The sequence below is a fragment of the Ischnura elegans genome (assembly GCF_921293095.1).
Source record: "Ischnura elegans chromosome 13 unlocalized genomic scaffold, ioIscEleg1.1 SUPER_13_unloc_1, whole genome shotgun sequence".
NCBI classification, from domain to species: Eukaryota; Metazoa; Arthropoda; class Insecta; order Odonata; family Coenagrionidae; genus Ischnura; species Ischnura elegans.
The window spans coordinates 17,194,300-17,338,478 of record NW_025791657.1 but is presented as its reverse complement, the minus strand read 5'-3'; the positions used below and the strand labels follow the sequence as shown (position 1 = coordinate 17,338,478).

The window sequence follows — 144,179 nt, the reverse complement described above, 5'->3', positions numbered from 1 at the left end:
ACTTGTTGACATTTGATTAAGTTAGGGAAATGTTTGTGTGTTTCTGCCGAGTCATACCAGGAATAAAGTTCTAATAATAATAACATATTTTTAATTATTATATTTAATGCAGTAAGAGAATGTATGCCCTCAACAAAGTCCTAACATTAAAAATATTTTACCCATCAGAACCAAACTTTAAATTTATGAAACCATTATAAGACCTATCCTTCTGTACGGAGCAATATTAATCGACAATAAAACAAAATTAAGTATGTATCTTTTAAAATGAAGTTTTTAGGAAAGTTTTGGACCTGCAAGAAAAAATGAAAACTGGGAAATAAAACACAAGGACCATTTCAACTTGACAAAGTAGTGGCTGAAACTAGAGCTGCAGATTGCGATGGGCAAGACACATAATATGAAGAGAGCTATAGGCCCTGGTGAAACAAGTCAGGGCAGAAAACCCTGATGGAAGACGACCTCCAGGAAGACCGAGAAAAAGGTTGGAGGATGAGGTGTTGAGTGGTATCGGGAGAATGGGTGTCAGCAAAGCAGATGCAGAAGTTCAAAAGAGTTGGAGACAGACAGACGGCGAGGCTAAATACCATTTGTGGTATAAATGGACATGGGAGTAAGTAAGTTCTAGTACACTGAGTAATTGTCATTAATCCAGGGGTTAAAGGTTTGAAGCCCACCTGGGTGGGTTCCAGTGTGTAGATACATATGAGAGTCCACCAACTTCATCAGAATCACTTTATGCCACTGAAATTGGTTGATAAACAAAGATGAATTCATTTTTATCTAAAAATAAAATTATTACGACTGACAATCCATCATGATGGGAACTTGCAAGTACCCACATATTGAATTTGGTTGGTGTGGTGGACTACAAAAATATCAAACAATACTGCATGTCTTGAAAAATATAAAAGCGTGTTAGATGCATTCTTTAAATTTGGAATTACATATGTATGATAAAGCAGTTAAGTCCTTGGTTCCATTTCATGTGTGCATGCTTCTACCCCGCTTTACTGGTCACCAGGATTATTGTGAGGATTATCAGAAGCACATCCATTTGCCCGAGCTGTTATTGGCATTGGGTTACTATTGTAGACGTAGTAAAAAGCTGTATTGTTTTACCGTCAGATTTATTTGCAGCCGCCTGTAAAAAGTTGGAGACTGATGCTTGCAAGGTTGCCACCCAATGACAGATAGACACTCCTAGGAAACGAGTTCTGTTTTGGTCCTTGGGTTGCATATTACATTCCAGGTACCCTGCATACACATATCATAAACATTTCCTATCTCTGGAGTTCTTTCCTTACCTACAGAAATTCCTCATTTCCAAATTTGTAGTGAACCCTATTATCCATTTTATTTATCCTTTATTATGTCTTTAAAAATATGAGAATATCTTCTACAGAGAAGCTAAATGTAATGTTGACACTGAAGTACCCTAATGTTTATTTTTTCTCCTTACCATGAGCAAATCAGTTAATTCTCACCATAGCATTTTTTATATCGTGTTTAATTCCTATTGCATACAAAATACACTAGGATTGCCACGAGAAAAAATTCACTATGGACTGCAAATTGAACCAGCCGAGAAATGGCTTACCAAGCGACAGTGAAGATCACAATGCACATTCCCATGGCAATTGCACCCACGCTCATGGTACAAGGTTATAGGCCCCCACGGTTTATCAAGGATGGCAACATGAGGGACAAATGACTACAATGAAGCCAAAAACGGTTTAAAGCCATATAAAATAGTTTTGTTCTTAAAAGGAAATCAGGGTTTGCCAAAAAAAGTCTTTCCATCTAATATTTGTAATTAATAATAATATATTTATTTTACCGAGCACAGGTCCTTTTACAAATTGAAATACAGAAATTGCACAAATATCCGAAAGGAAAAAAGAGCAGATCCCTTCCTTTTTTCTCTTCCCGTTTCCTTAATTCTCTCGCACAGGAATGACCTTTGTTCAACTGCATTGGGAAGGCTGTGCACCCGAAGAGAACCCGAACATTAAAACTCATTGTCGTGCGGCCTTAACCCGTGTGGATCCTTTAAGAAGCTTATTGTGTTTTTTATTGGAGCTGGTGCTGCGGCGTCAATGTGGGACTCGTCTCCATAAGGTAGAATTTTCCGTGCAGTTTTCTCCCAAATTAGTTTTTCACTCACTTAATAATTTACTGAATCAGAAGGGAAAAGACTTCTGGTAGCCACTTGAAGAGTAAGTTTCCTTATGACTATGTTCTAGAGCGCACTATCCTGAATCATAATTATCTGCAGGGAAAACAACTTATTGGGTAGTACTTCGTTACGGGATCACAAAACGCACGATTTATTTAAGTGGTTTTCCGCTATCAATTTGTACCATTCTAATCTCTCTAATTACCTAAGACGTGATACCTCACCGAAAGTCTAAGCAATACAAAAATATGTTCAAGCGCTCATGTAAACGAAGCATTTCGTCGTCTACAACTTCCAAAGCAAATCATGTGGTCAGAAATGGTCGGAAATTTCGTTAGAATCGAAATACACTATCAATAGTCGCACCAGTGCGCATCGTTTCTGCGCAGAAAATTCGCTGAAATCATTCACCGAAATCCTTCATCGTGTAATGGGGTACTGGAGAATTAATTTAATTCGAATAATCTTTCGAATGAAAATTCACCGTGTAAAGCGGCCGTAAGAGGATCTTTGCAGCCGCACGAATAACGTTTCTCCTCCGTGTGGTTTAGTATGTGACAGTTGAGAGAACGACACTGAGTGAAGGGTGTTTTTGCAAATTCTGCATTTAAAAAATCTTTCCTGCGAGCGTTCGAATGTGCTCGACCAGAAAGTTGCTTACAGGAAAAGAATTATCGCACCTTCTGCACCAATAAGAATTTTCTCCCGGGTGTGTACGAAAGTGCCACTACGTCGCCCTTTCCCTAGAAATACTTTTCACGCTCGTTTCATGAAAAAGGTTTCTTTCCCGAATGCGTACGTGCATGTCTAACTAAGTGGCTCTTATTAGAGAAAGACTTTTCACACAAGTTGCAAGTAAACGGTCTCTCTCCCGTGTGTGTACGAATATGAGTAACTAAGTGGCCGCTATTCGAGTAAGACATTTCACACTCTTTGCATGAATAACGTCTCTTCCCCATGTGCGTACGGATGTGTGCATTGAGGCTGCCTCTGCGAGTAAAAGACTTGGAGCAAATTGTACAAGAATAGCGTTTCTCTCCCCTGTGGGTACGTACATGTCTATTTAAGTCGCTTTTCTGCGAGAAAGACTTTTCACACAAGTTGCAAGTAAAAGGTTTCTCTCCCGTGTGTGTACTGATGTGTGTAACTAAGTGGTACTTACTCGAGAAAGACTTTTCACATTCGTTGCAAGCGTAAAGATTCCCTCCTCTGTGTGTACGGATGTGTGCATGGAGGTTGCTTCGGTAAGTGAAAGTTTTGCTGCACATGTTGCATGAATGTCTCTCTCCCCTGTGTGACCGCATGTGGCAATCAAGGTAATCGCACCGCGAGAAGGACTTGTAGCAGACGGAACACGAATAAGGTTTCTCTCCCGTGTGCTTGCGTACATGTCTAGCTAACACTCTCACATCCGAGAAAGACTTTTCACACTCATTGCAAGAATAAGGCTTCACTACCGCATGTGTTCTCATGTGACTGTGAAGATTACCACTCTGAATGAAAGACTTTTTACACACGTTACAAGAATATGGTCTCACTCCTGTGTGTATACGCTCGTGTGTGATGAGGTCACCTTTCCGAGTGAAGCACTTAGCGCACACGCTACATGAATAGGGTCTCTCTTTGTCTCCCGCACCCGCGTGATTGCATTGGTTCCCAATGCAAGATAACATTGAGGATAAACCCTGTGAAGTCGATTCCTCTTCTTCGGTGAAACTTCTCGTCATTCGTTCATCCATTAGGTTTCTTTCTGTCTTAACTAGGGATGATCCAGCGTTTGAACCAATTTGTGTCACCAAAGCTCTGCGACCAGTGCATTCATCAATTGAATAATTCCTTACATTTCCTTCCGCAGGCAGATACGAAGTTGATGTTGTTTCAATGGGCATATCTTCGGCAGCCGGCACCCCTAGAAAATAATTTAAAATGACAACTATCACTGTCAAACATTAAAACTAATACTCCTAATCATACCACTAAAAAGCGATTAAAAGGATGAAAAAGCCATGAATCACAGAGATAAAATTAAACCTGGCCACGACTTGATCCCACACACCCAAGAAAAAAAAACAGAATATCAATATAGGGTAAAATATTGGGAAAGAAACACAAAACACAAAAACAACTAGGGCAACAGGAACAACTATGACCCTGTGGCATTTTTTTGAGTCCCCCCAAAGTTCTGGAACCGCCCCAGAAATTCCTCCGAACTTCCTACGAACTTATCCGCAGAACTTCTCCCGCTAAGGACTTTTCGCGCTAAGGTTTTTCGCGCAAAGGCTCGACTCAAAGGCTCGGAGACTCTTGTCTCCGAAACTCTGCCTCCGGAAACAGCCACACTTGCAGAGCAAGACTTATATAGGACTACTGCGGAGGAATACCTACTCCTTGGCAATAAAGGGGAAATGGGTGCTGAGGCCCTAGTATGCAGTTCCAAAAATGGTTAGGGAGGGAACGACTGCCTTCAGTCAACACGAAAAAGCTTCTTACAGGGGAGTAAAGAAAACTTTCAAGAGATTCGTATACAGGAAGAATTTCCCTCAACGAAGGTCCGGCGCGAAAGGGTTAAGGTCACTTGCAACCCCACTACCCTTCTGCAGAGGAGGCAATAAAGCAAGCCACTTGCCGAGGTATCCACAACAGTAACTTAGATGTGTGAAACACTGTGTCCTCGTCAATGAAGAGAAATGTCAAACAGAATTTGTTGCATACCTTTAAGCGATGCTTTCAGAAAATTTTTACACTGGCATGTAGCCAAGTCACGCTAGCTTCCTTTCTCGCTCTATATAGCTAACCAAGTGCCATTACTAACATGAAACTGTGTGAGGACTTAATAATGTACAGCTACTGAAAATCAGGTGCATAATATGCCATCATATGTGAAATGGCACACGGATGAAACACTATCACCCACTTATGTAACCCACGTCACTACTGAAGGGTAAAGGGTTGGGATGCAACACAATGAGCAGTCACTTGAACCCTCTCCTGCCAGCGCCTACAAATGGAAAACGTTTTCTGCACTGAGTGGCATAAGAATATTTGGAGCCTATCTGTGTGTAGCTATTTTTAGGGTAGAGTTACACTGGTTTCTTCGTTGCTCAGACTTGGGAGACAACTCAATGGTATGCCCTTCCTTTACACCTGCTACTGGACTTGGTCCTCTAACTCTATCTTACCACTTGTCAATGGACATCTTATTGTGATACCAGTATTTTTAAACCAAATAAAGTTCTTGTTTTCAATAATTTATCCTTCAAAAAATTTACTAACATTTTTAAGCATTGAGGAATTTTAAACAAGGTTGTAGTGTTAATGACAACAAAGTTAGTGAACACAAGGTACTAAGACTATAACTTCAGAAATTCGTTTTTTTAAACACTAAAATATCATTTTATAAACTGCCTACGCGCAGAGAAAAAATGGAGAATTCATTTTAAAGTGAAAAAACAACAGTATGTAGTATGCAACAAAATATATCGTGGCCAAAACCATTGAAAATATAACCACTTTGCGACTGAGTCCTGGGGTGAGGATATAAATAAGTGGGTGGGTCGGGCTGAACCTTTTCGCACCAGACAGGCGTTGGGTGGAGGCGACAGAAATTTTCATATGTAGAAGAGCTGACGTCAGGTATATCTGTCACAGATTTTTCAATGCAAAGACTCTTGCCAATGCAACGGAGGGGAAGTACTGCTGAGGTAAAGCAATTGCCGGATGCATTCAGGCCCTGCCTGAGACCCAGCATAGCGAGAACTTAGGGCCACCCGTGGGCAATTTAGTCCAAACCGTCCACTCATTTATGATAAACCTCACTGCAGGAATTCTTTTAAAAGAGTAAAGTATTGAAAATAAAATACAATGCTTGGTTGAAAAAAACACTGGTAATGCAATAATTTGACTGTGGATAATTCCTTTGACAGAGTTAGTGACTGGGGTGAGGTAGAGACGCCCTGATGAGCTGGGTCTGAATTCTAAGGGACTAAAACACCCATGCAACTCGCCACCAAAAAAGAACTCCATACAGAGAGGTTTAAATGTCCTAATACATCTCGTAGCACAAAAACGTTTTCCAAACGTAAGTCCTGGCAGGAAAGAGTCTAGGTGACTGCTCATAACTTTGCAGCCTAATCTTAAATAAATTCAAAATACAGAATACAGTCATTAAATGCATCCAACGATTTCTAACCAGGGGCATCTTCCCTTCCCTCATGCTGGCAGGAGCAGATGTCCAATCTTTTGCGTTGAAAAATACACGACTGCTATACCGGACATTAGGTGCACGACACATGAAAATGCCCATCAAATGCTGCCCATATCCGGCTTCAAAGTGTTGAAAGGGGAAAGGTGACTGCCCCTGACTTTACCGCCTGTGGCGAGGTGGATAAAACAAATAGCTAGAAACATTATCTAACTGGGCTAAATTACCATGTTTACCGAATATCATTACTATGCAGAAGTAAAAGACCAAACTCATAAAATTATGGGTTTGAAATCAGGTTCGGCTGTTTCTTAGCCATACTGATTTCTATACTGGGAATACCTCTCAATTTTATATTATGTCAACAGTATTTTCTACTCCAAGGAAGCTTCATGATTGACTCTGCGTTAAACCTAACAAAGCACCGTAGCCTATTCCAGGGTAACAAGGGCTAAAAGGATTGCACTCATTTAACATATTTTCCCTAATTTTCCCACTAATTTAAAATGGACCAAAGGCAAGGATATGTTTTCCATTCACATGACCAGTTTCCATATTCACATTTTCTATTTGGACTGAAATTCACCTTTCGATACTCCATTCTCAAACCAAGAGCTCCATTATGGTGATTTGTAACTATTTTTTTCAAGAATCTGGTCTCAAAACATGGCTAGTTAAATATTAAAAATTTCAATACAACAAAAATTTTTGTAAGGCATTAAAAATGATACATATGACCAAAAAAAGCAAGTAAATGTAACTCTTCTTCCCTATCCATTTAGCACTTAAACTAAAGAAAACAGAAAATATGGATTGATGACCAATCAACCACAATATGGCCACTTCAAGAAGAGATGTCTTCACAGTATCTTCCACCATTCACGGCATGGCATTGTGAAATCTAGTAAGTCGTCTCATCTGAAATCGGCCTGAATTTTATGGCCCATTGATGGTGTCGATGGCATGGTGCCAGGTCGGAGTTAAATGGGTGCTGTGGAGACCAAGGTGTGATTCGACTCATCTAAAGGAATCCATAGACATATGTTTATTCAAAAGCACGGCAGCATGCTTGGGACGGTGGCCAGCAAAAACACGTCCCATCAGAAAGCAGCCTCAGCCTTATCAATATACAGCTATTTGTAGCCCTTGATAGCACTAACCCCCTGTTTCCATTGTGGACTCTGTCGAATTCTCAACCGTATCTCTTATAACAGTAGAAGTTGCCTAAATAAAAGCATTAACCCTAGAAGGGCACACTGGGGTCCAGTGGACCCCAGGAGTTTTTTTCTTTGCTGTAACATTTGTAATGCACAAAATATTGAAAGCTCATACCAATGTAAATTTCCTTTTATATCTTAGTAAACGTTTCATGTGTGTGGTGATTTTTTCAACGCGCTTATTGCTTTATAATTTAATGTTAAAAATGGTCTGGGGTCCATTGGACCCCAGTGTGCACTTCATGAAATTTTTTTGAAATTGCGAAAAAAAATTAACACATTTGTTAATTGCCTTTTTGTGGCAAATACATTTGTTATAATTATATTAATACGTTTATAGTAATTAAAATGTCATTTTTTATCACTTTGGGATATTTGAGGACATCAACTTTTTTTGTGAAATATCTTGGTTTCCTCTTTCGCAAATAATTTAGGAAATTCGGAGTGAAAGACGTACGAACAAACTTCAATGGAATGGATTGTAGAGCAATAGTTTTGAACATATATTGCTCATAATAGTGAACTATTCATCAAATATTGACGTTTGAAATCATTTGGAGATCGAAAGAGAGAGCGAAGTTTGGTTTCGGATCTGCCTGGATCAAAAGGAGCAGCGCGCGACGTCAAAACTCCCCGGCAAGCTTGGGAATTACTGTTGGATAGCGCTTTACGAAATAAAATAATGACGCACACAAATGAGGAAATACAACGGCAGCGTCAAAATGTCACAATTCCTCAATCGTACCACGGTGATGTAGATGTTTAGGAGATTGAGGCTTTTTTTGGACTTCCATATTTTTCTGGGGTGCAGAAGACGTGCTACACAAATTTGTATGACCTGTGGTCAACTGAGTTTGGATCTACGTTGTATTAATGCACCATGTCTCTTCACCGATTCCTGTTTTTGTTGTCAACCTTGCGTTTTGATGATAAAAACACGAGAATACAGCGCAGAACGATCGATAAATTTGCGCCACTTCGTAAAACTTGGGAAGGGTTTGTAGATAATTGCAAGAAATGTTACACTCCTCATGAGTATTGTACAGTAGATGAACAACTTCTCAGTTTTTGAGGCCGTTGCCCCTTTCGGATATATATAAAGGAAAGCCAGATAAGTATGGCATAAAAACTGTAATGATGAATGATGCAAAAACGTTTTACATGGTAAATGCCTAACCTTACATAGGAAAAGTAGTTACCAATCCAGATGAAACTGTTCCGACATATTATGTACGGACATTGTCAACACCAATTCATGGCACGAATAGAAATATTACGTGCGACAATTGGTTCACTTCTGTTGAGCTTGTAAAGAAGATGCTAAAAGATTATTCAATAACGATGGTGGGCACCATTCGTAAAAACAAATTCCAGTGGATTTTACAAGAAGCTGTTGTTCAATCTACACGATTTGCCTTTGACCCTGACATGACCCTGGTGTCTTTCACACCGAAAAGAAATAAAATAGTGATTTTGTTGTCATCTTTTCATTTGGATGGAGCTATAAATGAATACAATGGAAAGCCCCAGGTTATTTGCATGTATAATGCCACTAAAGGAGGAACAGACACATTTGATCAACTGTGTCATGAATATACAACAGCTAGAAAAACCCTTCGATGGCCAATGCGGATTTTCTACGGCATGCTATACCAAGCTGGTATAAACGCAATGGTTCTTTACTCTCATATTGATAGTAATGAAAAAATAAATCGGAGAACGTTTTTGAAAAAATTAGCTTTGTCATTCATCAAACCTCATTTGCATCAACGGATTTTGAAAAAAAAACCTGCGTTCTTCAATCAGGAATACTATTGCGGAAATTTTAAAAATTGAAATATCAGCAATTGATAAACCTAACATCCTTCACAGCAAAATACGATGCAGCTCATGCCCAAGGAATAGAGACAGAAAAACAAGAATTATATGCTCATGGTGCCGCGCTCCGATGTGTGACGAGCACCGAAGTTATCTGTGTACTACCTGTACTGGAGTGAGAAATTAACAACAAAGCATTTTTTTCTAAAAATTTATATTTTACCTTTAAAATAAATAATAGTAATGTGCATTTTGGAGCAATAGGAAGTCCTAATGAAATTTGTGAAAAAAAAGTATAAAAAAATACACTGGAAAATTTGGTTGTTTTCAATTGTTAAAATTAATACGTTTTATGGAAAGAAAAAATATGAAACATTTTTTTACATGAACTACACAATGTAATACTTAAGCTGTTAAAACTATTTGTCTGTACATCTAAAACATTCGTAAGAGTAAATAAAAGTAGGATTGGTGACCTTCTTAAAGAATTTTTATGTCTTTAGAATGAAAAATATTGTTTTACTTTCATTTTAATATGTTTAAATAACTTATATTTACATATTTATGTAAGAAACAATTCTATTATTGATATTTACTATATTAATAGTAAAAAAATATCAGGGGGTTGAAATTAAAAATTTTTAAAGTTATGGGGTCCGCTGGACCCCAGTGTGCACTTTATGAATGAAAAAATAAGTGTGCACTTCTAGGGTTAACATGTACATCACCCACATTAGCATCATTTCCTCCGTGTATAGAGTTATTTGCAATCCTTAACAGCACTCACCAAATGTCTTCGTAGCCGTATCATGGGCAACAGTTGATCTCTCAATTGGGTCCCCATGCTCGCCTAAAGTAAGCTGTAAGTAATCATCAACATATGAATCATGTATGTACAAAGTGTGTTATTTTTTTTAGTGTCCCCCCCCCAAAATTTCTGGTACTCCCCCCCCCAGAAATTCCTCGAACTTCCTCCGAACTTATCCGCAGAACTTCTCCCGCCAAGAACTTTTCGCGCTAAGGTTTTTTTGCGCAAAGGATTTTTCGCGCAAAGGATTTTTCGCGCAAAAGGACCCTGTAGCAAAATCCTGTCTCTGCAAAATCCTGTCTCTGCAAAATCCTGTCTCTGGAAAATCCTGTCCCTGAAAACCCTGCCTCTGGAAACTCTGCCTCTGGAATCAGCCTCTAAAACAGCCCCGAACCAACCTACCTGCAATGCAAGACTTATATAGGACTACTGCGGAGAAATACTTACTCCTTGGCAAGCAAGGGGAAATCGGTGCTAAGGCTTTAGTATTGCACTTGGAGGGAGAAGTTTTACCATTGTCCTATCACAACTCTCTCTCCCTCCAATACCTCACCCCAGTATCTCCTTCCCCTCCATGTGTTCCAATGAATATCCCTCTGATTCAACTGATGTCTCCAACCCAGAAGTTGAGGGGAAAATTCTGGCTGGATTTTTCGCGCAAAAGGACCCTGTAGCAAAATCCTGTCTCTGCAAAATCCTGTCTCTGGAAAATCCTGTCTCTGAAAACCCTGCCTCTGGAAACTCTGCCTCTGGAATCAGCCTCTAAAACAGCCCCAAAACAACCCCGAACCAACCCCGAACCAACCAACCTGCAATGCAAGACTTATATAGGACTACTGCGGAGAAATACTTACTCCTTGGAAAGCAAGGGGAAATCGGCGCTAAGGCTTTAGTATTGCACTTGGAGGGAGAAGTTTTACCATTGTCCTATCACAACTCTCTCTCCCTCCAACACCTCACCCCAGTATCTCCTTCCCCTCCATGTGTTCCAATGAATATCCCTCTGATTCAACTGATGTCTCCAACCCAGAAGTTGAGGGGAAAATTCTGGCTGGTATGCTGTTGTCTCAAAACCAGGGAATGGTGTTTTGCGGAGCGGCCGTTTCTGCAGGGGCAGTGACGCATCAGTGGGCAGTAGTTGAATTCGCCTGGCTACCCCTCCACTCCCTGGAAGAATCCCTCCCCTCAAATCCTGTCTCGCCTTGCATAGGCAACCTCTCTTCTGCTCGTGGTCAGGTCGGAGTCACATATCTAGTGAGGCATGACAAATTTAGAGCAATTATTCTGCGGGTATTTAGCTGGTAGTGTTTCCTTTGGGATTATGAATTACTATCATTGTTTTCTGTAATACTTGTGATTTTGAATACTCTACTTTGAATAGTTATAGAACGAATATACTCGTGAATTACTTTTTGCAATTTTTTTTCTTGTGAGCTGATTTTCTTGTTTGTGGAGTCTTTCCCTGATCCAGCTTGTGACCGACGGTTGGAGTATTTCCCTATGTCTGGGCTTACGTGAACAATCAACTAGATTTACCACGTAATGCCACAAAAGGATCCAGGAATTTTTTTGGGGGATCAAATAAAACTACTTCATACTCAACATTGCATCAAAAGTTGGTATTCCTAACAAATATTTTTCATTCAAAATAAATCTTTTTTTACACTAACAGCGAATTGAATATTTTCGCATTTCTTTCAACATCAAAGTGCTTTTATTTAAGTTACGCCCGTATTTTAATACTATCTTAATTAGTTAACTCTGCATTTAATGCCATTTTATTTTCATGGCATACCATAAAAGAATAAAGGTATCTTTGGTAATGAAGGAATCAAAACCACATATTTGAAACTAGGCATCCATGTCAAAAAATGGGATAAAATCTGACGCAGCTACATTGCAAAAGCTGATATCAATACGGAAACCAAATTTCTCAGTGAAAATCATGAAAATAATGATGAACAGCTGGCATTTGTAAAATGAAAAGTAGAAACTAATTATGAAAAGTGATGAATGCAAAAAATTGTGCTTAGAAGTTCCAGGTAGTAGCCATACACCATTACCACCGGGCTATCGCTCGTACATGAAGGCAGACCATTTATAAGGGAGTAAAATAGACCTGTAAATGTTTAACTACATTTCTAGTTTAAACCATTGTTTATATTACCCCACATTGGGTTGATTCGTGGACAGCTTCCTACATATTACAACACTAAAAAGTTTGATTTGAATTTGACATCTGATTTTCTTATTGAGACATGATTTATTAGTTCAAGGATTTACTTTAGCCAAATGTAAGACAAGTAAACTACAGCACATGAATAAACCATTACGAGGAATAAAAATTGCTTCTTTTGAGATAAGAATACTTACTTCAGGAATAAGAAACTTTGAATGGAATGGGTTACCTTTAAAGCTGTGCAGAAAGCAAAACGTCCTATCATTTACAATGATAAATGTTTAGACATTTACCTACTATCTCCTTAATCAATTAATTAAATCCTATGACAAGAATTCCTCACATACCTGGTCACTCTCTTCCAAAGATGGTTCCCTCTTTACCCCAATCAGCGTCCACTCCAGGTCTACCACTACGGCTCCTGTGCCCTGAGTTTCCACCTTTTCACCTTGGGAAGCAGTTAAGGTTATGGGCTGCAACATAATGCCAAATCATCATCATATATGACTGAGATTAAAAAAAGAAATGCTTTTGATAATTTGTCGAACAAATAAAATTAAAGTTCCTTCAAAATGGATAGATTCTTCATACTGCCCTACAAGCTTCCTCACAGTAATTAATATCAGGATTTCATAATGTTTATGCTTATGTTAGTTAAGTTAAATTAAGACTTAAAACCTCTGATTTGCATTGCAAAATCCCTTCAAAAGCCACATGATGATCCTCAGGGAAATGGTTTCTGGATACGTAAAACTCCAGATATTATCTTATTCATAACAGAAACTTATTTTATGGGAGAACTTTGCATGAGAATTCAGAGCACAAATACAATAACACACTAACATGGAAAATTAATACGGTCTATAAAGGAGAATTATTTCTTGTGTTTTGGTTCATAAGTCAATTTTACACTCCAGTGGGCGTGCTGTGGCACAAAGTGCAACATTGTGCCGTTTTGGTCTCACGTTATTAATAGCAGCTGATCAGTGAACCAAACGCACCAATTCTTCCTTTTTTGCAGCACTATGGAGATTTCTGTTTGTGATTCAAGCGTGTGGCTTCTCGAATTTCGAAATAAAACGAATAATTAGCTGAACTGGTTGTCTTTGTTGCACTCAGTGCAATGCGTGCCTGGTGATGTAATATTATCCCGTAGTGGCAATTATAGATCAACATTGTTTCTTTCGATTGTACGATGTAGCATGAGGTGAGTTGGTGGGAACACAAGAGTTTTCACCATTCCTTCTCAGAATCAGGTTGAGCTAACAGCTAAGTGTTTGGTGTGTAGGAGCAGCTGCTTGTGGAGAGAAATGAACCTGTGGCATTTTCCCCAACGTGAGCCCTATGATGTGAGTACATTTTTAGAATTAATTTTCATTGGATAGTTTGTTGTTATTTTATGGGATTTTGATGTAGAAAAATTCAAAAGTTTGTTATCACACTGCTTAGGGCACGAAGATTCATTACCGAAGATGACTATCTGAGTGTGCTACAAGAGCTGTCAGACAAGGACCAGGAAGTCCGCATTGAGGAGAGTGATGATACAGATGAGGAGGAAAATATTTCCCTAGGTGATAACCCCTAGGTAATAAGAGACTATGATGAAGCTACGTCTGATGGCGACGTGGAAGAACCTATAACTGCTGAAGATAGTGATATTGATGGTGAGAATAATTATTTTTTGGAAAAGTTGATAAATCTTGCAAGTGGAAAATACTTCTTTTTGTGGTGCTACAAAGATCAAGAGCAAAAACATTGTGAAAACCCTACCAGGGACAAAACTCTGTGCAAGAAATACACCTGATGAGGCTGGGGCTTTTTTAAAATGTATAGATATAGACATGATTGATGAAATTGTGATGCAAACAAACAAGTACATTCAAACTAAAATTGCTCTCGTCCACTATTCAAGGGATAGGGATTGTAAGGAAATGACAAGAACAGAAGTTATGGCTGTGCTGGGTATACTTTTTCTAATTGGCATAAAAAAAGGTTATCATGCAAATGCTTTAGAATTGTGGAGTGCAGATGGATCAGGAATGATCTAAGGGCAGCTAAGAGTTACAAGCAATTTTTGATTCTCTTGCTATCAGTAGGATTTGACTACTGAGCAAGTAGGGACTTCCGAAAACAAACAGATAAATTAGCTGCAATCTGAACAATAATAAACTCGTTCATAGGAAATTGTCAAAAAACGTATAATATGAGCGAATTTGTGACAATTTACAAAATGCTGCAACCATTTAGATGGCCGTTGCAGTTTCATTCAATATATACCGAGCAAATCCGCGAAAATTCGGGATAAAGTTATATACTATGTTTGATGTGAAAACATTCTTCACCAGTAATCTGGAAGTGTATTGCGGGAAGCAGATGAACGGTTCATATTTAGTGTCAAACCCACCAGTAGACATTGTCAAGAGGCTTGTAGGATCAATTGAGGCAACTACATAATCGTAATCTTACCACAGAAAACTGGTGTACTAGTTATCCGCTTGCCAAGTTTCTCGTAAAAAAAACATTACAACCATTGGCACGCTGAAAAAAATAAAAGATTCCACCTGAATTTTGGCCAAACAATACGTGCGATGTAGGGTCATCTCTCTACGGGTTTCAGAAAGACATTACCCTCCTATCATAAGTTACAAAGAAGAACAAGGTGGTGTTGTTGTTTTCAACAATGCATGCTGAGGGGATCACTGATGAAGGTTCAAATAGACCATGCATTATATTAGATTACAATGCAATGAAAACAGGTGTTGACATGGTTGACCAAATGTGTAGTTTGTATTCTGTGTCCAGAATTATGAAAAGGTGGCCATTAGTTTTACTTTATAGATTTTTGGTCATTGCAGGAATTAATGCTCACATATTATATAGGGCAAACAATCCTACGGATAAACATTGCAGGAGGACATTCCTGAAAACCTTATCGTACACATTGATGAACGCACACTTGAAAAACAGGTCAAACATTTAATCTCTACCAGCTGACATTAAATTATTCTTGTCAAGTTATCGAAATGAAGACTTACCAGTTGAGCGAGTCAGCAAGTAAGGAAATAAATAGCGTATGTGTGGTCGTGCAAAGAACATATCACCGACAATAAAATGTGGGAGGTGTAATAACTTTTATTGCCTATAGCACTGTGAAACAGTTACTACCTGCAAAATGAATACATTAATGATGTGAAAAAACTTAAGACGTACAAACTGAGTTTTTGGTATTGCTTTAAAAAAATGTAATAAAAATTTTGAATTATAAAAGCGTTCAAAAATCTGTACTTTTTAAATGCGATGGTGGTTGGCGTAACATGGTGAAACTCCTTCATGATGCAAAAAGGTTAAGAAAACACTAAGACTAAGAAACACACAACTAAACTAATTGCATCCAATAATGGGTACTCCGAAGTTCCCCCCCCTTTCTCCACCTCCACTCTACCACCCCTCTAACGCCTTCAAGGGTATAAATTCTGTGTACTGATACTTGTAATTGCCAGATGATGATACGCTGTATCGAAACCGGTCGCAATATATTTTATTTTGTGAAACAGCTAAGTGTTTTCTTAACCTTTTTGCATCTGTACTTTTTGCCATAACTATGTAAAGTTTAATTTAAAAAACAAGGTAATGAATGTACGCTTCTTAATTCGAGTTTTTGTTATTAATATCAGAGGAAAACCAAGTGTTGCACCGAGTTCCACATGTGCCAGCTAGTGTCAGAGAATATGGCATGCCTGCTGGAGGATTAAAGGCATCAAACATTTTGGCTAATAAAAATAAGTGACTCAGACTAGATATAACGGGAGGCAATTCCAGTAAATGAAAAAAGTTATCCATACATGAACTCCTTATAGGACAAAAGATGCTTAACTTTAATGGGAAAATGTGAAGGTTTATTTTACCCTGCACAAAAAATTGATGAGTGGTGTGTACTTGAGGTATATTTACATCCAGGGACTATATGAAAATTACATAATGTATATTAAAGTAGAACGTCATCAGTTTTCCCAGAAATAATTGAACCCTTAACAACATATTTGCTCAAAAGGTATACGACAGTGCTTTCAAGGATGTGAAATTGTTTCAGGTGTAAATGCAATTATTATCTATGATAAAATATAAACAACAAACGATAACTTCCAAAACTTTAACATATATCTCCACTCCTGACCATGGTTTCAACACAATGTCATTTTCATATCTCATAACCTTAAAAGCAGACAAGCTACAGGAGGCATAATTATCAGTGATGAATGAAGCAAGAAAGAAATAGAGAATAGAATAGCTTCTGCACAAAGAGCACTCTAGAGAAAAGAGGAATCTCCACACAGCTGAGAGTACTAATACAAAAATGTGGAAAATATTCATCGGAAACTACATTTTGAGCATAGTTAAAAATGATAGCAAGGTTTTAAATCGACGGCCGCATGAAAGTTGTAAGTGGAAGCATTGGAAATGTGTTGCTCATGAAGAATGTAGAAGGTAAAAGGGATCGAATGAGGAAGTACCAAGGAAGAACAGAGAATAGTAGGAGAAGTCTTAGAAAAAACAAAACTTGATCAGCTACAGCGTGAGATATGATAGACTTATAAAGACATTAGTCAAAAGGGAAATGGAGAAATGGATGAGAAAAAGGGAAAAGATTGCTTCTAGATGCACATATATCATTAGTTAGATTAATGAGGATTTATAACAGAAAAAGTAAGTACATATTTGAAGATAAGAAAAACAAATTTTAGGAAGATGCCGATACAGTTTATATGTGACTCAACGTCAACAGACAATACATAGTTCATAAATAGTATTACCTGACCAGAAATATCTTGATGTATCAGTTTGCTTGAGGCACCATCAGTGCAATCATTGAGTCTATATCCATCTTCATCATCGCTGATATGATCTTCTTTAACAGAAGGGCACTTGTATGTTACCGCATTACTCTATTGGAAAGAGGAACCTTCATTGATACATATTATAATCAATTGGTACAAGAAGCAAAAGTGATCATGAAGAATGTTTTAATTGAAGGATGTCAGAACAAAATAAATTATTCCAAAGGAACGATTATTGCCTTTTAGTAGAAATAGATTTACCTAATCAACCAACAACATTTGGCCAATATAGTTCTTATTGTTTCAATATAATCTAATGAAATTCTTGGTAAGAAGAAGGAACCCCTTTATTGGGAAAATCTTGACAGTAAATAGCTCTTAAAATTGTGGACTTCCCCTTGCATTATAATTAATTTTCAAAAATGAGCAAGACAAAAGCACTGATTTCTAAGAAAACAATAAAAATCCAAGAATAAGCAAAGTATTAATATTACATTAATAATGGAAGGGTTTCAAGACTATGAACAACAACAGCAGAAAATTGAGTCAAAGTAAACAAAAATCAGTTCACCTCACTAAAATTTGACGTCTTTTGGTAATCAATTTGCATTGCCAACGTGCAACACCTCATTCAAAAATGTTAAAGGACAAATCCCTAGTCATCGCTATAAATTCCTGTTCACTTTCATCACAAAATCCATATCTGATCTGATTCCTGCGAATATCAATCTCTCATAAGGAACGAGCTATGCTGTTGGACCGGGCTAGCAGCTGCACCATGAAGTCATGGTCATTCTTTAAATTGTTCCAAACTCAACAGTACTCATCTTAACTCTCAATTCCTAATCACCCATCCACTCTGTCATAACCAGATTTAAATAGTGTGTTATATTATCAAAACATTAATAACTGCTCAGTGATGTGATGACAGTGCTCTCACTTGCTCAGTAAACAAATTTGAGCTGTCAGTTTTGCATTAAAAAAGCAAAAAAAGGTTCATTACAATAAATAATTCATTTAAAATTATTCATTCATGAAATGTATTCTGTAGCTGGTCATTACTGATCAGGAGTAGGAGAATGCTTTACGTTTTTTCTAAGTGGTGTCGGGAATAATCCATTAAGGAATGATATTGTGCCGTAGAAAATTAGAACTATACAAGGCAAAAGTCAACTCACCAATTCATCAGTGGCCAATGGGTCTGACACATCAGTTGAAATTCCTGCTGGATCTGATGTGTACAGCATAGGATAAATCCCTTCACTGAGGTTACCTTCATCCTCGCCCTTCACTTGAAACTGGAAGATAGTGATGGGCTTCACTCAATTAAAGAAAAAACAATACTTAGCCCATTCGATGATAAAAAAATCCTCATTTCCTTGAGATCACTCCAGCTGGCCTATGTACTCATGATATTTTTGCAACTCCCGGATCAAACTCCAGAATATCAACGTTCAACTAGGGAGGGAGAGTTATGTCACAAAGGGCGTGTGGTTTGAATGAGAGTTTTGGCCACTTACAGCAGAGGCAAAATAGCTGGAACGACAGATTGAGGTTCCACTGTACATTGAATTGCCTTTATATTTTCTTTACCCATGTTTGTAATGAGGTGTCACAACAGTTATAGCTGGATTCTTCATTGAAATTAAGGAGAAAGATGGCTTAAAACAAAGAGGGGGCATTAATGAGACAAAGCCCCGTTATAGCCAAGAAAAATGGCTTAAACAGACATTTCACATCGTTATCTACAAGCCTACTCTATCAGATACAAGTAATTTCTATCAGAAGATTTTCAGTGTTGCACAAGTGATATTGACTGAAAAATATTAGTGTGGTTCAGTTTTCTGCCTCATATGTTACAACTAGAAAATCCCTCAACTGACGGTGGCATTACTTTGAGTGACTTCCCATAAATATACTTATATTTATGACAGACACACCGTCTTCTTTATTGCTACCGAGAAATTTGTATAACTGAAGGTGGTTCAAATCAGGTTTCACTGTGTACTAGAACATAACTTACCAACTCATTGTCCCTGGGCAGTACCAAGTCTGGCACAGGAAGGTATATTTCAGTGGTTTGGGCTGAGCATGTGGGCTGTGAATTCTTTTCAATCACATCTTGAATGCAACCCTTAGTCTCCACAGAAGGCCCCGAATTGTCATGAGCTGCCCCTCCTTCAAAACTCTGCAGAAAAAGTAAGAGAGAAAAAATTCATCTTCTTAAAAATACATATATGGGATGCTCTAAAGCAATACGAAAAAGGATATTCAACATAACGTCCATGATTTCATATACAAATGGAGTGGTGTCAGCGTGCCTGTTAATCAAGTTTTGGGTCTGGTAAATATGGATCTCTGTTGTCGAATAAGTAATGTCTCAGTTGGTGGGGCAAAAAACATGTTTGTGCTTGTTGATGATTATTCCAGGAAGCCATTTTGCTATTTTTTTGAAATCCAAAAGTGAAGCATTTGATAGATTCAATGAATTTAAAGCCTAGGCTGAGAACAGGACAGATATAAGGATTAAGATTGTAAGATCTGACAATGGTCTTGAATTACCTAATCAAAAGTTTGATTCTTTTTAAGGGTACATGGAATAGAGCATCAGACTAGCACCCCATATACCTTTGAACAGAATGGTGTGGCAGAACTTGCTAATCACACAATATGTGTAATGACTAGATGCACGTTGTTTGATTCAGGCTTACCAAAGGGTTATTGGGCTGAGACCTGTAACACTGCAGTCTGCATTAAAAACCTTGTACCACATAGAGCTATTCAAGGTAAGGCTCCACAAGAGTTGTGGGGAGGAAAAATTTCATCATTCAAACATTTAAGGGTTTTTTGGTGTCCTGCATATGATCATGTTCCTGATCAGAAAAGAAATAAGGGGGATGCTAAGGGGAAAAGGTTAATTTTGTTATTGTGAAACCAGAAAAGGTTATATAAAAGTTGATCCAAATAATACCTCAAAAGTCATTAGGGCTAGACATGTTTTGTTAGAAAATTATACGAAGCCTAATGTAGGGGATGAAAGTGTACCCATTAAGGGTAAGAATGATGCAGTGTACTATTTTTTATAATTTTATCCTAGGAACGAATCTAGTTTGCCTTTAAATAATGTTAAGTCAATTGGGTTTAATGAGATTAGAATGGAAGGACCAATGACAGAAAATCAAGATTGTGTTTTGGATGGGGAAGTAGACTCCAATAACGATGTCCTCGGTATTGAAATTTGTGGTGAATCCATTGAAGTCAGGGAATCCAGTAGTGAGAGAGAGAGAAAATACCCTCTAAGAAATAGGACCCCTAAGCTTTACCCTGACTTTGCACCTTCATTTTTAGCTTCGAGTAGTTCTGAAAGTGGCATAGATCCTATTTCCATCGATGAGGCCTTGGCTGGCCCAGAAAGGTCATACTGGAAAAGGGCACTGGATCAGGAAATGCAGTCCTCTAAGTGTAAAAAAGTGTGGGACCTGGTGACCTTGCCAGATGGAGTAAAAGCTAAAGCTTGTTGAAACTCATCTCATATTATGGCTTTGTCACAAAATCCTTGGAGCCAGGAAAAGGCCTTCCAATCGTCCCATTCACAGAAAATTCTCATTACCCCTGGAATATCATGCTCATGCAAAGTATCCTAACATCCTTCTTTTCAAGTTACAAGCGTGTACTTTAGATAGAGATTTAGGGTAAAAATTATCACTGCTTAATGAACATAAAAACTATATTTTGTAATGCTGAATTTGCTTCCGCAATAATAATTTTCAGAGAAGTTGCGTTTATAAGGATAAAATCACTAACTAAAAATTTTACACAGTGGTGTCTCAGAAACTGAATTGGAAGGTGTTTATTTTGTTGATGACCTCTTTATATATGTAAACATGCCGTATTGAAGAAAATATTCGGTCTAATATGAAGACATTTAGCTTCTAAATAGATTAGTCTCCGATAACCATAGCCTTACTCCATACGGCATATGATATTTCTGACAGAAGATAGGCAGTTTTGTAAAGCTAGGATTTGCTTAAATGAGAATAGATAAGCATGGCTATGCTTTTTGCCTAGTAAAATTACATTTACGATACTTACATGTTTCAAACAATAGTTACAGTAAAGAAATATAAAAAAACTCAAATAAAAAAAATTGTTCTGAGGTTGTAAAACATAAGAACCTGACCACATAACATTGATCAAGGGTAAATTCCATTATTAAAAAGCTTTTCAAAGCAAAGAAAATTGATAATAAACAACAATAACTCCTTGCATGAACAATGAAACTACCAAAAAACATAATGATTTGGATAGAGACCATAACCCGTCAGTTCCCAAGCTCAGAATATTTAGTATATTAATGTTAATTTGATCATTTTGAGCTAAAATCATCTCCATTAGGTGGTTAAAGTTGTTTTTTGAGCATTTGTTGCATTGGTTTTAGAACAGGAGGGGTGTCACCCTCAGGTGACGTTGGGCAATAGCCATCTAATTTTGAATGAATAAAATATCAGAGGATTTTCAAGATTTATATTAATTTTATTTACACTCATTTGTAGAACAAGAAATCATGAAAGCTACATAATTTTTAACATGTATTCTGTGCAACACACATGAAATGCGTGGATAAAAAATAAAAAAGGCACTTTTGAACCTAAAAACAAGAAAAGTGATTTTTCCCTGAATTTATTTTCTCCCATGGAAATCATACCAGCAATGAATATGAAGGCCAACTTTACACTTTTTGCGCATAATCCTTGTCCTCTGGTAACATTTAGCACAACGACGTTGAGAACAATACTATTTGACATGTTCATCTACATCATCACAAAGCCGAACTTCAAGGGGAATTCTTGCGGCCACGGCTCCTTCCGCTGTACATTGCGAAGGTGGTTTTTTTTATAGTCCACAATGTACCTGCACAATACTTCTTCTGAAGTCACAATATGAAAATTCTTCAGTTGTGTTTTCTTTGAACACTCTCCAAGCATTTTAGTAGGACGCTCTCCAAGCATGGTAGGCTGCATCTGGCCCAAAGGCAAACAGGGGAGAGCACCACTTTTTTTCTTTGTAGCTGACTCTCAAGGAGTGTAGGTTTTCATCAAATCTTACCACTCCCCCCCATATTTGTATTGTATTTTCTAACTGCATGTGTGCAGGATACTTGAATTCAACATCTTCTTCCTTGAACAACACCCACTTTGTCCGCTGCACTCACTGGACTTGCGATATGGCAGTTGGATGCAATAGTAACAATGCTATTGTCATGCCACTTTACGACAGAAAGATCACACATGACTTTCAGTGAAAGCGAGCCTCTCTTTTTTTTCTATAGCAAAGGAGATGGTTCTAGAGGGAATTTATCCAGCCTATTCTACCTAATAGTGCCAGTTCCACCTGTTTTGAGCTCTGTTAGCCTGGATATTAGAGGAAAGCTAGAAAAAAATTATCAAAGTACAAATTGTATGGTCCGAAATCCGAAGGTAATCTACTCTGCATTTCCAAAACTACAGCACCGATCAACCCAAATTCCGGTCGCAGAGGATGCTGCGCAGCTTTCGCTCCTTGATAGGGTTCAAAGGAAACTAAATACCCAAATCGCGTTGCACAAGACCACACCTTGTAGCCAAACCGCAACGGTTTTCCATGCATGTGCTGTTTAGTGCTATGCCGTCCGTAATAAGGCACCATGGTTTTGTCTATAGAAATATGTGAGGATGCAACATATTTGAAATTTTCAATGAAATTTTTGTTCAAAAATCTAAAATATTCATGCACTTTTCCGAATTTATCTCCTGTTGGCAGGTTCATATTATCACAAAGATGTAAATAGTTCTGGAGTTCAAAAAACCGGTCACGCCGAGTACAATTCGCAATAAGAGTATTGTGGGTGTCAGACTTTGTTTCCCAAAGCATTCGAATGTACTTCGACGTTAGCTAGCCTGTTAGTAGTAATAGAGCAATGTATACTTTTAATTCCTCTGACGTCAAAATAAAAGTATGGTTCCTTTGCAAGGCGTACAAGTTAGGCATTTTAACAATATGTGAAATGATTTCGTCACCGTGCATGGAATCAAAGCACTGAACTGGAGACTGATTTGTGAACTTCATTCACCTGCTGCTCGGAATCTCCTCTACCACTTGGAACAAAGTTTTCTTTACGCTAGTCCAATTTATCTGTACTCGTGCGCCATTACTTATTTCTTTGGTGGCTTTCGCTCCACTATTGTCCCACCGACATCGGATGGTAGACTTTCAAATGAAGATTCTCCCGAATCCTGTATTAGTGATATTTAATGAACAATGTAAGCTAAAATATTCATTCATAAAAATTTGCTTTAGAAGTACCGATGTTTTTCAGAAGAGTCCCTAGATAAATGTTATCTTACATCATTCACAGAAGTATACGAGTGAATGCTTATTTCCACTAGTGAGCGAAGTATCCTTGGTGGCAAATTATTTATATCTGCCACGGTTTCATCACCACACTCTTCCTCAGTAACATCTCCATCTTCCTTAGGAACTAAAATAATATCAGCGTGATCCAAATTATCACTGTGGTGATCAGACTGCAATATTCTAAAATTTCGTGCGGTTGTGAGCTAAAAGAGCAACATTAAATATTATCAATGCAAATAAAAAAATTGATTAAAATATTTTTAATTAACACCATATGCACAGTTATAAAATAAAAACTCATAATATTAAATTATGAAAATACCATGAAATTCCGTATATTTTACCCAGAATTTTAGAATACACTACACACAACAGTAAGCATAGAAATAATAAAATAATTCCGTATAAATACATAGTTCCACTAAAAATTGTTGACATGAAAATTTTCCATCAAGCTCAGAGAAACAGTAAATAGTTTTAAGTATTAGCAGGGAATAAATCCGCTTGAATATTTAAGATATTCAATATGAGTGAAATGGAGAGTTTGAAAACGTTCCATGAAGCCTTTCCCATAAATGCAGTCTATCAAGATGCTTCACTTCCCAACGTCACCTGTAGGTGACATCAAAAATTCGAAGTACCTCATTTGCTATAGGAATGAAATTTTTCAATGTATTTTATTTTATGTAAGAACTTACATATACTTAGTCATCAAAACTAAAATAATAATATCATTTACGTACCTCTTCTGAAGTTTACAGGCCATAACAGTAGGTCTTGTCACTAAAATCCACACACAACCTCATTGACTTCTATTCAAATGCGTACTGAAGACTCCTCTGTCGCTGAAAAAAATACGATAATCCAATACGTGGTGCAGAAAGGCTCAAAGAAATGTAACAAAAACATACCGTGCCCCTAAGATTACATTGTTACATTTTGTGTGTTCACAAAAGTGTGTCACCTGTAGGTGACGTCGGGCGTTGCCGGGATAAACCAGTTCTTAGTTCCATACACAGATCTACCTACTCATGAGAGCGTTTAATTTATTTAAAAAATCATACTAACGTATCCTTATATGAATACAGCATTACGTTTCCTTAGATTTCTCTAATGAAATGAATCAAGTAAGAGTTCCTTTACATTATTCTAATAGAATTTGCTCCATTGAAGTTAAATCACTTCTTACAACTGTATAAGACTGAAGTTAATCATTAAAAGCCGTTGACAAAAATAGGAGATAACAATGCAGATAACTATTATGAGGAAAGAAGATTTGTAAAAATTATTTTATGTTAATGTCGACTATGGCTGTTTAACGAAGGCATAGGTAATTGATTACAAGTAAAAAATGGGATCCCCTGAGGCAACCTGATATCAACATTAAGTATCTCTAAGACTCAAATGGAGGCTTTGTGCAAGTGATGTCAAGAAAGAAGATGACACCTTTTCTATTTGAAAGTAGACAATTAGATATGAATACTGTTGAAGGGTTTTGTCCATATACGCCCGGGTTTGAGGGAAAAAAGCATTTAACATTTAAAAAATACAATCACATTAAATTTAATTAAATAATATGGCTCATTGTTTCAAAGCCAGTTTTGCCCAGTGGTAGCATACCGCACTTTCATTTTGAAGGACCAGGGTTCGAGACTCGGAGAGAGTATATTTTTTCCAGTCTGCCACCGCCATTTTTTGTCATCTTTTCCATCTTATTCAGATTTGTTGCTTTCTGACGTTATACATTTTTTTACTTGACTGCTTCTTGAGAATAAGCCCTATATTGACACTGATATCGCCAAGATTCATCCAAGCAGGAGTGGTAAAACTGTGGTACTGGCATCAAAATGAAGGGAACTTATTTTCAGAGCAAAAGATTTGAAACATACTGTCTTTGAAGAGTTGCCCAGTTTCCATATGGGAGAAAGACATAAAATCAGGGAAAACGAACATTGACAAGCTTGAAATGATCGACAGATGGGTATACAATCGCTTTGTGGAAGCCAGGAACAGGAATGAACTGGTGTGGACTTCACAAGAATAGGCTATTTCAGGGTGATTTCATCACATATCTCCAGGATTTGAATTCTCAGCCAGTGCTTCATGGGTTGCATCTTTCAAGAAGAGACACCGAAACGTGCAATGCAAAAATACATGTCAACGAGCGAGCGTCTGTTGAAGAAATATTGCACAAAGCAAAGTAACACACTCATACACAACAGAGTATGATATTATGGCCTAAGAAAAACTGCTTTCTAAAGTTTTTATTGTGTGTGTCATAACCTGGTAGTGATGATGTGTCATAACCTGGTGGTGAAAAGACAGCCATTAAAATTATAATGCCAGCTATCCCAAAAATATACAAGGAAAGAAGACCTTCCCATTCAAGTAGTTCATTCCAATTTCTACCCCAAAAATTTTTCCATGCACTTCAAATTCATTAAACAAAATAGATCTTCAAAATGAAACACATCCCATTCCCTATGCCATGAAGCTATTTACAAAAAAAACTTGTATACAAATAATAAGAATATTCAAAAAAGTTAACCGAAAAAATACATGATGAATCAAAATCATCACCTCATATTTTTAAGGCCTGTTTACACCAGACAATATCATACGTAAGTTAATGTGTGAATGCATGAGTAATGAATGCAAGGACCAAATCAGACAGGTTCTATTTTCTATTCATGCATTCGCACAAGTTGGGTGTGTTACCCAATGCATTCTTGTGTGCATTTCTGGATTCATTTATTTTAGACAATAATTAGCATAGGTAAAGTCATGGAGTAAACAGACCTTTAACCATGAACCATAATGTAACAACCCCTACCAATTTAAAAAGAAATACAGTGTTTAATATCCCCAGCCACAATTATTACGATTCTTACATGGGAAAACATCTCAATACATAAAATATAGTATTTCACAACGAAAAAAATCTCTTAAAATTAGGATACCTATAGAAATGTACCCATTTTTACAGTGTAACAACTAAAATTCAAACTCTCAATAAATAAAAATCACACTCAATAAATAAAAAACACATGTTTGGGTACATGATTCTTGATAGCACTAAAATCACGAACACAAAATATTATTATTGAAGAATCGTTTCATTAACGGTTTATAAAAGCAAAGACATAAACATTTGATAAACAGCTGACAAAGATAATTTTAGCGAATAATATTGTTATCAAATCAATCAGATATGTTACAAATTTAAAAAATGCATAGGCTTAATATTGTAACATTGCAACGAACCATCAGACTAAATAGCCAGGTATGTACAATAAATTTTCTTAACCTGTTCTAAACATTTTCGATCGATTCGTTGAAATATTTCAATCGATATATCTTCGTGAATTACATCTTAAAAATGATAAATAAACTTCTTTAAGTCCGCTAGTGCGATTCTATAAATTATCTTCACTGTAAGTGTTGGAATTTAAAACCAAACAGCAGGTAAAAAGCAAAAGAAATACATCGAAAACATATTCCACAAAAATGTTCATATTCATTGATATCTTTTTTGAGTTGGTCATTCACATTCACAATACAAAAAGAAAAAAACGACTTCACTCGTCACCATTGAGAAACCAACTGCGAGTTAACTAATACCTCGTCAGGATTAACTAATTCGGAAACACTATGTGGGACATTGGACTCTTTTCACTGCTCAGTTGATCATGCACAAGGGCCTTTAGCACCATCTACTGTTGTTCATTAATAAATTTAATACCCCATTAACTTTTGATGCCTAATCAAAGCGATTTTTAACAAACGTTGCACGTACCAGTTCGTTACAGTCATAAATCATGTCGTGGCCAGTGATTCATCAAATACACAATGAAGTTACTTTTTCAAGTTACTGTTATAACCAGTTCTACCAACAAATACAAACATCTTGCTATATTTTTCATTCCCGTTGATATAAACTTAAAACTACTAATACCGGGCAGCACGATACATTATCACAAACAAGTTAATATCAGTTTGCGAGAAAGATTTAACATCATGTGGATGTTACACGAGGCTTCCAATGAAAAAAAATAAGAAGCACTCACCCTGAAGTTATTTCTGGACGAAATTTTTCTCAGTTCTGCGTCCGATTCATGACAAATATTCCTGAAATCGTAGAATTTGATGAGCTTTTTTAAGCACCGTGGACATAAAGTTGCAGGCAGGCCATCTCCCACAGCAACCTAATAAAAGGAATTTGCAAGAGATGTCAGACGTACCGTGGAACATATGTTCATGGAACGGTATAAAACAAGAGGCAAGGAAATCGATAACATGTAACCCGCCACTTACTTTTAAGTCGACTAAATCATATAAGGCATCCTCTACAGTTGTCTGGCTTGCTACAATAGAAGTGAATATGTTATAATAATAATCATTTTTCTTCATGCAAAGTCTGCACGGGGTGCCCTCGGAATTCCTGTACACAGACTCTGAGTAATTCCCAGTGGTAGCATTCATGGTTTCACAGCAATAACTAATTCAGTCTCTAAACCAATTCACTCCTCAAGCAAAGCATCCACACAGCACTCAGTGATTACTAATTCCCAATAAATTGCGATCATTTCCATTACGTACACCAATGCAAAAACATTGGAATTATTAAGAAAAAGGGCGTGTTCAGCTCACATTTAAATATGACCTCAAAAAGAACTCACGTCGCAGCAGAGTAATCAGCAAATATTTCAACGAATTCCATGTTTATTGACGCACTACATTATAATAGACCAAATAAGCAGGATTTAGCTCAGATACCGAACTTAAGTTGCATATTTTAGCGGTAGAGGATATTGTACGCAGTAGGCCTACAATCGATAAATGAGGTATTTGCAACGATGAGTGATAAATTATTGAGCTTTATAGCAATATTTTAGACATAAATGTTTTATTAATTTTTATAATACAACTTTCAAGATATTTTGTACCCTTTATCATATGTAAAGACCGCAAATGAACTGTGACCAGCTGTGACCGTGTGGAAGCTGAAGTCGGCCTTATATTCAGTTTCTAGCCTAAGCATTGAGTAATAATGAAATATAAACTATAATACTACCAATAATTGAAAGAAAATTCACGAATGTAAATTAAATGTACTTTTTTTTTCAAATGGAAAGAAAATTGTCTTGAAACTCGGATGTCAGGCCTGTTCTATAGGTGCGCTGTTTGCGGATAAAATAATAACTAGGTATCATCGATTCTATGTTGAGGCTTGATTGCATGTTCTTGTATTAACAAATAAACGTTGCGGATCGATCTTGTCGTGCATGTTGTGTTCGTAAGAATTATAATCATGTCTGAAATTGTTGAAAATAATCTCAGCCCATGCTATTGAGTGGTGAAATGTCTCTTAGGCGACTGTTGTTTGTTGTTGGCGTCGTTGGTCCTTTCGTTGAGCTTAATAATCATAGGCATTTTCAATTTCAAACATCAACGTAGTGAATGTAGTTTCCTTGTGTGATTTTGAGGTCTTTGTCGGTGAGCAGATGATGTCTTTGACGATATAACTGATTTAAACAGTGAATGAGATTTTGAAATGAAAAGATGAGTCGCACCAGTGGGATTTTCACGGAATCTTCAGGAAGGAATTGCAGACTTTGTATAAAAAATCATGAATTTTATTATAACATATTCACTTCGAATGTGGCATGCAATATAGCTGTAAAGGATGCCATACATGATTTAGTCGGCTTACGCGTGAGTGGCATATCAAATGCAATCGATCTTCTTTGGTGCTTACTTCATTTTGTTTTTTCCAAGATAAATACGACTTTGTTGACGCATAATTTGTTTATTAATGTCTCAGATTGCTGTGGGAGATGGCCTGCCCACTACCATGTGTCCTCTGTGTTCGAAGAAACTTACGGAATTCAGCGTGTTCAAAAAGATTTGTTTAGAATCAGACGCAGTTCTTAGAAAAAGTTTGCAGAGTAATTGTTGCAGGGTGAGTACTTATCCTTTTTTCTTCTTTGATGGCTGGCGTAGTGTAGGCATGGCAGAGTTAGAGGTGACACTCTTCGGTATTTGTCGACTACAGTAGGAATGTAGAAAGATAATTTTTGCGGACTGAAATAGTTATGGTATGAAGTTTTGAGGATAAACTATATTGTAATCGATTAACTTCTTGGTGGCACAATTGGAGAAATATAATGTTATATAACTACCGGTGGCCATTTAATCGAACACTCACTAAAAAGGTACTTCGATTAACGGTCGAAAGATAATTTAGCATACATGTTGTTAATATACAGTAAAAGGTTACATGAAAGGCCCTCGTCCATGATACACGGAAAAGTGTAATATGTCCAACATCCCATAAACGGTTTCTCCCTATAAGTGAGCCCTTGGCAAGATGCTATTTATGTAGCAGTTGGTTTTTCAGTGTCAAAGACTGAAGACATGTCGTCTTCTGGCAAAACTTAGTGTTTACTATACAATAATATTCGGGAAGAATGGGATTTAAATTTACCATTTATCAACGTAGAAAGGCAATCCACACACTTGGCTCTGGGTCATTCCATTTCAAATCTACCAGGCCATGACGCCCACCGATTCGGATTTTCTTGGAACTTGCCATGGCCATACATTCTGGTTGATATAATTAGAAATTGTGTACAATTTTAGCCTCCAGGTGTCTATTGTTGATGAAATATTCACTGCATGAATGACTTCATGCAGTGAATATTTAAGGATTATCGTGGGATCATTATGGACCACTTAGCTTTAGAAAAAAATGTCTTGTCATCTCCCAGGAGTGGAGTTATGTATGAAAATAAAAATCACCATGTGTTGCACGTTGCGGCACTCAAGGGGTTACTCCCAAATTTGGATTGCTCATATTTCATTTACAATTGAAAATTGGAGGCAAATATTATACACAATTTCTAATTATACCAGGATGTATGACCATGGAAAGTATCTGGAAAATCTGAGTCTTTGGGTGTCATTTGGTCAAAATATTGGTTGATTTTATATGGAATGACTCCTCTACCATAGTCCTTTTATTTAAGAACGAAGAATTCTCTGACCGTTTGCTGCTAAATAATAATAGGTGAAAGAACTTGAAAATAGTTTGTGGATCGGTTGTTAAATATAGTCCCGAGTGCATGCAAACATGTTATATTTCTTTTTGGTGACCTCTCCTTTGGGTTTAACTATGATCTTATGAGGCTAAGGTTACGTACTACTAAAACCATCTTAGAAAAATTTGAGAAATTGGTTGTTTATTTTCAAGTCATCTTATATGAATAGATGGTGGGTACAATGAAGTAGTAGCAATTTACTACACTGAGTGATACTTTCGTACGCTAAATGACGAACTTGTGTCATTTCTATTATGAAGCGATTATTCTTACTTCGTAGTACAGACTCAACTGACTGAATCATTGTTGGCCGAGATCGCTTGTTTATATATTACAGCGAATGGGGAACGCCACTTTGGGAGTTCCTGGAATATTCCCGATTTTCCCTACTGCATGTAGGGAAATGTCGCAATTGCAATGTAGCAATTTACTACACTGAGTAATACTTTCGTACACTAAGTGACGAACTTGTGTCGTTTCTATTATGAAGCGATTATTCTCACTTCGTAGTACAGACTCAACTGACTGAATCATTGTTGGCCGAGATCTCTTGTTTATATATTACAGCGAATGGGGAACGCCACTTTGGGAGTTCCTGGAATATTCCCGATTTTCTCTACTGCGTGTTGTGGCGGATATTGCGCCACAAAGGCAAGATTTGACAAAGCATTAGGAATTAATTTTAGTATGCAAAAATTATCCATGAAAATATTTTCATCAGAAATTTAAAATTAGAAAAAAATCAGGAATTTTGATGTGATGTATCTTTTCTGTAGCTGTTAAGTTAATTTGTAAATACTATTTTCCAATATTTGAATATCATTTTAATATTCACATCAATTTTGATTGATTACATCCCAAAATATATTGCTAAATGCATAGATAAGATTCATTCCTGTTCATGCCTTTTATGAAATTATTTGTTTCTGTAAATAATTTAATAGATGAACACTATCCTGTTTTAAAAATGCATCATAATTTGTTAAAGTATTCTATTAATATTATTGTTAACAAGTTTATTTTATATATTATGTTAAATTATATTGTGGTTAAAGTTTAAATATGACCTTAGTATTATTAAGTTACCTGTACCTTGGTTGTTACCATTGTTGGGAAATACTTTTTTTTTGGTACTGAGATGCTTATCCTACGTAACAGCCTTAAAAATCTTGGCTAAGGATATGGTGTGCAGATGGTTACCCAGGAATTGCACCGGGCCAGATTCTTCAACTCAATTTTCTATGAACCAGTTGCCCAGGTGCCCTGATGACGATGGACAACTTGTTCATCGAAACTTTGGCTGATTGTTAGATGGAGTTTGATAACCTGACCCAGTGGAATTCCTGAGTAACGTTACACAGTACTATACACTGGGAAAACCTGTGATAATTCTTTATATGCTTTGCATGCCTGGCAGGTTTATTGCATTCTTAATTTTTTTTGGGCTACCAATTTGAATGAGGTGTACGGAACAGAACAAATAATAATCAGATGGTACAATGTCTGGGGAATGTGGCTGGTGCGTTCAGCCTTTGTTTTACAGTGTTTCCAAATAGGTTTTCATGTTTAATGTTTTAGGTTTTCTAACATTAGCTCAAGCATTTTATGCTGTTGAATCACTGTAGAATGATTGGGAACCCAAGTTTCTTGCTTAATATTGAATTCCCAATACTAGGAATGGCTTGGTGGGTAACTCCAACTAAAAAGCAAACTCTTCTTGAGTTTAGCATTGATCTTCCTCAAGAAATGTCTCCTATAATTATTAATGTTACATTAATGTTTCTTTGAAGGTATTTGGTCTTCCTTCACATGGACAGTTGTCATCATTGAAACGACCGTCGTTGAAGCAGTGATACCAATTATGTCACATTGTCTCTCTTAGATCAACATCATGGTTAAATTTATAGGGCTCTTGATGCACTTTATCCCGTTTTATTGTAACGACAGAAAGAAATCAACTGCTCATGCTAATGGTGGTTAATTACCTCAAACGCAGACATTTTCTCACAACACTAAGTATCCATTGCCAAGAGAAATTCATCATGGTCGTCGAGCTGCTTGTTTTCCAATTGTCTAGGTTTGAGTAATGATGCTACTAATATTTCAAAATCGACCATCTGTCAGTACTATATCCATCTATTAACTAACAGCAGGAACTTTGTTTAGAGGGTAATACATAATTGTTGCATGATTGTTTTTGCAAGTTTATGGATAATAATATCAGGGTTTATTTAAAAATAGTTTCATTAAATAATTTTGTGAGAGAAGGTGATTTTGAGTTTTTTTTTCTTTTACATAACCTAGTATTTCAACGAGTATTCTCTTCCAGAGTTAGTATTTTAATGTTAGCAGAAGGTCTAGAAAATAATAAATACATTGAAAATATGTTCAACATGTTTTTTCCTCAACTTTTCTTTCGAGGAAAAATAAATAGTGATTTTGGCCTTTAAAAAGCCACTTATACGTCAATTATGATTTCAGAAGAAAGAATCAGAAACTTGGTCATTTCATTTTCTGAACTGCAAAAATTTTTTATCCTCATTCTCTACTTTGATTTCGTATAAATTGAAAATGATACCGCTGAATGATCCCTATTCTCTATCGTATAATTTGCAGTGAAGTGCCAGCTACTATGGTCCCAAATAAATTTAAAAAAGGCACTGAAGTAACTCAGAATATTAGGGATCTACCTGCGAGAATTTGTTTCATTCGGAAAGGTAGATTTTCAGTGATTGATTAACAGGCATGCAGACACCACTCTATTTTTATATGAAAGCATGGACAGTATGTTGAACATCCGTCTTCATATTGCTTTTGAGGATCCCATATATGCATTTTTAAGGAGATAATTGATTTTTCTATTACTTTTTCTGCAGAGTTTTGAAGAGCAAGGGGTAGGTGATGACAGTTCGGGGCCTTCTGTGGAGACTAAGGGCTGCACTCAAGATGTGATTGAAAACAATTCACAGCTCACTTGCTCATCCCAAACCACGGAAATATACCTTCCTGTGCCAGACTTGGTACTGCCCAGGGACAATGAGTTGGTAAGTTATGTTCTAGTACACAGTAAAACCTGATTTGAACCACCTTCAGTTATACAGATTTCTCAGTTGCAATAAGAAAGGGAGTATGCCTGTTATAAAAATGAGTATATTTATGGGAAGTTACTCACAGTAATGCCATTGTCAGTTGAGGTGTTTTCCAGTTGTAACGCATGAGGCAGAAAGCTGAACCACACTAATATTTTTCTGTCAATATCACTTGTACAACACCGGAAATCCTCGGATAGAGTATCTGATGGAGTGGACTTGTTGATAACTATGTGAAATGTCTACTCAAGCCATTTGTCTTAGCTATAACTGGGCTTTGTCTCATTATTGCCCTCTCTTTGTTTTAAGCCACCTTTCTCCTCCATTTTAATGAAGGATCCAGCTCTAACTCTTGTGGCTCCTCTTTATAAGACTGAGTAACAAAAGATGAAGACAATTCAATGTACAGTGGAACCTCGATCTATCGTTCCAGCTGTTTTACCTCTGCTCTAAGTGACCAAAACTCTCATTCAAACCGCATGCCCTTTGTGATATAACTCCCCCTCCTTAGATGAACGTTGATATTCTAGAGTTTGATCTGTGAGTGGCAAGAATCTCATGACTACATTGGCCAGCTGAAGTGGTTTCAAGCAAAAGAGGATTTTTTATTATCAAATTAGGTTCTTATTGTTTTCCTTTTATTGAGTGTAGCCCATTATTCTCTCCTAGTTTCATGTGAAAGACGAGGACAAAGGTAACCTCAGTAAAGGGAATTATCCTGTGCTGTACACGTCAGATCCAACAGGAATTTCAACTGATGTGTCAGATCCATTAGCCACTGATGAATTGGTGAGTTTACTTGTGCCTTGTACAGTTCTATTTTTCTACTGCACAATATCATTCCTTTGTGGAATATTCCCAACACCTCTCAGCAGAAATTGAAACCATTCTCCGTCACCTGATCAATAATGACCAAGTGCAGAATAATTTCACGAGTGAGTCATTTAATATTAATTATTCGTAATAATGAATGGTTTTTTTTGCTAAAGTGACACATCAAATTTGTTTACTAAGCAAGTGAGCTCACTGTCTTCACATTGGTGAGCAGTTATTGTTCTCATGATAATATAACACAGTTTTTACTTCTGTTCAAAACAGAGTAGATGCGTGATTAGGAATTGAGAGTTAAGCGGAGTACTGTTGAGTTTGGAACAGTTAAATAGCATGACCATGACATCATGATGCAGCTGCTAGCACGGTCTAACAACATGGCTTGTTCTTTATGAGAGATTGATATTCACAGGAATCAGATCAGATTTGGATATTTTGATGAAAGTGAACAGGAGTTTATAACAGGGACTAGGGATTTGTCCTTCTTTACCACTTTTGTATGGGGTGTTGTACGTTTTGCAATTCAAATGGATTACCAAAAGACATCAAAAGTTAGTGACATGAACTAATTTTTATTTACTTTGATCAATTTTCTGCTGCTGTTGTTCATAGTCTTGAGCCCCTTCCACTATGAATTTAATATTTTGCTTATTGTTAGATATTTATGAGACATTTTTGGACACACTCATCTTTCATTCCTGGCATAAGGCAGGAATTTCCTTCATTTTGGTAAAACGACTGAACTGAGTCCACAGTAGTTTGTTCTATCTTTTTGCCCCTCCTTGGATCTGGTATAGCATTCCATATTCACTAACATTAAATCTGGTGGCTACTTTTTTCGTGCTAAAGTAGGAGCTAGTGTTAGTATCTGAATTATCTCTCCCCGACTGCCTGCCGTCACCAGTTTTTCTTTTAGTAACCCCACTAGCACATCCACATCACTTGCTTTATCAACAACTTTTGAATCATGCTCTGGAAGGAAATCTTTATCCAACAGTTTGCAAGCCTTTTTGTTCAGAGTAGAAGTTGCAACTCTCAGTTACCTTTAGGAGACATTGATTTGCTGTGAGATGCAACTGCATGGAGTTTCAAGGGAGACACATCCATTTCCTTGAACAATGAATTCATTTCCTCCAATACTTTTCTTTCGATGAATCTTTGTCGAAATCTACAATGCTATCATCACTGCCAGCAATTGGGATTAGCTCTTAAATGCCACAGTTTTCTTCAATATGCATGGTGTATGTATTTATCCACTTTTTCTCTTCATGAATCACATATATTTTGTCCCCGAATTTCTTTTAACAGTTTCTAGTATGCTACTTATCATGAATGAAAATGCTGGTGTTCCTGTTTGTAGTGATTTACTCCTTTTTTTCTATGACATCCAAATGGATCACAGCAAATTATTTGATACGTTTTATATTTTTCTAAAAAATAGGTTTTTTGGTTCTCACAATTACTCAAAAGAAGTCCAGAACTTATTCCATGCCTTAGTTCAATCATTTGTCTTTACAATGTATTTAATTCTGCAAATTTTAGGAGATTCACTTAGTGTAGCTAGTTTATGGTACTCTGTACCACTAATTGTAAGTTCTCCTCGACTACAGTTACCAAGCTCTTGATACTGGTCCATTATGAAGACATGAGCCTGAATGATAAATCAATGTGTGAAAGTGAAAAATGATTGTTAACTGAGATAGAAAAAACAAATTTTGTCAAAATATTTTCCTTGAGGTTTACATACCTGGTTTCTAGAGATGGACACAAATATTAACTATGGAACTTGTTGGAAAAAAAACTTGATGTTCACACTGCCAAAGTTAGAGGGCAACTGGGGAAGACAAAGGGCAAACAATAGCTACCTTCCAAGAGAAAAACTACATTGTACAAATGGTGAAAGTGGCAGGGCTTACTAAGCTCATTTTCACTTTCTGTTCAATGAACAGATGTTCAGGTCTAAAATATGTGGTTACATTGCTGCCATATTCCAATGTAATCTGATCTTTTTCTCAGCTCCGCTATGAAGTTAAAAAGTATAATTTCTTCAAAGAAGATACAGCAACAAGTTAATGTCTAATCCTCATTAAAGGCTTGTCAAGGTTAGACAATATATCTTATCACATTATTCTTATAAGTTACACTACATTCATAAAGTAAAACATATTCGTGAAGTTTTTTCTATAAAAAATGGAGAAAATTAACTTGTATTCACATGCATCCAGTATTTCGATGTGTTCTATAAAGCAAAAATCAAGGTATTCCCAGCAATGATGGCTAAGTGCTATGAATTCCTTAAAATATCCTGTTTCAAAAGTGTATTTTTCTTATCGGGTGAAAAACAACCTGCACATAAAAAATGGTTTAATGTTGGAACTTATTATGTGCAAGATTCATGTCATAAATATTTACTTAGATAAAGAAAACAGTTAACACAAGCATTTCATCACACTTGAAGTAGAACCCAACACTGACTGCCAGAGTTGTGAAAATGGATTAAATAATTTTTTTAACAACAAAACAAGCAAAAAGCCATGAAATTTACTTTTATAGGTGGTGGGTCATACCTTAAGGAATATGCATTTGAAAAAATTATTTAGCTTTATTCAAATATTGCCTCAGGTCAAACATTGATGTTTTATTGAACCATATTTTTGAGGCAAAATTTTCTAAAATCTTGTAAAACATTTGAGTTTAGAGAATATCCTATATCCCTTAGGGTATTCTTCAATTAGTTTTGGAATCCTCATGACTTCTATATTAAACCTGTAAATTTTCATAGAGAATCGGATGAAAAATATGGCTGAGACAAATTATTTCCCTCTGGAGTTTCAAGTGCCTCTGGAGAATGCATTCATTGAAAAACTGTGGTTTCTCCCAAACCTTTAAATGTTGCAAAGGAACTATAAGAGATAGACGAGAAATATTTTACACTGTTTAATTCCTACATGGAAGGATGAAAATTGCAGAGTTTCATCAAAATCCGAGTTGGCGGGTGTCATGCCTGGATGAGCTGACATGGAATGACCCAATAATGATTTAAGTTCCACTTATCCGGTTTTACTGCTCGGCAACTCCACTCAAACAACCCTTCTTAACGAATGTCCTGCAAAAATGCTCCATAGGAAGGGGACTGAAGAGCCCCGTTGGGTTCAGTGGAGCAGTAATGCCAAGGAAAAACTCCACCATCATGAAAAACTTGAAGGTTGAATGAATATTTATTTTCCAAACAAATCTTCTTTACCCATATGAAAGGTTAGTGGAAGAAAGTATTTTTAATGTCAGACAGGTGAGATGATAATTTGAGGTGTTGCTGATGGAGTATTCAGAATATAATTAGGACTTATATCCCTCCTGCTTTTTTTCTTTAAAGCTTCCTTTGTGAGGCAGGCAGGGCTGTAGTTGGACCCCCTGGTCGGTGCACGATATACCTTTTGAAAAATGTGTAAAATTACTGCAAAAATACAATTTTATACAAAATTTTATTTTTACTTACACCAAAAAGAAATAATAAGAAATTTATAATTTTACAGAAAAAAACAATGAATTTGACTTCATTTTGGGCAATGAAACCTTTCAAACACCAATCTAACATAAACTTTTAACCGTAAACAAGCAACAATGCAAAATATCCACTAGAATATTTCACCTCTTTTAAAAAACATTAATCCAAATTCTTCTTATAATCCACAGATTCTATCGAAATCATGCTCTAACGTTTTATAAATGTTTTTTTGAATAATAAATCCAGGATTTGTTGAAAAAAATTAGGTAACTATAACGTGGAGGATATGAAGCTTTAAAATTAGTCACTCACAGAGAAGAACCCTATCCAGAAAATGGTTCTAGAAACCGCCGCCAATCCACCAATGGTCAAATAAGGGGTTCCAACTCCGTTTCACCCGTGAGGCAATCCCAAAAACCTTTGGTGTGGTTTTTGAACTCGTTGAACTTTAATAGATACTGAATACCTTGTGCATTGACAGGCCCTCATAGGTTGTGCGGAGGCAGATCTTCCCGAGAAGCAGCAATCTCAGGAAGACGATGAGGAGGAGAGCTTCTGTCCAATGCTGGAGAGCGATTTGGATGAAGGGGATGAATCCAGAAATAGTGATGCCGGAACCAAGGTGCGAAGTTTGGGATTCTCGCTGATCGACACAGTTTTTATAGTAGAAAAAGTACAGCAGAGCAGCGATTATCCGGCTGCGGATTATCCACGCATGATTTTCACTCTCCCTCAGTATTTAATGAAATGAAATGCATACTTGGATCCGAAAATATCCGATCCGAAAGATCCGGCTCCGAGAATCAAGGATCCGATCTGAATCCGGATCAGAAAAAATCCTGGATCCGTCCATCCATGATTAAAAGCATGGTGTTACAGTTGCTATTAATGTCCATACTTTTTCTTTGGCAGAAAGACAGGTCTGTAGATGATTACAGGGACAGAAAAGGGGCATGTTGAGTGACAGAAAAAGGAATGCGTACAAGGAGGTTGTAAATATAACAGACGCCCGATTATCCGGCTGCAGTATCTGTGTTGTGGATTATCCGTGAATGATTTTTACTCTTGCTCAATATTTTTAGCGACCTTTGTAAAAAAATAAAATTGGATGCAAAATCATCGGAATAACTTCATTAATACTAGGATACACCAAGCATATTACTTCTGTCAGAATCCCCTTCGAAATAGAAGCAATAGCGAGCTAGCTGCATTCACGGGAGTACCGTGTTCCTGTTTTCCAAGCCTTGCAGCTCACCACAGTGCTCCGTGATCATGGATACAAGTCCTGCTGCAATTGCAAGCAGGGAAACTTGTGTGATAGGTGACTACGTGGCGTGGTGCCTGACAGTGTATTTTCAGACATCGAGCAGTGGTTTTGAAGCATTATTTCAAACCACTTTTCTGTATCCTTGATCAGACAGATCATGGATGTGTGGTTTTCACAACCAGGCCTTATAAAGAGCATTAAAAACAAGAGTACAACCATGTAATCACTGCTAAAAAGATCGCGAACTGGCGAAGAAAGCTGTAATTGTGTCAAGGGAGCACTTTAAAATAGCGGAATTATGTCATTAATAATAATATAATTTGTGTTTTATGTAAATTATGAAAATAACAATACTTTGAAGTGAAATTTTGGGTTATCCGTGTTCTCCGATTATTCGTCCCGTCTCTTCTCATCATTTGTATGTCCCCTTTGCGTTTCCTTATGGCTGCATGGATCGCAACCAAAGCAGACAGAAAGGTGCATAGCATGTGCCCGAGCCCCCTATTGCAACTTTTGGTTGCGCCTTGACACATCTTTTGCGTCGTTATCTCATTACCCTTTGTTACATCACATCGCACAATTTCTGGTAATCCAGACACGTAGGCACACCTCTTGACACGCTCAAAGATGAATGAAACATTTAAATCCTATATGATCGAGGAGGTTATTAATATCTGGAGGCTAAGATATGCATAGGATTAAGTACTATGCAAATGTTAGAGATTTTCTAAAACTTTTTTTCCTCCATTAGATATGATGTCTTATCATAATTTAAATGGCAAAAGTAAAATATTTTGTAATGGACGATATACAGTATCCTTGATATATTGTGTAGCAGCTTTGTTTGTTTTCCTTCCAACAAACAGCACAAATATCTTTATTCTTCTCAGCACTGCTCAACCCATTAACAAACTTATCTAATATTTCCACGTTTTCATATCTAAGGTGAGTCCTTCTTCTATGCTAAAGTACAGTACTTGAAGTTCCTGTTTAAGTATTCCCTATTCCAAGCTTGTCATTGTCTTTTTTCTTAGACATCATTAGTTTCCAAGGTGGCTTATTGATTGTGTCAATTCAATTTATTCCTATAATTATCGATAATTTATTAATATTATATAGATCTCCGCCTCTTTGATCCCCGCCCTGTCTACAGCCTTGCCTGATGAGAATGACTTATTTGTTAATTTTGATGTAGGTGACTTGTTTATCACTTTTCTTCCTGCACAGATCATCAAAAAGGAGGAGGCAGCTAATGACAGTGCGGGATCTTCTGCTGGCACAAAAGAATGTATTCGAGATACGATTGAAGAAACTTCACAGTTTGCATGCTCCGTTCAAATGACTGAAATATACATTCCCGTGCAAGACTGCCAGTTACCCAGAGCCAATATTGTGGTAAGTTTTATTCTCATCTAGGAGCAGCATGGCCTTTATTTGAGTAAAATTCTTAGTTGTATGACAAAAAGTAGGATTGCGTTGAGTGTATGTATGCATTTGTATGGGAAGTCACCCTCAAATGTGCGAGTTTCTGGTACATCTAAGTTGGTGAAGCTGGAAGAAAAAAAATATACAACCCCTGGGTTGCCAGGCCACGATGTTTGCTAGCTGTTGCTGAGTCAGCTAGTGTATTAACCCTTTCACTGCCACCGGGCCGATATATCGGCCCTCGCTGGTTGAGCGAAAAATGCCAGGGGCTAATTTATCGGCCCTAATTATTTCACTTTTTTCGTGATTGTGGCCCTTTCAATGGCTGTAATTTATGTAAACCCCCATAATCTTTCTATGGTTATAAGAATATATCTTAAGAATTGGGAAAAAAATGTAGATGTATAAAAAGAATTATTAGCTGAAAAATTTTTAAATCTGAAATGATGCTAATTTCAGAAAATAGTCTTGGCAGTCTTGGTACATCCCACCTGAAATGGGCCGGCAGTAAAAGGGTTAAGGTTGGTCATAAGAATCTCAGGCATACACAGTTTCGACCAGCTTGAGTGGCCTCTGGAGTAGAGCATGGTTCTATTATTATGGATTAGAGATGTTATAGTTATTATATAGCTTTTATTGAGTGACACTCAACATTCCCTTTTAGTTTAATGAGAAAGGGGAGAAGGAAGAGCTCCTCAATGAGGAGAATTATCCTGCATTTAAGTCACCGACTGCAGTTGGCACCTCAAGTGATGCTGTAGACCCCCTGGAAGTTGATGATGAGGTAAGTGCACTTTTACCATGTTAAGTTTTTCTGTCTCAAAAATTCATTACTCTCTGGAACTTTCCTGACATCATTCAGTAGAAGCACTCAATTTTTGTCTCACATGGTACTGTAAACTGTCCCTTTTATTCATTACCTACATGTTTGAATTTTGCTCATGAAAAAACAGTGAAATGCATTTATATGCTGATGAAAATGTCATATATGTATATCAAACTAGTGTTTGCTCTGACTTTTAAATTCTGCGTTTGGATTTGAATAATGTTTATCCGGGGAGAAAAGAGTGGGACGTAGGAGTTAATCTGAGTATATCCCACTTAACTCATGGGGCTGGGTCTGTGAAAACTTTGCATGGTTGGCACTTGAAGGAACATGCATCCTTTGCATTCACAGTACCAAGACCTGACTAGGACAGATGTGAACAGAATAGAGTTTTGAAGCAGTGGTCGCATGCGAGTGACCATTCAATCCCAAGGGAAAATGGCATAACTTTACCCATAACTTAACTTCTCCTCCTTCAAAATCTCCTTTTTTCTGCTTAAGCTTCGTTGGTGTGCATTATCACTCTTATTGTTTCAAAATGATAATTTCATTCTTCTCTTCATACCTCTAGCTATTATCACTTTTGCTTTACATTGCTTACCATAACCTAGTGGTAGTATAAAAAAATACTGTTATTGATAAAGAAATATTATTTCGGTATCCCGTGGACGAAGTCTTCGTGCAACTATACAAGCTTCGGCAGTTAGCCTGGAAAAATCAGGATTCAATATCTACTTTGAGTTTTTATTGTCATCCATTCGTTAAAAGACTCACAGCAAAATAAAACTACAAACCCTTGACTACAAAAAAGTACTTAGATACTTTTTCTGTAAATAAAAAAATGGCATTGTCCGCAAATATACAAAATTATACATTTCATAGAAATCTTAACAGTTATATGTATAGGTAACCAATCAGGTAGTTTCCTTCATCATAGAAAATGAAAGGCATTGGTGCGATTCATTACCCACCATTAGTGAATACATAATATACAAATTCTTTCGTTTTAGAAATCCCAGTATGTCAATGGTCCATTTTAACCTGATTTGAAAAAGGCTAGATTGGAGCCCATGTGATGCCACTTCACGTGACATCATAGGGACCTAGTTTCTATATGAGTAGATAGGAGCTTTACATCGTCTGAGACAAGCAATGCATGCATAAGGCAAAGAGCTCAGGGAAACATCTCATAATAATCACCTATTAAAATTGCCTAAGTTCGGAAAGTTTCCTTCGTTTGACAGGGGAATAATAATCCTTATTTAAGCCAAGCGCTTCCTGCTAGGAGGGTAGTCTGCTCCCTGCTAGCAGCCTGCATCACAGTGGCTCACATATCATCGCCACAAGGTCACCTCACACGATGGCAGCGGGGACCAGAATGAAGTAACATGGGCTTTTCCCATCATTCATACTTGGCTGTCACATTTTCGTGCGCTTGAAAATTTTCACTTCCTTTAATCGCGAAAAATAGATATTGTCATTTAAAAATCCAAAAGTGTTAAATGCTTACTCCAGAGGTAAAAATCTTTGGATTTAGGCAATAAAAAATTCAGTAAAACCTCTCTACATCGTAATGGAGGGGACCGAAATTTGGGCAATTTGATGTATGCAGGTTCACTATGGAGAGGTGTCAGTGGTAGGCGCCATTTTTTCATATCCTTGGGAAATGAAAGGTGCTACAGTCTTTTAAGCCATTATATTAATATATTCAAACATGTATGCATGCATAGGTAAACATATATTTACAATTTAATGATTAAACAAAGGTAAAAGTAACTTGTTCAAGAGGCCTTCTTAGAAAATAAAATTAGTTGTTGAGTTTGCTTAAAAAAAATTTCAAACTCTTTCGAAATGATGTTTTCAATTCCATGAGCACTTTTTAATGTCATTTTCACTATAGATAAATCACTAGCTGTTTTCGTTGATGCCTTTTGACCTAAGAAATAATTCCTTGGTCTAAGGATTGTAATTAACCAAGTGTTTGGAGGAAAGTGCATTAGTTTTATATCTCTAAACATAATTTTTTCATCCTCGTATGTCACTGCCTGAGTTATTTTTATTTATGCAGCCTAGATATACAGTTTCTTCTGTTTTTCCTTGGTTGTTTAAAATAGATTTCAGGGTGAACGATGGCATTCCAAAGGTCACCGCTATGTCTTTCTTCTGCCTGCCGTCTTTGATGGCTAGGAAAATTTCTAATTATGTGGTAATTTCAAGCAGTCGCATATTATTTCTGAATCCATCATCAGCCTAAGATGAATTATGTAATTTTCATATGTTATGGCAAATAATTGAAAATACTCCTTATAATATCTTTTAGAAAATTGATTTATCATTCTTATAACATGTGACTTGTTAAAGATTATAAAAAAAATTAATAAACACGTTACTACTGCAAAAAATAGACAAGAAATTGAGCGTAATTTTCAAAATTTCGTTGAATTCCCTCTCTCCAAAATACAATGCACATAGCGTTCCAAAGAAAAACTCAGTTGAGGGCTCACAGAAACGCTAGTTCTGCGTGAAGTGATTTCTTTGTGAGAATGCTGGGCGAACTACTTCAGGATGTGGCGGCGACGGTAAAAAATTTCATTGCCCTACCACGTATCAGCTAATTAGCTGTCTCCTTCTCCTAACGTTGTCGCCCATAAATCGATGTTCATTCAGTATTGCTGGAACCAATTCCGATACCCGGACTCCTGATGGAAGAGTCAGATTTTGCGGCATAAATACGCAGGCAAGACATATGACTGTTGTTAAGTGCAATAAATTGTAAACTACCATCGTTCAAGAAAGCTTCGAAAAAATTACCAAGGCGGTAGTAAGAAAGTGCTACACCGGGAAATATGGAAATAAAATAACTGCAAAACTGTATTTGTTTATTTCAAGTCGCGGTGAATTCGTGAAATATTTTCATTTTAGAAGCGGAAGTTATGCAGTCGATTAATTCAGTCTCCATGGATGGGAGTGAAGATAGTTGAAATATTTCCGCCAGCAAGTGATTCACGGTGCGCTGGTGGCCTCTTTTATTAACTGAACATAGTATGTAGGCACTTGCAAGAAAATAAAGCCATAAGTATAAGAAAGCAAGTGCTATTGCGCGATTTTGTCCATGATTCAAGAGAAAACGATGTGTTCCGTCTTCATCTACTGTCACTTAATTTGATTACGATAGTTGGATGCCTTTTTCTTATTTACTGCCAGGTATGCTCTCATGTGGAACAAAATTGCCCTAACTAATGGTTAACGTAATTATTTAAGGTGTATAAAAAAAATAAGCCTGAAAAATTTATTGCGGAAAATGTCATTCCATTTACATAATCGCAGCTGCATTAATGGTCTCTAGTTGTCTTGGTATGATTTGCGGAGGTAGTTAGGCGGTCTTGGGAGTGTCGCGTTGGTATGATATATGGAGGTTTTACGAGATAAAGAGGGTCACTATGTTGAGGTTTGCCTGTAAATTTACATGTAAATCTGATGGGACCAGAGGGTTGGTACGAAGTATGGAGGTTTACGATGTAAAGAGGTTCACTACATTGAGGTTTTACTGTAATAGGAAACCACCATATTCCTGTTCAGATGATGGTGTAGGCCTAAGGTGTTACTGACCATGGTTAGGACCGCAGTTGGGTGAACAATTAAGTGAATGATTTTCTTAAATATATATGGAATGTCCTTGTTGTATAATGGACCAAAACAGTAGAATTGTCGTTTCGTTTACACAGATATTTACTTTACAAAAGGATTGCCATGTACCAAAATATAGCCTTTGTTTTTTGCAGCACAGGAATTATTACTGTTGAATAAAAACTTTTGGGATATGTCACCGCGTCAATTACTGGGATGGCCCAACATAACCGACCGATTCTGGTCGCTTTCTCAAGGGAGTCTGACGTGTACCCACACAAGTAATGAAGAATCAGGAATTATGACCTTTGTAGGGTTGGTAATGTTATTAATGTATATCGCTTCCATGGACAGTGGCTAGTTTTCCACTGGGTAATGGAATTACTATCTGCTCTAAAAGTAGCTCTACATTCGGTATGAATCATGAGAAAATGAAGTCAACGATAAAAATTGTATAAATGATTACAGGAATGGCACAGTTATTCAACTTAGAATGATCATTATTCAAAGACTGTCTCATTGTTCAAAGAAATTACAAAGTGTTCATTGCTGTATATGTGTGGAGGATAGTTCTATATTGTAAAAGAATGGTGTATTAAAAGAATATTGATTCTTATGTGCATTGATTAATGAGTTGATTCCTACTTTCAGCATATGTTTACTGAGGACGAAAAAGTGATTGGTAATTCTGAAATGACCAATGACTCTCTGACTGAGGCTATAGGTGAGTAAACTCTAGGTCTTGCAAATATATGTGCGTGGAGAGGGTGTTGTAACTTTTTTGAAGCATGAAGAACCTAAGTTAGTCATCCATGTGTAACTTTTGTTTTATTTAGTTTACATGTCGCTTAAATATGAGAGAATGTTTATCTTTACATTTGTGTGGTCTGGATTTCTAATAATATGAAATGTAATGTATTTAATGTAATGAATTATCACAATTTCCTTCAACATTTATGTATAGTAGAAGTCCTTTTAATGTAAAATATTTTGTTCTGCTGAAGTCTATCAATATTTAACTTGTGCGACCATTGACTAGTAAAATTTCATATTTTAGTGACATATTGTATTAATGGCCGTGAAACATTCGTATAAGATCTGATCACTAGTCCAGTCAATGAAATTTAACAAATGAGTTCTTTATGACTGGTGTTATAGACAAAAATTTCTAATTATTAATGATCCATTACGAGTGCTTAGCATGAGAAACCAGTGCCTGTGCAACTGAGGGTGGCATTTGCATAAAACATGTGGGTGGAATTCAGTGAAATGACTGAATGAAATTGTTTCCGACTTCTTTTGGCAGAAATGCGATACATCCATGTTGAAATACATAACACCGGTAGTACTTTCCACCCATTTAAGCACTACTCCACCGCCTACTGTTTGCCTAGTTTTGACACGCAAATGTCATTCTGAATTCTTTCTGGCCTGTGTCTATGGAAGGAAAACGTTTTCTGTGCTATGGGTAGCATGATAATATTTGAAACCTCTTCGCATGGAGTTCTTTTATTTTTGGGGTTGTGTTACCCTTGTATCATTTTCCTTGTTATTTGGGACCCAGCCGGTCCCTTACTCCAACCACTGGAATGGACCGTAGAACCCTTTCTTAGCACGAATCCACATTCAACTCATTGCATTGCTAGTGCAATTTTATACAAAATATTGCAATTGATTAAAAAAAAATATTCTTCCAAAAGAAATACTAGCATTATATAGGTATTTTTGAATTTTAAATGGATGTCTAGCATTAATTACAGCCAAATTAGTGAACACAATGTACTGAGAGTGTAAGTCCATAAGTGGTATTAGCATGTTGAATTTATAAAATTAGCTTGAAGTTTGTAATGCACAGTCTTATTCAATTATTTTTGTAGGCATGGCAACAGCTTGGTTAGGTGTAACAGTGAATCATGTCAGAAAATACTTTGTAACAGAAAGTAAGTAGATATATTACGGATTTCAGAAATTAATACCAGAAGACAAATCAATACTGCTAAGTTGCAGCGCAACTCAATTTTAATAACTTGTGTGTTACAGTTTGCTGCTATTGAGTAAAAAAAAAATTATAATCCCAAATATTTAAATATACTTATGTGGATCTCATCAGGAGGTTGATCAGGAAATGATTTAGATGGATATCATATTCAACCTGGAAAAATGTAATTGCTCCCTTTATGACTTTTTCACTGTTATCCTCAAACGGACAAAAGGAGGAAATTATTTAATTTTTAAGAAATTTTATTTTTTTAATCAAATTTACCTCTGATTGTTAACTACGCTTGATTCATGGTTGATGCATTCCTTTTTCGACAAAAATGTGGTGTGAATTTTTAAATAAAAATGCATGAATTGTGGCCTCTTCCATGGCACACGTGATTTCCATTGCTGAGTACTTTTTGAGAAATGTTTTCTTATTGGTGTGAAAAGTATTATGTAGCTGCTAAAAGTAAACTCATATTTAAAATCTGGAGCATTTTAACATTAAAGGTATTATATTTCTTAAATATTTTGATAATTGTTGTTCCTTCATGTAGAAGGATTATGACAGCATTATATTCTCCTCAAGTATTCTCAAAAGAAAAATCTATGCCATTTTAAATATTAACTTAAGGAACATTACGATGTGTATAATCCATAACCACTGAACACATGTTTTTGTATTTTAAATGGATATTTTTGAAAAGGGCATGATTTCATTTTTCTTCAGCAATTTCAAGCTTGATATGAGATAATTCTTGATGCCTGACTTTTCTTTTTCGACAAAATTGTAGTTTATTGAAATTACCAAAAAAGACTGACTTCTGATCTACTTGCAAAGGAATGAAAGGAAAACATTATTCTCTCCTTAAGTATTCCTAAATGAAAAATTATTTGTCATTTAAAATATCAGCTTCAAGAACATTACAATTTACATAATACAAAATTACTGAGCACACATTTGTCTTTTGAATGAACAAATTTTTATAGGGGATGATTTCATTTTTCATCAACAATTTCAATAGTGATTATTATGGATGCCTGCCTTCCCTTTTCAGGCATAATTGAACCAATATTGATATTGCCAAAAGAGAATGACACCTTATTTGTGTTTAGCAACCAGCAAAAATATTAATTAAAGGGAATAGGTTTCAATCTATCAAATGGTTTTTAAAAATTAGATCTGTGAGTCCTAGATTGTAATATGATTTTCTTTTCTAGGGCTATCAACTCCTGACCAAGTGCTGGTAGAAACAACACCAACTTCACACCTGCTGGCAGAAAGAAATGTATGGATTGACCTTAACGATGATTGTATTGGTTCATCAGCCTCAGTGACACACATTCAAGCCAAGACTGTGGCATCCCCCTGCTGGGATGGAACGAATTCGATGGATAAAGATTTGAAAGAAGGCATTGCCCATCATGCTGACAAGGTACTGTCTGACTCAATTCCTGATGATGGACACAGTTATATGAAACACATTCCAGCATCTAGAAACAGTGGAAAGGGAGCCACAATGACTGTTGTAGGGGATAGAAGGGATGCACCAAATATCACAGGTAGCCTTAGGTTGATCAGAGTCAGTGAAAACAGAAGAAGTGGCATTGAGGCAGAAATGGAAAACAAAAAAGAGATGAGTTATTGCTTCATCAAAAGTCCTAGAAATGGTAAAAATTCAAACGAAAAGTTATATTATTGCTCCCACTGCAGATATGGATTCAACACCAATGATGATCTGATCAAGCACATGGAAATTCATTCTGCTACCAGCAATTTGGATCTTAGTGATGAATCATCAATAGAAAAAGATGAGTCTTTCACAGTCCCCGCATCAAGAGAAGAAAGTAATGTTTCTCGTGAGTCGTCCACCTCTGAGACATTGATGGGATTGAAAAGGAAAAGACGAGGGGCGATGCAAAAAGTACAGGCGCCTGTGTTAGAAATCTGTGATGGAATTGGAGAGAGGGAAACTGCGGAACGAGTGGGAAGTTCTGATGGGGATGGGAAACCATACACGCAGAAAATGTCCTCAGAGTCCACGACCTCTTGCGCGAGAAACCTCAGAAATGATGCACTAGGAGGTGCAAAAGGAGGGTCTTTCAATTGCAGCGTCTGCAACAAGTCATTCACTCAGAGATGCATTCTTGGCAATCACATGCGTTCGCACAAAGAAAGAAAACGTTATCCGTGTACGATCTGCAGCAAGTCTTTCGCTTGGAAGTCTCACATAACTCAACACATGCGCACGCACACGGAAGAGAAGCATTTTTCATGTAGTGAATGCGCAAAGTCTTTCTCTGTTAAAGGCAACCTCATGACGCATATGCGCACCCACACGGGGGAGAAGCCCTTTTCGTGCAATTATTGCACAAAGGCTTTCGCTAGTAAGACGAAACTCATACAACATTTGCACACCCACACAGGGGAGAAGCCTTTTTCTTGCAATTATTGCGCAAAGGCTTTCAGCGCAAAGGAGAAACTCATCCTACACTTGCGTGTACACACAGGGGAGAAGCCGTTTTCGTGCAATTATTGCTCAAAGGCTTACACTGCAAAAAATGCACTCGTCCAACACATGCATATGCACACAGGGGAGAAGCCTTTTTCGTGCAATTATTGTGCGAAGGCTTTCAGTATAAAGGAGAAACTCATCCTACACTTGCGTCTACACACAGGGGAGAAGCCCTTTTCGTGCAATTATTGCTCAAAGGCTTACACTAGAAAAAATACACTCATCCAACACATGTATACGCACACAGGGGAGAAGCCTTTTTCATGTAATTATTGTGCAAAGACTTTCACTAGAAAGGACAGTCTCATCCTGCACTCGCGTGTACACACAGGGGAGAGACCGTTTACATGCGAGATCTGCAGCAAGTCTTTTGCCTCGAAGTCTCACATTACTAAACACATGCGCTCGCACACGCAAGAGAAACCATTTTCATGCAGTGATTGCGCAAAGTCTTTCTCTCTTAAATGCAGCCTCATGAAACATTTGCGCACCCACACAGGAGAGAAGCCTTTTTCGTGCAATCATTGCGCAAAGGCTTTCGCCAGAAAGGACAAACTCATCCAACACTCGCGTGTACACACAGGGGAGAAGCCTTTTTCATGTAAATTTTGTGCTAAGACTTTCACTAGAAAGGAAAATCTCATCCAACACTCGCGTGCACACACAGGGGAGAAGCCTTTTTCATGTAAATTTTGTGCTAAGACTTTCACTAGAAAGGAAAAACTCATCCAACACTCGCGTGTACACACAGGAGAGAAGCCTTTTTCATGTAGTGATTGCATGAAGTCTTTTTCTCTTAAAGGAACCCTCATGACGCATTTGCGCACCCACATGGGGGAGAAGCCTTTTTCGTGCAATTATTGCACAAAGGCTTTCACTAGAAAGGAGAAACTCATCCTACACTCGCGTGTACACACAGGAGAGAAGCCTTTTTCATGTAATAATTGTGCAAAGACTTTCACTAGAAAGGACAGTCTCATCCAACACATCCATATGCACACAGGATAGAAATCTTTTTCATGTTATCACTAAATCTTTCAATAGAAAAGAAAGTCTCATCAACACTTGCGTACACACACAGACAAGAGACCGTTTACATGCAAGATTTGTGGCAAGTCTTTCACTTCGAGTTCTTCTCTCTCCAATCACATGCAAAAACACTCACGAGAGAAACCGTTTTTGTAGAGATGTGCAAACAGTATCCGCAAATGCTCAAATGCTAGAAAGTATTCCATATTCGAGATCTCGATTAATTATGCTACAGCTAAAATCTTGAATGCTTTGAATTTCGCACCATACACTGTCACACGCACATAATTGGTATTGGCGAATGATAGCAACGATAGCAACTCAAGCCACGTTTCCTTATTTAGAACATGGTGAAATGCACAATGAGCTGATTACCGCCTTCGGCCATTTTGTCATCTCTGTATATCCCTACTCTGTGGTATAGTGCTGCTGTGAAGTTAGAATAAAGATATCAGTAGTATTGATCTTTCGCACAGTGTAATTTATCCTCACTAATGCTACTCCAACATAAGAAACTATGTTCATGAATGTAGTCTTATGACAAAATTACTCAGTGTATTTACCTAAGTTATTTACCTACCTTAGTTTGCTTTACCTAAGTTAATTGGCATTCTGGTAGTTAATAACATGAGAAATCTTGGTAACTCTTACTTTTATGTGCATGGTCATTTATTTATAAGATAACTGAAAACAAAAGTAAAATAATATCAATTACAATACGACATATTGGAAGTGAATTCACTTGAAGTTCACAATTCCATGGACATTTGACATGCACATGCATCATAAGTGACAACAGTTTGTTGCAATGAGATATAGATAGTTAGCGGAATGCAATCATCACAGAAAATTTCAAAAATAACTGTTGTGACTCAAATGATAAATGACAACCTTCACATGATAGGAGACCAATACGATCACTAAGTAAACATGCCACACGTTGAGACAGGGTTACAGGATATGAGGTGAGATATGTCTCACTACAGCTATGGGACAGGAAATTGAAGCAATGTTGGAGCAATAAATCATTTAGTAGACAATGAGCATGAAGTTTGGGCATCAATTCATAGAAGAAAAAAATCTGGAAGATATGAAATAATTAAGAGAAAATTAAATAATAAGGAGAAGCACTACATGTATGTGGAAGTACGTCATGATGAGCCACATGAAATGCACATACTAGGTAAACTGACTTTAAATGAATGGTACATTGTAGTTACTATCTTTACCTCATAAGTAAGATAGAATGTGAGCGCAAACACAATACAGAGAGAAAACTAATGAATTTTGATGCAACTGTAGTTGAATTTAAATCCTAACTTCCCAATAGGAGAGGTTTCTTGAGACGACCAAAATAATCTTGTGATCCAGTCTCTGACAAGAGGCGACACAGGCTACAGCAGTGCCACTTTGTGGGGTTTGCCTTCAGGACATTTGAGAGCTTAACAGAAGTTTTTCTAAAACATTTTACATAAGATATATCACCGTAAATAATAATTAGGTAACAGTAACATGATTAGAAACAGGTGAAATGAGTTTTGGCTATTTCTTTCGTTGATTTAAGGAAGGAATATTGCAGGAACAAATGCATAGTTAGTTAGCTATCTTGAGATTCAGTCCATTTGAAGCCATAATCATGTTTAGGGAATGTGGAATGTGTCAAGCATGGGATATCTCAATGGTGAACTTCTAAATTAGAAAGATTTATCTGCTGAAGTGTAGGATATTTTTTACCATCATCCTGGAACCAAATCTTCCTTTCAGGTCAAGCAAAAGCAATATAAGACTATTCTGTGATGGAACCGTCAGTAAAATTAGGTTTTGGCAAGAGACTAATATGTATGTAGGAAAAAGTGATTAAGTTTGTGAAAGAGTGCAAGTGTTTCATTATGCAGTGGTGAGGTGAGTGTCAGGTGTTCCTCTTGTGTGGACTGCAAAGGGTAAGGACAACTTTGGAATGCTTAACTTTATTTGCTTGACAGAATATGGAGGAACACATTTCAAATTCCAGGAGAAGGTAGATGATTTTATTGCAGAGAATTTCGGATGCTGCAGGGAAATTCTCCCTTTAGTGAATAAACCCAAAAGTATTTGTACCCTAATGAGATAAAGTATTATTCAAATTTCACTGTTTCCTTCTGAGATCGTTCCAATTTTTTCTTTTCTAATGATTCATTCATGATGCATTCCTTGACGGAGGATACGTTGGAATCTGAGAAAGTTGAGGTACCTTTGCATGGTGAACTGGTAATTGAAAAGGAAGGGAATGAGGTGAGTTTTCCTCTTGCATTCACAATCTGTTGTGCAGACTAATGCAATGGTTTTGGTGGTTGAGTACTTAAAATCATGCTTGTGATTTCTCTCACACCCTTGTGTGACACATCCTTGCTTGTCAAAGATGCACTTTCATCATAATAACTTGCAAATAATTAATTCTTCAATATTTTGTTGACACCTGATAATTCTAATCTTTTTGTACCTGTTGAAGTCATCATAGCGATCCCCAAGCCTAAAAATAACCCCACACAGAGAGTACACCCAAGGAGAATTACATCACAACCTTAAAGAACACCACTCAGCATGAATGATTATGGTGTACTGAAATGCATTTCTTCGAATCCCCATCAACGGAGACCTGGGTAAATGGTGATGATTCCAATAAGCAGAAGACTGCAAAGTTATTTATGGCGAAGCAATCATTAACTTACATCCATTCTGAAGGGAGTTACAAGGTTTAGATATTAAGGAAAAATGGTTTGGCACCGCTGGGATGAGAAGAAAATTTCAAAGGTTAAAATTGTTGCATCTTTGAATCCAGTGAATCGAGATGTGTTGTAGAGTTGTTTCAAAAAGGAAAAAAAATTAATGAGATTTATGAGATCGAAAGAACTAATTAATAATGCCATAGGACTATCTCAAAGATATTTATAGATTATATTTTATGTTATTTATATAGCTTCCTTTGTAAACATTGTGAATAATTTATAGTGTGCATATGATTGCCTACATAATAAGTAAATAAGTGCAGATTCCATGCTCTTACCCCCTGCTCCCTTATTTGTACCTCTGTAAATTAGAGGTGTCCCACCAGAACCTTTTTATGTGAAAATCTGGGTAAGAAAGAAACCTCCAGAAGCGAGAAAATAAGGCCGATCCTTTGACCTCCTATTTATCAATGTTTTCAACTGTACTCACATTTTTCTCATTACGACTAAAAAATAAACCACTGATTTTCTGCACATTGCAAAAACCCATGACAAAATACCTAGCATATCCTGAATGCTATGCAGTCCAGTCTGGCCTACGAATTTAACAGTGTTGCATTTTATAAGAATGACCACTCGTGGCTGGAAATTGCAGGCCCGATTGTAGATGTATTTTTTTCAACAAAATGTTACACATATGGCATATTTGACCCCTCAACACTGTGATGTGTACCCAGTACGCTTACTAATCTTCTTCATGCAAAAATTTTTCACATTGAGATATTTTGCTTTGAATTTGAAGAAAATCATGTGTTTTTTGAAGGTATATAAATAGTAATTCATACTTTGTTTTTCTGGCCCCCAAGTCAAAAGTATTAGGTATTTTCCATTCATACTACATTTAGAGCGGTATTTTGTATTTTTGTAGCATTTTTCTTGTTATGCCGGTAAAAAATAAACCACTGATGTGCTACGCATTACAAAAACCCTTGATGAAACATCAAGCATATCCTGAATCTTATGCACTCAAGCCAATCCTACGAATGTAGGAGTGTTGCATATTATAAGGATGACAACTTGTGGCTGTATGTCGGAAGGGGAGATTGTAACTTTGCTCTGTGAATAAACATGTGGAACCATACGTCTGACTTGTCATCTCATTCTGCCTTCTACGAACCTGGCCCTTCCTATTAAGCTTAGCGCTTATAGTGTATATTTTATTTTGCATTTCAAATATGTACAGAGTTTCGGTATTTACCCATTTTAAAATTTAAAAAAATACATCTTTAAAATACTTTTGAGTAGATCTGATAACACTTCCGTAACATTATGATTCAAAGATTACTTCTTTTTTGTAATAATACTTTTCTTCATGTTTCCAACTATACATAACTTGCCACGGAGGTTATATTTTTTTAAGATTCTTTAGTTTAGTTTCCCGGCGAATGATGTGAGTAAACTTCTCTCGGGTTTCCCACCGGGTTAAAGGCTTCATAATGGCCGACGTTTCGAGCTCCGACTCGGCGCTCATCATCAGGGCTACTGGATGCTGTGATGCGGGAATGGGCTTGCCTATATGCTGCCCTCCTCCGGTCAGGTTCCTCGGGATTGGCTGGTAGTTTCCCGCCTGGTGGGGTTGACTCCGGATTGGTCTGTCCGTCGTATCGTCCTTTCCCTGTATTCGGTCAGTTTTTTTCAGAACGGGTTTCCAAGTGCTGCTAAGGGAATACCCTGAATCGCGATTAAAGTTCTTCCTCTCCAGTTTAATTTCGATGGCTTCTTTGGTGAGACGGTCCCAAAAACTTTTGGCATGACAAAGTAGCTCTCATCATCACCGTGTCTCTTTCTCTGTGTTGCCACAGAGTTTTTTCGGGGTTGGTATACCCTCGTACACTTGTCCCCCATGTCTATTCGCTAGCTTCCTGCTAGGTTTTATTTATTTTTAACAGATCGGCTTCACTGTTTCCTTATTTACTTCAGTGCGCGAGGGAACGAATCTCTTCGAGCTCGCTCGATAGTAATGCTTTATTGTAATTTTCAATCTGATTTTTGATTACGTCAGTTATTGGTTGTAGTCCACTTATTCTGTAGACGTCTTCATTTTTTACGTAGTTTCTTATTTGGAAAATAGTTCGAAGGCATTTTCTTTCGTTAACTTCCAGTTTTTTGATTGACTCCTTTTTTAGACGGCCAAACCATGCTGCCGCCTCATACAATACTATCGGTCTTCTGTATGTGGTATACATTTGTGCTTTTATTTCTTTTGGCGTCTCTGGACTTGTTATTATTCCGGCGAGGTTTGCTCTCGTCATGAAGGTTTTCATAACGACATGGTTAATATGTTCAGCCATATTTAGCCTCCCATCAATCTTTACTCCAAGATATTTGGCGCTAGTTTGCCATTCAATGGGTTGTTGACCGATTCTTAGTCCCCTGCCTAGATCGATTTTTGTTTGCCTGTGGAAGGCGACTACTTGAGTCTTTGACTGATTTAGTTCAAGCCTCCATTTTTTATACCATTTCGTGGCCTCATCGATTGAATCTTGTGCGTATTCTTTTGCCAGCTTCCAGCTCTTGCTCCTGGCTAGAAGGCATACATCGTCGGCGTAAAGTGCCCGATTCGTCATCCAGTTCCCATCTACTGGGAAATCTGCCATGTACATGTTAAAAAGCGAAGGGCCCAAGACAGATCCCTGCGGGACCCCTGCCTCTATGTCTTTTTCCTCGCTTAATATCCCATTCCAGTTTACTTGAAACGTTCTGTTTTTGAGATATGCGTCTATAAAGAGAAGTCCCCACCTAGGGAAACTCGTCATTTCTAATTTATGCAGCAGTCCATCATGCCATACCTTGTCAAAAGCCTTGCTTACGTCAAGGAATATTCCTATTGTTACCAATTTCCTCGTAAAGGATTCTTCGACGTATTGAATGACCCTTTGGACCTGATGCGTAGTGGATCTCCCTTTTCTAAATCCAAATTGATCTTTTGGGATTAGGTTTATTTCCTCTATGGCTGAAGTTATATGTGTAGCTACGCATCTTTCGAATAGTTTGCCCAGATTCGAGATTAAGGAGATGGGGCGGAAGTCACTGGCTTTAATTTTCTTGCCTCCTTTCTTTGGGATACACTTAATTACGGATTTTTTTCCATATTTTTGGAAAGTACCCAATTTTTAGCGACCAGTTAACTATTTTCAGAAATAGTTCTTTGGCCTTGTCAGGCATACGTTTGATAATTTCGTTCGGGAGGCCATCTTCGCCAGTTGCCTTCCTCGTTGGTAGGTTTTTAAGTATCTCGTTCTTGGTATCTACCGTCACATTCGGAATATCTTCCTTGGTCATTTGTTGTTTCCATTCGTCTTTGTCTAGAGTGAAATTCGGTGTTTTAAGACCGACCCTTCCAGGTTTGAAGGTGTTGGCTAGAATTTCGCTCATGTATTTGGCTTTCTCGGTTGGCGTCGCTATCTCGTTATCACTATTCTCTATGACTGGGTCCTCTCTTGGCCTTTTTCTGAGTTTGTTGACGAGTTTGAAAATAGAGCCATCTTTGGTGCTAAGGTTTTCTAGTTGTGCTTTCCATTTTTGTGCTCGCAGGTCCCTAATTTCTTTTTTGATTTCCTTATTTAGGCGGTTCAGTTGTAGTTTTAGACTCCTCGTGCCAATGTCATTGTATTTTTTCCTTATTCGATTGCGTTTTTTAATCATGTCTTTGACTTCGATTGTTAAGCGAAGGTGCTCCGCCGGTCTTTTCTTTTTCTTGGGTATTGCCTTCTCCATTCCGACCTTGAATGCTTTCTCTAGAGAGTCTGCTAGTTGGTCGATGTTTTTTCAAATTGAATTTTATGGGCGTGTTCGACACTATGCTCAGCAATGGCAGATTTTTCTAGCTGACCAAGCCTCAGATGCCGCTTATGTTCTTTAACCCATTAATCCCCAGCGTTGCGTAAACGCAACATTATAGAATCGTAATTATTAGAAAAAACCTTTGCGTCAGGATATTTTTTTCTCTGGTTTTCTGAATTCCTGAAATACCTTTTGTTCTAATTCAGTTATTTTTGGAAAAATTTTCTTTAAAATAATAATTTTTATTTTACTTCGAAATTTGCCTATTTCGAAGAGTTGAAGTACTACATATTGTAAATCATTTTTTACAAAGATTTATTGAGTAATCTTACTATAGGTAATGTTTTCTCTTAGTTCGAAGTTTCTTTATTCATCATGTTTATATTTGTCACAAAATTCCGTCGTTACTGGTTTAAATATGGTTGTTGTAAATAATGTTGCGTTTACGCAACGATGGGAATTCTCTGGTAGACCAGAGGGCTTTTCTCAAAGCATAACGAAACTCGTCAGTATGGCTTTTAATCGACAACTTAGTCTTTTGGAGGCAGTTTAGCTGCATTTTTGGCACTCAAAGGTTGTGAGTTTGCAAACCAAAAGGTGAATGGCATCTTGAATTCCAAAATGGCCATCGGTACGAATTTTACATTGAACACTGGTACTTCGTGGGGTCAAACTTGCGCGCACATGTGGAACCGATACAGGGCAATGTCACTCCCATGTCGCTGAGTGGAAGGATTACTTAGTAGACGTTAAATTCAGCTTCAGATGCATTTAGTTTCAGAGATGGTAGAATGAGAGGGTGAGAAACGTATTAGTTGAAGCAGGATTGTGATGGAAGGTGGAGTGTTCCTCTATTCACTCATCGTAATTTTCTCCATGCAATCCTGAGTTACCTACTTTTTCTTTTATCGCTTAGGTGATGTAAGGCTAATAATCTAGCTTCAGTTGGATTCGTATCAGTTAGATAGTCCTCTGAAATGCATCTTTATCTCTCAACCAGTAATCATACCAATAATACCGCAGTAGTTTTTGCTCGGCGTTTTGCAAAATGATTCATCCAGGGGTTTCATTCAGATTTAAATGTGAAGAAAATTTTACCCGTTATTTCTACGCCTCAGAAGTATACTTTAGAAGAACCGTCAAGAAGGTACCTGAAGAATATAAATTAACAGGAGAGGTGAGGTATAATATTTTCAAAACTTTGGAACTACAATGGGGATTAAATCTTCTCAGTATTTCAAATATTGATGATTGCAGTAGGCAATTCAAGGCAAATCACAGTTTACTCAAGTAGTATCTAAAGAAAATTGTCCAGTTAATGCGCACGTCCAGGCAAAAGATGCAGAGAACAAAAGGTTCATCTAAATGTGAAAAAATAGAATCTACATCCGTAGTAGTCCCGAATTTCTGCGTGAAAAAAGTAATAGAAACACTTATTACTCAGTATGGAGGCCACTCACCAATCTGTCACTTATTTCTCAGTCGAAAATTACTTGAAATAATTTTGAGCTACTCAAATAACTACGATGAGGAGATAAATAACCATGCATTTACTCAGAGTAAGGCAGATTAATAAAATATAATTGGAATCCTAATGTTGTCGGGGTATCATATATTACTGCGCACTAAGTTGTACTGGACAAGCTAAGAGGAGATGTCTGTCGCAATTGTGAGGCAATGTATGACGCGGATTCGGTTTGATGAATTACCTAAATAAATATCGACAGCTCTCCGATAATTCTCAACTACACAAAGTGATAAATTTTTGAAAGTCGGATCTATTCTCAACAGACTAAACGAAAATTCCATTCAGTTACGGAATTTTCCTAACAAATAGTTCCATATTTCAGGTGGCACACAGCCAAAATGTTATTCGTTGGGAACAATTCAGAGTAGGTTATACATTGTAGTGTCTGGTCTCTTCTACAGGCTATTTTTATCAATATTTGCCATATGGAGAGGCGGAACTTGAAAGTGTTATTTCGTGAAAGGTGTTCACGAAGATTCCCGAGGAAAATCGAAATATCATCAACGATTATAATCAGGGAATGGGAGAGGTAGATTTACTCGATAATTATGTTGCATGTTACCATATCCAGATTTAGGGCAAAAAACCTCTATTCCGAAAAGGGGTTGATAGTCCAAAGTTGATTCCGTGGTGATTTTACGCCGAAGTCACGGGCAAAGAAATTCCTTTGTTAGAATTTCAGTCTGAGATCGTAATCGTTTAAGTAATCGTTTCCAATACAATGCTGATGAATATGCCGACTTGGCATAAAAATCGGTGCCCGCTGGCGGGACACCTTAGGAAAAATGGCAGACCAAGAGATGCCCGTGAAGGGAGAATTGGGCATTTCATCCGCAAGCATACTTATAACTCCCGACAAAGATGTCGAGTGTGCAAATCAAAGATAAGTTATGTTGTGAAAAGTGCTACGTTTAATTCCACGCTGAATATTATTGAACATTACATCAGAAAAGACGATGAAAAATAAAATACGCAACCTAAGTTTAAAAAAGTTATTTTTTGTTTTTATTTACCGGGGTTTTCCCAGCGTTGCGTAAACGCAACATTATGTAAATCATATATTACGATGAATATAATATTTTTTTCTGAAAATTAATCTTAATTAGGCCAAAATAAACCATAAAATACGAAATAACCTAAGGTAAAAGCTTTATATGCAGGCTGGGGAATAATGGGTTAAGCCTGGTTTCAATGGTGCGGCCAGTTTCTCCAATGTATGCCTCACCGCACTCGCAGGGGACACGGTAGACACCAGGAATCTTGAGACCGGCTGGGTCCTTCGCTCGTACCAGCTGTTCCTTCAATTTCATGGGAGGCTTGTGGATGGTCTCGATGTTGTGCCTCCTGAGTATCCTCGAAATCTTCCCCGAAACTGATGAGACATAAGGCAGGCACGCTCTTGCAACCGGCTTTTCCTTGTCCTCCATATGGCGCTTATCCCGTGGTTCGGAGGTCCATTTAAGGGCCATGGATATTTGGTGTCCATTGTAACCATTTTGTGCAAAGGTTTTCTTCAGATGTGCCAACTCCGAGGGTAAACTGTTTTGGTCAGAGATGGACATGGCTCTATGAAACAGGGTTGTCAGTACAGCTGAGCGCTGCGAAGGATGATGGTGACTGCCTCCATTCAAGTACAAGTTGGTGCTTGTCGGTTTCCGATAAACGCTGTGGCCAAGAGTTCCATCGCTCTTCCGTTGGATGAGAATATCCAGGAACGGTAGCCGGCCATCCATGGAACTAGAGAAGGAGTGCTCCTACTAAATGACATCAGGAAAGATCCAGAGTGGAATGAATTTTTGAGACAGAAAAACTTAACATGGTAAAAGTGCACTTACCTCGTCATCAACTTCCAGGGGGTCTACAGCATCACTTGAGGTGCTGACTGCAGTCGGTGAGTTAAATGCAGGATAATTCTCTTCATTGAGGAGCTCTTCATTCCCCTCTTTCTCATTAAACTAAAAGGGAATGTTAAGTGTCACTCAATAAAAGCTATATAACAACTATAACATCTCTAATCAATAATAATAGAACCGTGCTGTATTCCAGAGGCCACTCAAGCTGGTCGAAACTGTGTATGCCTGAGATTCTTATGACAGACCTTAACCCTTTTACTGCCGGCCCATTTCAGGTGGGATGTACAAAGAGTGCCAAGGCTATTTTCTGAAATTAGCATCATTTCAGATTTAAAAATTTTTCAGCTAATCACTTTTTTTATACATCTAGATTTTTTTCCCAATTCTTAAGATATATTAACATGTTATAACAATAGATAGATTATGGGGGCCATAAATTACAGCCATTGAAAAGGCCACAATCACGAAAAAAGTGAAATAATTAGCGCCAATAAATTAGCCCCTGGCATTTTTCACTCAACCAGCGAGGGCTGATACATCGGCCCCGTGGCAGTGAAAGGGTTAATACACTAGCTGACTCAGCAAAAGCTAGCAAACATCGTGGCCTGGCAACCCAGGGGTAGTATATTTTTTTCTTCCAGCTTCACCAACTTAGATGTTTCAACATTCTCAATGTATGCGAAAGACGCTGGTGGTCTTGACACCAATTCTCTTTTTGCTCTTTCATTTCTTTCCACTATTTCCAGGAAATTGTCATGCATTTCCTAAAAATGGAAACATTGAGACAATTGAAGTGCATCCTGAAAATCTACGGAGCCAAAGTGCAGAGTTTAATCCTCATATGGATTTACGAATTTAGTTACGTCATAGGATTTACGGTGTCGCAGAGATGGTGTTTCATTTTTTGTAAATTTCTTTCAAGGTTAGCGTTTATTTTTAAGTTTTCTACTGATAATGGGAAATGTGTACATCTATTATCTTCATTTTTCACAGTGTTTTGCCAGATTTAACCCATTATTGTGGAAGTTATAACAAAAAAACTTGAACGCTGCATTCTTTTCCATTTGTTGCCATAATGCTCTCTATTTCTGTGCCTAAAGTCTGTTATTTTCAAATGAAAATTTTAATTTTTTGTGCAATGGTATTTTATGTATTTTTTCTGATATGTAATGCAGGACAAAATCCGCTTTTTTATGTTTATATTGCTTATATATTTATGCATCTAAATACTAAAAATTAGGACCTAATAAAATTCGTTTATGCCCATGTGATATTATTTTGCTTCACTGCATCCACTCGTATGTTACATCATTGCAGTGTATATAGAAGTGTAAGTTATTAAACGTAAATAATCGGACTGGTGTAGGTGAAGTGAGAAGAGACGAGTGTCACTTTCGTGATTTTTACAGGATTCTGGCAATCAAGTCAAATCTTATGAATATTGTGGGAGCTAACATCCTGCTATTAAAAAAAATGAAGTCTTATGGGTTTTGAAATATAAAGAATATGGGATAATAAGCAACGTGTCAAAGAACCCAATGCTGCTTTGGGTGTGGAGATAGAAGAGCCGGTGTTTTATTTCATACCGCGGTGCCACATTCCCTCACTGAGGACGTTTCTTTAGTGATGGACGCGTAAATGTGATTTGTGGGAGTGCACCAGATGAGGTTTTACTCCTGGATTGGTGGGAAATCCTAAAAAAATAACTTCTTAGAAATATGGGTTATATGTGGTAGGGGAGAAGGAACAGGTGCCTACTCTCTGCTCACTGAATTGCTGCTTGGTGTAATTCTGAACATAGTAACCACAGGATTTGCCCAAAGGTGACTATCACCAAGGCAAGTAAGTAGATGCGAAGCGGAAAAGCTGCCCAAGCAAAACTAAGTTGGATGCCAAGGAAAAAACAACTTTGTCTAGCCATGAGTTTCTATTGATAATTCTTGTGAAAAGATGAAGTTCTTTCAATGAACATTATAACGAGGCGAACATTATGATTCTTAGGTAAAAGAGAAAGCAAAATTTGTATTTTAATATTTTCCTTTTGTTAAACAATTTCATTTTGTCTATAAGGTTTAAAAAATTAAATAATATGATTATAAATATATTATAGCATTTCCTACGGAACATATTTGCTTTGACATTAACATTATGAGTGCAGTTCCCGATGTAGCGACCATGAAATTCTCGGTGCTGCCTCAGTGCCTTAAAGCCAATGACGTACCTTTTTCATTAGAAGCAAATGAAATGTAAACTATCAACACTATGCAAACAAAATTATGTATCTAGATGAAGAACAAAAAATAGACAATATTCAAATTTCAAAATGATCCATTGGAATGGAAAAGTTTTACACCACTTTTAAAACCATGAGCACCGCTAAGGAGCAGCGAATCCATATGATGGTTAAAGACCTCAAGCGACTAATATCACATGCCTCATGAGTGTGGAGACATACACATTTGTGAAACTGCAAGAACTATTGAAACCAATATGTCAGAGCACAAACGTTGCACAAGACTTAGATACCCAGAGGGATCTACAGTAGCCAACCACTGTATCGCATACAATTACGCCATTCTGATTAATGAAGCCATATCTTTCATCTATGCAGATGGGTATTGGAATCTGCTTAACAAAGAGGTGATTGGAATAGGACTCTCAAACAATAGAATTAATAGAGATGCAAGGTTTCAACCAGAGCAAAATATTATTTAAGGAATGGGAAGCACCACCTTTCTAAGAGAAAATTAGCAGGATTTTACAACAAGGATCTAATCAGGTGAAAAAGATTCGTGTTTAGGCTCTCTGACATAGCAAAGACTTTTACCTTGAAAGTAGACAAAATAAAGTTCACCACTGGAGTACTCAATGGAATAGAATTTGAATTAGTTTCTGTCAGAAGAATAGTGATGTTGTACAATAAAAGATTGACTTGCATGAAAACAGATGAAGATCTCAATGGTTTTGCGATATATTGTACAACTGGAAAAGTTGCACAACAGAATCTCTCACATTTGAGGGTGACTTCCCATACAAATGCATACATATACTCAAAGCAATCCTAATTTTGTCATACAACTAGGAATTTTACTCAAATAAAGGCCATGCTGCTCCTAGATGAGAATAAAACTTACCACAATATTGGCTCTGGGTAACTGGCAGTCTTGCACGGGAATGTATATTTCAGTCATTTGAACGGAGCATCCAAACTGTGAAGTTTCTTCAATCGTATCTCGAATACATTCTTTTGTGTCAGCAGATAATCCCGCATTGTCACTGGCTGCCTCCTCTTCTTTGATGATCTGTGCAGAAAGTAAAAGTGGTAAACAAATCACCTACATCAAAATTAACAAATAAGTCATTCTCATCAGGCATGGCTGTAGCCAGGGCGGGGGATCAAGCGGGATTGATCCCCCCCAAAATGAAAAAAATTTAAATAGATGCTTAATGCTCGCTTGGTGCTCACACGACGATATTATATAGCTGCGAAGGGACATTTAGTAGTCCAATGCGACTTAAGTCAATAATTATCGAAGCGAATTTGTAGGTGCAGTGTGCGTAGTTGTAGTGCAGTGTGATAAATAACAGTGCTGTGAATTAGAAAAGAGGTAGGTGACTTATGGGCCTCCTGAGGGACCACAGAATTGACATCGACACCGAGAAATTAATTCATTAGGTCCCTACAAAAAAAAGACTAGAAGGCTAAATTCAATTTTATAATAATATTTTCATATTTTCCTTTAAGGGTTTACAATAAATATGTATATTTTATGTTTAAATTATTACGGAGGCTTCCGCGGTGAGTTGATTGGTGACTGTGGTCCGCAAAAACAAGAATCAACGCAGTGTAAACCCGGAAAACCATCACCATATTTTATGTTTGTCTACTAATCCATAAACCCCCCCGAAAATATTTTCTGTCTACGGCCTTGTCATCAGGTGAGCTGTTCAGCAAGAGTCAATGTTTCAATGGCTAGTCCAGCCATCGTCCTCCTCAGGGTATTGAGTGATGGACCAACAATTCATCTGCATGGTCAACAAAAGAGTGACACTATGTAGAGCTTTGACCCTCTGTACCTATCTCTACAAAGGATTTCCATTTGGACACATGCTTCAGCTCCTGAGTATGGCCTTCTAAATCAATGTCGTAGAACTATTTCTTCCGGTATAGATAACGACATACTTACGAAAGATAGAAAATTCTTTGAGCAGCTGGAAGGCATCCACATTGGATAGTCTAAACATCACTCCAGCCATGGCACATTTTTAATGGAGGATTTTGAGGAAAAGACAACCCAGAGACCCACAACAGCCTAAATACTGAAACCGCTGCATGAATGACACATTCATTGTTTGGCCAGATGGGCTGAAGGCCCACCAGTAAACCTCCATAACATGAATAGAAAAAACCACAAAATCAAGTTCACGATGGAGAAGAAGAAAAATGGATGTCTGCCGTTCCCTGAAATTCTAATACATCAAGAAGAAAGCTGATGCCAGGACAGGCGGGTATACCGTAAGCCCATTCATATAGATCTCTATGTGAATGGGCGGAGTCATCCAACAGGATGCTGAAAATTTAATTTAGCCTACCTTAACCAGAGCCAATGAAGAGAGCCTACCCAGTGTTTTGAAACACCTTCAAAAATCGTTTAGGCAACGAATACAGTGAAAATATTAGGCAAAGGCAAAATACAGTGAAAGGGACATCCATCCTGCTCTTAAGAAACCCTAAGTTCAACATATTACAAAATGTAGCCGAAGGTACCAAATGAACAGAGAAAAAATTTTGTTCATGTAGGTTGACATCCAACAGTTGCACCAGGGCCGTTTATGTTGGACGTAGGCAACCCGCGACACATCCCCTATTTTTACGCTATTTCAGCAATAAATGTCGTGATTTTAATGTTTTTTTCAGCCGATTCTGCACCAGTCATGTATGAAATAATCGAGGTAAGCAACATAGGTCGATTAATCACGTTTTATATACAATCGCCAGTATTAAAATGCAAAGGAACGTAAAAAACTTTCAAAATTACTTAATTAATTGTATATATTTAAATTTGGTGTACTCGTAGGGCATGAAACGTTTGTCTTGGAACACAGCCTAGGACTTTTAGATGAATGAATTTCTGAGACAGGACATTCATCAAATTATAGTATAACAAAAAATGAGATAATATATATACCCATAATAAAAGCATTGTGAGCAAAAACAAATGTGTAACAACTGAGAGCAAATGGCATGCAATGAGCATAGTCACGTAAAACATGTAAATTAAAAGTGAAAAAAGCTTTGGTAGCCTATCCTGAACTTGTTGAAAAAATTTTGTATTTTTCCCCCAAAAAATAAGTTTTGATGTTGTACAGTGTCTTGTTTCATAAGTAATTATATCTTATGTTAATTGATACTAAATTTAAATTATTTCCACCATAGATCAATTTCATGAGAGATGAATCATATTTTTTTTAGATTTCAAATTTTTGTTACTCATTAACATGTAAAATTTTTATTCATGAACAATAAAAACTATTTTGAAATCATTGATTTTGTATAAATTTGCACTATTTGAAAAAAAATGATGATTTTTACGCTAGCAGGTTGGCCCACTTGAGCAAAAAGAAAAAAATTAACAAGGAGGGTTCATTGGGCCCTGCTTGCCTGGTTACGTTAGAAATTTCAGGTGCCCGGATAACAGTTAAAGTGCCTTCAATTCTAAAATTATTTCATTCAACTGTTTTTTTTAACTATACCTAATATTATTATCCTTTAACCTAACAAAACCAATCATGTAGAAAATTATGTATCAGGTGTGAAACCAAGTTCCTGCTGTCTATCAATAGATGGCTGTGGGAGTGATTGCTGCTGGATTTCGACAACCATGATGAGTTAGTCTCCGCAATATATACTTATTCTTGGGAGATAATTTGTCAGTTTGCCCCAATTAACCGGTGATCACAGGAAGAGTTGAATATATTCTTTTAATCAAAGAAAATAGCAGCTGAAGTGCATGACAGCTCCAAAAATTAGACTTCACTTAAGTCTAATCTTTATTGTGGTGCAGTAGCTAAGCTTGAGCTTTAAGTCAACTTCAGCACCATGATTGTCTACATCTGGAAATAGTTATGTTGACAGATGAAGATCTACGAGAGCAATTAAGTGATTCTGTGATCCAAAGCCATGGATACTTGAAGTAAACTTCCAAGCTCTGCAAATTAACCATTTTGGACTTAGAAGGTCAAAAGAAAAGACTCATTTCAGTCCCTGAGCAAACGCTATTTGGTGAGAGGTGATGGAGCCAGAGGAATTTAGAATTACTAAGCTTGACTTCATGGAATGACATATTCATAACGTACTCATAATCGAAAACACTTAGTCAAGTCCACTCCTTTATTAAAACCATTGGTGTTAAATTTTAACTTGCCATTCCTCCCACGTCTAATGAAATTGCCATGTCCGCAAACTTGGTGATTAAAAAGAGTTCACTGATTTTGTTTTATTCAGAAGACTGAAAGGAAACTCTTTCAGTACTTATCAGAGGATGAATAAATAAGGATATTTGCAATGAATTTAGTGAAATCGTATAATTACAGCTGTACATTGAACTTACAACTGGTGTCAGAGGAAAATCAGCTCTGTGTCCTTCAAGCAAATCATAAACTTGCTTCAAGTGTTATTGTGAGTTTTTAATTTTTAGGAATTACAGCAAGGAGATCTTTTTTATTGTTAAGCATTTTAGAAGAGTCATATGATCAACATTAGAACCCTGATAACTTCAATCTCGATATCTAGACACTCCAGGGAAAATCAGCAAGCCTGACAAATTTTTTCCTCACAGCCATAACGAATTTTTGCGGGGCCTTCAGGCCCCATGGAGTTGGCACCACTGTGATCTTTCTTAGTTCAACAGTCACTCAAATGATTAGGATAGTGGGATACCTTTTTTCTTATTTACTGTTAGGTATGCTCTCATATGGAACAAAATGGCCACAACTGATGAATAACGTGAAAATTACAGCATATTATAGGTGTATAAGAAAAAAATATGGGTAAAACATTTATCGCTGAAAATTCCATTCCATGTTCATAGTCACGGCTGCATTAATGGTCTCTAGTTGTCTTGGTATGATTTGCGGAGGTAGTTTGCTGTCCCGGGGGTGTATCCTTGGTATGATAAATGGAAGTTTTAAGATACAAAGAGTTTCACAACATAGAGGTTCGCCTATTTATTTACATGTAAATCTGATGGGACTATAGGGGTGGTATAAAGTATGGAGGTTTACGATGTAAAGAGGTTCACCACCAACAGGTTTTACTGTATATTGAAACACTGCAAAAAGATTCCCTGACACAAAGCGTCACCCGCATCAATTTAATTAACTGCGATTAGAAAACAGAAGCAAGAGGAAGGGGAAAATGGTGTAAGTGCAAAAGAGGAGAGTGGCAATGTAGGGAAAGGAGCAGAATCTATCAGCCTTCCTAAAATCTAAGATTTGGAGAGGATAAAATGAGGGGTAAACATCCGACGTAGCACTTGTCAACAAATTAATGCTGCCTTCAAGGCAGAGCAATCCATGAATGGGATCTATAAAGTTTGGGTTTCCAGTATGTCTTGTCTTGAGGTTGTTAATGCAACACTTTTTTCATTGAAGGCAGGGATGTTTCTACACTCTGAATATTGGTCCACTCCTGCTCTGACTATTAGGCTTTCCATCTATCAACTAGAGTGAGACAAAAATTTGGAATCCTAATCATTTAAATTAATTAGCAAGGCCATGTCATCAAAGGGTCTGAGGGCAGTGTTTGCCCTCAGAAGCTACTGACATGCAGATGATGAATTGAGATTTATCGATGATTCACTAAAATACCAGTATCAAAGAAAAAATATTTCAATAGACTTATATTTGAACAGAAAGCAATAGGAATTCATTTCTCCTCCAACAATATAGAACTTAGATTGATGCTAGGCAGAACTTAGTGCCCAAATTTCTTTCAAACTGTTATATATTTTGAATTGTAATTTAATTCATTATATTGTTTCTGAAATGAACACCTGAGTAATATAAGAGTCCTATTGCATAAATGTCATTTCTCTTACCCCCAACAAAAAAGTGCTTCTCATGATGCCATAAAGGAAGTCTCTTTTTCGGGAATTCACTGGTTCAGTGGTGATCACTTGGTCTTCCCATGAAGATGTACACTGGTTCTCAGCCGATTTTATGACTATTACCAATAATTCCCTCAGTGATGGCCATGAACTGTTTCAAAAAGATAAAAAGATATTTACAACAGTCAAATAAATGCAGGCAGCAGAATAAGGACATATTAGGAAAATTATGAGGGTCGTAATATAACAGTTCATATTATCAGAGTCTAATCTAGAGTCCATCATTGTTCCATATGGAAACATGTTCAATTAGCAAGAAGGACAGTGGAAGACTGAAGGTGTTCAAGTTGTGAGAGTGGAGAAGAATCAAGATGGTAAGTGGATGAAGAGGAGAAATGAAGTGCTGGAGATGGTGGGTGAGGAGAGGTAACTTCTACAGGAGATACAGGCAAGAAGGAAGGTATGGATGGAAAAAGTACTGAATGAGGACAGAATGTTGAAAACAGTTTCACGGATGGAAGAATGTTGGGCAATATGGGGAGAGAAAGGACGAAAAGAGGATATTTAGTTAACTGCATGAACTTTCCAGTGGAAAAAAAGACATGTTTTCATCACGCACCAGAGAATTCTTTAGTTTTTTTTCTTTAAAATGGGAGACGGTGTTTTTCATGTTGATTTTTAACGTCTTAAACGTAAGGCGTTCGACATATATGGTCTGGCATGCTCACGTGGGGCTTCCATTGACATAGTCAACTCCAACTCCATCATTCCAAAGATAGGTTTCCCGTATATATCCCATCGGCTAATATTTTCAAGACAAAGTATTTCTCTTCTTTAACATCCTACAATGGAGTGAGTACTGAGCAGGGAAGGGATGTTGAAAACAGTTTTATAGGGTTAAATGTCGAGTGAACAAGATAGAGAAAGGAAGTGAAAAGGGTTTCTTAAGCCTTATTTGAAATGTGAAGGGAGGAGAGCCAACCAGAATACTTCCCAAGGCCGTTTTACATGGGGCACATCATAGCACAGGTCAGCACTGCATACATATCTCAATCTTGCGTGCAATAATTATTGAGCAGAAGAATGCAATATTGCTTTACACGGTACTCATAACCACATTCATTCAAATAAATGATGGTTACCCAAGTAACATTGACCGTTGGGCCTCGGTTGGGGAACCGTAGTCACGGTTGGCTCATTGTGGGTGGATATGCCTACCAAATTCCGCTGTTGGCCCAACGCAGATATTGTTCGTCGGCCCAACGAAACGATTTATGCTGTTGGCCCAACGGAAATCCCCAACGATGGCCCTACGAAATGGATTATCATTGGGCCACCGTTGGGACATCATACATTTCCTCAATTTCCGCCATGAGAGCTGCAAACAAAATTCCGACAAGATCTTTAACGTAGAGATGGGCGAAATTCCATTGTAATCGATTTATCGTATCAAATGGTTATCGGATCAGTAGCATCTATTCATTAAAAAATAGGGATGGCATAATCGCTTGCTTTGACAGTCAGTGCTACCGACTATGTGCAGGCAGAATAATTATTTTAAGTTAATTTTTTAAGAATACATTATAAGATAATTTTTGGAAATTATGTATAACTCTTTTTTAAGTAATGGTCTGCTAATTTTCTGGTGTTTTCAGCATGGTATTTGACATAAATGGTTCCAAGAAGCGGAGGCTTCTTTAATGCGACTTGTTAGTATATATATCCCGGAGGGCACACGAAAAATTGTAGACTTATAAGATCTGTCTGCTTCGAGTCTAACTTAACCGATGGAAGTTCGATATGGGCCGTGAATAAGCACGATGTATACCTAGATTGCATACGTTGCAGGATACGGTTCACATGTTTCCCTAGCAACCTAACAACCAAGACTTGTTTGGTTGTTAGGGCTTTGTCTTTGTGATAGCAGTTAAATAAAATAAGTCGAGTGCTTCTAACAAAAATAAGGCATTGACCTCATTTGGTAAGTCTTACAAAACTGGCATTCCTAAAATCATGTTACCTTAAACAGATCGTTTCGTGGAATTTTAAACTTTTCATCATTAATTTAGATAGATCGATACGTATATTTTTTCAGATTGTGGCATATCTAGTATAAGTGGAAGTTTTAATGAAAACAGTGTTTCAATGGACAACGTGAGTGATTTAGTCATCTCTGAAGAGAATGAGATTGAATTTGTAGGAGTAAACCTAAATAACAACTGCACAATTATTATTTTATGGAAAATACATCAACTATTATACTCAATCAGTGTTTCTGCGATTCCTATTAATATCCCTAAATCTTGCACTTATTAATCCAATTAAGTAAAATGGACTAAACTTAACAATTTCGTTACCGAAGACCAGAGAATAGGAATTGTGAAGGCAATTGAATCAAATAACTCAGGGGTACATCTTGCAGTGTGACATGTTTGAAATCAAGGAGGATTTCTTTGAATTACCTCTTACTTAATTGTTAGAAGTGGTACCATTGATATATTTGTTGTAAAAAAATTAGTACCTGGATGCAAATTGCAGTCCACCCAGATTTTATCTAAGTTTGTTTTGTTGCCCTACAAAGAAGATGGACAGTTTTTGTGTGTGCCATATTGTAATATGGAAAGGTGCTGTTGAAATTTTCCTAATTTTGTCCTAATAAAAATTGTCCTAATTTGTGAAAATAAAAGTTGGGTACCTTCTGAACTGATATTGATTTTTTGTTTTCCACTTTTAACCACTGTAACCTTGCTTTGTCCTATAGCATTTATTGTTAATGTATTTAATTTCATTTTGATTTATAGGGAGTTAAAGGTAAAGATTCTATCTACCGGTATCATATCAAGTGAGAAGGTTAATTAATTTAACTCTCATTCTATAAAAATGAGAAATGCCAGTAAAATATAGCTTTTGTTGGGAAACGGATGGCAGAATTTAAAAGGGCCAACGGTGTATCGTTGGAGAGGGGTTGGCCTCTAGTTGGGAATACTAAGGCCCGACTGTAATGCTCTGTTGGCCCATCGTTGGGGAATTGTTGGTTGGGATACGGTTGGCGAGGTGGCCAAATCATACCATGGGCCAACCGCTGTGTCCCACCATCTGCCAACAGAGGGCCAACCAAAAATGTTACTTGGGTAGCCAGCTTGAAAGCCTCATTTGGATACAAAAATCAATGGTTACTAAAATCAAGCCTAGAAATACTTTTTTATCCACAACAATGAAAAGAAGCAACAAAACAGATCATGATTAAAAAATTGCTGTGTTAGAACTGAAACCTGTGATAAAATAAATGATAAATAAATAAACAGTGTCAAAGAAAATAAAAGAAACACTTTGAAAACATGTAGAACCATTACCAGTGAGAAGGTGCAAGAGCTATCAAATTTAAATGCCCGTAGAAACGGTTCATTTATTAGTATTCAGGCGATCCAGATGGAATTACAAAAGAGTGCCTATCAATACTCAAGAAGCATGCTCACTAATACAAAATAATCAAAGTACTGCAGGGACAAGTTTGTAATTGGTTAGCACGCCTGACTGGAAATCGGGATATCCAGGTTCGAATCCCGGTTAAGTCAAATATTTTTCATGGCGAACTTCATCCTTTGGAGTATAAAACAAAATTATCATGTACATACAAAGTAGTTATCATGTGTGTGTGTCAATCAATCTCAATCAATATTTATCAATTATCATGTGAGTTATCAATCTCCAAAAAATCAGCACTAAAAAAAGTGTAATGAAGAAATGGAAACAGGCACTTCATGATAGAAGATAAAAGGAGTTTCTATCAGAACTGAAAAAGCATTCTCACTAGTACAAAAGTATCACAAAGATTCAGATCAGTCGTCATGATTAACCCCTAACAATCATCACTTAAATTATCATTATCAACAAAGGAAAATAGGCACATCATGACGGCATTTAAAAAGTGTATATCTGCACTGAAAAGGCAAGTTCAATGACAAAAAATGACCATGCAGATTAAAAGCCAATTTCATGAGCATCCCCCAAAAATCTGCACCAAAAGAAGCATTATAAACAAATCCAAAAGTGCACTCCATGATGACAATTAAAAAGAGCCTCTATTGGCACTTGGAAATGCAAATTCACAAGCACAAACTGATCGGACAACTTCAAAGCAAATACCATGAGCAACCCCTCATAATCAGCACTCGGAGACGTATTATGAACATAATATGGCAATAGCACATCATGAATGACATTAATAAGAGATGTCTATCACCACTCCAAAAGGAAATTCACAAGCCCAAACAGTTTGAGACAGCTACATAGAAAATGTCATGAGCATTCCTTAATACTCAGGGTAAAGAAGCAACACGCACAAATCTAAGCAGGTAGTATGTGATAGTGATTGAATAGATCAACCCTCAGTACTCGAAAAGCATCTTCACAAGCACAAAACAAACAGTGAGCTTTAATGAGAATCCCCCAAAAATCAGACGTAAAAGAAGCATAATGAGCAAATGGAGATAGCCACTTCAAGATGGCAAGTACAGCAAACATCTATCTCCTCTCATAAAAGAAATTTCACAGGCAAACATTTACGTAAATTCACAAGCACAAAAGAATCAGGCAGTATGGAATCATTTGTCCTGAGGATTACCCAAAACCCACAATTAAGGATGCATTATGAATAGTTAAAATTAGGTACTTCACGATGGAAAATAGTAAGAGTCGATCAGCACTCAAAATGCAGGTTCACTAGCACTAAATGATAATGCAGAGTCAGGGCAGTAGTTATTATTAACACTCAATAATCAGCTCTAAAAGAAGCATTGTGACCGAATGAAAATAGGGTCTTCATGATGACATTCAAAGAGAGTGTCTTTCGGAACTCCAAAAACGAAGTAATCAGCTCAAAAAAATAATCAGGCAGCTTCAAAGTAATTCTCATGAGCATCTCCCGATACTCAGCACAGAAAGAAGTATGTATTAAGGACGAATGTAAACAGCCAACGGTAATTAATAAGAGCGTCCATCGGCACTCAAATAACTTGCCAAGAGTTTACAGTAATCCCAATGTATGAAGCATAGAATCAGTCAACAATGATAAGCCGACTTCAGTACTAAGTTATCCTTAACCGGTATTCCAGTCAGTAAATCCTCAAGATTCAAACAAAATAAACGCACCAAACCGATACCAACGCTCAAAACAAGGTTGGCAAAATATATCTTCTCTTTTTAATATAACATCCCAGAATATAACTCATTTTTTCACAAACCTCGAAGCTATAAACGGAGGAGTAATAACTAAACAACTCCTTAAAGATTTTTCTACTTAGTTTTTATTCAATTTTATTTGCCAAAAGATAGCGGTTTTTTGCCATAAATTCACAACAATTTGATGTTTTCGTAATGTTTCTAACATCGCGAGAGTGAAAGTATAAGTGAAAATATTTCCGCAACACTTGACTGTGAGAAGAATGTGATACTGGAAACGTTATGAAAGGAAATTAATACCAATGATTTATACCATTTACATGATATTAAGTCACAAAAGATAAATGGATGGTAACATTTTGTAAATACTGGCGAACATTTAGAAAACACAATCTCATTACGAAAGGGCCACACATCACAGAAATGTAAATAACATTCCCAAAAACATAGTCTTGGTACACAAACGAGAAATTTATTTTGATACACGAGAAACAAAATGCATGATGGAGGTGCTGATATGAAAATATTCATTTTACGACAACCAATCATCACAAAAACACTCGCCAATTGCACAGTATTCAGCTCCGCCATAAATATGGATAAGATACACGAATACGAATTCAGTGACAAGGATATGAGATATAAGACTATCTAATAATATCTCCAAATCACAACAATGAACGACGGTTTCAGTACCAGCTCAAGATCTATTATGCGAACACGCAGTACATCTTAAGTTATTTGTTTAATAACAGCAACAACGCATTAACAGAATTAAGTTGACTCATAACATTTTTACCAACAAAAACTACTAACCTCAACTTGTCGGAAGTCCTTTACCAAAACGAAATCCACAAGTAATGTCTAATAATGAGACCAATCTTTACCGTACAAAAAATACAGTATGTTATTCCCTTGGATAAACACAGCTTCTCACATGTGCTCATGCTCATGAACTAATCGAGCTATCGCTCGAGTCGACTCAAAATCGAGTCGAAATGCAAGTGCGCCAGGACATCGACTGATCGATATGAAAAGCCGCGCGGCGGTCGTTACGGATTGGACATACATTGATTCGTCATATGTTGATGTTCATATCCAGGTCATCTTCCTTCACTTTAAAAAATCCCTTATTAATTTTTCAGATGTACTAAAATTTAATCTTGGTATAAAGCGAAACGTTTTCGAATTGAAGCATACGTAAAAATTTCCTCAATAAAAAAAGGAGTCTTGGTGCCAACTTTCGTCTAGTTCCTTCCAAATCTGCGGTTATCTCCACAATTAGGGATGCATTTTTTAATCTTCCGTTTATAAATCCAAGACATAGCCAGTTGCAAGGACCAGAACCTGTGCATTTCACGAACACTGTATATTTAAATTATTTATGTTTCTTGATCAAATCTATTGTATCTAGTTAACCTAAGTTTTTTTATAAAAATCATTAACGTTTGACTTTAAATCGGAGTCTTTTCCTTGTGTTTAATTGAGCAGGGCCGTTTTCCAGGCTTCATAAAATTTAAATTTCATGTAATCAACAAAGTAACCTATATAATTTTTTCACAAAAATTACCATCACAGCCCCTATATGACTTATTCTACATCCAAGGGTGTACCCAGGACCATAACTTTGGGGGGGGGGGGGAAGCCAAGTTGTGACATTTTAGCATGGAAAAGGAGAATGGCACAAACATTCTAAGAAAATTATAACAGCGTTTTATTAGTTTATGAGGTTATTTAAAAAATAGTTTTATTTTAGTTACTTATCTTATAAATACTAATAAATATTGTATTTTGTGGGTTAAAGGAAAATTTGTTAAATACTTTCGTTTCAATTCAGTACAGAAGACATCTGCGACTTTTGCTTCTAGGGGGAAGGGCAGCTGCCCCCCTGCCCCTTGCTGGGTACGCCTAAGAATTGAAGTATGAGTCTATATTGGCGTGGCTTCCTTTGTAGTTGCATATAAATGAAAATGGGATTAGTTGAAATTGATGGTGGATTTCATTATTTTGCATGAAGAATATTTCATAAATTTTTTATTCAATGTTCTTCATAGATTGGTGGAAAATCAAGCTACAGAAAGCAGTGGCGTGGCCAGGAATTTCGTTCGGGTAGGGGGGGTCCAAAAGCAGGGGAAATTTTTCAAAAAACAGAGTACTAAGTAATGGGTTTAAAGCTAAATTTAACACTTTTATTAATCGAGAAAACCTCAATTGTTTAAGAAATATTTAGTATATTCATGATTTTCAATGTTTTGTTTCCATTTATGAAGTAAAATAATTAAGATTATATATTTCAGGAGAGGACATGAGCCAACGGCTCCCCCCCTATCCCCGCTGGCTACGCCACTGGCATAAAGAAAGCCAACATGGCTCATGCGATGTGAATGGTGCAGTGAATAAAAAGAAAAATCACAGAGCATCGGGCGTATTTACGCTGTTGAGGTCATTTACTAATTGCGTCAATGCCATCTGACTGTGACTTCTTATGCCTCATCGTTTCTTTCATTAGTTCTAGTTTTATTTTTCCAGCAATTAGCAGAGGCAGAGGGAGTACTCACCCTGAAGTTATTCCTCCACGAACTTCTTCTCAGTTCAGCGTCCGATTGAAAACAAATCTTTTTGAAGTCACTGAACTCCATGAGCTTTCTAAAACATATCGGACACATTGTGAAGGGTAGACCATCTCCCACAGCAACCTGAGATAGCATTCTACACGGAAGACGTCAATAAAATTCGTACTTACCTCGCAAAATATGTTTAAATCACGTTATAAACTTGGAACAATGATAAAGATATTCGATAACATTTAACTTGCCACAAACTTGTAAACCGAGTAAATCATGTAGGGCATCCCTAACAGTTGTGTCGCTTGCTACATTCGAAAAGAATACATATATTGTAATAACCCCTATGAAAATATTGTATAAAACTGTTTCAAATTTTTATACATTGCCAAGGCAATGTATTAGAATGCATAAAAATTTGAAACAGTTTTATACAATTTTTTCATAGGGGAATTTTCATTATTCCTCATACAACGTCTGCACAGGAGAACCTCAGAATTCCTTTCCGAGTAATCCGAGGTAGACTTGGAGGTACGACTCATATTTTAATTTCAGCAACTCGTTCAATCGTCAACAAAATCAATAACACAGCAACGACATAGACCTAAAACCTCAAAAACGAAAGTACACAAACGTCGATGATTAATGAAAACGAAATGAATGTGGAACGCTCACAGTAAAATTCGAACACATTTGACAATTTACAGTTTTCTCAAGGAGCGCAGCAACCTCGGAAAGCATGATACTAAAGCCGATGTCCCACGGTCAAATTTGCGTCAAAATATTTTGATCAAAATTTGATGCAACTGACGCGCACCCTGTCCCACGGTCAAAATTTTGTCCAACTGGCTTTTGGTCCTATCGTTTGTACCGTTTGTACAAATCACCGATTTGTACAAATGGATAGGACAGGTTCTAAATTTTCATCCAATTGGATGAAACCAACCAATCACAGGGCCTTTGACAAAAAAGCATCGCCAAGCGCTGACACACAGGCCAAATACGTTAAACTTATTTATCGTCTGCATGAGTATTTTAATTAATAATTATGTATATTATGGACACAAAAATAAACTTTGTTGTATTCCACACAGTATGCATTAAAAACCCAACCGGTTTCCACCTTTTCAGGTCGTTATCTTAATCGTAAACCTCTAGATAAGGACCTGAAAAGATCGAAACCGGTTGAGTTTTTTCATTAGTATTGTATGGAATACTAAAAGGTTTAGTTTTAAATTTATAATATCACGATACCACGAAGTGAATTCACAAAACATTATTTCAAATATATATATATATGTTCGTGATCGTCTATTTCATCGCCTGGTGTGGCCCTAAAGGTAAATATGAGCAAAAATTTGTCTTAGTGATAGGCGATGGAAGCTCTCAACTAGGAAATCCGTAATAATCAGTTGATCTTAAATAGAAAGGAAGCGATCTTTAGAATCGCAATATCAGGAGGGATGTTTTGGAAATAATAAAAGATTTACTTAAGGTATCGAGGCCGAATTTTACGCTTTATGGAAGGCATACAATGCGAGCGAGCAGCTGGAGAAATGACTAATATGAACTGACGATTGTACCTGTGAAACACTACAGCTGCCCGTTTCTATTACTATGATTATAGGATAAGGACCTTATTTTAGAAACTGCTAGATTAGGAGAGAAAAATGTGATTTAAATGCACGCTTACAGCACTATTCATAACATCTCCTCAACCACAATGTCCATCATTTATTAATAACATTTTCCTCGCGGGAATAAACTGCCTCACGTTTGTATCCTGGCGTTTTATTCTGCCCTCAACCTTCCTGATAAGGGACGTGAAAATATATTGACTTGTCGTCAATTATTATCGATAATAAACGGGAACATCGGCGACCAACTCCTTCTCCAACATGTTTAGCATGCTTATTCCAACGCTTTCATACCCCTTTTCCAGCCAAGGCCAAGTTCAGCATTCCTTCTGTTTCCTTTTTTTCGCATCTTTAATGTTCAAGAGGCCTGTTCAAACAATTTCGCCTGCTTAAAAAGAAAGAATCCTCCACCTCCACAAGTTTCCTAGTTGTTCACATAAATATCGTCTTTCGTTTGTTTTTGATCAAAATGAGATGCATCGTGGGACACCCCCAGTCCAGTTGTATCAAAATATTTGCATCAAAATTTTTGGACAAAAATTTTGATCAAAATATTTTGACGCAAATTTGACCGTGGGACATCGGCTTAATATATCAGGTAGGTCGTTCCCGAGGACGAGAATGAGACCGTTCTGCGCATGACGTCACGTGGAGAGCAGTGAGTGGCGGAGCATTTGAAAGTAACTCAAGATTACGAAGACTACTTTCGCTCCGCATTCGACATTTGCTTGGCAAACCTTTCTCTCTCGCGAGCAAAGTTAACCTGAGAGAATCTTGAAAAGCCATTTACACGGGGCAAATAATCGCATTATCTGACGTGTGTACGAAGTCGCAGTCAAAATTGTGTTGTTTAAAGCGGTGAATTTTTAAGGCCTGGTTACACGGTACATTAACACGTACAAGTTAATGTACGTTTGCGTGAATGATTTTGGTGGGCCGGAACGGAACATGTACGAATGCATGAACCAAATTAGAACAGGTTCTATTTTCCGTTCATACATTCGCACAAGTTGGGTGGTTACACGGTACATTTTCGTGTTCATTCACGCGTTCATACATTTAGACATTAACCCGTACGTGTTAATGTATCGTGTAACCAGGCCTTTAGAACTAATGCGAGAATGCTTAGTGCATTCAAGCAATTGCATGCTATAATGAGAATTTACAGTTCCAACCTGCGCAATTACGCCCCCCGTTCAATACGACCTTAAGTCATGACGTTTCGCATAAATACTATAAACCCTATGGCGTTTTGGGTGAAATGAAGCTGGAAAGATCAAAAGATATACCAACTCGTACGGAATCACCTCAGAGAAGCTTCCTATTTCGAGACATGGGCGTACCCAGCGAAGCCCCCCCCCCCCCCATAAAAGCAAAAATCGCAAATGTCTTTGAGGAAAATAATATTTTTTCAAGCAAATAATTTGAAAAACCAATAAGGAGCTGTTGCAGTTTCCGTAAATGTTGATTTCATTCACCTGTTACATGCTTAAATCTTCCCTAAAACTTGAGCAACCATGGCTTTTAAGCATCTGCAGGGGGACGTGCCCCCATACCTCCCTGAATCCACCTATGGTCGAAGCAGCATCTTCCTTACCAAACCCACCCAAGTATTTGCTATATTCATTCACTGTTTGGGGCACTTACCTTAATATTCACAATCCTGTACTCTGCTCATCTGAAATATCTCATTATCATGATATATGGGGAGGAAATGATGTTTTAAATTTCTATAAGTCACTTGGGAAAGTCAGCCTATTTAGAGACCTTACACCTGCTATAATAAAAAGAGGTAATAATGTAGGTTACACTCAGGCAGTGGCGTAACTATGGGGGGGGGGATGAGGGGATGTATCCCCCCCCCAAAGCCTCAGAGAAATTAAAAAATTATTTGAAAATCTTGTCTGGATTTGATATATTATGACTGCATCTGCTAAAAGTTAAATTTTGAGTGCCAAAATGATGTAAAATGCATTTTCAGGCATGTAATTTTTCAAAAAGTTTCCTGAAATCACCGTTTCCTGGGGGGGTAGCCCCCCCCCTAAAGCTCCCTCATTCCTATTGAGCATATTCATAGCATATTCCATAAGTATATTCCTAATTACGCCACTCAGGAGTTCAAAAATACAATAATACAGGATCGACAGTTTTGATATTTTATTCACTGCGCACAAATATTTAAAACAAAATTTACAAGATTAGTCAAATGAAAACCATTTACAAATACAGTAGAATCCTTCTTGTTGAGTAGCAATTCATAGATTTCGACAATCATTTGAATCAACCACAGTGAACTAAACATTAAATCAGGCAAAAAAATCTTGAGCAGGAAAAATCTTTATAACCTTAAATGCGGAAATGCTAAATAAGGATAATATTTAGATTGCTCGGATAGAAATGAATCAGAACCCCAAAAAATAAACAGTACATGTGGAAAAACATTAAATGCCCCTGTGGGATGTCTGCAAAGAACAAAGAATCCACCAGCTTTCTTTTGGCCCTGTTGGTATGCCTTTCCCTTGTTGATGTAGACATTCCTTTTTCCTTAGATGAGAAAGGTAACAAAAGGGTCGGTGTAGCATCATCCCTCAGCTTTCTACTATTCTTTGGCGAATAGCCTAGCAGAGTTTGCTGAAGGCTTATGAAGAATGAAGTCTCGTCAAAATGAATCGAGCAGAGCTGAAAAGGTAATTTTTTTAAATAAAACAATATGAATATACATTACTTTAAAAAGTAACGAAGGAAGTTCAAAAGAAATGCTTTCTATCGCAGTCATCAGAAGTTAAGATATTCATTATTTACCGGGGTAGTTCACCATGTAAGGCTTCCTATCATCGTATTGCAAAATGAGAGGTCTACGTTACATCTATTTTGGAATACAAATAACTCCCGTGATATTAACGAAAGAACTTCATTACTAAATGTTGCTTTAGTAAAACATGATAATTTCTGGGCAAAAGTTTTCAGGATCTGAAGTTTACACATGCAAAACTTTGAAGGGCTTAAATACATTGTATATTTTCATTTTTGCCCAAATTTCCAACTGTTAACGTCTATCCACAATGCCTCACTTCAAATTGCATTTAAAAACTAATTCAAAGATATAATACTTAATAAACGGGTCTTAAAAGAGAGAACAACTAAAAACACATACCACCTATTATCGCGTGAATAGTAATTGGCAATTGTCGGCTAAGAAGGACACTTTTCCATTAATGCCCGTGCTTTTCAAAAACAATTTTCGACCTCATAAACGTCCGTTTCAGCGGTAACAATCGAGGATATCAACCAAATACTCAAAACTAAAAAAATGCATTAAAAACAAGGACTCTCCGCTCTTACTTAACCGTATTTAAATTAAAGCTGTCCTTTCGCCGGCATGCATTTAGCCACTTCATCCTCATGTTGTTATCTCTAGGAAAACGAAAAAACTTGAATTTTCCATTTCTGCGGCTGTTGTTGCATCATAACACAGAACATAAAGACATTTCGATTCAAGAATCGCTGTTTTCACAACTAAAAATCTACAACACAGTGTGTCACTCTCAAACGCTCTCATCACGGCCACTTTGCTCTCCACACTACGTCACACAATCGAAACTCACGAGTATCGATATGTGACGAGATGCGCAACGACCTACCTGATATATTAGTACCATGCTCGGAAAGTATTTCCACAAATTTCCCATTAATTGAAAACAGGAGAAGGGACAAGCAAGGTTTGAATTAGATTTGAGATTAATTAGTTTTGGATTCTACCGCTAGGCACACTAATATATCAGGCTCAGTGCCCGAAATGGAGAACCAGTTTCTAAAATACTTTTCATTTTTCCGATAACATAAATAAGAGACGGTGAATAATTTTGATATTTTTTTAGTCAGAAACGGAATTTCAGCGCAAAATGAGCAACGAATTGAATTATAATGTGGCCGTTGTGGCATTCCTGACACAAGTGCAACTGTGGTGAATACGGCCAACTTGAAACTACTACATTGAACATTCCCTTGATATCTTCTGCCCCGTTTCCAACCAGCCTTCAACTGTTTCGCTCATCACGAGCGACCTGATGCGTTAATGAGCGGGAGTACCAGGGAGCGAACGTGATTAGTTGTGGTTATTCCGGAAAATAATAATTATGTATTTTGTGTGAGTTGGAAGATATTGTTCTCATTCCTCTTGGATTTTATTTTGATACAGATCTTCCTATAAGTTGAGGTAAGTAGTTTTTGTTGTTAAGCATGTCAGACGTTAACCTCATTATATTAAGTTGTTTCTGCCCTTCAACAAAAGAACTTAGTTATCCTGCTTATAAGCAAAATAAATATTGATTTGGTGCAGGGTTTGTTGTTTATTTTTATGATTTGAGGATATTGTATGAAAATTTTGTAATCTTATAATGTTTATAACGCTTCTTTTATTAGCAAGTAGTGGCAAAGCTCATGACATTTGGTTTGAAACTGCCTGAATATTATTTTCTTGTGAATATTCATTGTGAGATCTGACAGAGGCTCTCTGTTACATCCATCAAGTGACTATTTCCATTTGTGTATAATGGTGCTTTCAGTGAGGCTTATTGAGTATGCTCATGATAATTGCTTTGAATATGAACTATAATTTGGAACAAGTGAACATGCTTTTTGAGTGATAAAATTAACTACTTTTAATTGCCATCATGAGCTGTCAATTTCCTTATCTTCATAATGCTTCATTTAGTGCTCAGTATTCGAGGATGCTCATGGCATTTGCCAAGAAGCGGCCCCATTATTTTGTGCACTTGCTTTTTGATTGCTTAGATGTTATGTTGTAATTGTCATTATGAAGTTGCTATTTCGCGTGGTGTATGAGAGTACTTTCAGTGCTTGATATTGATGTATTCGATTGCATTGTTGGCAAGAGAATATAAGTTTGTTTCGTGGAAACAATTTACGGGTACTGGTTACTGATTCTTTCTATCATGCACTGGGTTGCCTGTTCACTTGAGGTAAGCTTGGTCATTGTTTTTATTGTAATGAATTAAAGTTGACTTTTACTCACCCACACCCACATCATCCTGAACTGGGACAATGTTAAGGGCAAACTAATGCAGTGAAATAGTAATGCACAGAGTGAGATTGATGGAGTCAAGTCTAAAAAGCTCTGCGGGCTGACATTGAAGCATTGGGGCATGCACCGGCGGGTATTCCTCATTTTTTAAGTCATCCCTCCAGTACTTCACTCCACTTTCTGTGAGTGCCCCAACGAAAATTTTGTATACAATTTCTATACAGGATGTATACAATGTACACATTTTGTATACAATTGTATACAGTTGTATAGAATGTATAAAATGTGTAAATTGTATACAATGTATACAATTTTATACAGAATGTGTACAATGTGCACATTTTGTATGAATTTGTATAAAGCTGGTTAAAATGTGTACATTGTATAAATTTTATACATTTTATGAAAATTTATACATAGTTGTGTAGGCTGTATAAAATTTGTACATTTTATACATTTTTATACAATGTAAAGGTATGTGTGCATCAATGTGTATATATCAGGGTTTGGGAGTTAAAGCACCACAACTACGCTCAGATTCTATTCTTTACACCGTAACACATTGTTACTTTTTTAAACGGTGTTAAAATTGTTGCTAATTATTTTTTAACTTAAGAAATTGTTATAAAAATTTAGAGATCCACTAAACCATTCTTTTGTTGTTGGTTAACCTAATTAAATTAAAGAAATTTTAAGATTTTGAAAATGTTTGTAAAATTGTTGCTAACTTTGTTTAAACATTAGTAATCGTTATAAACATAATAGAGTAAGATTTTATCATTCATTCCACGTTTTTCAACCGTATAAAATGTGGGAATTCTTCATTACATAATAATAGTTTTTGTAAAAGTTGCTAAATTTGTTTAAATTTTAGTAATTGTTATAATCAACAAAGAGTAAGGGTATATTGTTCAGCCAACTCTTCTCAACCGTACTACATGCGGAAATTGTTAAGTTTTTAAAAGTTGCTAACTTTGTTTAAACTTTATATTTTTTAAATAAACAATGTAGAGAGTAATAAGTTCATAATTTGTTGTTGTTTAACCCGTACAGTATGTAGAAATCGTTAATGCTCATAAATTTTATTAGCATTGTTGCTAACTTGTTTAAACTTAATTAATTGTTTTAGACAATATAAAACTTCAAAATAGCGTTAATTTGTTGTTCTGAAACTGTAGAAGCGGTAAAAATGTCCAAAATTTTGTTTCGTTGAATAGTTTATAATTTCCTCCCGGAGTCCAAGCTGTATAAAAAACCATTAACTTTCTTTATAACAATGAAACTGGAAGCTTGGTATAAATTAAAGTGTTATTAAGTGGCAATGCTTACTTTGAAATAATTTTAGCTTTAGGAAATTAAAATATCAGCGAGGAAATATGTGAGTATTTAATAATTATTGCATTCAGATTTGCACAATACCAATGCAGATAAACCATATCCATTGATGAAAACTAACTGAATACAAATAGCAACTCTGAATGCAAAAATTATTCGAATTGGCATTCGGAGTTTTTCCTGCAAGTTTTGGTTTTCGCTCATTATTAATATGGGTTTCCTGTCGAATACAAGCACCTATAGTTTGGAATTGGTGATTATAGCATTCACAAATTTCCTCCACAGTGACATTTATTAACTTTTTCGTTGAAACCATTATATTACGTACTTATCTAAAAATACGGATTAAAAATCGTATTTCGAAACTTGCGCCGCTTGCGCCTTAACGACCGGCGGCCATCTTATATAACATGTGACTTACAGCGCCCACAGCCTACGCCACAGCCATCGCAACTAAAGCACGAAAGTTTGGTATTCATTTGTAGGTACTGTATTTTTGACTTTGTGAATTTTGCTGTGCTGTAAATTATTATTTTACAAGCAAATTTACGTTGACGTACGCCATGGAAGAGGAAAATGATCCCTTTTTCGCTGTGGAGACTGGCAAGAAGTGGCTCTTAGGAGTACGAAGGGATTTGAGGAAGATGCCTTTGCCAGCATTGACCCATCCACTATTTACTGACCAATTAAATGTAAGTAAACGGAAAATTTTTCTCTATTCGATAGTAAACCACCGAACTTGTGTGTATTGAGCCTTTCAGGACTAATTTATTTCTCAGTGTAATTAATATTTTGCATGATCTTTGCGTGATATAAATACGATCCATTCAGACCGATTAAGTTTAAATATCAGTTCTCGCCGTAAAATACATTTTTAACCTGTTCTTTATGGCATTAAAGTATTATTCTCCTTCTCAATGAACTCGTATATGAAGTGTTTTTCTTACAAATGAATAACTATTGAGAATATGTCGAAGAATTATAGTAATTAATGAGCAGTTCAGGACATAGCCATCAATTAACTCTCTCCGATCATTATCATTTAGGTATTGATTTGTGTCTTTAGTAAAATATTCGCTAATGCCTTACAGTTAGAAGAGGATGCAGAAAAATACATCTTCTGGAAAATGACGTGAGGCCCTTCGAGGATAAAAACAACAGTGTGAATGCCGGGATCAGAACATTCCATGAGCATGAAGAGCCCAAGGAGGTGCAAATGTACCATGTAATCCCCGGAAATGGTAACGAGGAGGTTGATGAATATAATTCGTATCTATTGATCCACATTCTTCCTGAAGGCATGTTTACACTGTACAGTAACTCGTAGGAGTCATTGTCTAAATGTATGAATGCATCAATTTACACGAAAATGCACCATGTTATAGGCACCCAACTTGTGTGAATGCATGAGCAGAAATTTAATCTCTTCTAATTTGGTTCTTGCATTCGTACACGTTCTCTTCTGGTCCATTCACGCAAACAGACATTCACTTGTACAGGTTAATGTGCTTTGTGAACAGGCCTTAATACAAGTGAGGTTCCCACTTCTGTAGAAAAGGAGGTACAAACTTGAATGAAGTATGGGAGCAAACATGAGCAAAAAAGTGGCTTTTCTTGAATAATTGCAACTTCTCCAATCAAAGTGGAAAATAAGTCTTTTGCTTCGCTCTCCCCTGGTAATAATATTGAATGTGACGTTTGTGACGGTACCTCAAGTGAAAACTTGCATGTATCATTTTGAGAGAGTGCCTGCAGTTATTCCTCAGACTATTCAGAGCATTAGGAAAGAGAAATGTCTGAAATCATTTTCAAACGCGTAATATTGTGCATTGATAGAAATTCTACTCTGTGTTGGAGTATTCCATGTTTATGTTACGTTATTATTTTCTCATTATCTGATCATATTATTATATCTACTCGACATGTAATGATATGCATTAAATTAAATGATTCCCTGCCGGTTCTGGCCCACTAATTTTGACAGTCATTATGCCCCTATTAGTCTTATTTTAAGGTCTGTGTTGCCTCTCATGTAAAAAAGCTTGAGAGATTGAATGTTAAGGGGAATAAACTGCCAGTAATTGTGTTATACTTCTATTGGATATTTATTCATTGTTTTTTGTGATATCTCCAATGAAAATTGTAGAAATAATGTTTATATGTACAAAAATTTGGCTTTACACATTGTGTGTAGGTTGTACTCTTTTTATGCAATATATGAAACAGTGCAAATTGCGTACAATCTACACAAGTTGTTTGATGCCAAATTTTTTGTGCAATGTACACATTATTTATGCAATTTGTACTCAATTGTGTGCGGGAAATCCTGTTTACATTGTGTACAGATCATATGCAAAATTTTCATTGGGGCTATCACATCCGCATGATAGTTAAAATTTAAATTGGCTGTAAAGATAACTCCCTAGTCTAGAATTTTGGTGGTTCTCTCAAGGTATCCATTGTTTATGTTGCAATTAAATGTAATCGGACTTTAAAGTGATGATATGTGACTGGTACACATTTCTTTAAATTAATTCTCATAGAAGTAGGTACTTGAACACCGGCAAAATAGATTATTTCAACTGCTCTGTAAACATAAACAGTCATCTAATTATTTAATCCTGCAATATAATTTTTAATCATCAGCATTTGATAGACCCGCATTTGGTTTTTTCTTCTGCTTAACATCATTAATAAATAAATGTAATAACAATCCAGGTGGGACACTTAAGGAACACAAGATGTCACATTCATTACACTAGAGAGGAAGGATTTAATCTTGACCACCTGGGTTCTACCATTAAGACAGTTAATGATAATTTTAAAAGATTACCATCAATGCCATAACATGTCAACTTACAAAGCAAGTGGTAAGTGATGACAGTATCAAATGTTTTCTGAGAATAAGTATATATTACATCACCTTGATGCCCTTCACTGAAGGGTTTTAGAATGTAGTATTGCATGACCACGAGATTCGTAGTTGAAGAACTTTCTTCATGAAAACCATGGTGCTCTGGTATAGCTATATCTTTGTAGGAGAGGATATTAGGCTTAAGTGCAAGACTCTCTCTCAAGATCTTAACAACAAATGACTGGATTAAAATAGGTCTGTAATTAGTGGTGTGAGTCTTATCACCTGATTTATGGGTTGGGACTATATAAATACTTCTTAGGTTGGATGGTTAGACTGAGTGAGGGAGGATATGCTAAAATCTCTTGACAATATTTAAGCACAAAAGGTGGAATACCACCTGGGCCTGGTCTCTTTGTTATGCATGATGAATTCAGTTTCTAAAGTACTCATGTGATTGTGTGGTGTTGTTGTAAATAAGTGTGTAATATATAGTTAAATATAATTGTTTTATCATTACAGCAAACTGTATCTGGTTTTCATTTCCTTTGTAGACCCTGTAAGACCTGAATCTCACTGATTTTTTCTTTATTAAATTTATTCACTACAAGAGTTCATAAACCCACCGGAGGGTGTTCCCATAGCATTCAATAACTATGCAAAACACATTAGCATGTTACATTACGCACAGGAACACTCTCGATAGCCTAGACAGGGTGTTCTCAAATGTAAGTAAATGCTGCGAAACGATGAAGATGGTAACTCACAGGGCGTTCATGAACGCTTGGAAACATTGACAAACAGTCGTAAACATAGCTAAACGCTATGTAGAGTGTTTGTGAACACTCCAACGCGTACACATTTCCGCTCGAGGACACACTGGGATAGTGTTCTTTGAGTGTTCTTCGCTGTTCATGATCACCTCCATGGTGCGTTCTTAAACAATCTGAAAAAGGTCACATTTTCGCCAGGGTAATCATTCATCAATGGTTACTAAGCAGACACCCATGAAACTTTTGAATGAAGAATCCTTCCACCTTGATAAGGTTGTCTATCATGTGAAGGAATCATTTTGGTGTATATTCTTGTAACAATATGCAAAAATGGTATTAATATCTGGAAGGGGACGTCCTATGGATATTGGATTTTGGGACTTATGGATATCCGACAGATGTCCGAGGGAAATCGCGGGATTTTCATCGGATATCCTTGGCCCATCCGCAACGTCCGCATTGGATATTCGTCGGACATTGTTGGATGCCCATGTGTTGTTAGGGCTGTATACAAATTTGGCTTTACACAATCGTATAAAAATGTGTACAATTATATACAGGATGTCCTGTATAAAACTGTATACAATTGTATACAAAATGTGTAAATTTTATACAAATTTGGCTTTACACAATTGTATAAAAATGTATACAATTGTATACAAGATGTCCTGTATAAAACTGTATACAATTGTATACAAAATGTGTAAATTTTATACAAATTTGGCTTTACACAATTGTATAAAAATGTATACAATTGTATACAGGATTTCCTGTATAAAACTGTATACAATTGTATACAAAATGTGTACATTGTATACAAATTTGGCTTTACACAATTGTATAAAAATGTATACAATTGTATAAAATGTATACAATTGTGTAAAATGTATACAATTGTGTAAAATGTATACAATTGTATACATTTTATACAATTGTACACATTTTTATACAATTGTGTAAAGCCAAATTTGTATACAATTAATACATTTTGTATACAATTGTATACAGTTTTATACAGGAAATCCTGTATAAAATTGTATACAATTGTATACAAAATTTTCATTGGGGTGGCAACTGAAGCCTTTTCCAATTAGCTGACTTTTTAATGACCAAATGATCTTATTCCTTGTCTCACAATTACAATTACAGTGTATCATTTAATGCTGAGATGTAACGTATCTAAGACTGACTAATCTAAAAAATGGACAGGATGATTGTGTAGATGAAGTTTGTTAGAAGTTACAGAATCCCTTTTTACATACTGGCTTCAATGTATTGACAAAATCATTATAAACGTGTACATCTCATTCTAAGGGTGTAACCCCTACACTCTGATGCATGTGCCTTCATGACCAATATCACTTTTGTATATGTTTAGTTTATTTTCTGTTTTAAAGTTCATTTCTTGTTTGTTTTGTTTATTTGTGAGCATATTTGTTTTTATTTTGATTTCTTTTTTCTTTGTTTGAGACGATGCAATGGGGATTAAAGATAAATAATGGATTGTTAAGGAGAGAGCCATCTTGAAGTAGATGTAGAATAGGATTGAGAATTAAACAGCGTCAGGTGATATTGACATTGAATTTAATCGCTATGATACATTAACTCAAGGTTCGGTATGTTAACTTTTCCCTAAACTATGGGTCCCATTTATACCTTAAATATCTGTCTTAGTTGGAAATGCTTGTCATGGGATTTAGATTGCCAAAATGATTGTTCTTCATTATCCTTCAAATACAGCAATAATTTTTCTCAGATCCTTGAGTTTTTGACGGTCAAGTTATTGATGTACCCTTATTTTTTTGGTAAGAGTTTTGGTGCTTAATTAACCCTTAAGCTGCAGGAGTATACAATTTTAGCTACGGGTGATTCCACGCGTCACGGACTGACTGTCACAATGCGTTTTGAACTTTTAAGAACACACGTAACGCGAACGGACTGACATACAAAACTTTTTCAACTTCCAAATTGCTGCACAATGGTGTGAAGTTTAACTTTGGTTGAAACACTACTTTATCTTGAAAAATACAGGACTTACATGACTTAAAATTCACTGTCGCAGACTGACAAAAATGAAACGAACTTTCAGCTCAGAGTAAAACCTCTAAGGTTTGCTCTGAAACAAAGAGTGATCAGAGTTACAGTAAAATACATCTCAGAACACCAAATGCAAATTTCATAATGCTGCAAAGTCCATTACAATAACTGATTTTACAGAGGAGTAATTCCTCTTGAAAAGCATCGTCACGGACTGACTTTTGTGATTCCTTTCTGGTATAAATTTATTCACTGCCAAAAAATTTTACAAAATAAATTCAAAATAAACAAATTTGTGCAAAAACCCTTAAAATCATCCAAAATAATGACCGAACCTCAAAATAGAAAAAAAAATATTAATACAGTGGCCATAAAAATCAATTAGCAAAACAGATGTTTTTTGCGTGTAGATGACTCATTAAATTTATAATGTGGCTAAAAACTGTGGTGAGCACATAGAAAAATTTCTCTTATCAGAGACACTCGCGACTCATGCTAGTGTCAGCACTTAATGGCGAAAGTCTAGACTTTATAGCACAAATTTTGATCCACATCAGAGCCTCCAACCACTTTTTTTATTTAACCAGTCAGTATGAAATTTATGTGGAATTGCTCCTTAAACCTGCTTGTGCAGGAGAGAACCAATAAATATTCTTCTATCCATTGAATGTCCCTGTAGTGACCTTCATAGGATGGCATTTAAATTGTATCCAGTATACATCCAAAGGATGTCCATAAGAGACTTCTTGATGTCAAGTGCACGTCCATTGCCGTGGCTGGGTAGCTTGGCCAAGTGTCTGGCAAGGAGTGAACCCTTATAATATGAGGCAATGCTTCTTTCTATCTTTCTTTCTTACACCGTGCCCAACCGTGAGGGATGACCATGGAGAGCTAAATCCCATTAGCGATCCCTACAGTGAGGAAAAGTGCACATGAGCTCTACCCAGGTCGCAATAAACATTTTGGGAAACTGGCATATTTAGTCGAGCGGTGGTCAAACATTTTTTTCTGCAGTGAGGGTACAACACTTTTTAAAACGTTCCCAAAGTGTAAGGGTTGAAAATTAGTGTTCTTTCAAGGTTATTCGCAAATCGATGAAATGTTTTCATGATTTCTCTCCAGTAATCCCCTGAAAAGCTGACCCCTTTATTATCATTGCACTTGAAATTTTCCCTCGCCTGTGGAACTAAATTAGTGCCTTAATCCTAGTCGTTTTTCATGTGGACTGTAAACTAGTTCCCTTTTTTTCTGGTACTACTGTTGACAACTTTTAAGGTAATAAACTTTTGGATGGTTTTTTATTTCGTTTCAGTGCAGCCAGCATTTCATTCTATCGTACCCTTGGTGAGATTGCTTTTTCTTGCGGACCATTGCAACCCCTCATTGTTTCCATTGGAAACTTACTCTCAGTTCAACACAGTTAACTCTTACCATAATTAATTCATTGCCACTTAATAATGGCAAGCAACGAATCCCCTAGGCATACTGAGGAATTTGTGGAGGAGAGGCTCTTAAATGGATTGTTTATTGGTTCATTGCTCCACCACAAAGAGTTACTGGACAAACTGGAAGACGTGGATACCAGGGTAATAAAGCAGAGAACGCTATTGCATATTGGAGTGAGACTTGGTAAGACTGATTGGGTGGAGGAGCTATTGGCGAGAGGGGCCGATCCGGAACTAACAGATGACAGTCAAGGAAATGCACTGTCTTCCGCTGAGGAGATGGTTCGGCGGTTCCCTGAAGATTTGGACCGCTCACAAGTGCTTAAATTGGTGAAATTGGTGCACCGGAGGGACAAGGTGATGGCACATCGCCATGAATCACCTCCCAGTGGTAGAACTGGCCAGATAATACCCATAGCGAGACCTGATTATGATATGGCATCTAGGAAATCCTCCGTGGACACTTTGAGGCAAGATATGGTATCTCTTCAGGGTCAGTTGAGCTCCTACTTGAATGAACTCAAAGAGCAGGTGCGTGGACACGATACACTTTTACGATGCTTAGAAGAGGCAGTGACCTCTACTGCAGAGGATGTGATGTTGATTAAGTGTGACCTAGGAGGGGAAACTATGATGAGTGGGCTTCCATTCAATCTTGCCAAAGCTAGGCGGGAGTGTGTGGATGCCATGTTGAGGAGGACTAAAATAGTGTATGGAAGTGGAATAGATTATATGCGAAGGTTGTATGAGAGGCTGTACGATGAAGATGACTGCATTGCATGTATATTGAAGTATCTGAGTGGGGAGGGTCAGGTGAAGGTATTGGTGGACTGTGGGTCTTGGGATATTGGAAGGATGAAGGATACAATCGTTGGCTTGGATGGCACTGAGTGGAGTGGGGAGGGTTTGCATTCATCATGTGATATACTGACTGCGACTGTTTTTTTGGGTGTTAAGAATTGTTCTGAATGTAGTGAGAAAATGGTCAGTGCTGAGTTTACCTGGGCTCTCTCACAATTATCTCTCTGGCTGGTGTTCCGCAATGTTGGGAGACCATATGAACAGGGTGACGCAGAACGCGAAAGGGATTGGACGAGGGCACTCCAGAAGGTGAAGAGGGAGAAGAGAAAGTGGGGAGGGGAATTAAATTGGTGGATCTATCATGCATTGGATCAGAGGGAGCAACGTGCAAAGTTTTATTATTTGGCATCTGCAGTCCCTGCAGTCATCACTTATGATGGATCCTCAGCAGGAAGAGCTAAGCTGCAGGAGCAAACCCCTCTCCTCTTATCATTGTACTCTAACCATGTGGCAACGACATTGCTATTAAAGGCAAAGGTGAGACCTATTTCTAAATCTCCCACTAACAGTAATTGTTCCTGTTGTATATATTGGCATCTATATTATTTTGATATTTGGATTGAATTACGTTTCAGTGTTGCCTTTGGTAAAGATTGGGCAAGAGAGATCGAAAATTAAATTAAATTTAAAAATAATATATTCAGGTTTTTTTTCAATATATCAGCAGTGAAATTAAAGCAATCATTGTATTCAGCTGAAGCCATGTTTGTTTGCTATTTGAATATATACTCAATATCTTTTTTACTATCACCATGTCTGATGACAGCAATAGTGAGTTACAATTTATTTTCCCACTGCTACTTCTTGCCTTCATATGAGAGCCATAACCCTTGGTGTTATAATGTTTTCCAATTTTTCCATCTGACTGAATTATCCTTTGTATTTGCATTTATTATGTCCGTTGCGTCGTTTTTCTCAAGGTGACTTAAATTTATTTCCATTTTGTTCATTGAAGGAATGAATACGGCAAGATAAAAATTGGAGGATTCAATGGAGCAAGCAACAAAGAGAGAGTCCATGCCTTTGCAAAGCATCTTATGTTTCATTTCCGATTGCTTTGCTTAATAATGTTGCAATTTTCCTGCTACGCCAACATTTTTGATCGATTTCAACTGTTATATGCATATGACTACCACCTGTAGTCATTTTTTTACCAGTTGTTATATTCATTAGTGTTTCATCAAGCCACTCATGGTATTATTTAAGGCTTGGGTTTACTTAATCAGTCTTATGTGTCAAGTAAGTTTTACACTTACATCAATTTAATGCCTGTCATATAGTTGGGATTTTCTAATACTTATCATCTCCAGCAAAGACTAATGTTGTGGCTATTGTCTGTATCTGTTATATAATTTTGCATTGTTGGTCAGTTCAATTACATGCATGCTTGCATACTTTATACTTGCATAATTTAGTTATTTTTGTTTTATTATCTTATTTTGATAATTCATTTAAATATTGTTCAACTGTGTTTATATAATTCCTGCAAATGTATAAGTTGAGAATATTTTTTCCTCTGTTTTATTGACCAAGCTGCAAAAATATTTGTATTTTTTATTGTAGTTTCCATTTCATATCTGTACTTCAAAAAATGTTTGCTGGAAACAATATTGGCGAAGGAGAATAAATTTATTCATTATCTAAATGAAAGCCAGCATATTCGTGAATCAATTTTCGAATCTCTGCTCTTAACATGTCACCAAAATTCCTTTTTTGGTGACACATTGCTCTGCTCTTTCTGGGTTAAAATTCTTGCTGAATTCATCTATTATTACTTCCTATCATACCAAGGTTGCAAGCCTTTTTCTTGCCGCAATTATTATGGCCGGGGGAACAATAGGGAAGCATATATCACCTGTAACACTATTGTTAGCACCAACAACTGGTTCAACTAACTGAATATCAATATCTTCTCCTGAAATACTGTTCCCACATGGACCTTTGGCTATAAAAATATATTAAATAAGTTATGTAAAGAGAAAACTTACTCTCAAAAACTGATTCACAAATAGGACTGGGAATCGCAGCTCCTGTATTGTAGAAGTGTGGCTCTTTGTCACTCACTATGGGGAAAGGGTTGAGCTTAGTTGCTTCTAAAGCAAAAGTTTTAGGTCGCTTGCACCCCCACCCACTCCCCAGAGGAGGAGGCAAGAAATCAGGGCACTTGCCAAGGTAAGAACAAAAGTAACATAACCGTGTCAAACTTTGTTTCCTTATTAAGGTAGAAAAACATCAAACAAAATTTGCTGCATAGCTATAAGTGATGCTGACAGAAAAATGTTGCACAGTTGTGAGGGCCATACATGTGACCCAGTCACACCCGCTTCATTTCGCAATCCATTTGATGCTAACCATGTGCTGATTACTTACAACGCGAGCATTAACAGGACTTAATAATGCACAGATACTGGCAATCATGCGCATAACATGCCATCGTACGATAAACGGCACAAAATTGAAATACTATCAGCCACCCATATGGTCCACTGAAGATTTAAGGCAGTGATGAATTAAAAGTGGTCGTAATACGTGTAACCCATTGAAAACGACGTGTAGTTATGCGGACGAGATTGCCGTTTCCCCTTTAAATATATGCCTTAAATAACAATGTCGCGAAAATAAAATAGGTACATTGTACGATGCACACAGCCAAAAAGTGTCTCCAAAAGGCAAACTGATGGTTTGCTACATAGTAAGAGTTATCTTGACTTTTTTGAAGATAGCGACTTGCAAGATTTTATAAATATAATTGTGGAAATATGATACACGGAAAAAGGGTAAAAAAGCGCGTCAAGAATACACGGAATCAAATGACATAGTGAATGAAAAATTAGAAGGCTTCAATTGTATTTCCGAAGCATGACTTTTGAGAACGGGGGGCAGATTTTAAATGTACTCCTATGTAAAGACCGGGTAAAATTCAGGAGACAGCTGTGACGAGCGGGCGACCAAAAAAATTTCATTTTGGATCACCAGTGTTTCAAGACGCCGAAAGGCGGCAGCCGATCCTTGGGAAAACACGGCACGCTGCCTATCGGCGGGGCCCGACGCGAATGTGTTAATCACTTAATGTCCTTAAAAATCCAGAGAACCCTCGTTAGTGCAATCCTTCATCCTGGGGTGCTGGCAAGAAATGTGGAGGGTATTTTCAAAAAATGTAAGGACTAGGAAAAAAAGCTATTTTATTATTAGTATTTTAATTGCCCAGCAATCTAGTACATCAAATAATGACCCAGATATAAGGCCAAATGTGCAATCAATGCAAGCAGTATGTCAAATCATGCAATGTATACATATTAATACCAGCATAACAAACAGTATATTTCCCTGTACACATATTTACATCAAAGTGTCAAAGAGCATCATCTAAATATTCATCAACTGAATAATACATTTTTCTCAGTAAAAGTTGTTTCAACTAATTTTTAAACAAAATATATATCATTCACGTTTTAAGATCAGAAGGCAAGTTATTAAAAAAGTTTATTCCCAATTCTCTGGGACCCCTTTTAGCAACATTTGTTCGTACAATATTATGATGTATATCACTATGAGATCACATCAGAAAAACTGCATTTATGATACTCCCAGGTACTAGAGAGAAGCCAGATTGATTAAAATAGTCAAAATAACTGATGGAATTGAATGAGCAACATATAATTAGGCTGAATATAAGAATAATCAGTAAAATTGAGCAACATACGAAAATATGGTAAAAATGAATCAATGCATCCAATTTAAGATTAAACATAGAATAGACATTATAAACAACAGCCCCTACACTTACAATGACTCCCAAAGGGTAACAAAGGCACAAAATAGAAAAAAGTAGACATGATATTATGACAACAAGTACAATGTTAAACCATTACATTTACTCCACTCCTTCCAACCCAAGCCAGCCCTAGTCACAATTAAGAGGCATTTAATTTTTCTCAGAGAAGAGCAAATACATTTTCAGTAGTGAGCTGATTTTTTTATAAATTTGAAAATTAAAAATTTCATTTGTGTACGTAATGTGAACTTAAAAACCTTTAAAGAATACATTGCGCTACATGATTTATGCTCACAGCATAATTGCAAAGGGAAATGTCTTGCAATTGCATGGGTCAAGCAATGCCATAGAAATGTTCACTAACAGGCTACACAAACATGAGCACATCAGGCAATCTGAGGATCAGAAAATAGCCGCAAATGTAGCAAAACTATTTATGTGTATGATGGCTTTTGGCTATACAATTGGGAAGATTAATTTGATAACCCAATATCGCGAGTTCCTTCCAAAAACCTGCGTACGTTAGATTTAAAGTGCTAAATAAAAATACTAACATCCCAGCAGCATGACTATGAGAAGACAGATAAAATGTGTTCACAAAATTATAACAACACATCTCAATAAGGGATTACCAACCTCAGGAAAGCAGTGCCATGTAGCAAACATGAAATCAGTAAAAATGAGAGTGTGTTAACATGAGGTGCATGTAACAAATGCACAAACACATGCAGCTAGTTAGTCCAACTTCACAAAAACCGAGGCTTCATGAATTTAAATGGAATTTCTCCTTCAGGAGTGGCACCATCACATCCTCCAAAGTATATGAGGCAAAACTCATCTCTGAAAGAAAAAATAGAGATTAATTAATGCAACCTAGAAAAAAGTGCTGTCACAACAAAATGCAATGTAAATATTAGGTCCATATCCATACTGAGATAATATGTCACCCCATGACCTTAATTGTGTGACTAAAAGAAAACACAGTCGACACTTCAAAGTACAGTATTATATGTTATCGGAACAGCAAACAATTTGCTAAATTGGATTAAGCTCAACAATCATTTCCTGCATGAATTAAAAAAATTTTCAACATTCCTTAAATTCAAACTGCAATAGAAATAATTTACCCGAAAGTGGTAAATTTTTACAAAGAAAACTTTGCCCTAAAAAGAATCGTTTATTTTATCAGTGAAAGATGTGGGAAGACTTTCACAACTGTTCCAATTTTACATATGTATCACTAAATTGATGTTTTTTGGATTTGAATTACCACCTTTCACTTCCTTATATTACACCAAATTAAACTTCAATATATATCCAGTATATTGGAGTACAATAGTTTTGAAAATTTACCATTTAAAACTTATGAATTCCTTGTTTATACTATTGCTATAACACTCAACATCTTTTGAAATGAAGTCTGCAACTCTGATAATGGGGCAGCAGAATATTTATCGAAACTTAATTGCTACTAAATATGGTAAAATTATAGCACTGCTCTACCATTACAAACATCTCTTGGAACTTATAGGAGGAATTTGTGTAATGTATCAAAAGTACTATCATTTGCAAAAGTCTTGCAACAAATGGAGCACTTTCCCTCCATTGTCGATTTCTGGCCACCATTAAATTTGATTGATCACTATCTGGGTATGAATCTTCATGGTAGCTCGGGAACAACTCACGAACGAGTCATCGTGACATGGGAGTGAGACGTAGGAAATCATTATAATGCTCAGTTGAGTAAACGAGCGTAGATGTTGTTGCGTCATTGCGGTGTTTAAGATTATTTTTATACTCGTAATTGACTGGCGTTATATGCAGAAATGGAATATTTACCCTTTAAAAGAGTGTGAAACTATGAGGCCTGGCTTCCAATGGTAAACCCCATATAGCCGGCTGGGGGCCCGATTTTGCCATTAGGAACCTAGAAATCAACTCGCTTGTTACACTTTTTAGGGGTTTAACATCATTCAGGAGACTTTATGTAAAGTTGATGAAATACTTGTTCGATATAGGAGAATTAATAAATGAAAAAAAAATTCACTGGCAATTTTCCGGAAAAAATACATGGCTCTTTCGTCTCCACCATCTTAAATTCATTGACATTAAATAGTTCTTTATATAGGTTGAAGCTGATAAAGATAGCTCCAAGAAGCTTTCTTCTTCACTAATTATCAATTTTTGTTAATTGGATAAATATATTTACACCAATGGAAATGTTTCCTCGGAAAAAATGGAATTTTGATTGCCAAAAAAAATTGCTAGGCCTCATCATTGCAAGCAAAATGTGTGTCTATTTGTACTGTTTACATATCTAGGAGATGCTTAAATTTTTACGATAGTACTAACATATTCAGTGATCATGTTGCATTTATCTTCTTTATTGTTATAATAAATTAGTTATTGTTTCAACATAGATATTTAGGTCATTACTATATTATTAAGGACAGCCAACTTAAAGAGTGACTTAATAGTACAACTTTTCTATGCCCGTGTATGCCTTCATTGGTAAAGTTTCCAATAAGTACAATGGACAGAGATTAAGTTGTAAGTCAATTTCAACCAATATTTGCCCTTTTTTAACTCCAGACTATTGATTAGGGAGGTAAAATATTTTGCGTAGAATTTAGCCGCTCCCTCAGCTCTTGACGCTGAATTTTGTGCTCCCGGGCCGTAGTTTTGGTCAGCTGATAGGTCCTGCACCGTCTTGCCCTACCTCTTTATAGTAACTTTACCAGCCAGGGACGAGGAGGCAAGTTACTTGGAGTAAAACTTGCAGGCAGTAAGTGATCCTCACTAACTTCCAAAATAGTGTAAATAGGGCCAATTTGTAGGTCTATCATATACATGTTGATGCCATAATTTGCTTGAAGAAAGTACGCACTAGAAAAATAGTTGATAAATAACTCAAGATAAGCCTTTCCTATATTTAATAATTAGCACTGGGGTGCGTGCACGATTAAGGATTGCCATAACATAGGTTATTCCTAGGATTACACTTAGTAGATCAGCTAGTCTCACATTCTGTCCCTTTCCAACAAAATAACTGTATTAAAAAAACACTGATTATAGAATATTGAGGCCTAAAGTTTAAAAGTAAAATTCTTCACTTAATTTATATCTTTTTCTATCTCTAAGAAAAGTTTTCATCACTGCTCATTTATGAAACTGAAAAGGGTAAAATTATTCTGAAAAACTTGACTGGAAAAACTAACTTGGTAGGAAATGTCGACAAGTTGATGACAATTAGGCAGCATACTACATAATCGTAATCGCTGCAAAACATCATTCATAATTTTCTTTTTAATCAGCTAAAATTGATCTATTTAATAAATTACGTGTATGGAACCTTAGATTACTCCCATCCCAAAGGTTAATAATGATGAGCAGTTACGGATCTGTAAAGGAAACCTTATAACACTGGGAATAACATTCACCAGTGATTCTGATTAGTTCCCCCAAGGGAAATGCAATGATTTGGGCTACTGCACTCAAAACGCAGGATTCCCGTCGCACGATCATTTAAATTAGAAATTGATGTAAAAAATGATGAAATTCAACATTTGGTATTCATTAAAATATATTAAAAAATTAAAATAAAATACGGCTGTGAGGAGGATAAAAATTTCAGGCATGGGAGGGATTTGAACGCAGGCCCCTCCAATCACCAGCAAAATATTCATCCACCGAGCTATTCCAAGTTCAGCGTTCTTGGGCGATAATTTTCATTATTTGTTGTGATTGTAACACTGAGCTGCTTTCATGTGTTTCTCAATTGAACAAATTTTGATCGAAATAATCACTTTCTCGGTATCCTAGTCTTTTATTCTTTTATATGATTATAACTTGAGCACAGAGGCTTTTGCATACTTTATGTTTCGGCTGGTTAATATATACAATAGGAATATTATGATTTTGTTGCTCGAGTTGCCTGCAACTTCGGTATGGTATTGTCCTTAAACTTATTACTATTTGTTATTATGTTTCTAAGTTGGTATTTGTATTTCTAATGAAGCAAGGGCACACATTCATTTCAAACAGAAATTCTGTTAGGATTTCCATATGTCCTTCTTACTCGACTTGAAAGGTTTTATGGAATGAGCTGCAGTTCCACTGATTTCAAACTTGCCTTAAACATAAAATGTATTTCTTGATTGAAGCTTTCGCGGCTAATGATGATTAAAAATAAGTCACATACCGGTGTATGCTGCGTGTCGTGATGGAGATAGCCCCAACGTTTCGCGACCGACTGCTGGTCACTTTTTCAAGGGAATAATGTTGGGATTGGTTTTTTGCTCCTTTTTATATTTCAGGTGAGAGGGGTGGGCGGAGGGTGTGGGGAGTTAGGACTGGAGGGGTAAGATAACAAAATGTTGCGGATGACTGGGTTCCAAGTATTGCTGATTCTTAACCCCTCAAGCGCGGCGGGCATTTAATTAAATCCCATCTCAGTGGCCGGATGAGATTTAAATGACTTCGCCTTTTTGGCAGGGTATCATTCAATAATTTATATCTTTCATAATATACGATCAGTATCATTGAAAATTTTAGTAAACTTGCGTAATATAATGCGCTACTAAATAATAATTTTTCGAGCGATTTGAAAGAATATTTATTGTTTTATGTATCTCCTTTTATGAACTAATGAATAAATTTTCAATTTCGAAAGATTTTAATTTGGTTTCGAATAAGCTATGAGATCTCTAACATTCCATGCATTAAAAGAAATGCACTTACATGATGTTATTTAGTTATTTGCGGTTGAAAATGTCATAACAGATTCGATACTTTTGATAGGATTACCCGTTTCGCCTACTTGAAAATTTACCACTCCGCCCACTTCTCTGACTTTGTTCCATTATTACCGTATCATTTCATATAGGTAATCACGTGCTAATGTTTCAAACGTCAATATGTGAATAAGTAAATGATTTACCTTAGAAAATCCGCTTTGTGTCACATGATTTGAAGCAATCCAAACATTATCCCACTGCACATTTTTCACACCAGTACACGCAGTCTCTTCATTTCCCGTATTAGGCACAAACTGCACACCTCCTTTGAGACTTTGATTACTTCCCAGCTGCAGGAATTGTCTTTAGGAAATGTATTTCTGTGAGTCTTGGTACTTAATTGTGTAATGAGTGACGGCCATGTCCAAACAGTTCGTATGACGTTGGATATTTCAAAAATATTACATCGACCAATGGCACGCGAAATGATAAGTCAAATTTTTATACGTATTTTTCCTATTATCAACATATGAATTTAGGACTGCCGCATTCAATAGTCTCCTAAATATCTTCATACACCACTTGTAATGGCGTTTTCTTTTCATTAGTTACGAATGCAATAACAGGTCCTTGAAATTCACCCCACCAATGAATTTACTATAACCTAACACACAAACAGACTTCCGAGTCTCTATTTTGCCTTTCAATACTATTCCCATTTTGTAGGATCCCCAATTATAAAAAAATACCACTCACAGGAAGTACACCCGATGAGAATTTCAACACACTGCCTGAAAGAACACCACACAGCATGAATGACTCTAGTGGACTGAAGCTCGTGGTTTAGAAGTTCCCTCAAGAGACGAGAAAATATCTCGAAGGGGCCCTGGTATATGCTGACTGTTTGGAAAGAATCTTATCTTTGTTGATTACTGTCCAGAAAAAAAATGTAAAAAAATTAATGCAGAGCGAAGCATATGGCCCCTTCGCCTAGGACGCTAAGGACTCGAGGCGGGCCAAACACACTTGGGGCTCGAGGTGACGACAAACAAGGAGAAGACGGAGAGAAGGCATTCAGCTTAGAAGATACCATATCTCAAGCTAATGTAGCTGACCCTTCTTGACGTCTCTAAAGCAGAATAGGCAGATTTTTTCATGATAGAACAGTTGAAGGAAGGCGTTGAGTTTTGGACTGCAGTCGTCAACGCGCTGGTTTAAAACGGAATATTATCGAAGCATTTTAAAAACATTTTGAAGGCATAGAGCCGTTATGAATATTTTATTGGAGAGGAAAAACATTTCTTCAAATGATAGAGTAATTAGTTTTAATTTAACATGCAATATCTGGTGGAGAAAAAATATTATATACAGTAGGTCAGAAAGCGTACTGGGTACGCATGACGCGGCATACAAAATTTAAAGGGCGCGTACTGGGTACGCATGACGGCGTTGAGGGGATAATCCGGTATCTCTATTGTAGTTGTTCTTGTTTTTCATTATTTCTATGGCCTTGTGGATGCGTCTGGTTTTAAAATGTTTTATCCTCGCGATGACTCTTGATTTTTCGAAGTCGATCGCATGTCCGGTGGCTTCGTGCTCCGCTGCGGCTGACTTTGAAGGATAACCCAGTCGAATGGCTCGTTTGTGCTCTTCTATCCGAGTTTTGACTGTTCGTCCGGTTTCCCCGATGTATTTCTTCTCACACGATCAGCAGGGGATTTTGTATACTCCTTCAATTTGAAGTGGTGTCCTATCCTCGGCATTTCCAAGGAGGTGTCATACTTGGGCGTGTGGTTTAAAAATGGCTTCTTATGTCAAATTTCCGGAGGATGTTACCGATCTTATCCGTCGTTCCTTTCACGTAGGGGAGGAAGCCTTTCTTTTGGTTAATGATGTCTTCTGCATCTTGGGAATTGTTCCTGTTGTCCTTGTTGATAATCTTTCTAAAATTTTGGGAAATAGCTCCGTTGTCGTAACCATTAAGATGTAGTATGGATTTCAGCTTTATAATTTCTGAAGATAGATTCTTCGGATTCTACGTGAAAGGAACTTTGAACTTTGGTGGCTTCGTGCTCCGCTACGGCTAACTTTGAAGGGTAACCCAGTTGAATCGCCCGCTTGTGTTCTTCTATCCGAGTTTTGACTGTTTGTCCGGTTTCCCCGATGTATTTCTTCTCACACGATCGGCAGGGGATTTCGTATACTCCTTCAATTTGAAGTGGCGTCGTATCCTTGGCATTTCCAAGGAGGTGTCGTACTTGGGCGTGTGGTTTAAAAATGGCTTCTTATGTCAAATTTGTGGAGGATGTTACCGATCTTATCCGTCGTTCCTTTCACGTAGGGGAGGAAGGCTTTCTTTTGGTTAATGATGTCTTCTGCATCTTGGGAATTGTTCCTGTTGTCCTTGTTGATAATCTTTCTAAAGCTTCGCGGAAGCTTCAATCAAGAAATTCGACACCTCTACGGGGAGGACCACCGTCGCGGATCGAAGAGATTCGACCAACTTCGTGGCAAGAAGTCTACTCTTTTTTGTCACCTGGCCTTCCTGCTGCGCTGCCGAGATGAACAACTAGCCCCTAATTTCCTCAAGCTTCATCATCATCTCCGTTCCCGCAGAACAACGAGGATTCTACACCGAGCCAGCACGCAACTACTTCGAGCTGCTATCCAAGAAACTCGTCGCGAACTTGACCAGGTAGGAAAGAAACTGTTTGATATCCATTTATTTCTCGCGAACTCTATGAAGAAAGATGATTTCGACCGTCTAGACCGGATGACTATAGGACACATGGAAGTCGTCACTGACACCAGGAAAAAGAAACACCTGAAGAAAATCATGGCACTCAAAGCAACTCGGACTCCTGACAAGCCTCTAGATGACACAAATTTCATCGTCAATCTGTCAAAAATTCCACTGGATGCAGATTCAGAGTCAATCTTAAAGAAAGGACTAAATTTTGCCTTAACCTCAACAAGAATTCCCGTTGAAGACATCATTTGCGGAGTCGAAAGCGCCATCGGCCATCTTTCCCAAGATGAGGCAGAGATTGTACGACAGGACACATCCCGCATCATGAGGAACTCCGAATCCCAACATCAGAAGGCCAACGTTACCAGGAGAGAAAGGATGGCTCTTAAAAACCTTCATGAGAACGTGGATTTGATCATCTTACCAGCGGATATGGGGAATGCGACGGTATTTTTAAACAAAGAGGACTACATTAAGAAGATGGAAGAGGTCATAAGAGATGGCCCATACCAAAAATTAAACGCAACCCAACGTCTCGCTTCAAAAGGATAACCACAGAAGCCATTAAGAAACACATAGGGGATCCAGAAGTCAGAAAGAAGCTGATACCCCAAGACCCAAAAACTCCTTGTATTTATGGATTACCCAAAATACATAAGGAAGATATACCGCTCACACCTATCGTTAGCGCCATAGATGCCCCACCGTACAAGCTGGCTAAATATTTATCGAAAGTTCTGCAACCCAAAGTAGAGGAAGCCAAATCGTACGTAAAGAACTCACAGCATTTCCTGCAAATCATAAAGGACGTACGAGTGAACCCGGAGGACATTCTCGTCAGTTTTGACGTGACGTCACTTTTCACGAATATACCGGGGGAAGAGGCGGTCCAACTAATAGAAGAAAGGTTCGACAAGGACATCGCTTCTCCGACATCTATTTGCCTGCACAGCACTTTCTTCCGATGGCAAAATAATTTCTACGAACAAGTTTCAGGGGCAGCGATGTGATCTCCCATCTCTCCAGCAGTGGCGAATATTTACATGGAGTACTTAGAAACAGTGGCAATAGAAAATGCAACGCATAAACCCAAAATTTGGTTACGGTATATAGACGACCCTTACATCATTTGGACGCATGGTCGACAGAAGTTAGAACAATTTTTTGAATATTTAAATACCCTAAACAGCAATATTAAATTCACTATGGAGATAGAAGAATCCGGAAAACTGCCATTTCTTGACCTCTTGGTGAAGAAGAATGACAACGGAAGCCTAGGCCACGCCATGTATAGAAAACCGACATCAACAAATCGGTATCTCCGTGCCATTTCTCATCACCACCCTGCTCAATTAAACGCTGTGATGACCTCTCTAATTGAACGCTGGATCCGGCTAAGAGACCCGACGAATCTATCTTCAGAAATTATTAAGCTGAAATCTTAATGGTTACGACAACGGAGCTATATCCCGAAATTTTAGAAAGATTATCAACAAGGACAACAGGAACAATTCCCAAGACGCAGAACACATCATTAACCAAAAGAAAGCCTTCCTCCCCTACGTGAAAGGAACGACGGATAAGATCGGTAACATCCTCCACAAATTTGACATAAGAAGCCATTTTTAAACCACACGCCCAAGTACGACACCTCCTCGGAAATGCCAAGGATACGACGCCACTTCAAATTGAAGGAGTATACAAAATCCCCTGCCGATCGTGTGAGAAGAAATACATCGGGGAAACCGGACAAACAGTCAAAACTCGGATAGAAGAACACAAGCGGGCGATTCGAAATTTTCATTCGCGCGAAAATTTCATGCGAAAATTTCATAATCGAAAGAGTCATCGCGAGGATAAAACATTTTTAAACCAGACTCATCCGCAAGGCCATAGAAATAATGAAAAACAAGAACAACTACAATAGAGATACCGGATTAAGAATCAGCAATACTTGGAACCCAGTCATCCGCAACATTTCATTATCTTCCCCCTCCAGTCCTAACTCCCTACACCCTCCGCCCACCCCTCCCACCTGAAATATAAAAAGGCAGCAAAAACCCAATCCTAACATTATTCCCTCGAAAAGTGACCAGCAGTCGGTCGCGAAACGTCAGGGCTATCTCCATCACGACACAAGGCATACACCCGTATGTGACTTGTTTTTAATAAAATGTATTGCCAACAAACATTTCCCTAATACCATTTAACCTACTTAATGCAAGTAGAGAAGTTAATTAATGATGCTAAGTAAGTATCCTACATTATCCCGAATTCATCAGATTGTATGTAAATGATTGCAGCTAAATATGGTAACTTACTCATCAACAAAATAGCAACGTAGGATTATTATACGCATTCACACTAATTCAGCAGTGGAACATATTATCAAACAATACCTGTTGAAATCTGAAAATCATTAAAAATGGGACTTTTAGCTGGAATTAAGTTTTCCTCGTCATACTTTGAATACGTGGAAAGGAATACATCATTACTGATTGACGGACATCGGAGAACTCTGTTGTTACTTACGCAACGATTAATGCCGAACAGCTTAACTAATTTCATTTTTTACGTGTTTGCTCAGATATACATATGATGAAACCCTTGGAATATAAAAGCTGCCTCGCATCTTATGTCATAGATATTGTATTAAAAACATCAACCCGAGTCGATAGATGGAAACAAAAGTTCGCTGTTCACAGTGAATGACTCGTGACTTCCAGCTCTCTCTAAAGAGCTAAGATCACTCAAAATGAGCCAAACTACAAACTTTTTAAAATCTCTCCGAGGAATTACCTTTGATCATTCCTCCTACATTAAATGCCATAGGGTCATTCCATTTCAAATCAACCAGGCCATGACACCCACCGACTCGGATTTTCATGAAACTTGCCATGGTCAAACATCATGGTATGATTAGAGATTGTGTGCAATTTTAGCCTCCAATTGTCAATTGTTAATGAAATATGAGTATTTGAAATTTGAGCATGACCCCTAAATTGCCGCAACGTGCAACACATGGTGATTTTTATTTTCGTCCATAACTCCATTCCTGTGAGATGAAAAGACATGATTTTTTTTTCTAAAGCTAAGGAGTCTATAATGATCCCACGATTGTCATTAAATATTCACTGCATGAAGTAAGTCAGCTGCAAAAAAATAAAGTTTACAAAAAAATCTCGCTTGTACCATTTTTGATTGTGAGCATCCACAGGGAAAGGCCATGCGAATACAGACTCATGGTTCAGTTTAAAATAATCAATAATGTATGAGCAAAGATCCTGATGAAAAAAAATCATGAGTCCGGCGTTCCTTTTAGTAAAAAAAAATTCTCATTCATGGTCACGGGAAAAAATGGCATTTTTTTCAAGGCACATAGAAATTACACAGTTTAGAGGAGAGATAAGTTTATACTCTTGATTAAAAAATATTGGAGCATGCATTATCTCACTATAGTGTATGCTACTGGCTCTTACAGTAGGAAACACATAAGCAGTCATGTCAATGTACTCCCCCACATACTGCTAATTTCGTGCTATCAGGGCTATTTGAGTAGAGGGAGTTGTAATTAAAAAAAAACTGCATGAGCCATGGTAGACACATTCTACATTCCTTTTAACCTTAGTCCAAAGACCAGATACATTTCATATCCAGATGTATTGACATCACAGGAATGTACATTATTGAATGTCAAAGGGAACCGTCATCAAATCATTTGAATTGAGAAATCTTTCAGGTACTTCACACTAATGCTTATTTTCAATGTTTCATTTAGTGATTCTATGCTTATTTTCAATGTTTCATTTAGTGATTCTATATCATTGGAAATTTAGGTAGAAACAGTATAATTAAATAAACAACCTTACCAATTGATTTGAAAGTGAGCCTCCTCTTTTTAACTGACTGATCACATTCTAAGATGTCTTAGTGTTTTTCACAAAGTCTATATATTTTTTTTGAATGTGGTCCACTTCCTCCCTCAAGAAGTAGTATGACCTCCCAGAGCTTGTAGTTACAGGAGAATTAAGCACACACAATATGTGTCCTATTGGCACACAGCAAACATCATCTCTCTCAGGCCAAGAGAATGAAGGTGAGGGTCCTTTAGGCGTCATGAATTTAACTGAAATATCACTTTCTTCATGGTTGAGAGCTTCCACTACTCCAATGTACCACTGCATGCTGTAAATACAAGCTGCATATGAACCAACAACCAAATTATCTGGGAAATCCACTGTTACGGAACAAAAATCAAATATAATGCTGTACTCATCATCCAGGCCAGTGAACTTTGCTGCGACTTTTCTATCCGATAAAGGCACAAAATGATGGAAGTTTCTTGTACCTGTAATTGTTTTTGCCTTGGTGGATCTTTCAAGAAGTTTACTGCGTGACCAAGCCCCATCACTAGACTTAATGTAATGGATGTTGATGTTTTTCACATTATCTCTACAAAATTCATACATCCCGCTGCTGTTTGTTATTTGCTGTGCCATTGGGCGTTGCAGGCTGGCTTTCCTCGCCATTCGTTTAATTGTACCACCTATACCATCACAAGAAGACTTCCCATGGCTCGTGGAAAAAAAAGACCAGGTTGCATTAATGCCATAGTCATTATAATGATGGCACAAATTTAAAAAAGACTTGCAGTTTTTATATTGCCCAGCACATCCATCTGTGAAGTACTGAACTTCTTGGGTCATCGGCGAAGTTCTCTTTAAAAATTCTGTCAGGTGGCGTTGCACTTCCATAACAAAGGCCACATCATGGTTAAGGTCATCAGATATGAAACAATGAGATGAGGCAGTGAGAGTATACTTTCGAGTTATACTTTAAGTCTCACTTGTCAGAGAAACTGACGAAGGTAAATCTTCTCCGGATACTTTATTTCTCCCCACTAGTAATCCGAATTCATCAGCTCATCTGGCGCTACCCTACTTAGCAATGAGTGGGTAAGTTCCCTTCTCTGGAGGACAAAAATAATTAATGGTGCAGTCATATGGTCATGCTTCACCCACTGCAGTATGCTCTGCGTACGCCGTACGCGATAGCATCAGTTCTGAACTTCACCTCGTACAAGTAGTTCCGTACTTTCCAGGATGTGTTGATTTCAAGCCAGCGAGTGTTTTCCGTGTGAGTTTAATCAAGTCCGGTTTCATTTTTATTAGTTTTATTTTTATTTATTTTCTGATCATGGCCCTTCCGAAGGAACAAGTAGGAACTTTAAAATATGGGCTCAAAATCATTGAAGATGAAGAAAAGAATCCGAGCTAGAAGTGCGTGGATATTGCAGAACGCCTCGGGCTGACCGCTTGCACATGACGTTCGGGGTAGGGGTGGAGCGAGCTATCATGTGAAAAGAAGTGGGATGAAGCCGAGGATCAGGTGACCGTGCCGCTGACGACGTAACATTGTTCACGCTTTACGCATTGCCTCAATTATATTAAAAATATATTTATTAGAAAGGAAATTTTCAAATAATAAACTATTTTTGGCCTTTGTGATCGATCTCACAACCAATCACTTCGCCGGCAAAAGCGGTTGTTTTAGGCACACTATACATAATGCTCTCGTAAATACGTGTATTTAAATGGGGTTTGATGTATAAGAATTTTTATATCTGACAGAAATCCATAATAGCAGTGCAAATGCCGAGTGGAGTACAAACATTTTTTAGCGAGGTGGCGTGTTCCTTTACGACACTTGAAAGAGATATTAGGCGAATCAACAATATGACCAAAGTGTTTCGATGCAGTACTAATATTTCTGTATTCGGCTAAAATCTTGTTTGAATCCTGTAATGAATATCATAATCACTCGCAAAAAAAATTCCTGCGTTTCCTGTAACATAGGCAACCCAGCCAAACATTCCCGCATTCATCGTTTTTCTTTGTCCATCCCCATGAAAAACAATAGATAGAGGTTCCACTGTAACTCCTTCATAAGGTACATCTTGAATGTTACAATGTTTGATATTCAGATAGGTGTACTTACTTGTGATTAACTGCTTACAACATAGATAATGGTGTTCTGAATATTTTCAGAGAGAACTGAGAAGTTCATTTGTTTTGCTATTATGAAATATGTACTTTGAAGACAGACCTCATTGATACGAACAAGAGATATTACAACGTAAGCCTGGCTATCAGACGCACTAACATGAGTTACTTAGTCTGAAATTCAACCAGGATATCACTAAGGCAGCACCATATAAATGAGAAATTAATGAAGAAATTAATTAACTTCACTTGGACCGAAATTGGAGAAAACTTTCTGATGGCTCTCTTCTGCCTTTATATTTTATACCATACTATTCAGTTACCCATTACCCATGGAAGAGATAGTAGGAATAGTCCTGATAACACGAAATTAGCAGTATGTGGGGGAGTACATTGACATGACTGCTTATGTGTTTCCTACTGTAAGAGCCAGTAGCATACACTATAGTGAGATAATGCATGCTCCAATATTTTTTAATCAAGAGTATAAACTTATCTCTCCTCTAAACTGTGTAATTTCTATGTGCCTTGAAAAAAATGCCATTTTTTCCCGTGACCATGAATGAGAATTTTTTTTTACTAAAAGGAACGCCGGACTCATGATTTTTTTTCATCAGGATCTTTGCTCATACATTATTGATTATTTTAAACTGAACCATGAGTCTGTATTCGCATGGCCTTTCCCTGTGGATGCTCACAATCAAAAATGGTACAAGCGAGATTTTTTTGTAAACTTTATTTTTTTGCAGCTGACTTACTTCATGCAGTGAATATTTAATGACAATCGTGGGATCATTATAGACTCCTTAGCTTTAGAAAAAAAAATCATGTCTTTTCATCTCACAGGAATGGAGTTATGGACGAAAATAAAAATCACCATGTGTTGCACGTTGCGGCAATTTAGGGGTCATGCTCAAATTTCAAATACTCATATTCCATTAACAATTGACAATTGGAGGCTAAAATTGCACACAATCTCTAATCATACCATGATGTTTGACCATGGCAAGTTTCATGAAAATCCGAGTCGGTGGGTGTCATTTGGTCAAAATATTGGTTGATTTGACATGGAATGACCCCATAATGTGCTTGGGGAAACATAATCAACATTAAATTCACTTAAATGGAAGCGATCAAATCCCGAGACTGAAAAGGATGAAAAAATATCTCACCCACTTAATGACCCGTTCTCCATATATTGAACAATGAAGACTAGTATTGGATTGCTGCATATACCCTAAAATCATACAATTTCCGGGCACAATCATTGTGGAGCAAAAGTGGCGCCGCTCGATTTGTTGCAAGACTTTTGCAAATGATACTACCATATCACAACTACATGTCAAACATATCTCCAAAGAATGTTGGCAAAATTAAATTACGAATAAATCTTGCAATTATTCAAGAATGTTTTGATATTATATTTTAAAAATTAACAATTTATTTTCAAATAAAGAATCAAATAATGATTTTAATTTTTTAATAAGACCATCATATACTGAAAAAAGTCACATGTACGAGCATCGTATATTTTGACCAATAGTTTTCAATTTCTTTTATGCAATATTAATAAAAAATACTCCCAACTGTCATGACAAGACAGTAATGTATTTACTCCACTTGTTGACAGTGTTTAGATAAAAATAGGGACAAAAGGGATAGTCAATGTAAAAGCCAGAAAATAATTGACGTGGGAATATACATTAAGGGTAAGTATAAGTGTGAGAAATACAAACAAGACTCACCCTCACTTTGGCTAGCAGTGCAGGCATTATGTGATTACAATACAAAGAGTAGAGGGGCATGGCTTGCTGCTGAAGAAGAGCTCTTCCTCTTGTGGATCCATGAAAAGTGATAATCTCGGGGACAGCAGCTCCGAGGCAACATACAATCGCCAACTGTGTTCCACGATTCAATGCATGTTTGATATCTGAATGCAATCCCTCTCCCCTCTCTCTTTTCCCTACCAACTCCTCTAGAGCCCTCAACCATTCACACTCGCGTTCTACATCTCCCCTGCTATAAGGCCTCCCCTCATTACCAAAAACCAATTTAAGAGATAATTGTGATAGGGCCCAAGCTAGCACAGAACACACGGCTGTCTCATTATTACCAAAACAAACATTTGCACCAAAAAATACAGTCTCACCCTCAAAATCACAAAAAGAACTCCATTCACTCCCAGTTGACAGAGTCCCATCCAAATCTACAACAGTCTCCTTCATCCTGCCAATGTCATCAGTTTCACAGTCCACCATCACCTTCACCCGATCATCCCCACTCAAATACTTAATGATACAAGCAGTGCAATCATCTTCATCATAAAGCTTCTCATAAAATCTACGCATAACTTCCACTCCATTTCCGTACATTATCCAAGTCTTACGTAACATAGCCTCCACACACTCCTGCTTAGATTTGGCTGGATCTGATGTAGGTTGTCTTGAAGATGCTTCACCTTCAAGACCTAACTTTATTGACGTCACAACCTCCACAGTTGATGTCACTGCCTCTTCTACGCAATGTAACAAAGCATCACGTCCACACACTTGCGCCTTAAGTTCCTCCAAGGATGAGCCTAACTGTCGCACAAGAGATTTCATCTCCTGCCTCAATGCGTCCATAGAAGTTTTGAGAGATTCAATATGCTGATCATGCCTAGCCAAGGATGTCATATGGCCAGTGTTTATACTGGATGACTTCAGGCGATGTGTTATCACTTGGTCTCTCCGGTGTACCAATGACACCATCTTCAGAACTAAGGAGCAGCCCATGTCTTCTGGGAAACGGCGAACCATCTCCTCGGCTGAAGAGAGTGCATTCAGTTGAGTGTCATCCACCAGGTCTGGGTCAGCCCCCCTTGCAAGAAGTTCCGCTACCCAATCTGCCTTCCCTAGCTTCACTCCTACATGCAAGAGAGTTCTCTTCTTTAATATCCTTCCATCCACATCTTCCAGTGTATCAAGTAGCTCCTTATGCTGAAGTAATGAACCAGACAACACTCCAGCAATGAGTCTCTCTTCAATTAATTCCTCAGAGTTGCTTGCAGAAATGTTGCTCGCCATTATTGTGAAACAATGAAATAATTATTTAAGACTTTGGTGGATTGAACAGTCACAAAGTTGCCAGAAGAAACGATGAGTGATAGCGATGGTAGCAAGGAGTAAGACACTAGAGTAAGTGCCAGCGTTAACACGGAAAGATGAAATATTAACTGCAAAGAAACAGAATGAAACCTAATTATTACATTAAGAGTTGTCAATAGTAATGCTGAAACAAGAGAACAAATGTAAACGAGACTTGAGAGACAAAAAAATCTTGCTTTCTACACAACCCAGGTTCCACAGAAAGTGAGAAATTTTTGGGCCAGAATAAAAAGAAAAATATCATAGATTGGAATTTTTTAAATATAATCACACACATTAATTGTTTCTATGAGGAAATCATGACTCTACAAGAGACCAAAACATATCAGTTTATGCAAAATGATTTCGGATTAGTTTTGAAAGTGAACACAAAAGGGAATACCTCGTTAAATGCATAACCTATAATTGCCAGGGAAGTGCAGAATAGCATTAAAATAGTAAAATTTATGCTTTGACATGGTAAGATAGACACTGATAAAGAGATATAAACAGATAAAAGTACAATAATTTATGTTCATGAGTGACAACTTAATAGCAGATGCCAACAGTAGTGGAAATACATAGTAAAATCTTTACTTGGTCATTTTTATTTTTATTAACTTTATCTAGTTTTTAAGATGTACAATATTGTCAAAATCCATCCCTGGGCCAATGGTTTACTAAATTTACCGGGAAAGGCCCCCTGGTAAGAGAGAACATATCTTGAGCCCTAGCCAAGGACCCAAATCACCCCACACCACCCCTGCTTATATTCCTTGCATATTCCTCCCCTCCACTTCTTATCTCTCCCTGATTTCCTAAAATTCTATCTTAGAAACTCATCATCGCCTACTTAAGATTTAATTTAGTGTACGTGACCACATACACCTGTGCCCCACTGCACATGCAGTAAAACAAAAACTGGACAACACCCTTGGAAACTTCAGTTGTCCGGTCAACAGCATATAAACTGTGATTTTGATTCATCACGATCGTAGTCTTTCTCACAAACACACCATCTCGTTCAGAGTCTTAAGTAAGAAAGAAGTCTAGACAGATATTTGAGTCGGCCTCACACAGTTCTTTATTGGAGGAAAATTTAACTACTTATCACTGCACATTGACTATTTTTCCTTGAACATGTGAAGAAACAACTCTGGCACTACTTAAAGAGTAAAATTTATTAGTGGGACAGTTCTCAGATGACGGAAGTACGTAGGTAGTTTTGAGGGGGAGGTAGGGATTCCTTCCACTTCCCCCCCCAGATGCTTTAAAGGTAGGCAGTAATTCTATATCAAGTATTTTGAAAATCTATCAATCTATGCCATCATCAAAAAATGATTGTTTGCATCGCACTGCTGCCAATCAGGCAATCAAGTACGTCTCTGAACCGTGTTTCTGCGATGAGAAATAACGATTTTGTTTTAACTTTGCTAAATTGGCCAAGTTAATAAAATTGTTATTTCTCATTGCAGAAAAACGGTTCAAAGATGCACTTGATATCCTCCACAAAAATCGCAAATTGCTGGAAAACGGCCAGATTCCCTTTGATAGCGCATCATGAGGATGTTCTCAAGGTTGGTAATTGATACTACTAGCCTTAAGGTACTTCTACTGCTATAATGTCACGGCTATGGTTGATTCGTTACGGTATACCTTCAGGAAGCTGTAGCAGATGAAATCGCGGAAGAGATTAGAGGATTTCAAGTATTTTTCAAAGTCATCATTGAATAAAATTCTTGAAGCTTTTCCTTACTGTGCATCCAAATTGTAAAAGTATCGTCGATATATCTGACCCAAATCTTAGGCTTGTGAGCGGCGTTTTGAATTGCTGTTTCTTCTATGTGTTCCATAAATATGTTTGCAATTGCTGGGGAGAGAGGGGAACCCATCACCCATGGCATCAGCGCATAATTGAATCCTTTTTGAAAAATCGACTGGGCGGCTGGGTCCAGGGGGTGTTTTGAGAGGTTGACAATGCTCTCTCCTTTTAATAAAGTCATCAAAAAGAACGAAATGAAAAACAACAAAACGTTTCCTATACTTAGTTAAAAGCCTTAATCAAACCACCATTATCTTTCACAATGTAATTTTCCTCCAGTTCCTTACGTACGCAAACTCATATGTGGGCGAATGCAACATGGCCGCCAAACGAACGTCATGGCTTCACCCCACCCCCCGCCACTGCCAATCTAGTGTATATATCTGTGCTTCCCAGTACCCGCCACTGCCCCAGCGCGGCACATGATATTGATAGAAGTTATTGACATTCACTAATATCAATATTTTGATAGATTATATACAGAGTATAGTACAGTATTTATATTACATTAGGGGACTCCGCTGCATGGAATTTGCCACTCATCTAACAAGAGGCTCCAGAGAGTCGTTTTGTTGGTAAATTTTGTTTTTTCCATCAAGAGAATTATCAATTTCAATCATCTAAGGATATAGTTCTTCGTTAAAACTTTCGCGGGTGCTTGTCATTATGATTAAAAACTTTTGGGCTATGTCGCCGCGTCAATTTTTGGGTGGCCCCAACGTTTCCCGACCGATGCTGGTCGCTTTCTCAAGGGATTCTGAAGAGTTGGGAATTTAAAATCTTTTGTGTACGTATCTGCGTCAGGTGGTGGGGGGAGGGGAGCCGGAGGTTGGGAGAGTGGGTTGCCGCTTGTTTTTTCTTATTACTGGTTATTACTAATTTTAATTCACTTCACTTCAAACATTCACCACCCACAACAAAAGGCCTGTGTCATTAAAACGCTAACCCACCAAGCCAAAATCGTGTGTGATGCAGAGCATATCAGAGGTGAAATGCAACACCTTATGTGGGCACAGAAAGGTAATGGTTACAGTGTCTCTTTCATAAAAAGAGCGACGAGAGAAAGACGCCCGTCTCAAGATGATGACCACAAGGGGAAGAAGCCATTAACATATGCGACACTTCCATACATCTCCGGGGTCACCTCTAGAATCGCTAGGATCCTTCAAAAAGGCAACATTAAGACTCACTTCTGCACCGTGAAAAAAAATTCAAAATATCCTACCTTCACCAAAGGACAGCCATCATCCCCTTCAATCTATGGGATTGTATGAGGTTCCCACTTGCTGTGGCAGAAGCTACGTGGGACAGAGCAAGCGTTCTATCTCCCAAAGGCTAAAAGAGCACGAAAGAGCGTTAAAACTTCATCAGTGGGATGCATCAGCTGTCGCTGAATATTATGCCTCCAGCCCTGGGCATAAAATAATGTTTAACGCTACATGGGTATTGGCCAAGACGGAAGAATATCATCCGCGTTTTATACGTGAATCCATCGAGATAGCGAAAAGGCAAAACAACTTTAATAGGGAGGATGGATATAACCTCAGCCGCATATGGAGAGGGTTCCTGGCCCAATATAATGACCAACGGCTATTGCCTAAAATTCAAAATCGGGTCAACAATGGGTAACGAAACATGCCGGCCTTGGTGGCGACGGGGTTAAGTCCTCGCCTGCCAAACAAGAGGTCACGGGTTCGAGTCCCGCCTGGGTAGGTTACCGCTATCCAGGGCATGGTTGTTTGTGAACGTGTATTTGTTAAAAAAAGTTGAAAAATCCCCGATGTAAAGGCCAAAACGAGCTGTTTTCGGTGGAATGAAAATAAATAAATAAATATAAGCTCAGGACGAGAACGGTTTCCTCCCATTCTCTAGATAACGCTCCCAGTAGGAGGAGTGAAACGTTGAGTGAAAATGTTACCAACACAGTAACACCCGAGAACCACCACCATCATTACCATGCTAGCTGGTAGCACTTGGCTTAAATAAGGATTATTAATACGGTTTCAAAAGAAGGAGACTTTCCGAGCATAGGTACTTTTAATTGGTGATTATTAAGACGTGTTTCCCTGAGCTCTATTCCTCATGCATGCATTGCTAATCTCAGACGATGTAAAACTCCTATCTACTCGTATAGAAACTAGGCCCCTGTGACGTCACGTGGAGTGGCATCGCATGGGTGCCAATCTGGTCTTTTTCAAATGAGGTTAAAATTGACCAATGCCATTTATCTAAACTGGGATTTCTAAAACCAAATAATTTGTACATTTTGAATACACTTATGGTGGGTAATTAAACAAAATTAATGCCTTTCGTTTGCTCTGATGAAGGAAACTACCCTATTAACAAAGCAATTTTCCTAAGTTTTCATATTTCATGGCAAATATTTGAAAATACTTTAAATATCCTCAAGAAAGTTGATTTATAATTTTTATAACATATGACATGTTAAGGATTATAAAAAATAAATGAACAGGTGACGACTGCAAAAATTAAACTATAAATTGAATTTGCTTTTGACACTTTTTAAATTCCCTCTCTCCAAACTATGACGCACGTTGGGATCCCAAGAAAAACTGTTGAGGGCACACACAAGTGCTGGGTCTGCTAAGCAACGCCATTTACTGGTGAAAATGCTGGGCAAACTGTCCTTCAGTAAAAATATCACCGCCGCATATCAGCAAATAAGTTCTCAACCAAACCTATCATCATCACACGTGGAGTGATGTTCAGCATTGCTACAAATTGACTTCCCACCAAAGAGTATTTTAATGTGCTCATGACTGTCGATGAGCACATTAAATTGTGAACCACAATCCTTCACACAATCATTGAAAAATTCACCAAAACATTAGTAACAAAGTGATACACTGGGAATTATGGGAATAAATATTGAAAAAGTCAATGTTATATTTTCAGTCACGGTGAAGTCCTGACTTATTTCCATTTAAGAAGCGGAAGTAGCTATGCATTAGGGTATATCGGTCTCCATGAACGGACGCGAAGTAATAGTTGAAATATTTCTGCCTGTAAGGGATTAAAGGCTGTACTTGTCCCCTCTTTTATTTGTTGAACATAGTATGCAAGCAATTAAGAAAATATAGCCAATAATAACAGTAAGGGAGCCCTATCGCGTGATTTTTACCATGACACAAGGGAAAACAGTATGTTCTCTCATAATTCTACAATCACTTAAAATAATTGAGATAGTTGAATACCTTTTTCATATTTACTCTTTGGAATGCTCTCATTAGGAGCAAAATGGTCATAAGTAATGGTTTACGTGAAAATTACCCGCTAAAACAGACTTGGACCTAAAAACATTTTTTTTACAGCTAATAACCAACCACAGCTAATAATAGCCAACAACTGAATGCGTATAATTTTTATTTCATGAACTGCTTTATTAAACCACAATGCCCAAAATTTCTTAACCTAAAATGTAAGAAAATTTGTTGAAAAAAATCCGCGTAAACGTGCTCCGATCCACCCTATGTAGATTCAATAAAGAAAATGTCTTTCTGACAAGCAATTTTGGTACTCATTTACGTAGTTTTATTGAATTTGTATCCTTATTTTATTATAATAAACATGATTAAAAACGATACAGCCGCTCTTGATTTATAAATGGTGTAAGTAAACTGTAAGTTCATTGATTGTTAGGCGGTACGAAGTTCGCCGGGTCAGCTAGTTTAAAAGGTGTATGAGAAAAAAATAAGCATTAAACGATACTTAACCGTAGGTGCATTACTGGTCTCTAATTCTCTCGCAATGATTTGCGGAGATGCCTTGGGGGTGTCTCCTTGCTGTGATAAGTGGAAGTTTTACGAGACAAAGAGGTGCGACAACACAATGAGAATATTGCCTAGAAATTCACACGTAAATCTGATGGGACCATAGGAGTGCTACAAAGTATGGTAATTTACGATGCTAAGAGGTTCACTGCATGGAGGTTTCACTGTATAAAGATGGGAGAAATTTTCCACTGATCCTTGTGAACACAATCCCAACAAGGCATTACACTTCCAACCTCCCACTGTGATAAGTAAAAGCCATAATACGATTACCACGTTTACACAATGTTTAACATTGACACACTCTTGCATTTACTTTATCAAACATAAAGGGTACCAAGAGGGCATGACTTTCTATATAAAAAAAGCCACAGCAAGAGTTTCAAACACTTCCACAAAAAAATAATAAGGAATTGACAATGGTACTTACTTGAAGATGGTGGAGGTTCAGTCAGGGAAATTAAGGCAGGATGGACTAAGTCAGGCAAGATGGTATGGGTAGACAACCACAATTCAAATACCAGGAAAGAATCCTGAAAAGGAAATAGTGCAGTGTTATAATACTAAAATAGGGTATAAATAAAACAAATTTTAAGGCAGTTTACGTTCCTCGTACGAAAATACTAATTACAACTATGTCTGTGTAATATGTTGTCATCCCATGGTAAGAATATTTGGAAAGTTAAGATAAAAGCTAGACTACAATGTCATCAAAGCATACAAATAATGCTTGCCATGCTGATTCAAAGCAATAAGGTTTCATTAAGTAGCAAATTTGCTCTTTGACTCCTCTATGATCAAAAATGGGTAATTTACACCGTAGGCAGGAGATGATACCTAATTTTTAATTGACCCAAAAACTGGAAAACATTTAAATAAACCACAGAATTCATAAATTCTATGGAAAATAATAGCTGATTGATGGCACACACAACAGCCTGCCCATGACGTCCTTACATTTTATTATGAAACAAATATTTTCACCCCATCAACAAATCACATGATGTATTTAAACTACTCTACTTATATTAAACAAAACAAATGGATTGATATCGTTAATAAAAACAGGCTACAATATATGCACATACATGGCACCAATGGCAGAAGTATAACACAAGTACGACAGCTAAAACAAAAAATCCAAACTTTTTGAACGCAAACTATGGCTAAGTCTTGAACACCTCGAGATAATATATTGCAGCCAAACCATGATGCCCGTGAAATACAAAATCTGAATTATAGTTCATAATAAAAATTAATGTAGTCAAAAACTCCCCAAAAATGCATATAGTATAACTAAAAACACGATGGAAAAGCTGATAATAAACTGTAATGGGTAAAATATCATGGGTTATTCTGGTGTATGAAACAAACAGTTATCTGTGCATGCATAAGGTCACATCGATTTCACAACAAAACAGCAATATACTCACTTTAGCATTTTCCAACGAAACTACAAACGTATAAAAAATATGTATCTTAAAATTGCTCACATACATCAAAAGACTGGAAACAAGCTTCCTTCCACAAAAATAAAATCAGTGACCTCAAAAAGTAATGAAGAATGTTTAATTTCATACCTCGATAGTAAGACTTGCAACATAGGACTTACATTGCAGTATTTAAAGAACAGGATTACCCAACACCAATAATCCACCATTAATAGAATTATACCATGTGCTCTTGCTCATAAGGTATGATAGATACCGATCTTTGACTTCAATGATACTAAAATTTTCTATTTCTAAGTAATTTAACAAATTATTTAAGAAATTATTGATACCTTTAAAAGATCAAATATTGACAAACTAAGTAAAATTTTTTTGACTCGATAACTCCTAATTGATTGTAATTATGAAATAGTCCAGATAGGTCACAAACAGGAACCCAATTCGTGCAAATGAAGGGTGTAAAATTATAGTCTTTCCTTTTCCATTTACAAACAATTGAATTCTTTCTATGTTATTGACTTCAACAATGAAAAAGGAAACTTAATACATAATAACTATTGCCTACACATCTTTATTCACTGTAATCATTATTACCCGTAGCCCTGCAGGGCTATTACACTAATCGTATGGCCGGGCCATAAGTCGAAATCGACCATAACTACATGCAAACAGACATTAACTCCTACGTGTTAATGTATCATGTAAAAAGCCTTAGGATGTCGTGCTACAGTTAGACAAATTGAAACGTTGAAATAAACCGTAGAGAACAATTTCATCTCGGCATGCTAATAGCCCCTGCAGCACTGATTCAAAGCAATAAGGTCCGAATTACAAAGCAATGAATTTGCCCTTAGTGACACTGATATGATCTAGAATGGGTTTTGTAGTAAATCGAGGGCAACCCATCATACTTAAGCAAAAATCTAGGCAGAAACTTGTTAACTTACAGCCCTACCTCAGTGGTTAAATTTTAAACATTTCCATGTTTACCAAGAAGACAAAAATGCATGTGCAGAAAATGATAATGACTGATGGTGTATCAGATAGCCTACTTATGACAAAAATTTCATAATTAAACTTTTATCCAATCAACAAATCAATAAAGCACACAGTACTTTAAACTGTCAAAAACTTACATATAAGTATGCAAAATCAATTGACACCATTAAAAACAAGAAGCAATAATGCCAAAACCACATATGCTACTGTACACGTCAACCACAGCAATCAATCCAAAATTTCCCGGAACGCAGCCCAAATTAGTAGATCAAAAGGAGTCACAACGAGTTTCCAGAATATTCCACGAGATGGCGGTAGAATTGGAATTCCCCTCCCCAACCAAAGCTTCACTTGTACTCCTGCTAAAGGATAGGCCTGTGAGCTCGTGAGAAGCAGCCTCGTATTTTATTGTGGCCATGTACCCAGATATTCTAAGAATCTCATTTTAAATAAATGCACTACTCATTTCAAGTCCCTTAACTCTTACACAGATTCCGATTGGGGGCACAGTTAATGCTAGAATAAGCACAACTGCACATTCAATAAAACCTTAACACTTGTAACAATCAAACACCTTGATAACCTTTAATGCATACAATTGAATATCACGTGAATCATGACCATTCTAAGACTTTAAGAGATGATTGTGGCATGTTTCTGCCGATTAGGAAATTTAAACTAAATACACATGCAGTGACCGAGCCCAAGAAATGATGAGATAAGTTTCACATGAAAGGACAAATATATTATGTTCCCTCTGGCTTAAAACAAATCACAAGAACACGTTCGGTATATCGTAAATACAGGCCCTTGCGATGGAACTCAATTATGCAAGATAGGTTTCAGCGGTGAGTAAATGCAGACAAAGATATAATACAATCCAACATTAATCAATAGAAAATGAGTAACTAGCAAAACCATAGTATCTCCCATTGTGGGCACAGTAAGTTTATGGGAGTGTGACAAAAGTAATACACTCATGTGCGCGCAGTATGCTACTACAGCCTCAGGAAAACTGCTTCCTAAAGCATTTATAGCCCATGCCACAAACTGAAGGTGATTTTAGTCCCTGAGTGAGTGAGGAAACTGGAGTGAAATTTTAAATGTTTCTGTTGTGTATTATAAATCTGGATAACTTACAACTAGGTTGTATTTCAAGTTTCAAAAAAAAATGTTCTCAAGCCATACAGTTACAACAATACATTTTTATTGCATATTGATTCCTGGGGGACAAACATAATGTACAATTTATGATGAACTATTTATCAACGAGGAAGGAGATCCCATATGCAGCATAAAAATTATAACACTTAAGTGCACATCTGTATGTCAACCGTGCGATTCATATTTATGCATGCAAGAAAGGTATTATATTGCATGAATCCAGAACTCCATCCTCCTCCTTCAACGGATATGAGAGATTTCCACACGTGAGGATGGAATAAAAATCCATTCAATCGTGCATCATCTATTGTTCTCACCAGCACTCAATGATATGCATGGTAGGCTTCAAAGGTAGTAGAGAATAGAATTATTTTAAAAACTGGAGGAACATAAGGGAGATGTGTTTCCCTAAAGAAAGAAATGCAAGTACGAATGCTGAGGTAGCAGTTTTATAGAATGAAGCTTTTCAATGTTGTGCTTTTCTTTTTATGCAAATTATCATTCAGATTCCTGTGAAGAGGCTAAATAATAAATAGAAAATGAAGAATTGTAAAAGACAGAGCCTTTTTCAGTATTAATCAATATTACACTTTGATGCATATTATTTCGAGGTATTTCCTCCAATTAATGATCTATTAAGCGACAACAATTTCTCGTGGGCATAAGGTCTGATGAAAGGAAGAAAAAAACGAATAATATTGCCGCAGGAAAAAGCAAAGGAAGTGGAGGAAAGTGGGAGTCTGAAGAGGCCATGGAAAATGAAAAGGGAAGGGATGAGCTGACAAGCCAAACGAAAAACAGGGCCATCAAATGGGCATAGACCTCAACCAGTGCGGGCCATGAACCATTTTAAGTAGGCCAAGTAGCATATTACAGACAATTGAAAGTTCACATGCATCAACAATTCATTCCCCAGCTTACACAGTTTGTTTGGAAGCTCTTGGAACCTAGCTATGTGGAGAGAAGGACTCAGAAAGAGAGACGAATAAGTTTGAGGTAGGAAAGTATACCTCGCCCATCAGTTGGAATAGGGAATAATGGTTGGCAGGGTAGCCTGAAAAAGCTTTCTGGAGACTAAAAATTCCAACAAAGCATAAAGACAGAACTCCAACCTCCTTTCCAGGCTATTACGTGTTGAAAGAACTTCAATCTATTTGTCTAGCTATTCAACTATTCAAGCGTTGAGAACAACATTTCTTTCTTCCTTTCCAAAATCCTATTACACACAAAATCTTAGCCCTCTAACTTCGAACTCAATATCTCCAGTCTATCGAATCTGCTTGAATAGGTTCTTGGCAACAAAATACATGGGGCAAAAGTTATTAAGCAACATAAATAAAGTTAAAAGGGCATTTCCAAACCATTGCAAAATTTAATAGACTACTGGACAGAAACAAATGTAAGAAGAGCATTAGCAACGTTTAGCACTTGGAACGCTCAAACTTGATCATATAGGTAGATGGGTAAAAATCTTCCCTCAGGAGGAACCGGAGAAACTTTTCTAAGACAGTATATATGTCTAAGATATTTGCTTTGGAAATGAGTTCCCTATACTTTGATGCCAGCAACACTATGTTATCTATCACTCCCGCTTGGATAAATATTGGTAACAGGGTGAAAAATTCGAAGTAAGGTTAAACAATTAAAATGAATGTTAATTTAATTTAAAAAAGTAAAACGTCTGGAATCAACATATCTGAAGATGGAACAGATTACAAAAAATGGAGGAAATGGCAAATTAGAAAAACATTACTGTCTCCGAGTCTCAAACCCTGCCCTTTCAAAACAAAAACGTGATATGCTACCACTTGGCCAAATCCACCTTGAAAGCAAAATTTTTTATTTAAATTCCACGTGACAATATTTTTCCTATTTTAAATGCTTTTTTTCTCTCAAACCCGGGTATATATGGACAAAACCCTTGAACTAACCCTTCAACAGTATTCCTATCTAATAGTCTACTTTCAAATAAAAAAGGTTTCATCTTCTATCTTGACTTCACTTACGAAGAGTATCCCTGTCAGCTACTCAACTGCCTGTCACAAGCCCCATTATCATAGTGAACAAATCGCAACTACGCAATAGACTTCAAACCACTCTCTAAGGTAAAGAAAAGCTATAATATACCTAATTATGACATTTTAAGAATGTACGATGCATTTTTTCCAATATTAATTCAATGAACTTGGCAAAGAGAGAATGGAAATCATTCTCAAACCAAAACATTCATCAGGCAACATCAATACACTCTAGCATTTCCACTGCCAAAAATTAAAGCAAACACAAAGCTAAGACTTAATCTTCAAATAAAAACCAAGGCAAAACAATAAGTGCAATTAACCAGTGCCATACACTGCAACACAAAAACCATATTCATATTAAATTGATAATGATACTCACTTGGAGATTGCGGAGGTTTAGTCCAGGGAAGCTAAGTAAAAGCAGAAAGGTATGGCTAGATAACCACAGCTCATTCACTACGACAGAATCCTGAAAAGGAAAGAAAGCAACCTTGTATTAATGCAACGGAGTATCACAAAACAAACATTGGCAGTACCTTTCCTCACCATACAAAAACAGAATATACAGCTACAACTGTGTAATATGTTGTAATCCTATGGGGAGACAAATTGGAAAGTTAAGAAGAAATCTAGACAACAATGTCATCAGGGCAGACAAATAGTCATTGCAGTAATAATTCAAAGCAAAAACCTTTTGGATTACTAAGTAACGAATTTCATCTCAGCAATTCCACCATAATCAAAAATGGGTAACACCACAGGCAACGGGTAATAAGTATACGGTTTAGAGGAAAATCGATGTCAACACCTATGCTACCAGTAATGCATCCCTATCTTCCCAATGTTAAAACGCTCTCACATAACGCGAATTCGTATAGCTCAAAGACCCCAACGAATGCACCTCTTGCACTATATGATGCATGGGTGTACTTGGGATATGAGTAAAATAAGTTAATTGTTCTTATGATATATCCAGCTAAATAATTTTGGATAACACTAAAATCAACTGATTCAAAGTTATTCATTGGTCTATCACTTGCAAATATCTCCCAACTTCCCATGAATTTCCATTTCCAATGTTTTACTGTATATTCAACCACAGTTAATACAACAGATGATAAAATACATGCAATGAATCTTGCTAGTGAACTATGGAATTAATTTTTTATAACAAAGACACAAATAAAGAGGAACAGTATAATTATGTCGAAAGCTTAACAAATGTTAAAACATTCACATTCATATTTATATGAATAATGTATATAATAGGGATTAATTTTTCATGAAACATGATGAATTGGAAGGATTTAAATTATCTTATTCGAGTAGCGACAGCTATGTTCTCAATGTTTAATAAACACATTTTATTTCAAAGTTTTGAGTTGATTACAAATTACAAAATATTACTTCTTTACCTAGGATTTGAAGAAGAACCACAGAAAAAATAAATAAAGGATAGAAGCACAATTTTCAGAAAATTAATCGAAGTGGAAGGGGTTAATTGGGACTCTCACCCCAAAGTTAAACATTCAAATCATTAAGTATTGTTTGGTTATTGTAAATTTAAAAAACATATATAAGCAATCGAGACGAAAAAGAACGTTTTTTAACTTTAAACATCCAGGAAGTTTTTTTTCCAAATAACCCTATTTAGAGAATTGATGTTAGTGAATTCACTTACTTTCGAAGTTAATAGTAATTATTTGAGCATTAGCATGAGTTACTATACTTCAAAAGTTTTTATACATGATCTTAAAATTGCTAGGTGGATGTCAATGGCAAGATGGATGCCGCACGCTAATATCATTCTTGGAAATCATTCAAGCAAATAGGGTAGTTTCCTTCATCAAAGAAAACGAAAGGCATTGATTGCGATTCGTTACCCACCATTAGTGTATTCATAATACACAAATTATTTGGATTTTGAAATACCAGTTTAGACGAATGGCAAGGGTCAAATTTTATCCTCATTTGAAAAAGGCCAGATTGGCACCCATGGGATTTCACTCCACATGACGTCACAGGGACCTAGTTTCTACACGAGAGGATAGGAGTTATACATCGTCTGAGGTTACCAATGCATGCATGAGGCACAGAGCTCAGGGAAACATGTCTTAATAATCACCTATTAAAACTGGCTAAGGTCAGAAAGTTTTCTTCGTCTGATAAGGTATTAATAAACCTTTTTTAAGCCAACCGCTACCAGCCAGCAAGGTACTCAGCTACCTGATAGCATCCTGCGTCCTATCAGCGCTCAAGAGCCTCGATCAAGGTCACCTCACAAGGTGGGAGGGGGAACCAGAAATGTGTCGCACAGACTTTTTCCCGTCACTCCTACGCTTACGCGTCGCATTTTCGTGCGCTTGAAATTTTTCACTTTTCATTTAATCGCGAAAAATAGATATCGTCATTTAAAAATCTAAAAGCGTGAAATACGTACTCCAGGAGTAATAATATTTCGATTCAGGCAATACAAAAAATATAGGAAACCACCCTATTAGAACACGCCTGAAATTTCATTCAAATACCAGGAATTTACTTAATACAGGGTGAATGATGGTCATTCACAAGATTTTTCAAATGACTTTTCAAATTAAAATTCACCTTCCAATAAATTTATAACAATAACAGACTTAATGTTTAAAACCTTCGATCATAGGTCTGAGAATGTAATGCATAATTTTTTCCCAAGGAATAAGTGACACTATTCAATATTAAGTATATTATATAAAAAATCATTTAAAATAACTGCACAATAATAATATAATAAACGGCCAACTATGTTTACTGAACCACTTTCAAATACTAACTTATTACTACTACTAGCTATGCTGGAAGGACACAAAAAAAATCAACATCACACTTGTGCAAGGGCTCCAACTGGGCCATCATACTTCTGAATGACCGATATATAGATTGGAGAATTTCTCCACATACCTTATCAACTGACTGTCACAAGCACCATGGTTCTTAAAAATACACTCACAACAAGACATTAGACTCCCAACCTCCCACTGTGATAAGATAAAGCCACACTACGATTGTGGTATTTTAATAATCTAGATTTTGGATGCATTTTTCCCATTATAAATGCAATGAACTAAGACAAGAGAGAGAGAATAGAAGCCATCCACACACCAAAACATTAATGAGTCAACATTATTATTACCTAACATTTACCCCACCAAACAGAATGGACACCACACATGAAAGACTAACTGCTTAAATAAACACCAGGGCCAATAATGAGTGCAAATTAAAAGTTCCACAAACTGTAGCACAAAATCCATAATCATAAGGAATTGATAGTGATACCCACTTGGAGATTATGGCGGTTCTGTTCAGGGAAGCTAACTTCAGGCAGGAAGGTATGGCTAGATAACTGCAGCTAAATCGGCACGACAGAATCCTGAAAATGAAAAAAGGTCGCCATGTATTAATAAAATGGAGTATCAAAAAACACACACAAAGGCAATATCTTTCTTCATCACATGATAATGCTAATCATAGCTATGTCTAAGGCCGCTTCACACGGTGGATGATCATGCCATCATTCACGGGATCATACGAGAAAAGTGGAATAAATAATTAGTTCTGATATTCACTAAATGATCGTCATTGTGACAATTCATTCACGAATTATTCCGTTTTAGACGTCAAATGATTTCATTCACATGATCATATTCGCCATGTATAGTGGACTTGATGACTTGAGCTTGACTTAGATGCTATGGTAAGACGAATTGGAAAGTTAATATAAAATCTAGACTATAATGTCATCAGGGCGCATAAATAATCATTGCAGTGCTAATTCAATGCCATAAGGATTGGATTATAACGTCACAAACTAGACATACCTATGTTACAGGTCTATGAATTAATATGGGTTATCTACGCCGTGGGCAAGAGATAATAGCTTATTTCTAATCCACCAAGTAATTTACAATCAATGACAGCCTTATACCAGCGAATCAATTCAAAGCATTTCCTTATTATCTTAGAAGAGACGAAAATGTCAACAGGAAAATATAGCTGATTGGTGGTACATTACATAGCCTCTTTATGACGTCCTTAAGCCCCATTACGATACCAAAACTTTTACCCTGTCATCAAAACAACATATCACACGTCACAAAAATCTGCAATACATACATAACACTATCCCGATGCTATCAAATCGTTAAAAAAAAAAGATGCAATACTTTCAAAACTACACAAGGGTATAATACATGTGAGGTAATTAAAAAGAAATTGCATTGGGCTACAGCTGTATCCCGCGCGTGTATTCGTGATTCAGCATACCGCGCGAGTGCTGCAGGGTTAAATAACTAAATTAAAATATCCTACCTTCCAATGCTAACTGCGCCTAGGACGTGAAAAATCGCAAGTAAGTGAATTACAAAGGAAACACGTTGTATCGTGAGGCATAATATCCGATTCATAGCATACTACGGACACTAAATTGGCCTATCAAGAGACTTATTATATACAGAAACTTATAAAAGTACCGCAATTCCTTCCTAAAATACCATAAGGGTGTATTAATTTGACAGATTAGCCTAGAATAAGGTATTCGTACAGTACGATGATACATTTACTAATAGCTCACACTAATAACTAACTCTTCCAGATACGTACGTAACATCGGATAAATTAAAAGGTAGGTACTATACATCAGACAAGTCCGTATCACATTACATACAACATAGCCTGAGAATTGATTCATGTCTATTGAAGGTTAATAACACTCGCCATGAAGACATGATAATAATGAGCCTGAAGATTGTCATGCCTCTAACAAACCATCCTATCAATGACCTAAATACGTATCTTCACTAATCATGGAAACACATAATTTCAGGCACACGCAAATAAAATGAAAATAACACTCTCGTTACTCATGTCCACTACTTCCTTCAGAAGTACTTACGTCATCGTCACGTACCCAAATGTTCGTACAATCACCTTATTAGTTTGGAACATGGCACAGAGTATTCAGAATGGCCCTTTTATCCACTCAAGCGTAATTTCTAATTGTTCTACGCATAAACAAGCAATCTCAAATTTGTAATTAATCACTATTGAAAATTGAAAGCACTACACCTTAACAATCATATATATTTTGAGCTCGATCATTAATACGAACAACTGAATACCACATGAATCATGACCATTGAAATACCAAATGAAATGATATGACTTCTGAAATTAACTTCACTCTAACACAAACGTAACATAAAAATGGTTACATGAACTTACTCAGAAGGGATTCAGACTCCTACAAGCACTGATATCGGGACATTAAATAATGTTGATGGCAGCGATGAATCCTCAGAAGAAAACGACTCTGTACATGTTGACCCTTCGAAAGCTGAGCAGGAAATGATAAAATTTTGGTGCGCGGGACGCTATTCAGAACGAGTATCCAAAATCTCCAAAATATTCCAGGAGATGGCGGGTAAATTGGAATTCCCCTCCCTCCCCTCCATAGAGGAATAGAGGTTCCAGCCCCCTCCAATTCCCGGCCGCTAGGTGGCCCAAAAGCTTCCGTGCGAGGGAATCGCCGATAGATGGTGCTAGTGGGTGTTTGCGCGTCCAGCATTACGAAATTGCATTGAACCAAATACAATACTTGATCGCTGGAACAACGAATTTAAAATGACTTTAACTGAATTGAACACTAAGAAGCAATTTAATAGCCTTTTAATTTCATTGACAGCCAGTTAGAAAGTCCATGTACAAAAAACATTGCCTTTACAAGAAATTGAAAATGAGATGTTGTCGTCTGCTAGCAGTCGTATTTTATTAGCTCTACTTCGTAAAAAAGAAGTTATTTGCGTCCTGATCATCATATATTTATCGCTAACGGCATACTGCCTGACATATAATTATCAAGGTATCGGTCCCCAAAAAAAAAATTGGCGATACAGACAATCGAGTCGGCGTTTCCTCCTCCAAGGAACTCCAGCGCAATTATGCTGAATGGGGAAATAAGTTTTGGCTGCAGAAATCTCCTTTAAACTCTCATTAGGTCACCTTAAACAGGCAATCCTAAACTGGTAGCTACGATGATACGGTTATCTCCGATTCAGAAATTACAAGATCCGCAATGAGAAAAACTGGCCCAAAATTAATTACTGAAAGCTTCACATAACGACTCATATTAAGATTAGATTAAGACTTAATGGTTATTCTGAAATGGAAAATGTACGTTTGGGAACCCTAATTAAGACTTTAGGCACAACAAAAACACCTTGCTAAATTCTTAACCCAAGAAAGTCACAGAAATACACATCACAAGATCAACCGAAACAGCAACCAATGTAAAGGAAAAGGGGACGTCTGGGAACGGTAGTTGAAGGAAGTGATTGTTGTTAAATTTAAAATGCATTTATTCATGAAAGCACAAGCACTATCATTAACACTGCACAGGAGAGCTTAAAGGATAAGGGCAAAGGTTTGAAGTGTGAAAAATGTAAATAAATCTCGAAGTTCATGAAGATTTGAGGGTTTTCCACGGTTGTGGCAGTATCACTTCCACCAAAAGATCTGGAGATGAATGACCGCCTAGAAATAGAAAATTTTCAAAATTAGGCAAAATTTAAAAAAATATATTTAAAAAATGAGTTGCAATCCTAGGTCGTATCAGTTATAAATGTGGAATGACAGTACTTTTACCACGAAAAATCTCCACAGTTAGCTAATAATGGCGTTACACGAGGTTATGTCACACCAAAAATGTGAGGCTTTGAGGCACGAGAAAAATATCATAATGAAAGGGTGGGGCCAAATTTTTGATTGCAAATATCAAGAGCTAAGTTCATCCTTTCAATTCTTAATATTACCACCATTTACTCTATTCTCATGACTTCCTTTTTTATTACAGATAGTAACCCCTGCCCCTTTTCAGCAAAAAATATCCTGACCACATTACTGTTGTTGCACTTTGTTTACAACTACAACAATTTCTAAACTGCAATGGCAGCAAATCCACAGAAGTAAAAAAAATATGAAATTAATTATATTTCAACATCCGTAGGCGGATCACCGTTAGTCCGTGTATATTATTTTACGCTAAACACATCAATACTTGCATAAAATGAGCATGGATGCAAGCATAACTATCGCTAGGGCGCCATAAATCTTATCCCACCAGATAACAGAAGCTACCATTATAATTTCACTGTCATTAAGTCCTAAAACTAGAGTATGATGCACATTAACACTTTCACCATGATCATAAAAACATAAATTCTCTGCACAACTGTATCTAATAGGAATGAAACAATACAAGTTTTCAATTCGTGGTGGAGCGATATTTTTCCTCCTCTTTCTGTACTGACACAAAATTCTTCACTAAATATCTAAAGCCATCAATTAATTGCAAAGCGAGCTACGAAACCACCGAGGTTATGCAATTGTATTTAAATACAATAACACAATTAGTAAAAACTGATGGAACTATGCCTCCACGGCGACATGGCATGATATTATTTCGGTATTATGTGAAAAACATGAACCATTGATTTCCCGCGAAGATAAAAAAAAAAATTTCCGTAAATAAATATCGGATGCTTTGCCATATCCTCTTTAAAAACAAGAGAAAGGGCATGCATGGAAGAGTAAACAAAGCCGCCATTGCAGATACTGCAGTATTTCCGCTATCTATTTGCACCGCTAATTTATTCTTAGCGAATAACACATATTTTCAAATAAAAAACGAGGTCACTGAGATCTAAAACCACGAAAAAATTACCAAATTAACGATAACAGAGCCATAAAACTAACATCGGTAACCCACCGCATTTTGAGTACTTACCACTGCTTTGAAAAAACTTTTATTTTCAGCTCAGCATTCCTTCCTGGTTTTCCTGTATCTTGTAGAATTATTAGACACATATCAAAAGCGCGATGCACGAACCATCTTCAAATTTAATAGCTTTTTAGCAATATAACACATCTTCCAAGTGATGAGCTTCGCTGGTTCACCATTGAAATGAATGTAACAGCAACGCGATACTGGGCGCGCGACAGGCTAGCAGCGCCACTCTGTAACGAACTAAAAAAATTGAATAACGTGGGAAGATTTTGGGGCCAGCCAACCAGCGGCGTAACAGCCGAGTTGGAGGGGGCTGAGAGGTTCCAAACCTAAACCCCCTAAACCCCTAAACCCTCTTCACTAAAATCCTCTCCCCTCCACTGTCCCCCTCACAATACCTCAGTCCTCGTGGGTATGACTCAGGGTCACGCGCAACCCCCAAACCCGCTCCCTCCCACTCCCTTCCCCTCTCCAACTTAACAGGGCGTGGGAACGGCCTCTATCCTTTTCTTTACAACCTTTGTAGTTGTTTCGTTCTCCGAAAAGATTCTGTCTTACTTCCTTATTTGGGAAGTCAGGTACATAAAACTTTCGACGGTCATTCAATAATATAGTATACTTGCAAATAAGGGCGGTTTTGACATTGATGACCTCGGTTCAACTATGAAAACATATTCAACCCACGCGAAAAAAAAATTCGTTTTTACAGCGCTCCGGCTGCATAGGTGTAAGGAACTATGTCTCATTTCCTTATTTAGGAAGTCAGTTTCATGAAATTTTCCATCATCATAGGGAATCATTATTTACTTGCGAAAACGGGTAGATTTTGACCATGAGAACCTTGGTTCCACTCTGTTAAAATTCCCAACCCACGCTACAAAAAGTTTCTTTTTTACAGCGCTCCGGCTGTATAGATATAAGGAGCCATGCTTCATTATCTTATTTAAAAAGTCAGGTACATGAAATTTTCCTTGATCTTAGGGAATTATTACGTTCTTGCGAAAATGAGAGCATTTTGACCCTGAGGACCTTTGATCGACTCTGAAAAAATCCCCAACCCACGCGACAAAATATTTCGTACTACGGCTCACCGGGTGCATAGGTATAAGGAACCATGTCTCATTTCCTTATTTAGGAAGTCAGGTTCATGAAATTTTCCACCGTCATACGAAATGAAAGTTTACTTGCAAATATGTGCAGTTCTTGACCCTGAAGTCCTCAGTTTGACTCTGAAAAAATTCCCAACGTACGCGACAAAAAATCCGTACTACAGCGCACTGGGTGCATAGGTATAAGTAACAATATTTTACTCCCTTATTTACACAGTAAGGTTCATAAAAATCTCTTAGATTATAGGGATCTATAAAATACCTGCGAATACTGGCAGCTTTTGACCCTGAAGACCTTGGTTCGACTCTGAAAAAATTCCCAACCCACTTGACAAAAAAATTCGTTTCACAGCGCTCCGGCTCCATCGGTATATGGAACCATGTCTCATTTCCTTATTAAGGAAGTCAGGTTCATGAAATATTCTAAGATGATAGGAAATCATGATATACTTGCGAATCCGGGAAGTTCATGACCCTGGAAAACTTGGTTCGACGCTGAAAAAATTCCCAACCCACGCGACAAAAAATTTCGTTTTTATGGCGCTCCGGCTGCATAAGTGTAAGCAACCATGTCTCATTTCCTTATTCAGGAAGCTACATTCATGGCATTTTCCACGATCATAGTGAATAATAATATACTCTCGAACAAGGGCGGTTTTTGACCCTGTGTATCACGGTTTTCTCTGAAAAAAGTTTTAACCCAGGTGACAATATATTTCGTTTTTACAACGCACTGGGTGCATAGGTTTAAGGAACCAGGTCTCATTTCCTTATCTAGGAAGTCAGGTTCTTGAACATTTTCACGATCATAGGCAATTATAATATACTTGCGAACTCTTTCGGTTTTTGACCCTACAGACCACGGTTCAACTCTGAAAAAATATCCTAAAAACGCGAGAAAAAAGTCGTACTACAGCGCACCGGGTGCATAGGTGTAAGGAACCATGTCTCATTCCCTTATTAAGGAAGTCAGGTTCATTAAATTTCCACCATCATTGGAAATTATAATGTTCTTGCGAACACAGGCAGTTTTTGACCCTGAAGACCTTAGTTGGACTCTGAAAAATTCCCCAACGCATGCGATGTAAATTTCGTTTTTACTCCGCTCCGGCTGCATACGTATAAGGAACCATTCCTCATTTCCTTATTTAGGAAGTATGTTCATGAAATTTTCCACGGTCATAGTGAATCGAAATATTCTTGCGAAAACGGGCTGTTTTGGTCCCTGAAGACCTTGGTTCGACTTGGTTTGGAATTCATTGCATGCAAACTATACACCCATTTGCTGATAACACTCTCTTTAGTACTCCTTCCTCGAGAAATTCCTCCATCTGTTTTCATAGGCTTCATCATTGACTGTTCAATTTGGTAGTTTCCTTCATGAAAATAATAAAAGGCATTGATTACGATTCGTTACCCACCATTAGTGTTTTCATAGTATACAAATTATTTGGTTTTATTAGTCCCAGTTTAGATGAATGGCATTGGTGAATTTTAACCGCATTTGAAAAAGGCCAGATTGGCGCCCATGAGATGCCACTACATGTGACGCCACAGGGACCTAGTTTCTATACGAGTAGATAGGAGTTTTACATCGACTGAGATTACCAATGCTGCGACGACAAAGTGAGAGAAATTAGCTACTCTTCCCTCGTTAGACCACATTTGGAATACGCTGCCAGTGTTTGGGACCCTCATGAAAAAGGCTTAATAACAGAGTTAGAACGCGTGCAAAGAAGAGCTGCCAGGTATGTGAAAGGTCGTTACGATAGTCTTGTTAGTGTAACTGACCTCTTAGATAAACTCGGATGGGAATCTCTGTCGGACAGTAGATTGAAAAATAGACTAAACCTTTTAGATAAATTCAAGAGCAGTGTCTTTTCTGGCGAAGTTAACCATATCTTGCGGACGCCAACGTACTACGGAAGATCAGATCATATAAATAAAATAAGAGAGATAGATTGCAGAACAGACAGATTCCGAATGTCATTTTTTCCACGATCAATAAGAGATTATAACGGCAGCAATAGAACGCGTAAATAGATTGCATGACTTGTAGTGTAGCCTACTAACCTATGTAAAACTTAATGCATGTTTCTTAATTTCTATTCTATATTCTATTTCTAACAGCATATAGTAGTATAGTTTGTTATTATACGGGACGTTTTTTGGACGGTGTGGTGTGCATGTGGGAGTCCAAATGCATGCTGCATGCTGGTGATTGATCACCCCCTGCCAAACACCCTAGAGGTGGCTCGCAGGGTATTATGTAGATGTAGATGAAACATCTGTGAATTATCACCTATTAAAAATGGCTATGGTCGGAATGTTTCCTTCGATTCATAAGGTATTCATAATCCTTATTTTTGCCTAGAGCTACCTGCTAACAGGGTACTCCGCTGCATGCTAGCAACCTCCATCGCAGCGGCGTACATATCCTTGCCCCAAGGTCACCTCTAACGGCGGCAGCGGTACCGAGAAGGACGCCACACTGCCTTTTCCCAGTATTCATACTGAGCCGTCGCGTTTTCGCGCGTTTCAAAATTTTCACTTTTATTTTCATCGCGAAAAAATAGATATCGTCATTTCAAAATGTAAAAGCGTGAACCGCGTACTCCAGGAGTAATAATCTATCGATATGGGCTTTCAAATTTATAATAGGAAATTTCCCTATTATCATGTCCGTCGAAGTTACACAAATTAACTTATCAGAACGTCTAACCGTGAAGAATCTTACTCTAAATCGTTGATAAACACTAGGATTCATAGATATATTCAACTTTAACATATCTTTCAGGAATAAGTGCGCAGACTTAGCGTAAGGAAAATGTCCTGGTGCGTGGAAATAAGGAGTCATCTCCTTAACGGTGTTCAGGTGAACTTGTCAATCTCCCGTGCGTTCAGCTCTTAGAATCTCTTTAGCGATGGACACCATTTGAAAATACTGTATCCATGGTTTAGCCGTAGGCCCTCGTTCTTCATACCCTTTCAGTTTTCTATTGGACTGATGAAGTAATGCTTTAGATATTTAATCGTCACTTTCAATATCATTATAGTAAATAGTGTTATTCATTACGCTATCAGTAGTGATGATAAGATTTGCATCCATAATGTCATCAAGGACCATTTCTTTGCATATTATGGTTGCTAAAGTAAGTTAGAGTAATGTGTGATCTCGGACAGCTCTCGCGTAAGCATGGCCACGTAGCAATTTTTCTAATGACTGTGGAGTATTTCCTTGATACCGCTTCCTTGCATGATGTAAGAAATTGTTATAAAAAACGACATAGACAGATGGAAACCTCTTAATCTGACTGTGATCATTCACAATTAGGATGTATCAGGCGCAGCTGATGCAATTTCTCGAGCTTTAGCACACAGAGGTTGATCGAAAGTAATAACACATTCGTTGTGACCGTAAAGTTTTGCATTATTCAATTGCCAAAGTGAGGTCGTATATATTTTTTTGTATGTAGTTGCTTGCAGGCTGATGAATCAAAGGTAAAAACGAAATATTAGATTTGGAAGAATTACAGAACAATATTTCTCGTTAAGTGTTCAATGTATCCATTGCAACCAGGTAACAATAATAATTTCCATTTGCCTTTAAACCATACCACATTGACTTTTTTTATTAACGGTAGCGAGGTTTCACTTTCATAAGTAAAATTTGTGACTTTAATTTTACTGTAACCTACTACACCATTCTTTTGATAAACCTGTATTGGAACATGAGCTTTTGCGGCATAATCTTTTGCTGAAAATTTTTCTTTTTCGTGGTATAGGCTCCTCTAGTGAAACTGAAGTTGTCGTGGTAACAATTTGAATGACACCCATAAGGTGAAGACTATTATTATCGTGTAGTGTACCTACTTCCGTTGATATCAGCATTGTCCGCAACATACTGAATGAACGCGCCGGTATCTGGTGGTAATATAAGAGGCGAACAATCGAAAACTATTGATGCATCGTACACAATAGTTTTATTATAAGATGGGCACATATATCAGGGTTGAAAACAATTTGAATGAGCCGTTTTGAGGCAAACCGTTGATGAAAAAAACTACTTGCAGCTTTGACTTGAAGGAGCGAGGTCTAACAGCAGTCATGATAATACGACAGATATTTATACTAGCTAATCTCAAATGTTCTAAATTTGACCATTTATCTTTTAAAATAATTTACTCTAAAAATGTGCCAATGACTCTGGAATAAGATTATTTATATATTCAAACGTGCAGCCTGGTGGAGGATAGTGAGAATTATCGATGGCTACCGATTGAACGACTTCTCGTATGATTGCCGCCGCAGCTTCTAGGATAATAAATCGCTCTTCTTTTCCATTTGATTTGTTTTTTTCACAACAGGCTTGATTGAATACATCATGATGATTATCACTTAAGCATATGAATGTTAGTTGTCCGGTTTTTTAAGTTATCATCACCAGGGGCTCAGCCATGAATGAAGGCTGGGGGGGTTTGGGTGCAACTAATACCGGGGTGTTTGGTCCCCCCCCCCCAAGAGCTCAGAGAAATGATTCAGTTTAATCCATTTTACTTAATTGGATTGATATTACTAGTAGAATGTGTAAGGTTTAATAAAATATCCCTCTGAAAACCGCAAAACTCACCATTATGAACCATTTATCCTAAAATTCCGCAATTTATTGATCTCGCTCTTACCGCTTATCCTGGTGGGTATTCCACACCCCCAAACTGCCTACTCATCACTGCTGTTAGGCCTCGCTCCTTCAACTGAAAGCTAAAAGCGGTTTTTTTCATCGACAGTTTGCCTCAAAACGGCTCATTCAAATTGTTTCCAACCCTGGTATGTGTCCATCTTATAATGAAACTATTGTGTACGATGCATCAATAGTTTTCCATTGTCCGCCTCTCATATTACCACCAGATACCGGCACGTTTAACCCCCAAAACCCCCCCTCGCTGCGCCACTGATAATCACCATATTGCCATATTTAAACTTCAATCGCAGTTTAATAGTTCTGTTGTCAAGATTTGAATATTCGCCTTCATTTTTCAATCATTTCAGTGCAAACTAACAGTCGCCACTCAATGCTTCAACTTGCGGACAACCAGTTTTATTCCCAGAGGGAGGTTTTTAACCCTTAGACTACCAACGGGACACATATGTCCCAGGTAGATTTGCAAAACACCTTTGGGATATAGGCCTACTATAAACACCTACGATATCGTCTCATCGGTACAGGAAGAACTTACCAACTTTTAGTTCTTATTTTGCCAACAGATGACAGTACTTTGACATTTTCAAAAAGATTTTCATTGCCACCTCTGGTTTTATAGCAGAGGAAATTTAGACTTGGCTAGTAATTCTACAATGATAAGTATATATCCATGTTACTTTAGGATACTTGTTTTTTGCACAATATTACCACTCTTCATTTTGCGCAATGATTTATCATTTTCACATCTGCAATTATGAGTGCTTACGTTGTGAAATAATTTCTCTGGTTTACCATTGTAATTATGACGTTATGAATTTTTACCACATGGTAATTTTTTTGGTTCCGTACGTTGTCTGATAAACACGAGATTGGTATTTGTGTCCATGAGATACTGACCACTGCGTCCAGCACTTCTAGATGAGGCTCATTCTTTCAGTCATTTGAAGCTATTTGAGGATTACAGCTATTTACAACTACTTCTGTGTAACCTCTGGAGTAGATTGATACCAGGTGAGTAAAACGTCAAAATGTAATTTGGTGTCCTTGAACATAATTGCTTCCATAACAGCTTTTACATATTCATTTCCATTTTAGTCACAAGAAATGAGCCACAAGAGAAAGTGCAATGAAGAAGAGTTACTCCAGATGTTGGATGCATCTGACGACGAAATGTCGGTGGGCGAATCATCAAACGAAGACGCGTCATCAGGTGATACATCAGACGAAGAATACAGGGTTGATTTTGAAAATAGTGAGGGGAGTGATGAGAGCTTTCTGGAAGAGAGCAATGAAAAGTCCGGACATCCAAGACAATGTCAGTACAGAGGAAAGCAATAATTCTAACCTTTTATCTACAAGTGACATTCCGAGTGAGATTTTGTGGACTACTCCAAAGATACAATTCCTTTCGAGACATTGTTACATACCTGATTGACCTACAATGCCATTGATTTCGGATAGTCGGCCATTGGATGAAATGGACCGTTTTCTCCAATTATTTCCTCACAGCTTATTTATGGTCAACAGTCAAAGTACGAATAAGCATTTGGATATATTGCGAAAAAAGGGAAAACATAATATTATCCGAGACACTGATCCTCAGGAAATTATGTTGCTCCTTGGCTCTATGCTCGTAATGAGCTACAACAAAGTACCAAATATTTCAGATTATTGGTCCCACAACCTTTCTTTGGGAAATAAGGCCGTCAAAAAATCAATAGCACGAAATAGATTCCAATTGTTATCATCAAAGCTCTATTTCAATGATCCTGAACAACCTATGGGTTCTTCAAAAACATATTATATTGACGAGGTAGTTTCTTGCGTCAAACATACATTTCCTAAGGCAAGGGAAGAAAGTCCGTTCCAGAGCATTGATGAGTCCATGACAAAGTTCATAGGCAGATCCTCTCTCAAGCAATACCTTCCTATGAAACCAATAAAAAGAGGGATAAAAATTTGGGAGTGCTGCGATGCAGTAACTGGGTACGCATATGATTTGAATATTTATTCTGGGAAAGAATCTGGACAAAACTATTCTGCATTGACCACTCTCGGAGAGAGAGTTGTTCTATCTCTATGTAAGACGATAAGAAAACCAGCTGTCACACTAATTTTTGACAGATTTTTCACAAGTGTACAATTGATAAATGCCATGAAATTTCCATCAGTGGTTACTGCTATCAGTTCAAGAAAACATATGCCGAAGTTCCAAGGAAAATTGAAAAGGGGAGAGTATGAGTTTGTTGTGAATCAGCATGGGACAATAGCAATAAGGTGGCAGGACAGCAAAGACGTTACTGTTCTTAGCAGCTTCCACGATACTACAGCGCACACTGCTAATCGCAAACAAAAAGATGGTACAAAGTTGGTGGTAGACTGTCCAGCCGCTATTTGTTTCTACAATAGGTACATGGGAGGAGTAGATCTCTCCGACCAAAAGGTTAGCGTGTATGACTTCGACAGGCGGTCAAAGAAGTGGTGGAAAAAGGTATTTTACAAACTACTAATGCTAGCAGTGGTGAATGCATGGATTCTACACAAGGAAATAACAAAGAAAAATGTAAAATTGCTACATTTCGTTGTTCCACTGGCCGAAAAATTGATGGCATCTGGGAAAGAAAAAAGCTATGTAAAACGCAAAAGATGCAGAGGGAGGCCATCGAAAGCAGCTAAGCTCATGATAAATGTGAGTGACCATCTGCCTATTGAGGGTAACACCAGGAGACGCTGTTCGAGATGTGCGCAGAACAAAATGGAAAAAAGAACAAAAACTATTTGCTGTAAGTGTAACGTACCATTATGTAAAATTTGTTTTACGCCGTACCACACCTAGTGTTCAAAAACTTGATTTTTTCTGTTTCATCACATTTTTTTCAAACTGAAGTATTGTTTGTTTGTAATAATAGAATTTTTTATTCAACTCTGTATTATCTACTTTTTCAATTATAACCCTCATGATGATTTCAATCTCAATCTCTTTTCTTGTGTATTTTGCTTCTTTGTACCTACACGTATGCCGATTTCAAAATAAATGTTTTTCTCAAAACGTATTTATTCCCTTGTATTGGTGTGGATAGTTGAATTACCTTATATACCAATGGGACATGCCTGTCCCAACCATAGGTACCAATGGGACATTTGTATCCCATCCGTAAGTACCAGTGGGACATATGTGTCCCACCCATTAGTACCAGTGGGACATATATGTCCCCCACCCCCCTGCCGAAAACACGTAACCTGACATGTAAGATAATGATCCTATGACCTCTTGAAACACTAATAAATAGATAGGAACAAATAAAAAGTTTGTAAATTAAGGAGAAAAAAATGGTAGTCTAAGGGTTAAAAAGAAACATAGCAATCATGATGATATCTAGCCTCAGCAGCCACTATAAATATTGCTCAAACCTTATGCGAGCGATGATCATTTTTGAATTATCATCAGAGCGAGACTGGGCGATTTTCATGATAGATTCTTTGAATTAAAACGTAGTAACTTTACAAATTCTACGCCGGCATTTCTTAGCTCATTTCCTTTCACATTCTTTATTCCATTCATCCCCGCAATAGAAGCAATGATTTTTTAAACAAACAGGTGATTCACTTACGCGTGTTCTGGTACGAGTAGGGCTTACCTTCGATGTGCTGGCTAGATATCCTTCAATTTTCGTGTTAAATGAAGCAATAGTACTACTCCTAGTGTAGTTTGTCCGACATTTCACATGTACTGCCACTGGTTTTCGGCTTTTAAGATATCCAGTGAATCCATCACCTCTTACAGCACTTGCGTCAATCAACGTCATCATACCACGATCAACAATAACAATTTCACTTGCGGGCAAATGCTTCTTAGAGATGAAGCAGAATCCCGACATTTTATAGGAAATGAATATCACAAGCGTATAGAACTAGCAATAAACACACGTTTTCACGACGAGGGAATATTTTAGACTAAACCCTCAATCCCAATTTTTGACGACTGGACAGTAGGGCGGTTCGCAAAAATCGATTTTTTTCAAATCCATCTGGCCCAATGAAAAAAAGTTGTGGGACCGATCAAAAATAAGGCCTGAAAAATTTGAGACCTCTACGTGAACCCCTGACCCTCGCGCAAATGCAATTTAGGGGAGGAAGGTCAAAATTTGAAAAATATAAAATTTTTTGGTCATTTCCTATAGATTTTGCCTAGTTACTGTCTCCTAGGGCAAAACTTTCGTGCATTTTGACGTATCTGCCACCGTTTAGCCACAAAATGCCTAATTTGAGTCCGCGCCCGCGAAGCAAATATTATAACGCCCGCGCAGCGTCGCGGATACAAGAGCTGCTAGCCGATCCCGTCCCCTCCCCACTCGATTCTCCCCCTCCCATGCCTCGAATGCAGCAAAATTCATCTCGCGTGTGCTGCTAGGAGGGCGTTTATCTGGGCGTCTAGGAGGGCGGAAGATGGTAGAAGGTAAAAAACGGTGCGTAGTGAGACGATTTGTCCCTTATTTGGCGACTCGTCGGCGTTAAACAAATCGATGTTACCAACTTTTAGAGAAGTGATGAAATATTTTTAGATCTGCGAACGCAGGAATGGAGCCTGCGGTCTACGAAGAGGCCTCTCGAGAGGCTATAAAGGTGTGCGAACTATGATGACGCGCTTCTCTTCTATTGTGAATGTGACTAAATGGATTTAGCGGTACCACAGGAAGTACTATAACTTACGGAACATTAGAATAGGCCAAAAGTAGGGTTTTATTGAAGTATACAACTCAAACAATTTTAAAGGAACATTTTTAACTATGCGATATTTTTGCGTGTAAGTACAAGGAGGAGCATAAGTTTCCCCCAATGAAGAAGTAGCTTGAAAGACAAGCTGACGAAAAGAAAGATGATGGCCGCTGGCTTTCGTACTAGGTACGTCCACAGCAGTGAAAGGGTTAAAGCATGTGAGCGACTGGCCAGCTGTTACTAGGGACTCTACGTGGCCGCGAACTACAATTCTACATCTACATAATACCCTGCGAGCCACCTCTAGGGTGTTTGGCAGGGGGACTTGGGCGTGGGCAAGCTACAGCTCCGCCACTATATATGTCATTTCTTAATTTATTATTGTTCTATAAAATAATTATTTAAAATATTCTGTATTTTGTCACGTAACTGTGTTTCCCTATATCTTATCGCCATCTACCTCAATATGAAAATAATAATAGACGCTACAAAATGCGATAAACTGTAATTGAAAGTGCGATAAAATAAAAAGGAAAGTGCGATTTTCACGTGTCTCTACTCATAAGTATAATTAAGTTGTCTTTAATACCAACACAGCCAGATGATAATTTATTCTGGGGAGACATTCCAATTTGCAGGATATCCAGAGGGGTGATGGGATGGAGAAAAGAAGAATTACACGGTTTGAAATTGGTAGACATGTTCAGATAGGCTGAAGTTTTAAGAGTTTAACCCTTGAGAAAGGGTTGGGGAGGATTTCACATCTTTGAAGAAGAGGGTGGGAACAGGCTTACAGAGTAGAGACAGTGGGAAAAGATACGACTACGGGATGTGGGGAACCCACGTTGGAAGGAGAACTCTGGCCATAAGGGGGCCTTCACAGTTCGGCGTTGCGTTGACGCCGCGGCTAGCGAGCCAATCAGAGCCCGTCTTTGAGAATTGATGACGTCACGTCTCCAGCTCGCTGCGTCGTCGCAGAAAAACTGAACCTGTTCAATTTTCCCTGCGTCAAGGCGGCAGTACGCCGACGATTTCGAATTGGTGTTTGTTTATGGGTATGCAAATATGCAAGATTAGCTCTAATGGGAGTGGCAAATGCTATTTATTTCATTATTTACTACTATTTTGAAGTGTTCAGCAGCTCGATTCTGTAAATGTGATATGGCCGTCACAAGCGTATTTCGTCAATGTATTCACGGCTTTGACGCTGGAGCGATTCTGAAACTTTTTAGTGACGTCACTCTCACAGCCGCGTCCGTGAAAGTATTCACGCCCAAGAGGGCCCGTGGTAGCAGTGGTAGCTTCGTCGCGGCAATGCGCTCTAATTTTTCATTATGAATTTACGCTGTGATTGATAATTAATAGCACATTATTCATTAATTACGATGGTGGCTATTTCATATTGTCACTTCGCATAAGTAATATGTATTAAAAACAAATAAAAGAAATGCATAAAGTTAAATTTACATTCGCGTCCTATTTAAATTGATTGGCGTTCATTGCGATTGAAGTTGGTGGGAAGTTAAACCTTGCGCTGAGGGTTTGACAATTATCTTATATTTGTGCATCTTCTAGAATGTACAATTAAAATACTGACAACTTAAT

The 144,179-nt window shown here is 37.2% G+C and overlaps 5 protein-coding genes and 2 long non-coding RNA genes across 8 annotated transcripts; 2 read left to right on the top strand and 5 right to left on the bottom strand.

The window, feature by feature from the left end:
* Nucleotides 1-3,932: 3,932 nt before the first annotated feature.
* LOC124172209 lies at nucleotides 3,933-19,295 on the bottom strand. Its single transcript, XM_046551633.1, has 5 exons — nucleotides 19,261-19,295; nucleotides 18,416-18,535; nucleotides 17,214-17,345; nucleotides 12,750-12,875; nucleotides 3,933-4,088 (listed from the first exon to the last, which is right to left on the bottom strand). The coding sequence occupies exons 2-5, from the start codon at nucleotides 18,482-18,484 to the stop codon at nucleotides 4,017-4,019; spliced, it is 399 nt and encodes a 132-aa protein (XP_046407589.1). The 5' UTR covers nucleotides 18,485-18,535; nucleotides 19,261-19,295; the 3' UTR covers nucleotides 3,933-4,016.
* Nucleotides 19,296-19,404: 109 nt separating this feature from the next.
* Nucleotides 19,405-27,984, bottom strand: LOC124172211. Its single transcript, XR_006868080.1, has 3 exons — nucleotides 27,945-27,984; nucleotides 27,698-27,835; nucleotides 19,405-19,425 (listed from the first exon to the last, which is right to left on the bottom strand). It is a non-coding gene; the product is annotated as an uncharacterized LOC124172211 (long non-coding RNA).
* A 17,098-nt stretch (nucleotides 27,985-45,082) lies between these two features.
* LOC124172129 (zinc finger protein 260-like) lies at nucleotides 45,083-50,426 on the top strand (the record flags this gene model as incomplete). The annotated part of the gene is made up of 3 exons (XM_046551535.1): nucleotides 45,083-45,121; nucleotides 45,952-46,024; nucleotides 48,502-50,426. Coding segments are annotated over exons 1-3 (2,037 nt in total), but the record flags the coding sequence as incomplete, so codon positions are not given.
* Nucleotides 50,427-60,037: 9,611 nt separating this feature from the next.
* On the bottom strand, nucleotides 60,038-60,634 carry LOC124172128. The gene has a single exon (XM_046551534.1). The coding sequence runs from the start codon at nucleotides 60,632-60,634 to the stop codon at nucleotides 60,038-60,040; it is 597 nt and encodes a 198-aa protein (XP_046407490.1).
* An 8,277-nt stretch (nucleotides 60,635-68,911) lies between these two features.
* LOC124172214 lies at nucleotides 68,912-74,970 on the bottom strand. The gene is made up of 2 exons (XR_006868083.1): nucleotides 74,860-74,970; nucleotides 68,912-69,013 (listed from the first exon to the last, which is right to left on the bottom strand). It is a non-coding gene; the product is annotated as an uncharacterized LOC124172214 (long non-coding RNA).
* A 7,348-nt stretch (nucleotides 74,971-82,318) lies between these two features.
* Nucleotides 82,319-94,124, top strand: LOC124172204. Its single transcript, XM_046551626.1, has 3 exons — nucleotides 82,319-82,460; nucleotides 91,600-93,070; nucleotides 93,549-94,124. Exons 2-3 carry the CDS (start codon nucleotides 91,745-91,747, stop codon nucleotides 93,552-93,554), a joined length of 1,332 nt encoding a protein of 443 aa, XP_046407582.1. The 5' UTR covers nucleotides 82,319-82,460; nucleotides 91,600-91,744; the 3' UTR covers nucleotides 93,555-94,124.
* A 1,634-nt stretch (nucleotides 94,125-95,758) lies between these two features.
* Nucleotides 95,759-124,695, bottom strand: LOC124172203. Of its 2 annotated transcripts, XM_046551625.1 has the most exons (4): nucleotides 124,608-124,695; nucleotides 119,024-119,126; nucleotides 111,601-113,069; nucleotides 95,759-97,208 (listed from the first exon to the last, which is right to left on the bottom strand). In XM_046551625.1, exons 3-4 carry the CDS (start codon nucleotides 112,918-112,920, stop codon nucleotides 97,203-97,205), a joined length of 1,326 nt encoding a protein of 441 aa, XP_046407581.1. In that variant the 5' UTR covers nucleotides 112,921-113,069; nucleotides 119,024-119,126; nucleotides 124,608-124,695; the 3' UTR covers nucleotides 95,759-97,202. The 2 variants fall into 2 exon arrangements, with proteins under 2 accessions (XP_046407581.1, XP_046407580.1); XM_046551624.1 differs by lacking the exon at nucleotides 95,759-97,208 and having other exon boundaries at nucleotides 111,352-113,069.
* Between the last annotated feature and the right edge of the window lie 19,484 nt (nucleotides 124,696-144,179).

Bases quoted from the DNA above. Each gene is read 5' to 3' on its own strand.
- LOC124172209 (XM_046551633.1), bottom strand. From the start codon at position 18,484: ATGCTGTACACATCAGATCCAGCAGGAATTTCAACTGATGTGTCAGAC. The intron at 17,346-18,415 runs GTGAGTTGACTT...TCTTTCCAATAG, and splicing joins CATTGGCCACTGATGAATTG to AGTAATGCGGTAACATACAA. The intron at 4,089-12,749 runs GTATGTGAGGAA...ATTATTTTCTAG, and splicing joins CTTTGGAAGAGAGTGACCAG to GGGTGCCGGCTGCCGAAGAT.
- LOC124172203 (XM_046551624.1), bottom strand. From the start codon at position 112,920: ATGGCGAGCAACATTTCTGCAAGCAACTCTGAGGAATTAATTGAAGAG.
- LOC124172128 (XM_046551534.1), bottom strand. From the start codon at position 60,634: ATGGATGGCCGGCTACCGTTCCTGGATATTCTCATCCAACGGAAGAGC.
- LOC124172204 (XM_046551626.1), top strand. From the start codon at position 91,745: ATGGCAAGCAACGAATCCCCTAGGCATACTGAGGAATTTGTGGAGGAG.